The following is a 142,500-nucleotide window of genomic DNA, read 5'->3' as shown; positions in this document are numbered from 1 at the left end:
TAATTGTATTTATTTGAAAAGGTGTTAGGTTTGGGGGTGGGGGTTGTGTGTGTGTGTGTGAAGGGGGCGGGGGGGGGGGGTGGTGCATTCAAACAAAATGTAATTAACCTTCTTGGTGGGGGAAATTCTATTACAAGCACCTGTTCTGCCATGCAAAGTGTGGCGCTGGGAGATGTCACAGGCCACCAAGCAGAAAGCTGGGCCTGTCTGCATTTTAAACCAAACTTCCAATTTTCCCCTCTATCTTTCTTCATTCTCACTGAAGCTGGAAATTGAGCACGGCACACACTTCTGTGGAGAGGGAGGGGTGGGGAATAAAAGGTAAGCTGTGTTTCATGAGTTTCATGAGCTATTTGTTTGATTTAAATTACCTGTATTTTGGCTCTGACCAACAAGGGGGATTGGAGGACAACCATTTATTCCTTATGGAAGACCATCCTATGTGGAATCAAGCCTACATCCAATAAGAGATGTTTCTATGGCAACCTGGCTGTGAAAATGTCAAAGCCCCTCCTTGGTCATAAATTTCAGAACATTTATCACTCATAACCTGACAGAAGGAAAAAATCCATCCACAATGTTCCCTTTTAAAAGGCGCCAAACAAGACCACGGAAACCAACACAGCTGACATGCACTTTATGGGCCATTATTTACAACTAACAATAGGAAAGCAAAATGGGAGATAAAGTAAACTTTGCTCTTAATGGATCACTAACATCTACCTTGCTGTGATAAACAACATACGTTTTACAGAGGAAATTATAGAAAGGGGTTTTAAAATCCTCAAGTAAATTGCAGACCACGTGATGGTGTCTTTGTGTCTGTTCCCCGGAGCCTTGACAGACAGCTCCTCTGGAGCGGGGAAGCAGTGCCTCTGCCATTCTGGAGATCAGCACTGGCATGCAGGGCATGAGAACACTAGCAGAAAGGCAGACAAAAACTGAATTTTGCGTTTCGTACCGGCACCTTCCAGTACAGGTGTCCCATTCACTTCTCTTGTTGTCATGGCATGTTGGAGGCTGTCGCTTACGGTACGTGTCCACTACAGCATTTTTCAACGCGCTGCACCGCTTGCCTTCCCACAGTACACCACGCTCGGGGCGTGTTGGAAAGGTTAATACAGAGTTGTAGTTCTCAAGGTCACTGTTGTAGTCATGGCCAAGCGTGCAGACTTGGGTTCATGTACACACAATATCGATCAAAATAACACTTTTACACAACATTTGTGTAAAAATACAGAATTTTTACTAGTGCAAGAGTACAGTAGAATACATGTTACGGCACCGGTCACTCAACCAGTCGTTTGTAGGCTGGGCAGTTACACAGAACAGTTACACATAACAGTCACGTAATGTGACCAGACTGGATTTAAAAGTATAAAAACACACTAGGGACACTGACAACGTCGGCAACCGTGCACCATGTATTATTAGTTTGATGTAATCTTTAAATTCAGGCTCGTCACATTACGTAACTTTGTTCTGAACAGAACTGGGAGTGCAGACACATACGATAAGTTTCTCCTCCATCTTGAAATTGTAAAACCTAGAAATGTTTACCATGACCAACAGTTGCTACGTTACAAGAAACAAGAAACCAATCCGATTGGCCAACGCTAGCGTTTTCACGCTCCTCATTTACATAAAGTTGAGAAAATCCAACTTGCAATGCTCTGCTCCGCTCGCCTTGCCACAATGCCATACGCGAGCGTCAACGCCCAATTTCATTGGAATGAATTGAAAGCCGACGCGCCGCTCCGCTGTAGTGGACACGCACCGTTACGTAGTGTTTTTCAACAAACATCACTGTGCGGAATCAGAACAAAGCCTCAAATTACCCTCTCAGAGAGACAATCCTTTCAATAGAATTGGTAGGTGCAACTTAGCAAATAGTACAAGGAAAAAATGTCTACCACTCTGTGTGAAAGTATGTGTTGTGTGTGAATGGACGTTTGTATGTGTGGTGTGTGCATATGCCAGTGTGTGTAGTGTCTGTATTCACTGCATGTGCATATGCATATTTGCTGTGTGTCAGTTTTCATGAACTGCACGTTTATCTGTGTGCGTGTGTGTGTGTGTGTGTGTGTGTGCATGTCTGTAGGTGACTCGAGTGGGTAACATCTGCATGACTCTCCAGGTTTTATTTGCTGTGTTATGAGACTAGATGTGAATATAAACCACATTAGACTTCCTCCCAAGGAGGAAATATACTGGGTGTCAGCCTGCATTCCCTCTGAGTCCTCAGTGATTGGTTCCTACGTTTCATTATGCTAAAAGTGCCTTTTTACAGATCACAAGGGGAGTGCCTTCGAGGGAGGACCGCCAGGAAACGCATCCTAGGTCCACCTGAGCATGCAGAGCTTAAACACCAAGTGTCCCTGGCCAGCTGGTTATTGTCAACATGTTTTTAAAAGCTTGTGACAGGGCGTTCTGCTTCAACATGGCCCCATCCTTCTCACTCGTGTCCTGTCCTGCATCCCAACGATGCCTTCAACAAGACTGAGCACCAAGCCTGACAGATCAGCTCTGGAACTGGGATCCTCAAAGCATATCTGCATTGAAAACCTGCCGGCGAATCCCCTCCCGACAAGATTAACGGACAAAGGGATCGTAGAGAGTCGACACAAAAAAAGAATGCGACAATTAGTTCAATCAGCTTAAAGGGCAAATATCACTATTGTCAGCATGACACCATTTGGCAGTGAAAACAGTGACGTTGTCATTATTGTTACTGGTTTCACACTCACAGTGTAACGGATGTTAAATATGGAGCTGTGATTTACTCCAGTAGGACGGCTGCAAGCACAGAGAGAGACACTGCGTGATCTCAGTGCGGTCAAAAGTCTCTCAAAGTAGAGAGGACCATGCAATCCTCCACAGTGTCCTGGGTGTACATCACTTAGCCCCCTGATTCCAGAACACTTTGAAGCCCTCAATCGGAAGAGGAATTAAAGACGCCCATTCAGAGCCCCGGACTAATGTCAGCCATCACCACAGAGCTTTGGATGGCCGGATGGCTGTCATTATGCATCCCCCCAGCTGTAGGTGACAGAGGGAGGGGATGGCGTCCTCCCTCTGCAGCTTTCTTGCCATTTCCGTCCAGCAGGTTTTGTGTTTGTGCAAGGAGCAGCGGGGAATTGCAAATGGAGCCTGTGTTTTTTTCCATGATGCTGACATTTTGGATCTATGCGTTGGGAAGGTCATAATTTGAAAGATATCTGTCAATTTAGAATTTATATTTGTCCCTGGCTTGTCCTCGGTGATCAATCATGATATGTGTCGTATAACTGTAAAGGAAAGCATTGTAATCGACTTACTGTAGGATTTCAAAGAAAGTTGTCTGAAATGGAATTCTTGAAGCTCTAGCCAGATAGAAATGTAAGATTCAAGTCAGTTTACTCTGTGTTTTAGTACATGTGACATTAGGCAGCAAGACCTGCAGACAGACATGGTTATGTCGGAGTGTGTTAATCCACTAGCCTGAGGTGTCTCTCCGATAGGTGGCGGGGGAGTCTTCCTGCCCCCCCTGCCCCCCCTGCCCCCCTACCCCTTCACACAGGAGACGCGGTGTACGGGGCTGATAACAAATGTGCCGCGTCAAGCCTCTGATAGACTAACCAGGACCCTCTCAGCCCCTCCTCCCCACTGGGATGAGCCTTCTTTTCAGAGGAGTAATCCGAGGTGTGTGCCACGATAATCTCACCCCGTCCAGCCCCATAACCTTAACCCCTTTCCCCCCTAAAACAAAGCCAACCCTCACGCCTTGGCTGCACACAGTCAAATGTACAGTATGCGGTATGCGATAGACAACATTTTAAATTGCCTCATTGTGTGGTAGCCCAGTGACAGATACGATACACATAATGAATACTGTAGTGTTGTCCTCTCTGCCCCTTGGTTTCATGGGTAGCAAAGGTGCCCTGTCTGCAACAACTCTTTATGAAACTCCTAGAACAACGTTAGAATTGGTTTGATCATGGTGCAATATCATATGATTATCTAGAGAAGAAAACTATCGAAGAAAATAACACGCTTTAATAACAAGTATTAAATTAGCTGGTTGATCGTTAATCATTTGAGTTTTATTTTATTTATTTGGTTTCAAAAACCTTTCATGTTTCTTATGAAATGACTGTTATGAATGTGGAATTTTTTTGGTAATGTTTTTGTTACAATGTTGTAGTAATGGTCCTGTTTTTTCTTATTTGCAAGATGTGCTTGCTGGTATCTTCTGCCCTGTTTTTTACTGCTGTAGCCAGTTCAAACAGGCCATTTCTGTCCAGAGTTCTGCTATCTCTAGGCTGTCTTCCATCTCTGCTCCCTTTCCACCCAGCTACCTTATTTACCATGGTGAAAAGAACCATGTTGTCCTCAACTGCATCTGTATCTATTCCCCTTTGATTAAAATGCATTCTAATATAGTCTTTTAATACTTTTTTCTTCCTCTATGCATCAGTGCACCCGAGATTAAGTGCAAGGTGAATTTTCCCACAAATCCCAGTGTGTAAGACCAAGATAAACACACTCCATTGAGCCTGCCATTGCAATTACCTTATAGAGTTTTATATTAAAAAGTTTATTATATTACAGGGTGCTCCAAAAGTGGTCATTATGTTTCTCCAGGGAACGCATTACGTTAAATTATGAAACATAATTGTGAAATAGGTTTTAAGTATGCTTTTAAGGGCTTGCAGTTTAAAGCACTTAAACTGTAAAGCCTCAGAGGGACCTGGTCATTTCTCACATACAAAATATATTGAGAAATAATTCATTTGAAAATGGTTATATACGAATGATTTTTCATTTAACTTAAGACATTCAGCTACATGTCTGAAATACCGGATGAAGAACAATATTTGTTGAACATGACAAAAGTGTCAAGCAACATGCAGTCATTTTTCGAAAAATAAAGACAAACAATCTGTTTAACTGATGCAGTGTACTGTATGGAAATAATGTATTAGCCCTCCGTTGTCTCTCCCGGTCTCCCTCTCGGGTCAACAATAAAATGATCCGGCCCACAGATTGACTTATCTACCTGAATCCAATTTTCATGTTCACTGACTGCAATGAGCAGCTTCATTCCAGGATGAATTACGCCTTTTCTATCAGCTTTTGATAAACAGATGGAACATTGCATCCAGCCTCTAAAGTGAAAATGTAACTCTGAGCACACGCTGGGAATAAATCACAGTGTAAATCCACACACTTCAGGGTGAAAATATGATTTAGAAAATGAATCCCAAAATACTGTGTCAACTGGAATCACAGAGGTTGGAGATTTAGCTATATTGCAAACTAAGACACCAATCCCACACCTGTACTGTAACATCTGCTTCTCTGAGGTTATGTCTGTGGCACTTCTGTCTGATTCCTTAAAGTTTTACTGCAGAGGGTTGGGAGGATTGAGCAAAATCTGTGCATTTGTTCTGGTTTCTTCTGAAGCTCTTTGGACATGATTTAATTGAATTTCCTCGCTCACCCCCTCCCACTCAAGGACATTGTAATGCCATTAGTGAGAGAGGACATTAGAGAGACAAGATGAGAGGAGTTGGCAGAGGGATGTGGAAAACAGCAGGGGAGGTGACAAGCCTGGAGAAGCAGGCGTAATGTGGTTTTATACATTCTTGATTGATGAGGTGATTTGAAACAGGTGATAAGTAATTTAGAATGTAATTTTCTGTGAGGTTTTAGTAGTATTGGAAGTCTCCTGGACTTGAAAAGGCTGGAAGTAAGTGCACAGTAATATAAGTAACTGTATCATTCACACAATGTTTGTAATATTGTTCATACATGTGTACACAGTGTTGTTGTTTTTTTTGCTATTCTGAGAGTATTGCAAACTGGTCAGTTCTGTGGTTGCAATCTGATCCTAACCAATCTGTCCTGGATTAAGCATAAAACTACAACGACTTTATGTCCTTACAGAGCCACACTGCTGTGAGTTTACGTTGGTTCAAACCACTTTTTCATAAAAAAGATAGAATAAAAAAGACTTCGGTTTGGGTTGGTATTTTTTTGACTTGGCTGAGTAGAGCATAGAACGCTGTTTCCTCAGTTTAGGAGAGCCAGTCTGGACAGCCAAGACCAGACGGTGATCTTCTCCATGGATCTGTTCCATGTCTCCACAGGAGTCCACAACGCAACCAAGTACTGATAAGAATTCAGGGAAAAAATGGGAACAAGCTCAACAAATCCTCACAACAAAGGACAAAAATCAAATTGTACCCTGGAATGAAATACGCTATGAAAGACGATTATACATGCAAGGACAAAAGCGATTGTGGGATTAGTAAAGAGTTCAACCCCAACATGCTCCAGTGTTGGGGCTTGTTCCTCTGACTGTAACCCATGTCTGTTTCTGGGATTGGATGGGCAGCACAACACTTGTACCTGATATGATCTTTTTTTGACAATTGTTGAACTATTCAGTGCAATGTAGGCAGGAGTTTGTTTTTATTTATTATATTTTTTAAGCACCCATGAGCAAGGGTTTACATTCAAATTAAACTCGAAGAATGTGTTTCAATGGTGAAAAGGGTGCTGTAATGTGTCAACTGTAACCAAACAGCAGAACACCAGATGGTGGCACCATTTTTCAAAAAGACAGATTTTTTTACTGATTTATTTTCACCTTGATAGAGTCATATCAATTCATACTCTACCTGGTATTGTTCCACTCTCTGGGCACCTAGGCAGCATTTATGAATATCTGACTCATTTCGTGTCCAAGGACAAAAGAAAGCAGCTTGTCTGAATCCCACCCAGTCACACCTGTTTGAGCTGCAAAGGGCTCAATCTGAAGACTCAGTAAGCTGGAACTGGCTGTAATGCAATGCCATTACACTGAAAAACCAGGTCAAGACTATAGAAACACAGTTCAAAATTTCATTCAGGGCAAGATTACCGCCTGCTCCCCCACCCCACACACACACACACCCCAGATCCAAACACTGTCCTTAGACCCTTCACAGGCAATGTCCTTTCCTTGACCTTCCAAGGGCAGAACAGACATGCTTAACCAATCCCAGCACACTCAACATTTTCCCCCAGGTTCCAGCTTTTTTTCAAATACCAAATAAAAAGTGCTACTGTATTTTTATGTCTCATCTCTTGTCTCCCACCCTCCTCTGTTCCCCTCTGGTCTCTTCTCCTCTCCTCTCCTCTCCTCTGGGGCTTCCAGATCACTCCAGCAGCCCCTCGCCTCACCTGTCTCATTCGTTTACAATAGGGCCTGACAAAGTCCGACACAGGGCGGTATTCTCTCATTGACAAGGGAACACAAGCTTGCCGGAATGTTAAGAGTCTTGAACGATTCCTAACCTTAAGCGGGCAGGTGATGGGCTGGCTAATGTAGAGGCTGTGCATGGCGACCCTGCCTGGGATAATTAATGAGTCTCTGTCAGGCAGCTCATCACAGAAGGCTGCCTGAGGGTAGCCGCGTCACTGTCCATTTTCGGAGTGCTGCATGATGGGCTAGTGCAAAGACTGACTCAACATTCCTGGTGATGAAAAAGAAGACACAGAGGAGACCAGCTTCAAGGCTAGATGTCTAGAAAGTCCAGCTTCCGACATTGCTGAACCACCTCATCAATTCAAACGTTCAATTCCACAAATTATTCATTTCAGCACTACATTCTTGAAGGCTGTGATTGTTTTTTTCTTTTTTTCTTATAGACAGCGCCAGAGCACTTTGGAGCCACTGAAGCTCTTCAACATGGCTGGAGCATATATCTTCTGATGTGTGAGCCCGTTGGCTTTTCTCCACAGAGGGTCTCCCACCAGATGAGGAGATGGCAGCGCGGGTGGATCAGTCTGAGTCTGTCTTCGTGGCTAACCGGAACATCTCCATGGAGAGACGTGACGTAGAGCAGGAGGTAAGTGATGGCTCCCCAGAGGAATTAACCCCTTGTTAGCTTCATTACAGACACATCTATAGAGTTTCTGCCAAGGCAAGCAGTGCGTTGAGAGACGGTGTGTGTGTTTGTGTGTGCGTGTGTTTTAGGGGTTGGGGTACAGGGTCCATATCTTCCCGGGTCATAAGCCACTCTGTCTCCCAAACCGAGGGAGGTTGTCATCGGCTCCGGAAGGGGCTGAATTTAGTCATATGTGATTAGAGTTCACTTCCTGTGAGCTGGAGCTATTTCCTCTGACCCCTTGTCTGAGGAATGGGGCAGTGGGGCGCCCAGAGGTAATGTAGAAATGGGTTTGACTGGCAGGGTGGACCTCAGGGTCTGTATGGGAGCCTGTGGAGTTCAGCGGATCTGTGCATAGGCTGTATAATTACATGGCCCCTCAAGAGCTGCCGTGTCAATCTTTATAAGTGAGGCACACAGGCTTCTGCATGCAGCCTTTCTCAGGCAATGCTGACATTGCTGAGTTTGTGTGTGTAAATGTGTGTGTGTGTGTGTTTGAGGAGATGGCTGGACCAGGATATGCCGTACAACATCCTTTCACTAAAGAATCCATGCCATGCTGTCAAAAGAAAAACGCACAAAATACACCGAAAACATTACCGATTTGTGTACCTCTAAACGACAGCATTCGCTAGAGCTTTCTAAAAGCCTGAGGTGCTAGTTTTAGAGTTAGCTTGCTGTTGAAGTGCAATTACAGTGTCGAGTTGTCTAAGTGGCAGAAAATACAATATGTTCTTACAGGCTCCGGCTCTGTGGATCTCAAAGGGTGGCCCTTCCAGCTTGAGAGGTTAGACTAGAAGAGGCTGGGATGGCAGCAGCAGCAGCATGGCGCCAGCACGCGCCGCAGGGAGTGCACTGGCCTCTGATTGCCTGCTCTTTCCTGACATGGCAGCATGCGGTTACTGGCGATCTGTAGAGCACCGAGAGATCCACAGTTGGCCCCTCGTATTATTCAATAGATGCAAAGGAAGGATGGAATTGAGGTGGCGGGGTGGGGGGGGGGGGGGGGGGGGGGAAGGCGGTTAAGAGCTTGTGCTGACTTTGTGATTTATAGTGAGACGCTTCCAAGGTACATTTCTATAAGGGTAGGATTTTATCATTGTCAGATTCACTTTTAAGGAAGAGGAGTTCCTTTGTGGACAGCGAGGGCACAAATAATCTATATGTGTGATTCTTCACAAATTGTGTCTTACCTAACATCGCTCTTTTTGAGCTAATCTCGTCAGCAACAGGAATCTGGGCTCAATACAATCGACCACAAACAGCCTGTCGGAACCCTCGACACATGACAATCCTGTTAGATGGCGTCTCTTGGGGTTAGTGAGGATTTGTCACCGAATGTAACAGTGCCGGTCCCTCTGAAAAAGAAAAACTCATTGTTCTCGCTGAAGGTGCGGAGTCATAACAGGTGCCACCATGATTCTTCAGTACCTGTGAAGTGTGTTTTTAAAGCTTCATAAAATTACATTTACATTTAGTCATTTAGCAGACGCTCTTATCCAGAGCGACTTACAGCAAGTACAGGGACATTCCCCCCGAGGCAAGTAGGGTGAGGTGCCTTGCCCAAGGACACAACGTAATTTTTGCACGGCCAGGAATCAAACCAACAACCTTCTGATTAATAGCTTGACTCCCTAACCGCTCAGCCATCTGACCCCTGATGTAATAGTTCCCAATGGAATTGTTTGAGTTGAAACTCTGAACTTGTTTAACTGCAAATTAGATTAGGAATAGAGCCACAGGCCCCACACGGACGGACAGACGGACAGACAGACAGACATGCAGATAGACAGACAGACATGCAGATGGACAGACAGACATGCACATATACATATATACATACAGACAGACAGACATGCAGACATGCAGAAAGACATGCACACATGCAGACAGACAGACATGCAGACAGACAGAAAGACATGCAGACAGAAATGAAGACAGACAGACATACAGACATGCAGACATGCAGACAGACAGGCAGACATGCAGACATACAGACATGCAGACAGACAGACAGACATGCAGACAGACAGACAGACAGACAGACATACAGACATGCAGACAGACATGCAGACCGACATGCAGACAGACATGCAGACAGACATGCAGACCGACATGCAGACAGACATACAGACAGACAGACAGAGAGCAGGAGGAAGACCCAGAGCTTCAGGGCTGGGCAGGGCTGACTCGGAAGCTCTCTCAGCTGCTCCTGTGATTAGCCCATATGGCCTCCTTGCATCTGGCCTGAGCAAGCAGCCCAGAGCAGCCGGCCCAGAGAAGCCTGCTGGACGGATTTCCATATTCCATGGCAGTGGCAGACAGCATTTACCTGACATCACAATGGTTGATTAGTAAAAACTCATTTCTACTGGCTATAAGTTTCACATGCACAATATGAATTCAGATATGAGTAAAACAATATTGTATGTTCTATTGTGGTCACATCCTGAATTTTTTTACAATGATTTATGACATTTATTCAACAAATGCCATGCAAAACCCACAGCAGCATTTCCTGACATTGCTTCTTCTCTGAAGGCTGTAATAGACTTTACACTGAGTACATGATGGCAGATGAAGGAAGGCACCTGGACGTGTCCTGCGTTCTGGATTCATTTTGTGACACAAGGCCTTTACCCACTTCTCACCTGGGGTAACCAGAGCCCATTCAAGGCCATGGTGAATTGAATCAGGTGGAAGGAGAGATGGTTTAGGTAGTCTTCCAGGCCCAGGCCGTAGCCCTGCTCCATTTAGCCTTGGTTGGGTACACAAGGTCAGAAGTGTGGTGCTGCGGCGCATTGGGATGTACTACTTCCTGCCCTCTTCTCCTCATAAAGGGAGAATTGACGTCAGCAGTGGTGATGAAAGTAAGGTCTACTATGTTTCCATGGAATTCAGTGGCACAGTAATTAGCCCTCAGAGTGGAACAAGCTATCTTCTACTTAGAAAAAATGGATTTGACAGTGTTCTGATATTACGTTTCATCTGAACAGGCTCTACCTCTTTGCTTTGCAAGTCTGCTATGTCCAACACCAAGAAGGCCTCTGCATTTCTCTATTACTTTACACACACACACACACACACACACACACACACACACACACACACAGGGAGATAAAACATTTTCCCGCAGTGTGTGAATGCGGGGAGAAGAAAAATGACATGGGGTAATCATAGTGAAGCGTTACCAGTCATTACTCTGGGCTGTCACTGGGAGAACGGAGACAAGACTGCAGCTCTGCAGCTCACAGGACCCCACGCCTGCCTTCTACAGTCCGGCAACGCTAGATTGATTCTGCCAGACACCTTCTCCCTCCCTCCCTCCCTCCCTCCCTCCCTCCCTCCCTCCCTCCCTCCCTCCCTCCCTCCCTCCCTCCCTCCCTCCCTCCCTCCCTCCCTCCCTCCCTCCCTCCCTCCCTCCCTCCCTCCCTCCCTCCCTCCCTCCCTCCCTCCCTCCCTCCCTCCCTCCCTCCCTCCCTCCCTGTTTCATTCTATTTCTTGTTCCTCTTTTGAGGGCAGTGAACGAGGCAGTTTGCATGGAATTCTCCTCTTCAATATTTCCTAGGTGGAGGAGAGATGAGTGAATCACCTTCGCCTCCATCCACTCTCAGGTTGACCTTGGTCCACATTATGATTACTGCTCCAACTGGGCTTTCTTGACTTTGACAGATAAAAGCCACAAAGTGTTGGATTGTGGATAGCTAAGCAATTTAGCTTGGAGCTCTAATTCTGACGTTTATAGTTTTCCAAAACAATCTTGTTGAACTGAAGATGCAGTAGAAGCATTTCCTCATTGGGTTGAGCATACAGTATACCAACAACATACTTTCCTGGAGCCCAGCATTGCATGGTGGACAATGAGTTTGCCTCAAGAACTGAGGAATCAGATGAGACAGGACCTGTTAGTTGGAGAGTAAAAACAGGGAGAGAGAGAGAAAGAGAGAGGGGAGAGAGATGAGAGCAGAGAAGTGAGCCCAGAGTTCCCCAGAGATTGACTTCTCCCCTGTCAGTTACCCCGGGGGGAGAGCAGAGGGCCTAATCCACAAAGAAGGCTCGATACGGCTCCTTCACATTGCACCTTGAGTCGGGGCTATTGAAAGTGATATCTGAGATTATTTTTCATTTCGGCGGGCCAGCATCATTTAACCAAGGCAGTCCAGGGACTCTACGGCTGCGAAAAGATTCAACCAGACAGACCCCTTCCATGAGCAGACAGCATCCACTTTCCTCATACCATCTCTCCTCTCCACCCAAACACAATAGGACACCTAAGAAAACTGCAAGTAGATTGATTTTTTTGTTTTTTTCCCATAGAATACATCATATGGTATTTTCAGCACTGGCTACAATATTTGTTGTCTATGGTTGTGGTCTGTTCTACTAAGCTATCCAGTCCAACCACATAACCACAACTAGAGAAGAGAGAGAGTGTGGTACAGTATTGAGTCTTCCACCGCTGTGTTTGAAGAGCCTGGTGCCCAGATGGTTAGTAAGGCTGCCAGCTCAATTACAAACACACACCGCAAAGGAGGAGGAGGAGGAGCGGCCAGGAGGGGGAAGTCCCTCATAGGGCCAATTTAACTGATCCCTGTTTGAACTTCGATTGAGTGTCAGCGTGCTGTGACACAAAATGGCGTCCAACTCTTTAACATGACTTACCATGGTTACCCGGGGAAAAAGCTGGGGCTGTAATACCTCCTCTGGCAAAATATCTTATGCTGTCTTTTCGACAGAGCCATCATGGCAAGTTCAGGAACATCTGTGCTCATCGAGGGCCACCCCATGTTTAAGCAACAGCAGTGAACACGTGAGGTAAAACGCCCCAGACAAAGCCATTTGAACGTGGAGCGCTTCTGCCATAATTAGTAGCTTGTGGATGTACATGTCTCTTCAGAAACACTTCAGATATTATCTGAAATGACTTGGCTCATTCTATCACCCAAATGATTTGTTCATATGATATCTTAATCTGTACCATTATGATATCAGAAGATAAACCTCAGAGATAGAAATTCAATTTGCAATTTATTGCAATTTAAAAACACATATTCTACAACTGATTGTTACTACAGCCCTTGCACAGCTCTTTTTCTGATCATGTACTTTGCTAACAGAGGAGTTTGATTTCTATAGTATTGTCTGCTTTTGGACAAATACACTCACTCTCCACTTGTCTCTTGTGTTGGAGAATCTGCACTTGGCTTTGGGGGTTACTGTTCACACCTCAAACTTTTTCCACCTCTTTGACGCAGGAAAGGCAACTTTGAACTTCACCAAGAACCTATTCTCTGAGGGATTCAAGTTCAAACTCCCACAATGCTTTGTACCTCTCCTTGAAGCATTTGATGTTCCATGCCTTTAGATACATACTTTTTTTCGGTTTTCAAGTACTGATCTGGAATGCCAGGAAGAAGAATTATGATAAATTGTGACATCCTGCCTCCTATGAATATGTTTTGTTTTCTAAAATACAATATTACAATATTATTTATGATTTGTTGGATCTGTAATCTTAGTCCAGATACATTTGGAAAAATAATGTGTTTTACCTCTTGCCAAACAGCCATCAACGATAAACCGGAGGTTGTGAGGTCATCCTTTCCCATTTGTTTGCATCATCCTTCTCTAAACACAATCTTCACTTGCATATCACTGCATAAATGGGATTATCATGGCAAGAGACAGCAAGGTGCAGGGGGAGATCAGAGGCAAGGACTGACGAGTGGATACGAGGAAAGACAGTGCTTTAATCGCTTCCTCCGTGGCTGCCATGGCGACCGTGTTTATCGTTGGAAAGCATCTGAAATATACGTACACCAGCCTGGTCGCAGTAGGATTTATTACCCCTGGTGAAAGATCTATGTGTCTTTTAAATGGCTTCAGTGACCTTGAGGGACTTTGAGGACACATGGTAAACTTTAATGTCGACAGTGGGAAATGCTCATATCTGTAATTTTTCTCTCCCCAAGCATCCCCCAAACCCTCTGCCCCCCTCTCCAACACACACACACACACACACACAGTTTTTTTAAAGAGCGTTGTGAGAACTGGGAGATACAGTAAACGTTCACCTTGTTATTGACTCACTATCCAGAGCATGGTACAAATGAACTTAGCAATGAAGACTGAACACATCTGTTATTTTTAATGATACAGTGGACATAAGTGGTTTCAGGCACCTTTGACCCTCTGTCCATGCTTTCACACATTAAATGGAATCCCTTTTACAAAAGTAATTAACATAAACCCTGACCTCCAACCTAAGGCAATTATGATTGGATATTTGAACACTTCATAAATATGAACTGCATAGTTCCAGTTCCATACACCACCGTTATTTTGTTGCATGCTGTGTAGTAGATCAGAAAAACGTGACAATTCACTCCTGGATGCAATATTGGGGCTTATGTATCTGTCACTAAGCAACTATTAAGCAGGTTAAGTCTGACCATAGCCAGTCACTGGGAACAGCTCTGATGAAACCTAGAGAGCACATTAGAGAGCTGGGCTACTCTTAACTCTCCATAAACCCAGGTGCTTTCATTTGAATAGCACTTGGGGTAATTACTGCAGGCAGCTCATCCAATGATGGCTTTGTGGCCGATTCCGTCTCCCTCTTTCAATTTCCTGCCTCGTTGAAGATGCTTGGGAGATGCAGCGCAGGGATAGCGCCTGCAAACCTAAGCAGGACAAAAGCTCCTCATAATAAAAAGCGATTGGAAAGTCTGGAGTCGAGCTAGAGCCATGATAACCTTACTTATATATCTCCGATCTGGAGCAGATTAAGATTGAAAGAGAGCGATATAAGAGAGAGGGGATATTTGTCTCAATGCATCGTAAACCACCAATACTTCAGCGCTGTTTTATTATCCAAGCAGGCCGACTAGGCTCATCAATCAATTCTAATATGTACAGTGCGTTTTTAGAAAGCCATTAGTCACAGAACAGTTATCAAATGTAATTTAAATACTAGGGGTTATGAAACAGCACATAATTCAGAAGTTATTCAGACAAATTCATTTAGTTAGTCATATATATGGGCCAATATGCCAGCGGGTTGGCAGTTGCTGAAATGCACATTTAAAGGCATTATCTCGAAGGGAACTTTAATTAAAGTACTAATAGCCCACAGCTTAAAGAAAGCCAAATAGCCAATTGGTTAATCTGTTTTAATTACTTTACTCCCAGATTAATTATTAATTGAATGCATTTGTCTTTCACATTTACAACTAAAGAGAATGCATCAAACTCTAATTTAGAGAAAGCCAACCAGAAAGAGGAGGTGTCACAGAACCAAAGGTACTTGCTGTTTAAAACCGCATTATTGTTTACTTTCTGAGTTTCTATAATACTACTTGTACTCATCTCTACCCATTCAGACGCTGCCCTTTCAACCGAGATTTGTTCGGGAGAGTCCATTTACAATGCATCTTATTTAAAACACATTACCAATCACGTCTGAATGATTCGATTTCTCTTGCTTTGATTCAGTGATTGATTTCCCACCAGTCAGGGAGTGGGAGGTGGAGTGTGGGGATGTACATGGGTTTCAGTTCACGGACGAGGCTCACAGCGCTAGCTGGTGTCTGTTAATTTGGTTTTGATTGGGGCGCGGGTAGAAGACAGGCTCTCATTGATGGCATTTGGGTGGCTGAATCACATGACTGATCTCGTCTTAACTTTCTTTCCTGCTGTTCTGCATTCTGAGGTTCCCTGCAGCTAGACAGACTCAGAACACCTCCACAGTCTTTGTGTCTCCTGCTATTCATCTACTTTGGTATATCGGAGCCTGGTGTTTTATAATAAATTAGTCTCACAACCATCCATTTGTGTCTGAGGAGGCTGTAATTCGCAAAACAATCAAAAGAATGTACAAGCACACAAGCAGGCTTACATCCATTACAAACATATTAGTTGCAAATACTCCCCAACTCAAAGATTTAAAGGAGCATAATCGTCCCTATGGGATTGAATAGTTATGATGTAATTATAACATGTAATAACTACTGCTACTTTACTCTCAATATATTTAAATTCAATATTCCATCAAAGACCCAATGCAATTGCATTTGAGCCAGTTTGTAATGTCATAAATAGTTTTACCGTAATGAGGTTGCCAATTGGTTACACCTGTAATTCACCACAGCTCCAGGAAGAAGGGCAGAGGGACAAAAATGTCTAATTCTAGATCAAACAATTGTTTAAACGTAAAACTAAACTGAAAAAGTCCAGTTCTAACTAAATAAAACATAGTTAGTACACAGTTTTGTAAATCTGAGTCAATGGTCTAATGTTAAGGTTGTAATAGACCTTTCCTTGTTACAGTAAGATTTTTTATGTGGAAATTTGCCATGTGTGCTTATTGCTCAGGACCCAAGAAAGTGCAGTGTCCATGTTGAGCTGCACTAAGCAATGGAGTCATGGGTCACTCCAATATGGCATCCTTCCACGTGGCAGGATACTTTCAAAGAACTAGGCCCTACTAGGTCTCCCTAAATGGGCTACCTTCCAAGCTAGCTAGTAGAATCTGGATATTGCTTGCTGTAACAATCATGGAAGATCTGGTCCAATCAGTGTACTGGTGGGTGTAACGCAAAATTTTAAGGTGCAAGCATAGAAATCTTTTCTGCGCTTAGGAAAATCTGGTTACAAAATACAAATCTTTACGTACATCCAGTTATACACTTGCTAATCTTTAAAACCCTAACATACCTTCATATTAATTTGCTTTGTGAAATACCTTAGGCAGATCAAGGTACAAAGGGCAACTTTCACAGCTCGGTGAGACGAAAAGTGCCTTTTTTCCAAACTCTGCACAGAAAAACAAACAATTACATTCTTGACTGCCTTTATTTGCTCCATGATTGAGCAGTGGAGGCAGACAGGGCCAGGCAGAGTAATTAACTAGCGCCTGAAAACCTTTATTCTTAGAGTGCTGTCACTTTGATGGATGGCTGATTAAAGTCAATGAAATGGATATCAGTACACAGTAGCAAACCACTTGATGAGACCTGAGGAAAAAAGCCACCCAAAAAACACAAGTTTACAGGTACCATAACAGGCTACCAGTGCCCTTTGAGGTTGGAGAGAATGATCCTGTGCAGGCAAGATGAAGAAGAAGGAGTAATTGGTGGAGGGGAAGTAAGGAGCAACGTCTCATGCCATGCGCCTCGGATCAAATTGCCTGGCTTCAGCGTCTTTTGATGAGATTTCTCATTAGGGATCTATACAGGCTCGACTTTGGAAATATCACAGAATTAATTAAAATGATAGGAATGGAGAGAGAAGGAGAGAGAGAGCTGCCAGTGAAAGGACAGGAAAGGGCCTGTGTAATCATTGTTCGGATCAGAGCCCCATTGTCCCTCTGTGAATAAGCGTGTTGACGATGGCCAGCCCCTCTTGTGTGTTTATCTGGGCCGGTTGCTTGTTTTCAGCAAGCAGTCGTTGATAGAGAATTCAGACTGCTCGCTGTGGACCGTTTCAAAGGCTTCGCTTACTTGCCAAAGCGCCCACCACGCTGGCTTTTCAGCCATTTTATCAGTCGTTTTTCAGATTTAGATTGGGAGAGATTTTGACTGGGCTCACATCTGTTACCCCCCACCTCCCTTCCACATGCTGGATTGCCTGTGCCATGCAGAGAGTACACGGCTTGGCACAACAGTGTCCGGATCAGAACATTCTTTTGAGAGGTTACTCTTTTAGAACGTATCTCACGTGAATTTACAAGAGCTCCATCGTCCACTGACATTATTGTAGCTCCTGTATGTATAGCCTAGAACATCTCTCAGCGCTTGGCTTTAAAGCCAAGCTAAGGAGCAGACTTCACATGAGATGCTGACAATGCCGCACAATAGTTTCTTTGTCTCGCTCCTCTTTTACAAAACACACAGGGTCATGGAAAAGAGAATCAAAACAGAATTGTCACCACAAAAGCAACATTCCATGACCAGACCAAGTGGCATGTACTTTACATGGCAAGGAGCAACACGAACCACATCTGCGGTTCCTAAACACAAACATCTCCTCTATCCTCTAGCTTGGGGAAAACGTGTGGCTTATTTGAGGCGAGTATTCAAGACCTCGTTCCATCTGTTTAATTACAGCGTAGATTAGGAGATTATTTTTGCATTACCAGCTCCTTTTACTCCTCCTCTCACCAGCAGCCCTGGGGAGGAACGCTCAGCTGAGCCTCAATCCCATATCAGACCCACACTAGGGGAAAAACAACCACCTTGTAAATACTCTGAAACTCTATGTCGCACATAGAACATGAATGCAGGCTATAATGTATAGCTCTCGTCATGCCGTTGTCACGTGAACCGCACGGTGTATATTTGTATTTGATTTGCATAATGGTTTTAAATTGAGATCAAAGTGTTCTAATAATTATTGAGAGACCACTCTGAGGCAACGCAGTTCGTGTTTGTGAGGGTGTTTACATGTGTGTGCATACATGTATTTTTCATGTGTGTGTGTTTGTGTGTGTGTGAAGATGTGACTCAGCACCCCCCCGCCGGTCCTAAGGAAACCCTAATCGGTGAGCAGACTTGTGGTGCTCGTTTGGGAGAGAGGGCTTCAGGGAGAGATGCAGAGGAAGGACGGGGGAGAGGAGTTGGAACTGTCTTAATGCAGCTCACGCAGACACTCTGGAAGATACTGCTGCAGACAGTCCTGTTCTCCAAACCCATCACACCTGCATTGTGTTGACCGGAGGAACAGAGAGTCAGCTCATCAATCATCGTGGAGGGATCATTCCCAAGATGTACTTTATTGCTGATGCAATTAAAATGGACGGATATATAATCACTGGAAAAGGTTGATGTGTCTGTATTTGTTTTTCAGACACAGACGAAAAAAGAAAGAGAGAGACAGAGGGAGAGAGAAAGACAGTATACTTGTGTCTTGTCTGCATGAATAAGCTGTATACACACATATATATACATTCATCCATCAATTTATATGTATTTTGCGTGTGTGTGTGTGTACGTGTGTATGTGAGTTGGCGTCCGCTCCTGAAGTGGAATTGCTCACGGTGGGACAGATAGAGAGCAGCTGTGAGTAATTGTTTCGCTCAGTTGCTGAGGCTCATCCTGGCCCTTTAGAGATAAGCTGGAGTAAATCTCCCTTGATGTCCTGGGAGAGGAGGGGAGAAGATGGAGACGGAGGAAAGCAAACACCAGGCCATGGCCAGCCACTGTTTGAACTGCCTCTTCAAGACCTCACTCTTCAAATGACTTTTTCTCCAGTCTGACAGGAAGAGGAGGACCATTATTCTGTTGCTACTGGCAGTTGTTGTTGTTGTTGTTGTTGAAACCCAACACTGGGGAATGTCGAGTCATAGTCATGAGTGCTGATGAGGGAATGCCGAGAGGGAAAAAAAGAGTCCGGAGGTAGCTGAATAGTCTCATGCCATGTTGCACAGGAGCAGTACAGTCACACTCCATAATACTGCCTTCTGCTGTGTCTGGGTATTCAATGAGTAAAAGGAGTTCCAAACCTGACGTACTGTTGCAGAATGTCATGGAATTAACTGGTAAGAAGGACAAGGCAACACTGTACGTGGAACTGTTTCTCCATCTCTGTCCGTACGTGGTGAAGATGGATGTATTTCTCTTCAGCGGACGATGTGTGGGAGACTGCCACCACCAGTGTGCATCTTACTGCAGTGGTGACATCACTGGGAATACAGTTGTGAGAGCCATGCGAGGAGCTTCCCTCGCTGATGAGTTTATCAGGCAACAGTAATAACCACGCTGAAAAAGATTACATCAGCAGCAATATTACCAACTAATGATGAGCCAGAGAAAGAGAGAGAGAGAGAGAGAGAGAGAGAGAGAGAGAGAGAGAGAGAGAGGGGGGGGGGGGGGGGGAGGGTCCCTTGATGAATTATTTAATTTCAACCGGGCATGAAGGGAAGCGGAACCCTCTCTGCCTTATCAGGCTATCCCCACCTGCTAACGACTGAATCAAGATGCACTGGTTATGAATTGCTACGGAACTGAGTGGCCATAACATCTGTCAAATTGCCATGTTAAATTCTGTTTAATCATACTCAATTGTACCGACAGGCCACTTCCAGTGGACTGGCGAAGACAGATGCAGGCTGGCCTCCCCTGAGGCTTCAGAGGTAAATCTTACGGCAAGCCGACTGGATCAAATGGCAAGCCATGTTCCGCAGACCTCAACCACCCAGACACAGACAGATACAGAAGCCTTGTTGCGTCATGCCTCTTGCATCTCTTCTTCCCCCTCCCCCTTCCAATTTAAAAAAAGAATATATATATATATATATAGTATATATGTAATACAATCATATGTATGTCAGATACAATTACATGATTATGAATATTAGACGGTGGAAAGTAGCTCCTGCCAGTAGCCATGTGGTGAGTAATTACAAGCAGTGTAAGAGAGACCCTACAGGACATGAGCCAAGCCATTCTGGGAATGTGTGATGCCGCGTTCGATCCCAGCAGCAACTCCTGTTAAAGGATCACACTTCACCGTGGTAAAAAACAATCACTGGCGAAAGTGTGGCATCGGTCAGTTGTTCCCCAGACCTGTCAGACATGTGCCTGTGTCCTATCTGTAGATAAGAGTAGCTGTAAAGAGAGCCAGGCAGGGCCATGGAGGGGCCAGGGCCATGGAGGGAGCCAGCCAGCTCATAAACCCGCTCAGCCAAACTGTTTTATGATCACAACATAGAACTGCTGCCTTGAGTTACAGAGACCTGGAGCAGAATGCTGTGGTTTTCTGTCAGACACACTGTAAGAGTGTCCTATTCGAGCCCTTTGTGATATTGGTTGCAAAGCGGCTACACAAATCCAATTTTATTGAATTCAACCTAATCACATGTATGATCTATTCAAATAACGGAAGAGTTTCTCCTCCTGGTGACTCCAGCCCTCAGACCAGGCTGTTGTGGTGGATCAGCTAAACAGAGGATGAAAGATGAATTCTAATTCGAAAGTTTCCCTTTGAGCAGCTGTGGTGGTTCCTGAATGGCCAAGCACTTTCATTCAAGATCATTATTTTTAATTGGCCAAGTCATAAAAAGAACATGACGCTTCATGTAGCATTGTTTTCCCATCGGAGGGCATGGGCTCTCTGTGACTGCTGATGCCACCTCAATCCAGACCAAGACCCCCTTCTAAGAGGAGACCCAAGCCTGTGAGAACCTGCCATTACTTTTGTGGGCAGTCCCCTTGCATGTGTACAGACATCAACAACAGTCCAGTGAACAGACATAATGTGTGTCCAGTGAATCCCAACTGTGCTGCCACGTTGCCCAATTGAGTTAGGCACTCTTGAAATTCAAGACTTTGAGAGACAGAGAGGGAGCCAGAGGTAAATCTATTTGAGGACACAAAAGAAGAGGCTTCAGAGTCACAGAACGACCCCCCCCCCCTCCCCCCCCCCCCCCATATTCAGAGCCAGGCTTTCATCCTCCATATGAATCCTAATCAGTCGTCCTGATTGCAATGAGTGGCCTTTTGTAACGTCTTTAATCCAGTGAGTGTTTTTAAGAAGGGCATAATTGAAATTCTGTCCAGGATGGCTGCAATTTCCAGCTGCAACATAATGAGCCATCAGCTGGCTCCTGTCGGGGGCGTGTGGGACTGTCTTTAATGTGCCATGTGATGAACCTTTGATTGGTGCACCAAAGACCATGCTATGTTGACAATAGGAGCCAGAGATGTGGGCTCTTTTTTATTTAGCTCTAACCCTCATATTCCCTGGCCTTAATTAAACAATCAGTCCGATTGAGAGTCCATTAATGATGTCACTGCAATTGTTATGCTAATTGGACACGCTGAAGTCCGCTCTGAACGTTCTGAAGCACCTTAGAACCATGTGAAGCGCGTGCTGATTGATAATGGTTCTGTAGAATAACTTTGGGCTGTTGTTGGTCACGTCACAACTCGTCATCATCTCCAACACGTGACCGCTGTGTATTTACCAAGTTGAAGGCTTTGTTAAAGTGGCGGCCACATTAGGTAAACTGAAATAAAGTCCAAACCCTCTCTCACTCAGAAAAGTTTAAAAGAGGCAGTCCATTCTGTGAAATCACTCTTGGTTGCAGAAAAGAGGGCTAGGGGTGTTAATTTCATGGGTTAGGTCTTAAATTGAGCTCCACAATTTCTCCCGGACTAGATTAGAGGAAGGTCTCACTCTGTCCTCAGGTAAGACGGCCCGTTGCTTCTTCTATGACTCATCATAATATCTCCTTCCATCCAAGACTGCTTGACCCCTCTACACCCCCCTCACATCCTCCAGAGTGGTCTCAACCATGCAGCTAGCTTCAGATGCGAGTCTGGCCTCCGAGGCGTCTTTCTAAGTGTTGTAACACATACAGCTGGCTCAGGTCTAACCACAGCCTGATAGCAATCGCATCAACTCTGCGCCGTGACCTAAAGGGTTTGGCTACTGTAGCACTGTTGATGTTAGGACCCCTAAGGCCACATCTCTGAACCTTCTACCATCCAAGAGGACACGCAGTTTCCTCCCAGGCATGACCTGAAATGACATGGAGGCGTGAGGACACAGAAACTGATGCTTCCATGCTCTACACAACCGAATTCCAAAATATGAGTTTTACTTTGCGCAAACTACAGTGTTTCGAAATGTCTTTACTGCAGGGCATTGTAAAATGAATACATATATCTAAGGTGGGATTCCAAGAAAGAAAAACTGTTGTGTCTAAATGGCCTTCTCAATATGCCCAAACATGCTGAAAAGGTGCAAAGGGTTTTTTCATGTTCTTCACTTAGCAATAATTTCTAATTATGTTTTCTCATTTAAACCTCATTTCGAAAAAGGTGGAGATGTATTCCTTGCATTGTAATTGAGTAAGAAATTGCCAACTTGCCTGCCTCTAAAAATAATGGTGTCATTTATTTTGTGTCCATTAGCAGGAATGTGCTTTTATTAATTCCTCCAGTTGGTTTCCTGCATCCTCCTAATTAATTCGATTTTGTTTTTCGCGCTACGGAAGCCTCTGCAAATTAATGAACTGGAACCGAAATATTTTTGAGAAGCTGATGTGCTTCATCTACATGTGGTAAATTTTCTATCATTAGACAAAACGCCTGATGACTTGAAAGTTTTTTGCTGCCAGTGTCGGGGTCTCTTGCCAGGGGGGCATATTCTGCCTGCATAATTGATTAGACCACCAAAGAGCTGCAGTTCCAGTCACAGTGAAGACAAGATACCGTTATTTGCATTTCCGTTACAGAGAAGAAAACAGCACTCATCCACATGGGTAAATAGATCTGTATTTTTAGATTCAAATGTTTCAAACATTTTTATTTGTGTCTAAATGATACGTAGTTGTTTTTTTCTAATTGGTTGCCTGTGTGTGTGTGTATGTGTCACATCCTCAATTTCACACAGGCAGTTAGTCTGTGGGTGCATATAAAGTGTATTAGTACATGTAAAAGAGGCTCCATTTGGTTTCTCTGTGAAACATTTGCAGTGTAATAATGAGCTATAGTCTTTTTACAGTCTGTGATCCGCTCTCTCCTTCAACATTCAAGAGTCGGTGGGGTGTAGGGACAGATCTTCACCTCATAACTCGGTTGGCTTGCTTTATTTGATGTGACATTCATTTGTATTCTTCACGTTGCGATTCTTGTGCCTCTTTGTTTCCAAAGATATGCATTTCATTCCTCACAGGGTTGTAAAATATCCTTTTGTCACCCTTTTGTCACTTTTATAATACACATTTCTTTGTCAAATATGTTTGGAAAATTCTCTTTTGCTACTTATCATAGTCATGTACATTGTATTGCCTTACCTTACTATAACTAATGCAAAGTAAAATGTATTTTGAAAACTTTCAAATGTATTAAATCTTTCATTGTACATCCACTGAGAACTGTACTGTCAATTGACAACAAGTCAAATTAGATGTTTAGGTATTATATGAACTATCTCTGTACACATACAAATGCATTCTCACACACACATGCTCAAGGGAGGGGGTGGGTGGGGGTGTTGGAACATTGCTCTGATTGCCGGCAATGACTGATGGCCATCATTTAAAAGTGTCTCACAGCTGTCACCCACTAAGCGAATTAGAGGGGGGTAATTAATCTGGGCCACAATGCACTAGCACATTTGGTTTTGTGGGGGGGGGGGGAGAAGGGACACATGGAAATGTCCATAGAGGAGACCAAGTCACCCCTAATGGCCTCCCACACCTATTGGCTGACATCTGAACACATCCATAGCCAAGCCTCACTCACTCAGAGACAGTCAGAGAAGAGAGGCCTGCCTTAGAAGAGTGGCATCACTATACTGTATACATCTTTCAGAGGGCCAACAAGAATTGTTCCTTGTCTGCAGTGGAAAAACAACACGAGCATTTAGCTGTAGCATGTGCTAGAGTTAAATACGGAGGAAAGCGTTGTAGCAGCAGTGTATTAGTGTCCCTGCCTCCCAGATGTTGCAGGTGTCTCCGCGCTGTCGCTTCTCTCTACGGACGCCAGTAGAGCACATCCCATTGCACAGACAGGTGTTTTCTTTTCATTGCAGTTACTGTAGACCTGCAATTGCAAACAGCAACAGAATATGTTCACGTTGAGCAGTAATGGATATAATGGTCAAGTAGCACGTTCCTCTGTCTGCTTCACCGCTTCCTCCGGGAACTGGAGGAACTGCATCAGCTGCTGCTGAGCATGGATCATTATGGATCATTATGTTCGTCTCAGATCTGGACCAAGAAGACTGGCCCTGGTTCATGTCGAACCCGGGCCATGACCACTCAGGTGTTGTTTTCCCGCAACGCTTCTACCATCTCTCCTTCCTCTGTCACCGAGCTAATGGCAGTTAGGGTTACCTTCGACCACACTACGGGCAGAGAGGGAAAGACGAGGAAAAAAGCTGTCCTCATAGGACTCGGATCTTGCAAACTATGCAGCGCAGAGGAGCATATAAAGGCCCCTGTATGGAGAGAGAGCCAGGGCATCAATGGCAATTAATGCAAGTGGTGTCTCAGACAAGGAGGCTAATGAGTTTTAATATGCATGCAGGTGAGGGAGAGCTGAGTCGCTGAAGCCCTTAATGAACCCATGACAGCCTAATTAGCCACAATTTACAATTCCGGGATTCTAATCAGAGGCGCTGAAACACAGCCACAAATCTTTGTATGAATGAGTCTTTTTAAATGCTCCAATCTGTTGCCTTGATTGATAATTGGCAGTTTTTTGCCATCTCTCTGTAGATCGGCGTTGAAAAGGAGCTTTCCCAACATGACAGGATAGCTGGTATGTATTGGTGTTTTGTAAGTATTTTTCATGTGTTTTTCTTGTTTGCCGGCTAAATATCAACACCCATAGGCTGGTCTCACTGGGATGTCATTCTGTCATTTGCTTTAGCTGCAGGGGTTTTACAGAAATACCTCAGTTGTGACGATACCTGATGACTCAACCAGGTATAGGGATTTCATTTGCAACAAATAAACTGTACATTGACAAGTTTAAATTATGAAAAGTATTGAAATTATTGAAAAAAGGCAATGTTTAATATATTTGTTTCAATCTTTCAGGCTGACCATAAGGATTATGATATTGAGTTGTTTCTTAAGTCTGAATAAACATCACACAACCATTGATCTGCAATCAAAGGTTCTGAAAAACCAGAAACACAACATCTGATCTCCCCTCAACACAATTTACAATATTAGCATTATAGAGTATGTCTAGCTGTTAGAACAGTCATTAATAACCATGTGGGTCATTCACTGTTAATATACAGATGATCTCTGCTGTTTGCTTCAGTACAGATATCAAGACGCCTCCAAGCGTGAAATTGCTGCTAATCGTGAGCTGTAATTATTAAACCTTGTCCATTGTCCAGCTAAGCAGATTTATATCAATAGGCCTGCAGAGGACAACACGCTGCAGAGCGCACTATCACGAATGACTGATTGAAGATGCATAGAGAATGTAGACAAAGGTGAGTCATGGAGACAGAGCAGTGGTGTCAGTAATACTCTGCGTGCTGTGTGCACACATACAATGAGGGCTACCTGCACACCCGACTACATATAGAGCGGTAAAGCAGAGTTCTGTCTATCTAAACGTTCTCTCCAGTGTGGGCCACTGTTGGAAGTATTTTCCTTCAATGTTCTATTTATATATAAACCACCATGCTCTCATGATCAAGTTAAGTTTTTGAACTGCAATGTCCAACATACAACAAAGCCCTTGGTAGGAACCCAAAGCCTGAACCGAATTCTAAAAGCATTGTTGTGCAATATGCCAAACAATGAGTAAGACGATTTGGATACAAGAGAATAGAATATAATTTCAAATGGGTATTTGGGCTATTCAACTGTTCTTCACTGTCTGTGACAGGTATTTCTTCTGGATTCAACGTTTCTGAATAGCATAATCATATTTTCTAGCATTCATTGTGACCTGCTTGGCTTGAAGTTAAATCACATCACAGGGATTAAAGGCAGCTATTAAAATCAAATCCACTCATATTTGCTTGAGGATGATATCAAACTTCAATTGAAGTTTGGGGTTTAGCAGTTTCATTTTCATCTCGATGCGATTTAAGATCCTCAAATAAAGCAATGAAAAGAGACCTCCTCATGTTATAAGATCTGTATTATTATGCTTGTTTTTTCCCTGGATTGGGTCGAGTCAATCATTCCCGACTTTACAAAAGGTGTGCTGGGCAAAGGTCAGGGATTAGTCTAGATACAGTCTATATGTCACGCTGTACAGATTTGGCCTGGAACACCACACAGACAGTCTGATGATCATCTTGTGATTGGCTGGCATGGTTGGTAAGCTTTGTATTTTAAAGAAACATTGTCCGTGTTAAAGCAGTATAGCATGACGTAAATGGTTTCTAATTCCATCACTTAATATCTAGATATTCTGTGGTAGATACCTTTGTTGCATACTGAACTGCTGGAGATGTAGGGGGTGTCTCATTGCATGTCAATAGCAGGGCAACTCCATCTAAATTGCCAGATGCTTATCATTAGCCGCATTATCATTACGCACAAACCTCAAATCAGATATCGCGGTCATAGACCGTACTGAAGCCACGGATGATTTCAAACTATGGACATTGAATCCTGTTGCTATGGCAATGTCAATAATCATAGGAGCTATATCAACAGTGTGCCAATAGAGCTGGGCTTTCACATAGCGAAAGACTGAGTCCTCCAACTACAATGTGAATACTGAGGACTACTCAGTGTGGGCTGTGCAAATTGACTTTCAATCCAAAACAGGCAAATGGCTGCGACAGGAGAACATGACACAAGATGGCTCATCCTGGAGCCCTTGTTTTTTCCCCACACTCAGACGCGTGTTAAAGATTCCTCTGTAGACACTGCTACAGGTAATGGACCATGTGTGCATTCCCAGAGGCTTGTAGTTGTACTATGTATTAGACCCCATTCTATGCTGATCTCTTGCTGGTTTTCTAGGAAGTGGATGTCACTTTATCGCTGAAGAAGCGCTGCACGGCTCTTAAGGTGTAATCTCCCTGGTCCTGACTGCATTGAATAATAATAATAGAAATCTTTATGGGGTATTTGTCTGCGGCATTTGGAGTAATATGATGACAATCTTCAGCCTATAAGGTCTCTCACGGAAAGCACTGGCTGGCCAAGTTGAGTGAATCATATCACTGTGTCCTTCGAGACACACAAGAATGAACTTGATCATTATTGCTTTCTTGGTTGCATGCTATAGGCCAACTCGGGTGAGAGTTTAGTTTGGACATAAAACTCTAGAAGGAGAATTGTAGCGTGAGCTCAACACATCTACAGTGAGTGTCTTCATGTACATTTGCTCTGCTTGTTCTACAGAAAACAAAGGACATATAAGATACAGCATATCGTAAATAACTGCACCCATTTGTCCTGATTTTGCAGAATGAGCCTAAATACCTCTGTGCCAGTTCTGCCAAAAAGCTGTTTAAGAAATCACCCGAAAATGCACAAATACTTTGCACTGGCACCCACTTTCTGTCAGTATCCCATGAAGGGCACGGAAGGTGTGTAATTTAACAGACCCCGATGATGTCAGATTTGTGATGTAATTACAAACCCATCTGTCTCTCATCGTATGACAAGCGCAAAATGTCCAATTATGGTTTCATTTAAATTCTAATTAGTTCGGCCCAATTTCCCAGCCGGCAGTGTTCTGGATGTTGCAAATGAAAGATGCACAAGCCTACATGAACCTGAGAGAGTTCTGTTCACATTTAGAGTTCAGTCTAAATCTATAACCAGTTAATCATATTTGGTTTTATACTCAAAATGGAGCACTACCACACACTACTACAGATTAGATGGATGGATTCAGTTTTGAATGGAAGCCTTAGGAGCTTAAGAGCATTCTTGCTGGTTTTTGTTTTAATATGTTTATGTTTTTTCTTTCTCCCTTTGTGTGTATGCACATTTGGATGCAAATTAGCATAAATATTGTCACCCACAAACCTGCAGGAATACTTCCTGATGTATAATAGACCTTGATTTCATTCTCTCCTTCCGCAGAGATTGCTGGTCACGTGTCTGGGATGCAGAGCTCAGCTGATCGACACCCGTAAGCGCCTTGCAGCCATTGCTGGGCCCGGCTCTCAGTGTGTGTGCCATGATTAGGCCCGTAATCAGGAAAGAACAAACTGATTATTAGCTCTGTGCCACTCGACCGTCTTCAGGGAATCGGCTCTCTCTCCTTCTTTTAATCGCTTCCCCTATCTCTCTCTTTCTTTCGCGCACACAAACACTCATTTGCTCTCACCCTGTTTTGCTCTCTCTCTCTCCCTATTTCTCTCTCTCTCTCTTTCTGCCTTGCCTTTCTCTCTGATTAGACTGGGTTGGCTCTCCTCTTATTACCATATGTCAGTGCCATCTTTTTTCGTCCGTTGCATCCCCATTCGACAGTTCCAAGCACCCTCTCTCTCTTCTTCTCTCTCCTCTCCTTAATCATTGGAGCAACATCTCACCTGATTACTCCTCAAAGCCTGATTACAACCTGACAGCTAGGCTGACTCACAAATGTCGTCAGGAACCAGTCAATTTTTCACACCAAAGCCGACTTGAAACACTGCCTTTGGACCAAGCAATAATAAATGTTTGTAATCACAAGTGTAACATTAAAGAACTTTTGGAAACACATTATAATGTATTTGCTTATCAGATACTTAAAAGCCATCTGTTGCTAGACACAAATATGTACCCATTTGACATGTAAAGACTATGCTTGTCAAAAACATCATAATGTTAAAGTACTGTCTGAAAATAGGCTTCAGTTGGTTTGTCATTTGAATAAAAATGGAATCCTAAACCCACAATAACTGATCTTGCCATCATTCCATCTCCATACTGAGATTGTCATGACTGTGTGAAAATAACATCGTGAATGTTGCACCTGTGATGGAAAGCCAAATACCGTAGCAGATGTCTGGTCTGCAAAGAAAACTCACCTGCACTCCACAAGTACCTAGTACTTTTCCACTGCCTATTTCTTGATAAAGGTTGTCAATTTACTTAAGGTTTTTGTCACTTCAACTGTAGGCTGGGTCAACAGCCTCATTGATCTCTGACACTGCTGTGGTTGTATTTCATCCCAAACCCTAAGGCACAGTATGCGCCAGGAACGCAGGGTAATTTATCAAGTCCTCACCGCCCGCGCCCCGGTCTTGTCGAGAGGAACCCAGTTACAGAGTGATTAATTAGGGTATTGAATGGCAACATGAAGTGTTAGCATGAACATGATTTGGAAACATGGGGGCCAGTCAGCATCAGATACAACGGGGAAATGGAGAAGAGGATCACAGATCTGTCGACATCATCAGAAATGACATCATCAGAAGTGATAGAAATCAAGGAGATATTCACTAATTGTATGGAAATGTGTGGGTATTGTGCTTTCTTTAATCGACTTATAAATGTACACAGATAAACTCAACGATATACATCAATGCTTGGATTGTAATGTTATACTCCTGATTGGCAAATACGACAAATGACTGATTTAACTGATTTAGTTTATTCTAAATATCTTTTCAAGCTGATCATGCAACCATTTTACAACATGATGACAGTAAGAGTGCTCAATGCCTCTTGAGAAGGCCCACCTTTTTTCTCAATTAGACCCAGGGATCAAGTAAATGAAATCTTGATGGCGTAAAGGTTAAATCTGATTCCCTGGTTTACAGCGAGATGAGAGAGCTCTTCGGGTCCCACGGTACTGTTTCATTAAAGAGCAGATTTGATCAGTAGATGAGTTGCTGCTGAGACTCTGAATGACTTTTCCTTAGCTCATATTCGCACAGCTAGAATCTTTAATACCTCAATTTCGGTCCTATGAGAAAAACCAAACCAACAGCTTCATTTTAATAGTTCAACATCTCAATTATGCATCTTTAATTATACCCACAGTCAATTTTCGTTTTTCGGGGGGAGTGGAATGTACATTACAGTTTAAACTTCCATAAATATATGGAAAAATAAGTATAAATAAGTATTGAACTTTTTTTTTTATTATTCTGTTTTTGTTATCCTTCAAAACAATACTGAGTACAAGAACTAGACCATTTCAGAACTATAATAATAGCCTTTTGACAAGTCATTTAGAAGATGCACAACACTATTCCAGTGCATTTAAGCAAATTACTTCAAAGAAAGTTCAAATATGAAATAAGAAAATAAAGGGATATATTACTTTTATAATGGCTTAGTGTTGGAATGTAATTATGGTATATTTACACAAGAAAGGCTTAGTATTCTTTGTTTCCATGCATCTTATTGCATTGTGGACTTATATTATGTGTTAATTACAGATAGAAATTGAATGAGGTGCCTGCAGCCAGAAAATCAACGACCATTAAAGCCTAATACTTTTTAATCTCCGCTGCGTCTTAAACAAATTGATGTTTATTCCATTGGTTTACTGCAGCCTCTAGGTTTGACGGTAAACCTGCCCTCGGCTTTTTCGTGGCACCACACAAACAATCCACATCCTGTGCCTCATTTCCTCTCCCATGCTGTAACCATTTTGGCAAGTGTAAATACAAACAATCAGTAGCAAGAAGGGTTTCATTTCCTGTGGTATGAGTAGGACAACGTGAATGTATCTCCACTAATCGAAAATATGCAATGAAGCAATTCCAGCAGCTCATGATAATCAACACTAAACTCATTACACAGACTCATTTATCCCACCCAAATTGTTTGTTTTAGTCTTGATATAAATTTTTAAAGTTTTAAGTGGTTTCAATGCATTAATTCTCTCTTTGTAATTGCAATGAATGCAGGAGACACTAAAACCTACCATACAAACAAAGTGTGAATATCTCATCTTTCATTAAAACACTACGCAACTATTGTAGCTGTAACTTTATAGGCAAGACTGAATGAATGAACCAAAGAGGCGTCATGGATGAGAACAAGTGAAAGACAACTAATTATATAGCCTTTTTTATTTATTCTGGACAAATTCAATTCAAGTCTCAGAACGAACTATTAACAGACTCATCCTTATCTTCATAAACCTGCATGAACGGCAGCATCTCTCCACTGTGGCTCTTCCTAGACAGATGCATGTACTCTCTCCCAGCCCAGCACTCAGATCCCGCAAAATGTGCTCTTTCAGCAAGCCTTCAGAAACGGCAGACTGAATCACAGGATTTTCCAAAACACCATACAGCAGCCCAGGAACAGCCCACCAGCCTCGCGGATTAGACCGCCAGGGAGGGCAGCATATCTCAGGGACCAGCTCATGGAAGGCTAAAACTGACAGTTGACCAGATTAACCTTACTCTGATTGTTTCTGTATTTCCTGAATGCCAAAACCTTTCTTTGGAATTTCTCGTCATTATGACGCTGATTGTCAAATCAATAGAGGATTTACCAGAGAGGAAGGTTATAGTCGGCAGGCTTGAGGAGTACATGTAAATGCTTGCCAAAGTCTTTCCTCCCTTTAAAATGTACATTTATCGGACTTTCATCTAAATTGCGTAAAATCGTGTCTCCAACCCATAATATAATGCACACACTGCAGGATCTGATTGCCTTGGGCTGAGTTAGATTCAAACCCACAACATAATACGTACAAGGCATATAACTGGAACATTGCCCTTTCACAGTGAGCCACTGTTTGCGGCCCCTTGGTCTGGAATGGAAAAGAGGGGCTGAACTGTAGCACTTCATAGGAATGGGAATGAATGTGGCAATGTGCATGCAGAACAACTAACTATCAAGACCAAGGAAATGGGTTCAGAAACAATAAAGTAAATGTCTGTTAATGATCATTAACAGGGGATAAACACAACAATGAATGGGTAAAGGGAACCCAGGGGATGGCGATAGCATGGATGCCAAATGAACGAAACAAAGAAAGCCCTTCATCCAAAACTCAATCATCCCCAAATCCCTCCTAGCATATCCCCCATCCACCCTTCCACCAGCGCAGACAAAGGCGAGGAACAACAAAGACAGTTCTGATAGGAATGAACAGAAGAGAAGGGGGTGGGGGGGTGGGGGGGGGCATGTACATTACATGTACTTGGCATGTACATTACATGCCTACATGGCTATACATGTGGACGAAACAGCCACCCAGTTCCTCAGAAGGTCCTGTCATGTGTTGAGTTTAGGATACAGTAGGTACTCCACTCATGGGTTAGTACGACAGAAATGGCACATGACCAGTTTTCTAGTGCAAGTGTGTGATTGTTGTTGATTGTTCTTTCTGACATGTGGTGGTTAAGCAGACCTCCTGCTGGTCTCAGAATCTTGGAGAGCTTCTCGTCCTAGGCGGTTATCTTCCCATTCAACGGCATCAGTTCCTCAAAAAAGGAGATCCACGTAAAGTATTCATTGTTGAGGATATCCCACATTAGCTTCCCAATTCTGCTTATCTGTGTGCTGCTGTGTCTGTTATTAGCACACATACACGTTCACACATGCCTGCTCTCACTGAAGTGATAAGCACTGCTCAATTGTGCTTTAAAGATTCATTAATATCAGAGAAAAAAAATCTATATGTTAATTTTTCCACTGCTGTGTCTGCCAACTGAAAGATTGTGATTTGAGATTTGGCTAATCTATTAATTTCAATTAAAATGTAAGCAAGTCTGTAATGGACCATGTTTTAGTAGAACATGTTATGAAAGAATAATAGGTATTCAACCGTTAAAACAGCCTATCGATCAGTTCAAGACCTGCAAGATGATACAAGATCTTAACATGTGTGTTTTTATTCGTATTTGTCACCTGCCCCTTTATCATATTCAAAGAATATTTTCCCCAGTGATTTCAGACAGCGCAGCCCTCATCGATACAGGACTATGCCATTTGGAGGCCTTGTACAAACACAGTGAGCCTGCCTGGACTAAAGCAGAAACGTGTTTACAGCCTGAGCAATAACTTTTCATTCTCAAAGTAATCCCTTGGTAGGCTACTTTATTATTGCACATTGTAAGACACAGATATGTCAATGGCAACGTAAACCACCCGGTCGGAGATGCTCTCATTACAGAGGCATTGGTATCCTGCCAATAGCATTAATTTCCTGAATATGTAAATGTCCTTAATGCGAAACCCCCATAACTGGTAAAAATGTTGCGAGTTAATGAACCTTTTGTAATTACAATTGCTATAGCAACGACAGTACCTTGCCCGAGAGACATTAGGCTACACACAGTCACCAGTTTTTCAGGGACTGATGAAGAAAACCAAAGTCGATTAAGTAGTTTCATTAGCCTTCGTGGATCGTCTTTGAGCACAAATAGGTAAGAATACAATGCATCGTTAGCTACTGAAAAATTATCTACTAACGCCATTATGACCATGAAATGCAATAACATTTTAATAGACAAATATTCTCACTTACGCCTCTCAGTGGAGCTGAGAGCTGGACTTACAATACGTCTTGATTACCACCGACATTATTCACAGAGCAGACATCATCAGAGCCTAAACCTAAGAGGCTCGAGAAGAGTTTGTCTCATGGAAAATGACATCAACATAGGCTACTGCAAAATCTTTTTTAACAAGTGTTAAAAAAACAAATAATGAAGTTAAACTGTGTTTAATGTTTGATTTTAAAATCAGCACATAGCCTATTTTTTGGATGTGATTAGTAGGCGAGGAACTCATAAAATGTCCTATAAACTTTCAATTCTTCTTTTAACAAAGGTTAAAGGACTTGGAAATTACTAGCATGTCATGTCAGAGTTGAACTCCAACAGAGCAATTAAGTTAAGTCAAACTTTAAAAGGGATAATGGTTTTAGACCCCTGTGGAAATAATCATACTTTAACATCCTTTATACATGTGAGTCTCCAGAATTAAGTGATTTAGATGGACGAGAATATTACTTCCCAATCTCAAGGGCAGAAACGACAATTATTTGGATATTTAGGAACTGTTCTCTACGTTCTACTGTATATTCATTTTCTAGTCTTTTCCCAAGACAATCCTTTCCTTAATGAGGAATTTAAATTGTTAAATTACTTTTGGCAAAGTATGATGGGGGACGAAACTAACATTAAAGATAATCTAGTACCTCATTGTTTTTATACATATAAACTATAGCACAACAAATACGTTTTTCTTCAGTTGTAGGCTACCTGAAAAAACATGCATGGACATTTTGGCAATCTCCGATCAAGCTTCCCCATGAGTATGGCATTTTACAGTCTTTTTTAATTTATTTTCTTTTGCTTAATCATCATTCCAGGCAAATGACATTTTCCAAGCCTTCATTGCACAGAAAACTGTCTCACCTCTCCCCTCAGTATGGACCTCTTTCTCTGAAGAACAGAGGCAGGCTTGTGAGAGAGGAGAGAGCTAGAGTCATAGAGATACAGACAGAGAGAGAGAGAGGGGGGGAGAGAGGCTGACAAGCTGTCATATACTTTAACTCAGTGTCAGCTAGGCTGCTGCTTCTCATTGACAGTAATTACAGGTGACAGGGCTAAGTACAAGGCTTTGCACATGACAACGAGGAAGTTCTTCACAGTCTCCCCTTCATCTCCAGTGACAGAAGTGATTATGCAGACTAGGAGTTTGTCAGATCCATATTATTGGACATGGCCACACAGAGGGAACCCTAGACGCCACTTCAGGGCCCTAGCAGCAAAAACATATCATCCTAACTTTGAATATAAAAATAGAAATATGTGATTGTTGGAAATTGTTGGAACTCTGATCACATTGGCAATTTTACATTTTCTATCTTATACTAACAGCGTTAACCTCTTGGTAGACAATGTTTGGCTATGTACGGTTATCTCAGGAATCAGGAATCAGACATGGATGAGGGGGACTGGATTAGAATGGTTGAACACACTTCCACTCGATAGGCTTTGAGCTACAGCCCAGCCAGGCAAAAGTGCAGTGCTGTGCACATCTCTGGGTAGGCTGTTCTCCTGCTCCCCTGCCTCCCAGACTGCACAGTCAGGGGTATCTCTGCTCCTGTGGTCTATGTCTAAGCACCTCGACGTATGATCTATGATCTAGGAGTACTGGAAGTTTTAATGTTCCTCAGAACGGCCTCTCAATAGAGGAGCCTGCTATGTCCGTGTCGTAGTAACATATTGTAACTTTCTCGTCGTGCTGTAGATAAAGTCCAGAAGAGCCACAACAGTGCCTTTTTAAAGAGCTAATATAGGGATGAGGGACTTCATGCGATGGTTTGTGTTAGCGACTGAGAGAGAGATAGAGAGAATATTGTTGTGCGCGATCTCCATTTCTTGAGGTCAAGTGAAGGAACGGGTGTTGTGAAGAGCTGAAGACTTGGCCCTTGACACAAACATCTGATGTGCAGATGTAAGATGTGGTCTCTGTGATGAGTCTGTCAGAGAAGGAGAGAGCTGTGTGGAGAATAATTCAGTGTTTGATAAATATCTGCCTGAGATCCAACGGTGTTGTTCCCAGCTCACTGAAACGTTTCATCAGATTGATGAAGATCTTATTTCAGATAGTCAGCTATGTTGAGCCGGATACCACCCTCATTTCCTCTCCTTGCCTACGTGGAGTAGCGTAACTTGTAACTTCACCGTTCAGTGTCGTTATCTCCAGATATCTAGCTGCACTGTCTCCCTTTGAGGTGTGTAAGTCCTCGTTTGGAAAACAGAAGGAAATCCCGCACCTTTCGAACGCTCTGAAATTCAAATCCAATTCAAACTCTTGTAACTGTTATTGTTGGCGACATGTCATGTCAACAGTGTTGTGCTTTAACCCGTCTCTTTTTTTAAACCTTCAAATCTGTCATTGCAAAAAACAAAAAAACATTTACAACAAGTGGGATAGGTATGCGCTCAGTGGTAGTTCAAATCCTCGCTGTATGTCCTTTGGGAGCAAAACGTCTGTTAAATAAAGACATTATATAATGTATAACAACATGACTAAAAGGTGAGCTTCTACAATGAAATGCATAGCTTTGAGAAAACACCCCAAGGCATACTGAAGGACAATAACTGTAGACTATCATTTCTAACAAAATATCTCTTACTATACAGTACACTCTGTATATTGTTAGCCACTCTGACACACACTAATCCCACAGACAAGTAACTTTGTTTTCAGAGGTTTTACACTACCAACAAAGAAGAGAAGTTGAACTGATTCAAAATATTTACATTTATAGGGTGTGCTCCCCACCTGGCTCTAATAAGCCACTTATGCAGGTTCATTCTTTTGTTTTTATTTGTGTATGATGGAAAAATTAGTTCCTGTCCATCAAATCCGAAGAAGCTGTCACAACCAATGAACTAATCCATTTGTTTGTAGACATTCTCTTGCAATGCATTTACACCAATACCAGAACAGAGGGCAAGGTAGCCCACAAATAAATGTACATTGGACACAGTCCAGTTCCTGCCTCAATACTCTCTTCACTTGGAAAGGTTGTTTTCCAGAACTCCTCCATGGTTTGAGGAAGAAACTCTTACTGTGACAAAATCCCATAAACTCAGCTGCCAAATTGGATGTAAAAAAAACAAAAACAAAAGAAATCCACCCACAGGACTGACTATGATAATTAATTCAGTACAAACATTTTGTTATCAAATTATCTGGATGGATATGGATCAGAAGTATCAAAACACGGAGGTCCTCTTAAAAACATGCAAAGGTACCTGATGTAACAGAGAGTGTAATAATGTCCACCAATCTCCGTGGTTTTATCTATGTTTTTTTTACTGTGTAGCAAACATTATCTAAGATCTCATTCTTGGTTCTGGATGAAGACATGAAGAGGGAGTGAGGATTCACAAGTTTAGTCCCTCTCCTCCGAAATATCTCGCCTTGAACACCCTCCTCAGGTCATGCAAAGTGACCCACCATCACACCTCACCTCAAGACTCCTAGCTCGGAGAACACTTTCTAACCCCGATTCAAAAGACATCTAATTGCTAATCTATAATCCTTTTAATATGCTCCTGCTTTTTTTCGATTGATCCTTCTCCAACCGGAACAGCACCACCGGGGGCTACATTAATCCTATTATTGGTAGGCTGGTGTATGTCTCGAAGAATCTTAATAGCTCTCCCCCCAACACTCCCTCACCCAATGATGCCCCTACTATTGTCTCTATCTGATGACCTCAACAAGCAGAAACAACAGGGAAAATACCCCTTTGGCTGGCATTGACTGGAATTGACTTGCATCATTTGGTTGGCTCTCGCATGACAAAATGTATTGCCTCTCAAACTGCATTTGTCAACTTTTATTTAGTCTGTTTTGTTTGTTTCATTTTCTTCTGTCGCTCGTCAAGTTAATCTGCACAGGAATATGGATGAATCCTGTCAATATGATCTTTGACCCTCTCAATGAAATATCTCTACCAGAGGTAAGAAGTCACTCTCAAGGTTGGCCATTAGGCTCAATTACATTTACAATACATTACATGCCACAATATAATAGTTTAAAATGAATGATAACTGAGCTGAAATTGAATTGTCCATCACCTATAAGCCTACTTAGAGTCATTTCATTGTGCATAACATACGCATTACCTCTATTTGTCCCTAGACAGGGAACCTAGATGTAAGTGATTTTTTTTTCAATGCAGGTATTTTTTCAGAATAGAACATACAGTATGCTTTTTTTTACAGTTTAATTTGAACTTTTAAATGAATTTGCAGCCAAAATGTATCTCTGAACCCAAGAAATATGCTTGTACAATAAATGTAATTGCTTATATACATTATACTGTAAATATAATTACCATATCATGACTTGTTGACATCCCGCACAAAACAGCACTTCACCACAGTGGAGTCCATTAACCTCAGTCAATAGAGTTCACCTCAGGAAAGTCTTGCAAGACACAGTGGCACATTTTCATGTGGACTCCACATCCAGTGATTTTAAGGAACCAACTGTCTCAATGATAACCCTATGTACACATTCACACAAGCTTAACATGGAGCAAAGGGCATGGTGTGCCTACCCTGGCTGCACAAACGCAGAGTTTTCAGGGCTGTTTCAGTTCGTTTGTACAGTATAAAGGGTCAAAAAGAAGAGGTGGGATGAGGCTAATGAGGGTGTGTACTTAAGCAGGAAATTAATTTGACTAAACAAGATTAAAAGGCTATACATTTCATCAGACATTTTCCAAAACCCTAAGGCAGCGCTCTTTCAGACACGATCGGGATTAATTAAAATATGAGTCCTTTTTTTATGGGTTTATGAAGTTTTAATAAAGATAACAAACACCCGTTGTGAAAGCCTCACACTTTCCGAGTCAGGCACTGCGCCTTCCCATGGGAAATCTATGTTATTAAACGTGAGGTTAACCTTCTATCTGTCTCTCTGTCATTTTGGAGTTTAGTAACGGGGTTTGGAAACAGTGAATCAAGCTTCCTTGGTCTTCAACAATTTTGGTTGTCCAGATAAAACACTTGCCTTCATAGTCACAATGGTCAGCATAAACTGTACCCAATAAACAATATTCTATTTACATTTAGTCATTTAGCAGACGCTCTTATCCAGAGCGACTTACAGTAAGTACAGGGTCATTCCCCCGAGGCAAGTAGGGTGAAGTGCCTTGCCCAAGGACACAACGTCATTTGGTACGGGAATCGAACTGGCAACCTACAGATTACTAGCTCGATTCCATAACCGCTCAGCCAGCTGACTCCTATTTACATGCACTTACATGTATTAACATAATATAATTTACTTCTGTCAGTTAAGACACAACCACGACTTTTAGTCTATTTCTTTAAGATAAATAGAATTTGCAAATGCTTATCAAATGTTTGCTCTTGAACAGATTTGTAATGAAGTGACTGATGCATCTAGCCATTTCAGATATTGGCCACCTACTTCCCAGCCTGTAGTGAGAAAAAAATCCTCTCACAGTTCCTTGTGTTCAAATCCAAAGGACATTTTAAATCAGAATATTGAGTATGAGAGGATGGGGTAAAGTACCTCTCTCTGAGGAGATGTCCAACTGCCAATCAGGAAGTGCTGTTGAAAGGTCAAGTTAGATGACAAGTATTTTTTAGACATTAGGTTCAGCAAGTTTAATAGAAAGTTTTAGCCGTTTTTTTCGACTTGTCACTTTGGCAGATTTGCAGAATTGTCTGGCATGACAAATGAATCAACGCACATTCTTTTCTAAGTGTGAACCTTCTTGTTTTTGAGGAGAAATAACCTGAGGCGCTTCCTCAAAACAAAAATACTAAACATTGTGGATGCCACCTCTCTGATGGAGAAAACATGAATTCTATCCTGAGATACACCTTTCCTTTGCCATTTCAAATTACATCTGGGAACTTAGCCACCATCGTCCAAAACTTTCAGGAAATGATCAGCAACAATTTGAAGCGGAGCCATAATGGCAGGCCCAGTTGTGAAGATTCAGGAGTGATTAATGAAAACTAATTTTTCATGGCAATTAAAATGATTAAAGCCGGAGGGCCTTTCGCTGTTACTCTGAATTGCTCCAGGAACAAGGCGGCAACAAAGCTGAGAACCAAAATTGCATTAGTAGTCGAGGAGAACTGTATTAAAATGCAAATGTACAGCTGTTAATAGTTCTTCAAAAACCAATAATCCCCCACAGTCAGTCATGTGTCAAAATGGTTAATGGAAAAATATCCCAGAGGCACAAGCAGGTTCCTTTTTCCATTCCGTTTTTGATTAAAGCAGAAATTCTGTTCAGGGAAAAGGCTGGTTCGGGATGGGTTTGGCAAGGATGGCTTAATGTGGGCAGGTTCCAAAGTCATTGTTCAAATATTCTGATTCCAGAGATATGCATGGATAGAGCCACGCTAACAAGGCAACTAAATCAGTTTTGTACGTATTAAAGGCATTCATCATAAGGTTGTTTAGCACATAACCTGTATTGAGAAACACAAATGAAGGTTTAGCAAGTGTTGGTTTGTCTGTAAATAAATCAGAGATGTCTTGGCCCCCAGAAGTGTTGAGCAGAGGGATAATTAAATTAATAGCTAACTTGGTATATTCAGTGAGTTAATCATGATTAAGTCACTGAATGTGTTCTAACCCCAGGTAGAAATGGAGTTTAGTAAAAATATACCGTAAGGATGGGGAAATTACTCCCACACATACAGCTATTTTTGAGTGAAGTACAATATGTCGATCTTGGAAAATGAGTGAAAAGTATACCTCAAAGTATTAGACCAATTCGACCAAGCACAACTTCACTGCCTTCAATTACACATGTTTAATGTGTTTTAGTGTACACTGAAGACATATGTCCCTCTTACACACTTGTCGAATCCCCTCAGACTTGTTAAAAGTGAGCATTCAGGGCAAACTTTGGATGCAGCTCCTTAATGAGCATGGCTGTAAAAGCCCCCAGTGGACCACTGATGTACACACAAACCTGGCATACACTTTAATTACTGATAAGTTGTGAGCCAGCTAAACGCAACGCCCACCATCCCCTCATTCCCCGCACCATTCCCCCCCCACCCCCCCTCCCACCCCTGGAGGCCTTAATCGCTTTAAAGCCGACTGCTGATCCTAACTGCCGAGCCGGAGGATTCCATGGCAGGTGCCGCTGCAAACTCCCCGAACAGACGCTATCGGCCCGGCGCTCTCAATCTCCTCATCTCCCTGGGACCACAACACAACTTCGCCTCTACATGTCCAACTTCTCCTGTGTGATAGCTTATAAGGAAATCTGCTCTACCACACTTGGCGTGAGATCAGAGAAACCCCAGGAAGTAATTATGATCAGGATCTGAACAGAGAACTCGGTGTGCTGTTGTTCTATCGTGTTTGGCGTGTTTAGTCAAGCCATGGGTTGAAAGAATCATGGATGTAGACTCTTCTCTGTTCTTGTGAGAACATCAGCATGACTGCCCAATTTCCTTGACTTGTCAGTGGACTGGGTTTTTGTCATATCCAAACCAATTATGTGGTGCGACAAGGCAGATGCATTTGATCCTAAAAATGTATCTAGATAGTTATATATTGTAAAATATGTTAATTCTGACATAGGGGGGTGATATAAAAGTGACAAAAGATAAGGACTCAGGTGTCTGTATCCAAGCATAGAGGGTGCACATTAGTTCCATGTACAATGTAATACCTTGGAAAGTTTATATTCAAACTTCATTACTCTTTCTCACTTCGATCACATAACGCTCTAGTGAGTGTTTTATATGCAATTAGACACACTCCTAAAATAACTCACTCAAAGAACATTCAATTGGTAAAATGTACTGTATTTTTTATTCATATGTACATCTCCACCCCCACCCTCACCAGAAATTAAATGCAGTGATACAGTTGATGAGTACTTATAATATATTTAGACAGTTTGACAGCATCTGTACAAGATTGCAGTTTTTTAAGAAATTCACATCTACATCAGCAACATCATTTTCTTTGAGGAACCAAGAACGAGCAATGGAGTGAGGGAGGGAAATTTGTGGGAAGAAGGGGGGGGGACACATCTTGTGGGGCATTATACAGAAGCAGCGCCATTGGGATAAACTATGTACAATACAAACCATTCATACAAATTAGGCTCTAAGATATAGAATTCAATACATTACATTTTAAATATTAAGTGACAATGAGCAAGCCCCTCGACCAATCACACTGGAATATGAAAACTAAGGCTGTGACCCTCTACTTCTCCAAGTCAAGACTTCACAGTTTAACACTCCAGAAACAGCCAAGGATTGACAGCATTACATACCTGAACTTTTTAACATTTTCTCTATTTATTCTTGAAGTAAAACATGCCAGCGGGTGGCGCCTGCTCAGTCCCACTGTTCACAAAGCCTTTGAAAGCACTGTCTGGGATGGGGATCATCCCAACTCCCCAGGGTCCTCAAATCCTCCTGCCTGTAGGGTTGGAAGTTTGAAGCAAATGTGCAGTGATCTTGAAGGCATTCAGGATGCTAGGGAGGAACGGGGGTTTCTGAGGATGCAGGATTTAGACTGCTGGGAGGGGCTAACCAAGCTTCTGTAGGTCCATACATTGTTGTCTCAGATGTGAACATACTGTACATAACATATATTCAAAGGAGAAAATCAAAGCATTTATTATCAAGTTGGACCATATAAATAACCAGAAATGCACGTAATGGAAAAGCAAACTAAAAAGCACAACATAAATACTGATAAACACTGCTAGATGAATCTATCATTTCCTCCTATTTGTACATGAAGAATCTATGAAATACAAACTGAACTCAAAAACAAACATACAGAGTTATTATTATCAATTGTAGTATCAATTATTAAGCTATATTTATTCAAATCATAATGATGACAATCAGAGTCCTATGTTGCCTCACTTTTCAGACAATTGCATTGTCCCTACAATTCAGAATTTGAGAATTAGACGATCAATAAATTCAACAGCTGAAATTCTGTTATGGACAAAGCCAGGACAGTACAGTTATTAACATAAGACTTCTTTAGTGGAGAAAGAACTCCCAATTTGTAACTCTTTGTCCATCACATTATGCGGTGGGTCGAATCAGCCGGAGGGGAAGTAGGGAGTGTCACTGTGGTAGTTGTAGTCCGGGCACACTTTCTGGACCAGCTTGTAGTCGGTGCTGTAGAAGGAGATGTAGATGCAGATCACTTTGAAGGGCTTGGAGCAGAGCCAGGACACATGGCTCTGGGTCTGCTCCTGGTAACAGGTCTTGGAGGGGTCGAAGTTACAGAGGATGTTCTTGGCTCCTTTCTCCACCTTCTCGTACTCGATACGGCAGTTGAAGGACTTGGAGTCCTTGGCGTCGATGACCGATTGCTGTGCCGCCACATCGAATTCCACAATCTTGGTGGGCGGGACCAGGCTGACGGACACATTGCCCTGGCCTGTGGAGTTGTGGCGGAAGTAGACACTGAAGGTACCGTTGCCATGGTCCACGATCTTGCCGGTGATGAGCAGGTTGAGCTTCACCGTCTTGATGTTGGAGTGGAAATCCCCCCAGCCGAACATTTTCTTGAACTTGCCCGTCTTGACCATGGGCCGCCGCTTGGCCCGGGGCCTGGAATCCTGCAGGTCCGTGGAGTTCCGCAGCCAATCCCACAAGTCCTGCTCTGAGTAGGGTTCGGGGGTGTCGTAGCGCAGGTCTAGGGCAGTGCTGTTCTCCTTGCCATGCAGAGTCTGTGACAGCAGTCGGCTGATGGACAAGTCCTTACTGCTTTCTGTCCATATGTGTTTTAACGTGGACTTGGGGCTCCCAGACTTCAGGAGGTCTGCCTTGGAGGCATGGGCACTTGTAACCTGGAGCAGAGAGAAGAAAGATGTATTTCATTAATAGGTGTGTCATTATGCGGTGTTCGAGCCATATTACACAGTTGGAGATGGAGCGATTTCTCAAGTAGTCGAGTTGACGCTTCAGCAGGTATTGCTAATATTAGATTCAGGAAATATTGACTTCACTCTCACAGCTTTCCCCGGAATAGACAGATCCAATGGATTCTGAGGTGGTGGTGGTGGTGGTGGTGGGGGGGGGGGGGGGGGGGTTAGATATAATCAATCTTTCTGCAAGCTTTTATTTGCAATCATGTTAGCAGACTGTGTCCCTTTGGGAATTTGAATGACATGTGCCGGATGGAGAAAAAAAGAATCTAAGAGATCAGTGTGAAATACTTTGTTCCGATCTCTGCCTAGCCCTTTTCCTGCTCTGTCACATTGAGGGCTCTTGCACTGGCACACACAGATAGATACACTGGCTATTCAGTGAGTAAAGACCAGACTATTAACTACAGAGTGCTCCTTGAATTGATGATTGATGAACCCCTGGGTTTTCACCATTTAGCCCAGATGAGTGGAATTAGGTCCATACAAGGCCAGGCACAGCTATGCTGACATTGATTGCCTGATTTCTACTGTAAGACGTGACAGCAGATCTGTCTTCCAGAGGTTTTTGCATTTTGCGGGCAGCCGCTGGGATCGATACGTAGAAAATAAGGTTTCGCAACCAATCATTCAGCCCTTCGGACTGAATTGCCTCCCAGCCCGCGTCAGCACAAGGGTGAACTGTCCAGGTTCAACCACATCGTTGTGGGTGGGGTGGAGAGGGTGGGACATGGCTGTCTGGAATGCAGAGGGGCATGAAAAGACATACACAATCAATACAAGACCATGAATGTGTTTTGAATTGCAGATTAAAGGTTGAATAAAGTGCTTGGGAATAGTTGTGTAAAACAGATTATTGTCTTCAAGCAGAGGTAGAATGATGATTATTACATGAGAATGTACTGGAAATAATCTATTGAGACTATTAAACTCTTTTTTAGATAACATTACACAAACAGTCAGGCTTCGTGCTTGAGTCTATGGATCTGAGGAGCATTGACACAGCCACTCAGAATCCATGCCTGGAATGATTTTCAAAAACAAATTATCCAAAACAAAAACTGCTATTTAGTATGGTGTAACGCTGTGCTATTGATTGGCTCTGTAGACCGTGCAGAAAAAGTATAGATTTCAACCTTCCCTCGTGGCTCCTTGTTGCATTGGTCAAGGGCAACATTAAGAGATTAACATTGAACTGGAAAAGAACAGAAGTGGCCTGAGGAGCTTTAGAGGGACACAGAGATCTCCTTTAGGGCCTGGAGGATCCATTTCTGACTGTGATGGATTATGAGCACTTGATTCAAATATTGAAAACATGCATTCGGTGTTCATTCTCTAATTATCGTTGAGGACAGAGCATTGAGCAGAAACGTTCCAATAGTGAAGCAAAATTCAAAACAACAGTGAATGCTCTCAGCATCTCATCTCCCTGCTCCCAGCCTGATTTGTCAACCTAGTTGTAGTTTTTTCCCTGTCCGGCACTGCTTGTTTATGTTTATCTATTGTCCTGTAGGCAGACAGGCAGGTGGGCAGGCACAATTCCCAGTCAGTGTATACAGACGTTTATCTGCGTGGCTTTCGGACTCCATGGTCCAGCATGATTTGGGCTGTGGGCCAGTGTGTTTGCTGGAGCCTGGTGCTGCCAGCTGCAGTGTTCACCTGAGGGGACGATGCATCTGGTAAACATGGCCAGCACTCTGGCCGCCACCGTCCTCCCACCTGACTGGGGGCCAGAGTGAGACAGCTGGGCTCCCCCAGGCTGGGGATGAGGCAAGGGCAGAGAGAGCCACACACTTTATGTGTGAACGATGTAAGTCATAACACAACATAACACAGCGCCACTACGGGTTCAGTCTCTGCCTTTCACTCCATTGTCTCTCTTTGTTTCGACGTCTCTCTCTCTCTCACTCACAGACGAAACACAAAATACCCTATCTCTATGTCTCTATCCCTTCCTCCTCCCTCCTGTCTCTTTCTCTCTTCCTCTCTACTTGCATTCCTTCTATCTCTTCTTTAATCTCTCTCCCCACTCCGCCTTCGTCGTGCTCTCAGTGACCCCGTCTGTGGGGTCTCTCTCCCCGCCTGCTATCAAGCGGCTTTTATTTTTTTATTTTTTTGCTATCAAGCGGCTTTACTTTGTTCCGCTCAAGTCTTCCTTGGCCATTCACTCGACAGGTCATCTGATGCCAGAAGACTCCCAGCAGTGCACCAGTGTCAGCACCAGGCCTTCCCTCATGTTCAGTTGTGACGGTGCTCTCTGATAGCATCAGAACCCTGCTCAAACACAGGACGTGTCATCACAGACGGGCTAACCTCTCAACCCAGGATGGGCCAGAAAGGACGTGTCGCACTCTCGTAGAAAACAGAAAGATTTTCACTTTGCCTGCCAGGTGGCATTAGATAGGCGCATCACGGGTTACTACATTCTAAGTTAGATTCCAATTAAGGTTACATAATACTAATGAAAGTAAATCATCAACATGATCATGGCAGTATATATAAAAAATGCTATTACACTATTTGCTGCCACACATCTAAGTGCTAATTGGCTGTAATCAAGGTTTAATGCACATCGGTAAATCCATTAAGAGTTTAAATTTTTGTCACTCATTAAAGATGCTGGCTCACAGTATACTCCACCAATACAGATCCCCTTCTCCATCGGCTACTGTGACAGTAGGACTTTCTGCCTCTAAGTTCAATATTCCAAATATGGGACAAAGGACAGGTTGTGTCTTTTTTAAATAAAAAATCCTATCTGTACAAAACATTCTGAATAGTGACCCCAGACATCCAGAAAACAGCTTAGGGTTGTCCCCTTCACTGAACTAGCACAGTTATAAAATGGCAGACCAAAAACTGGAGATGGGATGTGCTCCAAATCTTCCTTTCAGTCGTTCTCTAAACCTCACATCACATCGGCACAGTTGAGAGGGAAGAGAGACGGATTGGCTCCAGTGCATTTCTCACAGGAAAAGGAAGCTCATGTGACATTTTTGGAGAAAGGAAACGAGGAAATAAAGAGAAAGAAGACGTCTGAATGAGGAGAGTGAGAACTGTGCAGAGGTGACCCTGAGCACACAGGCGGTTCATCTCCATTTGTGTCCACAATTACACTGACACAAATGTACAGACTCTTCAGACAGTAGGCTACAATGCCTAAAACAATCCGAGTGCAATCCTTGTCCTGAGAAGCAAACAAGACAAATATTTACTGCACACAATTTGTCCAAGAACACACAGTATGGTTCAGTACAATATGTCTTGTATGGTGCATTACTGTACTATCAGAGAAATAATACAGTACACTTAGTTCTGAAGCACCAGTACTTTTCTACCAGTCCCTGTAAACACATAAAGTTGTTCTCCAAGCCAGTCATTCTGTTTCGCAACATCACAATGCTTTAGCCATGTACAGTCTGCAACCAGAGAAAAAATAGACAGACAAAAAGAAGCATTACAAACATGCCTTGGCCCTGCTCAAGGGCTAGACGATTGGGGCTTGAACATAATGCAAGCCAGCAGAGAGCTAGACAGCTGTTAAGTGGCCCTGGAATATCCCATTGTGACCATGCACTAGAACTGCCTAATGGCCTTGTAAGAAGGCAGTTAGACGCATCATTAAAGCAGACTTTCCTACACTGTGTGAACGGACTTGCATATGAGTGTGCGTGAATGTGTGTGTTTGTAAAATTACCATCGGGTTTCTGTTGGAGTGTTAAGCTGTGTTACTGGACGCTAGATAATACACAGACACAAACTGACTTTAGGTTCACCTCAACCCAAAAACCCTGAAGACACTGATGGGGGTTGTTTGTGTTTGAAGGTGATCTGATGCCCAGGGCAAGTACTAGCCACTAGACAGTACAGTTCTACATTTTTGTTGTGTGTTCAGCAGTTATAGTTTACCATGTTCACAGTTAAGTCAAATACTGGAATTCTTTTTAATTTTTTATGCCAAGCGTTTGTCTAGGCTGTGGTCTGCTTTTCATTATTTGCACTCAACATTCTTCAAAAAGCTGAATGTGTTTTTCACTGGGGATAAATTAATTGTGATCTTATCGGTATATTCATCACATTACTATTTTGAAAATTACTTTCAACTCACCCAACCTCAAACAATATATCGTCAACCCCATTTCTGCACATTTCCTGCTACCCTCAGTTACCAAATATGTAGTTCAAATCAGATAAAGAGCCCAGTCATCAAACTTTCACCTTCACTCAATAACTCAATGAGCTCTATTCCAATTAATTATTGTACAATCGGTTCATCATCTTTATCTGTGTAGTTCAACTCTCAGCTTTCATTTTTACAGTCTACCTCAGACCGCTTTACTGCCCTACACTTATTAGCACATTTTAACAGTTCCTTGTAAGAGAAATCTACAGGTACAAGTACAAGTCCCTGGTCTAGAATGCCCCATGTGAGGAGAGACGTAATATGTCTTGTCACAGAAGAGTGCTAAACTGACGTGCTTATTTTTTGGGGTGTTACAGTTAACCAGACATAACACAAGAGTAGAGTGGATTTGTTGTTGAAAATCTTGAAGCTAATAGGGCCCGAGGCACCATAAATCAAAGCAGGCTTTATTTTGTCAGTGCGCAGATGGCCCGAATACATAACTCACCCCAATTAAGACCCTGGGAAGGAAGCTAAAGAGAGAAGCGTTTGGAGAGAAAAAGGGCACCTGTTCTGCTGTCATATCTGGAGCTCCTCTGATCAGCGTCTCGCAGCGTTCCTCGGAGCCTTGTCGATGGAGAATTAATGATGGCAAACAAAGCCAGAGTCTCCTCCTGGCCCTTTGTGAGTTCATTCTCTTTCCACTTTCGTCCCTCTCTCAACTAATCTTCAGTGTCACACTTAATGAGATTTTCAGTTTGTAAAAGGAAATAAAGAAGACCATGCCCCCATCTCCTTTAATACCATTTGGAGTATTCACTTCTGTAACTTAATCATCTAAATAAGGTATATTTCATTTCATCAATTAACTGTACAAATATGGAGCCCTCAGTCTATGTAGTGCATAATGTGTTACAATTAGCTTAATAATTTATAATGATCTGTTTAAACTACTCCTGATGTCAGTAAAAAACAAGCAATGGCTCACGTAATCATGCTTCAACCAAATTATGCAAACACACGTATCAAAATGAATTTTGTTAAGCAAATGTACATTATTAATTGATTTTGTCACCGGCAGGGTAGGAAATTATATTCAATGCAATTAGTTCCATGATTACTGCTATAAAACATTAAATAATAGCTTGTGTTCTCATATTGTGGCATATTTAAGCAGCATTTGCTTGAATATTTAAACTGACAGGAATACATAGGGGAAGGGTTCAAATGACTGCAATGTTGTTAACCCAACAAGTTAACTGCTGTGTGATTCTAAAGGCAAACACAGTCTGCTTGCCAAGTCTGTTCTTTACCCGATTGAGATCCCCCTCCTTCCCTCTCTCATCCTGTCACAGTCATAGCACCAGCAGTAGCGGTATAACTTACAGTCCAAGCAGCAATGCAGCACCACAGAAGCAGAATGGAAGAGTCCGAAATGTCCTTAGCAAAAACTGCTGTACCAGCTGACCTTTTAAAAAGAGAACGCTGTTGCAAAAGAACTAAGAAGTGATTTGTGTACAGAGAGAGAGAGAGTGTATGTGTTTGTTTGAGAGACAAAGAGAGAGAGAGGTCAGAAGAAGTCAGGTAATGGAGCTTTGGCTATGCATGCCTGTTTTTCCAAATCAAATTAAACCTATAGACCAATACACTGAATTTCTGATTCCAATGACCCCAGAGGACCTCATCTCACATACATGACGCGTTTAATCAATATGATTTAGTGGCTGAGAACACAAATAACTCAACTGAGGAAAAGGATGGAGTGGCAGGATCTTTTTACTCCTTTCTATTTGCCATCTGTAATTGTGTTTTATAAAAGGCTTTTAGTTTGTTACTGTCCACCATTGATTTCAGGGTTCAAGGTGGCCAGACAAAAAGAGAAAAAGAAGAGGGAAGGAAGGGTGGAGGAACAGAGAGAGGTGTCAATAGTGGTAGTCTGCGGTCGTTTGACTGGATGTCGATGCTGTGGACGTTCAATGAATGTCGTTTCGAAGATTTGCTTAAGCAGAAACACTCCTCAAACTGAAGTACAATGAGACTGCACACTCAGACAAAAAGTAATTGCCCTTTGTGATTTGGACTAAGTGTAAACATTGAAACATTTAATCTGGATCATTATTATTATTGGTATCATCTTCATTAACCTGAGTGGGTGATGAAAATTGAGGAGAAAAAGGAACAATTTACATAAAAATAATCACTATTTAATAGCCAGCGCAACCCAAAAAGATAAAACTCTCAAATAAGTGGTCATAATAAAAATACAGTATTACCAAAACATTTAAACAAAATCCATTCCTCCTGAACCTGAAACAGCCATCCTCACCACTGCTGTGATGATGTCCAATGGGAAAGAAACGATGATTGAGGAAAAAACAAGACTATCAATAAATAGGTTCGACTAAGATGTTTATTCGTACGAGCCCAGATCATTAAACCTTTCTATCCTAGTGATTTGTGGTCCTAATCAGTAATGTAGGTATGATACAGAGTGACATACAATGGAGAAAACAAGTACAGATTTAGTTTCCATAGAATTCTGTCTTTCTGGGGCACAGCATGGGGTGGTCAAGTCTCAACACAGAATGCTACAGTGTTCACCTTCTGGCCTTGTAAGGAATACCACAACAATATCATAACTCATAATGCCCTTCCAGTCTTCTTACTGTCTCTTGACTGTCTCATGGGTGAAGGCCTCGTGCTATATGTAGAACTAAGTCATGTCCACAAAATGACATACGACCTTGGCGCAACAGGTGCCTACACAGACCAAAAGAAAAACTCCTATCAACCACTATTCCAATTAAACACAGCCCAATTGCTTTTCTACTTGGGGCATGTTGCCAGGCTGCGCTGCTTGGACGTACTACTGAGACAAGGCCGTCTTCATCTGATACGATGTAGACTGCTGAGGACTGGCCTGCATCTGGGATCTGCCGGTGGAAGAGGCACCAGGGAGCGAGAGCCGTGACATTAGTGTGGGATCTAGTAAAGCTCTGCCTTAAATGAACAGCAGCTAGCTCGAGATTAGCTCTTATCGGGCCCCTCTGCGAGGGAAGGGTGCATGCGGGGGCGTGGGGGATGTCCGCCCGGCCAAGTGTGACTCAATCTCCTGAGCTCATTTGAGCATCATAAGCCAGGTAGGGTCTGGGTTCCTCCACTCTGCCTACTAATGGGAAAATCAAAGAGCTGTGTCATGTCTGAAGCAGAAGACTGGAGGGTCTAAAGTGAACATGATGTTCTGCATGGCGTGCCATGTCCTCGCCCGTCAAATCCCGGCTCCTTATCTGTACCACGGGACTAATTGCTCCTCTAATTTCCACTCCGATTTCCAGCAGCCGCGTTAGTGAGAGGGGCTTCAGATTGGATGACTGTCTGGCACATGTGGCTGGATGAAAGTGGATGGGACACAGTCAGCCCACCTAGCTCCAAATGCTGAACCCGTATAAGACCAAGCACGGCTCCACAGGGGGCTGTGGGCTGCAGACAAGCAGACGGACGTCCAAGCTTTTCTTCTCCTGATGACGCCAACAGACAGTGTCTAAGTCACGGGAGGAGCCTCCGTCACTCAGGTGAGCTGTCGCCATGACGACACCTGTTTTGAGTGACGTGACAGATCCTAGGGGGGGAGCTCCATGTAAACAGAGATGTGGATGATAGGCTGTCATGTTCATTATGGAGGGTCGCGGATGAAGATGGGGATGAGATAACATAGAGGTTTTAATGCAGTGTTGCGGCAAGTGCATTGCTGCCCTGTGGTCATCATCCCCTCTCCTCATCCCTTTACTTCATCACCAGGCCTTGACTCCAACAAGGATCCTGACCTCAACCACAGTGCCAGAACAATTGTGGAAAAAAACAGACTGGAAAATAAAGCTACTTTGTAAGACCGTAGATATCCCTGATTTCCCAATTATATAAAACTTTCAGTAACAAAAACAGCCGCTGAAATTGGAACAAAAGATCTCCAGGTTGTCTTTGTCTATGCCCAGACCTTGCCTTTTGTCCAGAGGCAGGTTGGAGCTTCTAAGTCACGTCCATTAACAAACCTCTTTGTCCTCACAGTTTACCTTTCAGTCTGACTCTCTGCACCATTAATCACTAGAGACAGCACTACAGACATCGCTGCTCACTGACGGGGGGTGCTTGGGGGGGCTAATACCGCCCCCCCCCCTATCAAACACACACATGAAACTGTAGGGTGGAATTGTGAGGGCATTAGCCCAACATTAATGCCTATCATGGAATTACCCTGACACCTTTATTCAGCACACGTTTTATCTTCAGTCATCTTCGATTGAGATGGACGGTGTTTCAAAAGTCTTCTCTCTTTTTACCCGCTCTGTGCCCAGTGGTTCAGCTGTGGCGTCTGAGGAAATGTGCTGCTCTTCCCAGCCACTGGTATTATTAGAGACTGTCCTGCCGTTGTAAATAGAGGATTCACATAATGCACCGCAGCATTGGATGACCACAGATAGAGCCCAGCGCTCACTGGCTGAGATATTCACAGCAGCTTACTCCGCTGTGCCTCAGCACAGTGCGAGAGGAGAAAAAGATTAATTCAAAACGACTTACACTTACAGTGGTGCAGGGGAAAGCGGCAACATTACAAATAAAAGTGGATTTTAAATGCTAGATTTAACCTTAAATGGGTTTTCTATGCACTGCTATCACTGCTCACCACTGAACAGGGAGGGTCCACCCCCAGCACTTCTATGGGTGGGAATGACATTATCTGCACCGAATTCTGGTATTATAGAAACATGCTTTCCCTATTCTTACCTCTGCCATTGTAGATGTAATATGCACACTACATTGATCCTTAACTGTTGTTACAGTAATAACTAACTCCCAGGTTTAGGCATTTTGATGAATGCGACTTTCCAATATGAGTCAGTAAACGGAAAGAGAATTTAAAGGAAAAATAATCATAAACAAAGACATCCTTTCACACAATTTTCACCATGGGAGATATGTTATTTAACCAAAATAAGCTTGTTATGTCTCTGGCTAAGGCTAACTCCGGTTAGAATTATTCGCCTCTACACTGCTTATCCCGTGGGTTTAACTGGACTGGGTTATCTGAACTGGGGATTTTTACTTAACTGAATCCACCCATCAGAACCTACAACCTACAGCATGTCTCTCTGACAGCCCCCCTGGACTGCTGAAGAATGGCTATGCTTTGGGTAAATTTCTTACGGTAACTTTACTTTATTAACTGAATTTCCCCCAAGTAAGTGAAAGCTGCCCATTTTAGCCCATCCATTGAGGGTTCCACCAAGGATTTGGAGCACGGAGCTATTTAAAAGGAGGATTAGGGAACCAATTTCAGCCCTTCGTTCTCCCACTCCTCTCCTCTCTCACCCCCCCCCCCAACCCCCGGTTCCCCTACTCCTCTCCTTTTCCCTTCCACCCTTCTGTTCTCCCACTCCTCTCCTCTCTTCCTCCACCCCTCTGTTCTTCTGTTCTATAACTCCTCTCCTCTCTTCCTCCACCCCTCCGCCCTCCTCACCTCTCCCACCCCACTGCTAGTCTGTGTCTACAGTGGGAGACTGAGGCTCTCCTGATGGCACAGCCTTACATTTACAACATCATTTCATGGCAGAGGAAAAATATATTTCAAAAGGTGGCTATTTGATGGATGAAACTAGAAACGTGTTCAGTCCCCAGGCTAATAAATATACATAAACATTTTGTAAAACAATGAATATGTATCGTAGTTTGGTTTGAGTCACTTGAGGGCTGATACCCATTAGAATCATAATAGTAGCTCATGTCTTAATGATGACACAATATGCTCTGCAATTTAAGCAGATATTTATGCTAACTGTGGATGGGGGCACTGGAGGCTGCTGGTGAAGGAGGGCTGTCATGTGGTGCACATGTAAAGAGATCGCTCGTCCCTGAAAGGCTGGCAGTTCATTTGCTCTTCCATTTCCTCGCTGTCACTCATCACAATGAGACAAGGAGCTCTGTTTCTGTCCACTGAGAAGACGGGCAGGACAGACAGGGAACACACAGGGGCATAAAGCCAAACCACGTCTTCTATCCCCTCTCATGTGATCATAAACCAAGATTAATAAAATACTTTTATGCTGACCGTAAAGAAATCGGCTGCCAAGCAAACACATTCAATTAACTAAGGAGCCATTTTGGAAAAAGCTTTATAGCCCAGGCCATTAACTTGAGACATTCAGTCAGATCCTTTTTTTTCCATTTCAGTCGAAGAGACAGTGGAGTGAATTTACAGAGTGAGAAATGTCTGCAATAGTGTAATGTGTTTAGTCTACTTGAATACTTACAAGTTTTCACACTCCAAAAATAAGTAGTCACTTGAATTTAATATTTATGGTTGTCATATTGTTGTCATGAATCCTATTATAATACTATACACAACCATATCCCCCTCCTCATATATACAGTATATCTATTTACCGTATGTTTGCAACACACACACACAAACTCTGTCTGTCCAGACAATCATCTAAAAGGGATGGTAGGCACCTGTTTGTGCCCACATGAAACAGCATCCACTAGGCCGTCTAATGTTTAAAGTAATGGCTTGTGAGGTCTGACAGATCGCCTGTGCTCCCCTGGTGCTGTGGGCCTGATGCCGGGAGAACAGAGAGAATCCATCAAAGCGACAGGAGGAATCAGTGTTGAGACACCTCACTACCTGTTAGAAGAACTCCCATCAGCAGTAATTGATTTGATAAATGTTCCAGCATATCCGCAGAGAAAGAAAGAGCAGATAAAGAGTTTGGGGTGAAATGGAGAGAAAGAAAGCGAAAGAGAAAGGTAGAGAGTGGTAGAGAGAGCTTAGACCTCAAATCTTTAAACCTGGACAGGCCAACCTCATGTTTACCTTTCACCATATCCTGAGTTCCACATTGACATTTGGTATGCATATCAGGAGGGAAGTTTTCTGCTGTAAACAGAGGCAAATGTATTGATGTTTACTCAACGTGTTTGGACAGTACAATAGGACGGAATGTATTTCCACGGCTGTGAGAGGAAGCAGGAATAGGTGCATTCTTTGTGATAAGCGGAACACACAAAGAGAGCAATGACAAACATAAAACATGGAGGACTTCTGATTCCCTGAGCAAGACCCGCATTAGGACCTCAGGGTCACTCCGATAAAAAAGGCCTTATTCATGTGATTCTGCGAGAGAACAATTCTGTTTGTGGAACGGAGAGACGGGGAGACAGATAGTGGATGAGGAGATAGACAGAGACAGAGAGAGAGAGAGAGAGAGAGAGAGAGAGAGAGAGAGAGAGAGAGAGAGAGAGAGAGAGAGAGAGAGAGAGAGAGAGAGAGAGAGAGAGAGAGAGATGGGGAATGAGGAAAAAGGTCTCCTCACTATTCAAGTAGTGGAATGTGATGCCAAAGGATGAGTTTTATCTTGCTGATGGATGATTGACAGCTGTCATCCACAGCCCTTCAATACTGAAATACCCTCACATACTTTTCTTTCTTTTCCCCTCGCTCTTCTCCATGGCTGCGTGGATGCTATGAGGCAGAAGTGTAATTGTTATCCTGAAAATCAATAGGGCTGAAATCGTCCAGCCTCATGTCAGTAATGAAGTGCTGTCATATGCCGCACAGGGGAGTTGATAAGGACCCTGATTGGTCTATAGCACCAACCCAGCCCTCAGTCATGGCTCGTTGTCATGAACCTGCAGTACAAGTCCGCTATTTTTTTCACTTGTCCAAATGGAAAAAAGTTGATAAAACTCCATGGTATTACTTATTGATCAGCAATTATATCAAGATAAGCACTACATAGTGTGTACAGCACAAATGTATTTGGATACATTGAAGCTTATGGTGCCACCTCTGAACCGATAACATACTGGCTACAGCTGATAAGCCAATCAATGATTACACAAACTATAAGGAAGGTTATCAACCACCAGATACTTATTTCCTGACCATGAGGGAATAATAAATAAAAATGTGTTGGTTTAAAGTAAAACATTGTTTTCTGCTTAGCACTAAAATTAAGCACTAAAACCAAGAGCTTAACAAAATCATAACCATTTCATAAAATTGTAACCATGGTTTACTGTATCCTCATGTTTTTTAATTCACCTCCAGCACCTTCTCTCTGACCTTCTCTTTCTCCCATCCATATTCCATGTTCTCCTCTCAACCAGCAATTAGCTCTAAAAATACTCCTCATCCAACAGTACCTTTAGTTTCTGGATGAGAACCATGACACCTTTTAATTTCCTGATTTTCCCTAATCGGATGAGAAACTTGCTCTAAACTAGAGGGAAGCGTGCGACTGAACACTTTCCACATGGGTCCTGTACCTCAGACAGGCAGGCCCTTTCGAATGCTTGGGTGCATGTTTGATATCGCTCAAGGATTCTTTACAGCTCTCCACACATGTCCCCGGAGCGGTGCTGGGCACTCTCATGGCCAATCATTGTGACCCAACGGAATGGAAAGATCTCGGAGATAACGGACGTGCTTGGTAATTCCCATCAGCGGACGCCGGGATCCACGGACTGTGTAGCAGATGCCAGCCCGATGGCAGATCCATCACCGGCAGGAAGCAGCGGAGAGCACCGTCACACACACCACCTCCTTCCCTCATCCCTTCTTATGCAGCCCCCCCCCCCCTCCCCCCACCCCTCAAAGTCAGCAGAGCAGGAGAGCGGGGTCTAAGCTCTCTCTCTGTTTCAGTGGTCAATCGAGCCGATCATCAGACCACAAGGCAAGGCAATCCATCACTCCATCAGCCTGCAGCCTGCAGCAACCTGCAGCAGGTGCACCTCCCACTGATGCCTTTGAATACCAAGCTACCCTTGCATCTGGAGCTATGACATTCAAAGAAGTTGGTCACATGCTTGTGGGTAGTACTCATGAGAGGGGATATTTACACACCAAAAAGAAACTAAAAGACTCACTGAGATTATTTAGCAACACTGTTTTGGAGATTGTCGACCCTTCCCCGAAAATACAATCTCATCCTCCAGCTTCAGTCGACAGAAGTTATTGTGTAAGATCCCAGCATGTACGTCTGAGTATCTGAAGATGTCAAGCAGGTTGCGGGGAGGTTATCTAGTAACCTTTGGACTTTTCACTGCAGTCTGTTTCCAAGACCTCTTCAAGCATGTCTTATCAAAGTGCCTCACACTTCCCAAAAAATGAGGGTGGAAACGAGGTCAAATGTGGAGCAGATGCTATTCTCAGGTCTTGTCTTAAACCCTGGTCATGTCTAGGGTGGATTCTTTCCAGTAGCAGTGCCCTTCAATGGTCAGCTCAAGCTCTCACCTCTGACCCCTGGATGCGATTGAAAATCTGGAGCAGTGCATGGTGGAGAGAATGGAGGCAGTGGTCATTAATCACCCTAGCCACCAGTAAAACACACACCCACCCACGCACACACTGGAGGCGGACTGCTGGGTTGTTTTGGGACTGTGTACAGGTAAAGGGTCAACAGGGAAAGATTTTCCAATTAGGCACCATAAAAGATCTGAAAAGACTGTGCCATGAACACAAGCCAGTTTTCTAGCGTGTCTCTCCAGGATTGGAACAAACAACACTGTAATTACGCATGCAGCCTAGAAATTACCCCAGAGTGCCGAGGGGCCGTTTCCGAAACGACGGGTCATTATGGTTGACCTTCTGAGCCAAACCAAGGTCACGTGTTGTTTTTCCACACATCGTCTGGTGTTTTTAGGAGGTGTCTATACATCTCACTGGTATTGATAACACCGCCCCTGCCCCCATCCCCCTGGCACCCCCCCCAAGACTTATTAGCCATGGCTGGAGGTGGGGTTGGGGGGAGGCTGTGGCTTAGAAGGCTCAATTGCAATTCAATTGAAGAGGTCACAGGGGGATAGTGTCACCTTGAGGAGTCGATACCAAAGTTGCACTTAAGATATGACATTGTTTATGATACACTGTCCTATGGTAGATTGTAGTGGAGCTGTTTTTGCTGTCCTGTAGTTTAGATATTACTATGGTTCACCATGCCTGGTTGCTGAGATGTAGTTATTTTTCACTGTGCCCAGTAAATACAGATCGTTCCTTGACTTTCTGAGTGCACTATTATGTATATTATGTACTAGTATGCACTGTATGTCTTATGCAGAAAAAACATCTGCTAAATGGGTACATGTCGAATGTAGTGCAAATGTAGAAATGTTCAGCATTTGCTGAGTAACTTTGCTGTGAAGGGAGAGACATACAGTAACAGTTCTCTGATTGGGGGTCAAAGGTCAACCAGACTGAAACACTTAACAGATGCAAGGTTAAGTTGCGAATAGGCCCTATCTAACAACTCCAAATGAGAATGATTAAACCATTAGAAATTAATCCATGGAAACTATTCTGCCATTACAGTTGATCCGGTTGCAGACTGTCAATGTTGAGGTTGCATTATTCTACAGTTGTGTGATTTGCACATGGGTCACTCGGTGTAAGTACACACTTGACGGCTTCTTAACATGTATCACAGCTCCTTCTGGTCCACTGTGAGGTGTTGAGGGGGCTGTGCTTGTGTAAGAGCCGCAATGTACTCAGTCACTAAACTCTCAGGCCTTTTGTACTCAGCTCTTAATCTTGAGTGGTTCAATTTGGAACCCCATAAACGTACATGCAAAGAACTGTTGAGAGTACAAGTCACCCACAGAGTGAATGTTAAAAAACACAAAAGAGTTTGAATAATGCACTTGTGCGGAGAGAGAAAGAGAGAGAGACAGAAAGACAGAGACAAAGAGAGTAAGTGAGAAAGTGAGAGACAGAGTGAGTGAAAGAATGATTGAGTGAGAGTGTAAGTGTGTATGTGTTTTTGTGTGTGTATCGACATGCGTTTCTGCCTGCATGCACGCTTGTGTGTCTCCATGAACATGTGCCAGTCTCTAACTCAAAATAAATTCTCTTTCTTCTCTCCTGTTCCTTGATTTGTAGGCTTCTGGTTAACAGAAAGTACAATAACACTGCTCTCAGCATGGCTCCTCCTCTCCCATGGTGCAGCATGCTTAGCCATGTCAGGCTCAGTTTTCGGCCTGTTTGATGATGATGATTTAATATCACTGCAGGATGGGGGGGATGGGGGTGGGGGGGATGGGGGGGGTTGTCATTGGAACATGTCAGACTCTCATGTTTCTAAAGGCTTTGCTTGCCCCCCATGGAGGCATGGTATGGGCAGGGGAGGGGTTGTGAGGCAAACTTTCAATCAGAACACAGCACCATGTTAAAGCCATCACACACTCCTTGCCATACGTTTTTCTCACATTGTCAACAGGATCACCACTGTGTCATTCAGTCAGTCATTCAGTCATTCATGAGAGCAAAACCTCCCACAGTCGCCAAATATGAGAACTGGAGAAAAGCCATCTGGTTAGTGAGGTTAGGCCCTACCAGAATGCGGTTGAGGGAAAGATTCATCACACATGCGCACACACAAATACATCTGCTGCTTTAAGCTTCTATTGTATCAGAAATTCAAACTTCAATAGGTAACCAGTAGATTAATGACCGAGAAGCCAATAAAGGTGGCACGGAGGTAAAGACACACGAATAAAATAAAATATGGACAAACTCTGTTTTAATCCGTTATGGATCATAACAGTCTGTATAATAAGTAGTTGTTAATTAAATGTTTTCACCCATAGGTGACCGCATCGGTTTGCCTACCCATGCTCGTAAAAGCGCGCGCGGTGCTTCTCCAACCTACAACACTGTGTGGTGAACGCGGTTATCGAGGTCAAGGCGCTCGTTTCTCAGACAAGAGGCTTAAGCGGAGACAAGAGCCTTTAACACGGAAAAAACCATCAAAGTTCAGCTTTAATCCCCGCGGGTATGGATAAAGCTGCCAGTTAACAGGATGGGAAATAATCTTGCTTTAGGTGAACAGACAAGGCCTCAGCTCTGTATGAAGGCTACTGAATTTGTGAAACTACAATTAAAGATTAGTCTACAGTTGGCATAATCCAAAACATCTATGCTAAAGTCCTCAAGTTTGGGAAATGTAACAAAAAGACGGGCACGAAACGCAGAATTTTAAAAACAAATTCATAGAAGCCTAGGCTATTTTTTTTTTTTCATTTTACAAAAATGAAATATTTCCATTAGGCTTAGTCTAGCATTATGGTACCAATAATAGTAATAATGGTTCTCAATTTACATTATCGTTCATTTGTATTTCATGAAGATAGCCTAATGGAAGATTTTAAAGAACAAATGTGTCACCTAAATAGGTCTGAAATGCCTCAAATGAAACTTCGAATAAGGCGCGCCACAATTCGATGCAGTCGTAAATATATTTTTATCTGCTTTCTGCTGCCTATTTAATTATTTTGAAAGTGCAGTTACAATGGACTAAACAACACTTCTTCAAGAATCAAAACCCAAGAGGATTATGTTGCGTAGACCTTTCAGCGCTTTTACTTTCAGGACCCTGGCAGTTCCACATCACCTTAATTCCAAACCCGTGTCTTCAGTTGGAAAAGGTGTAGGCTAGATCCGTGCATAGCCTATATATATAATTATTATTATTTAAAATGTCTCCATATAAAATATATTTTTTGAGTGAAGTGTAGTTTTTATAGTCAACTTTTTTTCAAGTAGGCTACATGTTTTCATAAAAAAAATTAAAGTGGTTCACAAGAAAGTCACGAGTCTTGGAATTTTGGAGGCTGCAGGGCTGTGACCGGTGCAGGGTTAAACATCCATCAAATGCCAATTAGACAATTTGCAACACATGTCAAAATATCACGGATTCACAAATTGTTCCAAGAATTGTGTTTTTTGTTTTTCATATTTTTCATGTTCGGTTTATCCAATTGCAAAGCAGTTATATAGCTTTCTAAACGTCCGGTTATGGAGTGTAGCATAAGTTGCACTGTTCAATTCATAGAAAGAGCAACGCAAATGTCAGTAGTCTGACACAAAACTTCAGAGTTAAAAATAATCGATTATTTATTATCAAACAACTTTTAATTATGCATACATAGACCTACATATTTAATAGCATACCGGGCAGGCCTGACCATAAGAGAAAAAAAAGTTATATTACAGTAAGCAATAGGCCTACAATTAATTAAAATACTAAACATAATTTTGATTTGGATATTATGAGTTTGTAATGGACAGAAAACGTGGACCTGGTTCGAAAGGATTATTTCATTCTCCACATGGAGCAACATGATCAATTAATCTTTTTTACCCTAAAGTGAAACTTTGTGGCATATTCAATATGAAGTCAGTATGATTGACCAGTTTTATAACCTTCACTTGTAAGTCCATAAAGATCATACAGCTCAAATCGTTTAAGACATTCTATTAAACAGAAGTGTACCCTACTCTTGATTTACCCTTACATTTGTCTGTGCCTTTGACAGGACAATTGCAGCACAACACAGAACTTCGCAGTATTTTTCTCTGTGTTTTTATGTTGGGTAATATTCTTACCAGTAAAATCAATATTCTAGTACCCCCCTACTGTACATGTCAGCATCCTGACATTTTAAAATGTGAGCAAGACACGAAACATTATTCCGTTTGTTAGGGCGCCCCCAAGAGATGCATTTTATAACTGCCCTAAACCAGTCAGGTTTCACGCTTCTATAAAATGTTTCTATGTTAGCCTATTTCCCCCATAATAAACATTCTGGATTTGTCTTCAACGTTTGGTAATTCATTTATTAGGTCATTAAATTATAAATTATTAGGCTACGGTATTTGACAATAATCTGATTTATATAGTCTCAAAGTGAGAACATATAATAGCCTAATTGAAAAAGAAAAACTATTTGATGTAAAAATACAATATTTCACAACACATACCAGAGTTCGGTAATAGGCACTTTTGTTACTAGCCAATAATGACATAAAGGTATACACTGTTGTTTCTGTAGGTGTTGACTAGAGCACACTGAAAGTGTTTTTCTTTCTTGAAAACCTGTCATATCATTAGTTTTGAAAGGCCTTAAACAAGACAAGGACACCAAAAGGAAAAAACAAAACGACAAAAGTTCCATCAGACTAACAACAAATATAACTCACCAGGTAAACTGCTGGCGTCAGTAATAACACGGCACACCAACACGTCGCCTGCATCCTCCTGGATCTCAAACTTCCTCTTATTTCCCTTCGCTGGCTCTTTTGTCTCCGCGGACCATAAATCCACCTGGTATCCGCCTTACAGAATGGTCAAGACCCTCACCAGCCTAGGCAAAAATGACATTATACACCCCATAACCACAGAGCTTACACTTGGAGAGAGATATAGGACGGGAAAATAAATAACGATTACATGGGAATTAATCCAGACAAAGGTTGAAGCAATCTCATAGTTCAGAGAATGATCAAAATTCGATTCAGAGCAATCATGAGGGATCAGTCCAGATTTGATTGTCTTGCTTCCCTGCGAAGCTCTCGACGCGGTCCTTTCAGAAATTGAACAGTGGTTTCACTGGAGTCTGATGAATAGCCGAAGCTTTATACTGCGCGCTCCTAAACGCACAGCCACAACCTACCCGGAGAGAAACTCCACTCTAGCCACATCTAATATGAGAGGGGGAGGGACGACAGGAGCAGTGGTAAGATTAAAAAACGAGGCGAGATTGGTCCGAGACGCAAGGATCACAGAGCGGAGTCTTTAAAGAAGCACTAAAGCTCTACAGAGAAGCTGTTCATCCACTGGCTGCAGTGTAGCGGTTGATTCAGATGAACGAGCTGACATTCAGAACTACATTGAGTATGACTCGAGGACAAACACGTTCTTCTCACCTCCAGTGCCTCCCTCTCTCAACCAAAAACGGCGCTTTGCATCCATAACTTGTCAGCCTACATGGTCAAGTTAAAAGGCGACATTAATACATCATTAACTGGTATGGATAATGTTCTTGAGCTTCCATGATAGTGTTTAAGATTTTAATGTAGAACGAAGCTGAAGTCACACACCTACAGCCTGCAGAAACATTTCATGGTTGAAAGTGAGAAAGTCCTCATCCACATATGTACCCAACTGCACCCTAGTGCAACATTCAAGTAAGGTCAGCTTCCGACCTCACTGCGTCAGTGTGTATGTGTGCGTCTGTTTGTGGAAGTGTGTGTGTCTGTGTGAGTGTAAGAGAGAGCATGCGTGTGTGTTTGGTGTCACATCAAACTCAACACGAACACACTGTCACAGGAAGGTGACAGGACCCTAGACAACTGCTGCTGAGTGTGTGGTTTCTGCAGGAGCAGGATGGATGGCCCTGCTTTTTTTCTTCTCGAAAACTCTCCCTGAGAAAGTAGGGAGCAGGGAGGAAGTGAAAAGAGATGACAAGAGAGGGTTCAGCATTCATAAATCTGAGGCGGTCTCATTGCTACAACATTGCAGCGGTCTGGCCCATGTCGCTATAAGTCAGCCGGCAGCCTGATAGGATCCTGCTTTGAATGGCTCCGATAGCCTTCACATTCCCAGCATGCCGAGCGGCTGCCAACTAGGGCCAGAATTAATCACAGGGTTGGATAACACGGCGCTGAACCATCCAGTACCCCAGGTTGGGGGCTGTACCCTCACACTGCAAAGCTCTAGGGGGGGACTTGAGCAGAGTGCCAATTATACAATGACAATCGGGGGGGGTCAACTTCTTCTGCAGGGCACAGTGTATCGATCCCCCCAACCTGTTGTTTTGACCTCTTTTGGGGGGGTCCAAGTCTTAATTAGGGGGGTCAGACACCCCCAAACCCCCCCATAATTCATACCCTGGACTTGAGTACGCATCACCAACACTGTCCATTCGTCCACACAGGCATTGGAGCAAAAGAAAGCCTGTACCCCATCTGTGACTTGTCTTGTACAGACTGTGGATACTCATTTGAGCGTTCATGTTTCAGGCACCACTTTTACACGTACCACCAAAATGATTCAACTGCATGTGTCCCATGCCATTTACCACTGCTAATCTTTCTCCTCACTTGTCACCCTGGTGTCTTGGCCATGTCTTAGAGCCAGGTCTCTCCGACCTCGAGGCCTTCCAAGGGCCATTCAGTGCATTGCAGCCAGAGTGGAGCCCGGTTAGGACTAATGCAGGAAGGTGTGTGACTGTCAGAGGGAAAGATCTTTACACAACCGTGAGAATAAAGTCAGAGTGAAGAGGAGAGAGAGGGTGGCTCACACGTTCTCTCTCTCTCTCTCTCTCTCTCTCTCTCTCTCTCTCTCTCTCCCTCCCTCCCTCCCTCCCTCCCTCCCTCCCTCCCTCCCTCCCTCCCTCCCTCCCTCCCTCTCTCTCTCTCTCTGCTCACCATCAAGTTCGCCTCCATGCTCCCTCACTTCAGCAGGCTGAAGGATTATATGAGGGGTCAAGTTGTTCATTTTCCAAAGGCACAACTTTGGTGCCCATTCTGTTCAGGAGGAGGCAACAGGCAGAAAATGACTATGTATGCGTATAATAATACTGAGCCTCCCAAGATGACAGGGAGGGTGGATGAGACGCAGAGAAAAGAGAGTGGCATAGAAAGCATGAAAGAGAGAGAGAGGAAAAGAGAGAGGGAGAGGAAAAGAGAGAGGGAGAGGAAAAGAGAGAGGGAGAGGAAAAGAGAGAGGCAGAGGAAAAGAGAGAGGGAGAGGCTGATTGAGCCCAGCTGAGTGACGTTAGCGGCACGTGTGTGCTGTGTCCGGATTCATGAATACACTCAGCTGGCATGATGGCGTTCCCGATTGTGAGGGCAGATGTTGCGGAGAGAGGGGTGTGTGTGTTTTTGTGTGTGTGTAGGGGGGGAGGGGGGGGGGGGGGTTAAAGGGGACGGGCCCGCAGGCCTACCCAAGATGTGGTGGCAGGGCTGGGCGGCTGCCACCCTGCCAGCTGTCATCTGAAGGACCACTCTCACCCACGGGGAGTAATAGAAGTCAAACTGGCACTGACCAGAAGGTGGTTGGGGGGGTTGGGGGTGGTGGTGGCGGGGTGAGCAGTGCCTCCACATGCGGGTGCGGAGCCCAGGCTTCCGTAGCCAAGGCAGGGCCCGCCAACTCTTTTCATCAGTACGTGCGAGTGGGCGGGCCGGGAGGGAGCTGACAGAGACAAATGTGGGAGCAGAGTGCCGGGCTTAGGATGCAGCTGGTGTGGATCGAGCACTTCCTCATCACAATTAGAATGACTGCCGGCCTCTGAGCTGGGAGGAGAGGAAATGCAACCCCCGGCCATTTGTCATTTTGTTTCTGAAGGGTTGGAGTAGAGTCCAAAATAAAGAGACACGTGTGACTATTTGGAAAAAGTTTCTGTGTTTGGGGTATGGAACCAGAAAGTTGTTCACAGCTGCTGTGACATGAAGTTCTGCTGGGGAAAGTTTCTCTTCTTGGTTTTATCTGATCGAGACGAATCGTTAGATCACTGAAGAACAAAGAAATACATCCACTTAATGGAGCCAATATCTTCTTCCACTAGAAGTCATTTTAACAAATGTCTCTTAAAATGGAGGAAACCACATTTGTGTCTGTGGAAAAAGAACACTTCCTACCAATCTTATTTAGTGCTTGACATAATCACAAGATCTGGATGGATCCAGAGGTCGAGACAAAGTCAGTCGTTTGAAGTGGGTTCACAACAGGACTTAATTGATTAGGTCAGACTGTAGAACATCCCCTTCTTTGCAGGAGGAATTTAATTGGAAGACAGACATGATTATGAGAAGTGCTGATTAGATGATAGGACCAAGGCCATGCAAGCCATCTTCGTGTGGTCTTCCAATCCCTGATTACAATCATGACAGCATGATGACTTCTGTTGATTAAAGAAATTACTTACTACTTCCTATAACTAGCAGCGAACAGTGGATAATCTACGTAACAGGAGCAATTCTAGGATCAGACCTTGAGGGGGGCTCAGACCCCAATGTGAATGTGTCATGAATACAGTGCCTTGCAAAAGTGTTAAACCCCATTGCTAATAAATCACTAATTTCACTGGATAAAAATTAATACATGTATTTATTATTATGCAAAATATTGAATGTATTTAAAAACGAAGAAAGTCCCTTTCTTCATGAACTACCAGCATCAAATGAAATGATGATGTGTCAACAATAAATAAACATTGTTTTAACATGTTAGAGCACTAAAACGTATTTAAGATAATAATAATTGATAATAATTCATTTTTTATTATACTTTTTATCATTATTATTTTTAGGGGTGCTGAGATGAACCTTAGTCACTTTCATCACTGCTACTTAATATGGGAATTTAATGCAGTTTCGGACGGTTTCGAATCATTGTGTACCTACAGTAGCCTGATGCCCTACCACCCAAGGACATGTGTGCTGTCGTGGCTAGACACAAAGTTATCTCATATCCGGAGGTTAGTTTACTTCTGGTCGACCTCCCCCTGTCCTTTAATTTGATGTCGAGCATCTGACCCACGGAGGTCAGAGATTGAACTTTCTTACCATTCCCCCACCTTTTCCCCGGAGCAGAAATTGTATTTGTCTCTCAGACTTGAACTTTCGTTTCACCTCAGCTACTTCTCACGAATGCTCTCTTCTTCACTGCCCCCCCCCCTTCCACTCTGTCGCTCAACACGTAAAGGTTGGCTGTCTGAAAGGTCTGCGCAGTCAATCTTCAGTTGTCTTTCAGTGACATCTTGTGGTCCATGTTGCTCCATTCAATTCCTCCAAAGAACAGTCTCTCTGCAGGTCTCTATTGGGAGGAAAATATTAGAACTTCTTGAATGTTTACCAGGCATTAACTTATGACTGATTGTTCGTATGGCGCTATCATGCAGTCAATCTAAATTAACAGTATTTAAAATGTGTAGTGAATTGAAAACATTCATTATAGGATACTGTAATATGCCATATAACCTAACATAGATTCCAGAATAAGGCAAGGCACGCAAATTGTTTTTGTTATTTATTATCAGCAATTAGTCAGATACATATAAACAACCTGTAGGAAAAGGACAGAGCCCAGCGACTTCGTTTTCACAAGCTAATCGGTATCGCTTTAGCAAAGATCAGTTACTTAACACCCGATACGCACACATACGCTCACACACACACACACACTCACACTTTGAGAGGTTTTTCACATAACACCTTGTGCAATAAAAAAAGAAATGAACATATTTATATATGATACATAAATAATCATTAAATAAATACAAAAAATACATGATGCACCTTTATAAACAACTTATAATCTAAGAAACCTAAATATAAGTAAACATTCCCTTGACTTGCTGGCAACAAACCTTTTACAGACTGGTCACCAACAAAACTCTGTCTTTCACCTTTGATGCCTTCTTTAATATTCCAAGACCGGATTTATTCAAGAATATGATTTTATTTTTACCCTCGTCTGCAATTGACAACCAATTTCCTTTTCATATATTTGAATAATGCCTGCGTTTATCCCGATGCACTGATATCTCTCGATATCACAGCATTGGAGTTTGGAGCCACGTTCCAGCTACAAAACAAGACCCATCAAATCAAATCCCCAAGGCATGAGGAGACAGTTTATGAGTAGACTGTGAGGGACGCTAGACTTGCTGCAAGTTATCTTATGAACTTGTCCTTCACTGAAATCTGAAGTATCACTATAGGAGTCGTACGAGTCTAAATACAGGAAAAGGTTTGGTGAGATGACAGTTGAGACATGTAATACGGTTATCAGTGTTTCAGTCTCTCAGTGGTATGGTCATTGAAGAGACATTGAACAATCCCAGACTCTCCAGTCAGGAGGATTTGTATGGATTCAGATGGAAAATGCAGTAGAGAAATGCCACAATGGTCTTCCATTGTCAAAATTCTCTGTTGAGGATCTAAAGTTTAATTTTGCATCCTCAAGACACATTATCTGCTTACAGGTTGTGAGGAAGTGATATGTTATTGTGTGATAGTGTTATTTCTCTGAAACATGGAAAATGGAAATTAAGAAAAAGCCACAGCCCCCCCAAAAAACATCAGAGGACAAACAAAGATGTCAGTCTGGAAAAGATTGAGACATTGTAGCTGTACACACGACAAAGATAGAGTTGTGACCACAGCAAAAAATCCTATTTACATCGCGTCCCACCATATCACGTACAAGAGGTAATAGATGAAAAGAAATATCAACAAAGGTTGGTGAGTTCTGTTTGCAAAAAAACTCAACTTTACATTTCTAGCACAAGACTGTACACCATCTTGTTTTAAGAGAGGCAGTTTCCTATGGCGCTGCTAAACATAAGTAAGTATTCATGCTGCACTAATATAGTGCAAATTGATTTGCCTGTAAAACGGAGACGGGAGAGGCAGGCAGGACTCAAGATGGATACTGTTTCTGAGATACTGGAACACTTATTGTCTTTTTTTTATATTTGTGGGAACATGACAGAGCAACGCAGAGCGTCACCATGTCTCCGACAGAGCAACGTCCACTCACGGCTGGCCAGTGAGGGACAGGGACAAGATGAGACTTGTGTTTCTGACGTGAAAGCTTTGTGTTTCTGGGTGACCCTCTCCGACAACCTTCGCTTCCAAAGACGTTTATGTTACAGAAAAAGTATGAAATGGCAGATAAGCAAGGCAGACTTCCAGAAGAAGAGTTTGTGAAGGCTCTTGTGAAACAAAGTCTCAAAAATGTAAAGAAACAAAGAAACCAAAACAAAAAGACGAAGGAAGAAGAATCTCTACGCTACCAAAGACGTGGGATTAGGTTTGAATTTGTTTATCTCTTTGAGGTTGCACTTTTTCTTTTAAGTCAAACCATTGTCTTCTCAGGATCCTAGGTGTCCGTGAAGCCACGCCCAACAATAGCTTGAGGACTGAGGTGCGTTGCCATCACAACACCCGCGGACCCCAAACGAGTGGCAGTCTTCGTGTCAGGTGTGTCCGTCAGCAGGAAGAGGCGGGGCTACATGTCGGCATCACCGTCATAGGCCAGGGTCAGGGGCTTCAACCTGTTGTTCATCTGTCTCCTCTGGGGCTTCTTTGGCTTTTTACTAGACAGACAAAACCAGAAAGACCGACAATGAACACATTTTTGAAGTGCAATCCTTAACAACAACAACATATTGAATCCCTATTGATAAAAAAGAAGAAGATGTGAATCCTTTGTTTTCAATGTATTTGATACTTTCAAGGACAGTTGAAGCTCTTTTGCAGCTATGGGCCGGGGGCACGCAATGGATTTCGAGATTCCATCCTATCCTAACATGTTAGAGTTCCATGCAGCTCTGTGCTGAACGCCATGCACTTAGTAGGGAGTCAGTTCCCTCATGCAATGGCAGTACTGAAGCTCACCATTGCTTAACTGATAAAAGTCATTTAGGTTCAGTCTAGGGGCATCATTTGTTTAAACTACAAGTTACTGAGGCAAGGTTGAGTGACCCTTGACCCCCTCACGTGGAACAGAAGCAGGGCAGACCCTGTGGGCCGATGAGAAGGGCAGGCATACAAAGCAGCTGTAGGCCGACAGTGTAAGCAGTTCTCACTCACCTTACTGAACACTACTGTTTAACACACAGAAACAGTGTAGACGGTTAGTTCTAGAACCTCTGGCAATCTATGACAACTTACAACAACATAATGGACTGATACAAAAGCTACATCTAAAACAACAGAATGATATCTGATTACATGATATACATTGTTACAGTGAAATAGATATGAAGGGTGAGAGAGGGATTGAAGGAGGCATTGGAGATCATGTGACAAAAGCATGTAGGATCCTGAGAGGGCCTGTAATTCTTCCATCTCACCACAAGAGGGCAGTGCTATACAGAGCATGGTCTTTGAATTCAAGCTTATTAAATCAAGGCTGCCTCTTGAGGATCCTGAGAAGTAAGGAATTCAAGGGATGCTACATTGCTCATAAAGCTTCTCTACCCATCAACGAACCACTGACTTAATGGAGGTGGCCTAAGAACTACAACATCCAGGAATCCCATAGGTCACAAGAGGGAAAGTACAGTAGGGATGGGACTTCCTGCTCACCTCCAGCACCGTTCGACATGATTGGTTGTACAGGCACACATGGTCATAGGGCTTATGGGGAGTCAAGAGTGGTTCATGTGGCTGGTGACAGTCACAGTCATTTCAGGACACTTATGCAATGATCGTTTCCACATGCTCTGTGGTGTTGGCGTCTGATTGTTGATTATTGTTGTTGATGGGGATCGTGCAGTGGTTGGTATTGTTTTTTTGTTCTTCCTGTTCGTGTTGCAGCAGTTGGTTCTCCTGCTCTTTCTCCTGCTGTTCCTGCAGTTGGCAGTCAGGACACGTGTAGGCCAGAGTGTAACTGTCGTACTCTGCCCACAGCTCGCCGTCAGTGGAGGAGCTGGGGGTCGACTTGGAGCGCCGGGAACAAACCACACTGACCAGCGGAGGGAGGGAGGGAGAAAGGAGGAGGAGAGATGCCAAAAAAGAAAAGAAAGCAAAGTGCCGGGACAAACAATGATGAAAATGAGGATTTGGTGAAAAATAAATGAGCGATTTAAAGGTGATGAGAGGGTTGGGGGATGACATGGAGAAGGAGTGAGCGGTAGCGAGGTGAAGGCTGGTAGCTTACCATGCTAGGTAGGTCATGGAGACGATGAAGACGACGAGGACGAAGGCTCCGGCTGCCACTCCGTACACCCAGGTCTTCAGTTTACCATCTGGGGGGAATGCAACCACACCACGCACACTCAGCACAAGGACACGTCATAGCAGTGTGCACAACTTCCTCCTCTCCGGCGCACTTCCTCTCCTGCACTGCAGAGGGCAGTAGTGTTCCACCGCCAGTGAGCACTGTGGAATCTCGATTTCAGCGGATCTCTGCTTAAACTGCTGTCTGTGAGTGAACCAGTCACATTCACAAGAGTCCAGTGGATCTCAAACTCTTTGGGCTTCAGTGCCCCCTTTTCCTGACTTCTATACCCTTTCCCTATACCCTTATTTATATTGTCTGAATACATATTTACACCCATTCTTTTATGATTTATCCGCATTTATCCATTTGACACTTTCTCTCACGTACCCCCTGTAGTACCCCCATTCGAGAAACCCTGGACTGGGCTCTGTCGTGTCTTCAGTGGTGCTGTGCTGGATAGACGGGTGTCTACAGTACCTGGGCTGAAGGGCTGCAGGAACCAGGTCCTCCCCGCGCGGCCTGGCTGGCTGGACGAGGGCAGGGTGGGGCTGACGGCACGGATGGTCTTCACGTCCGCCCGGTTGTCGCCCGCCGTCGGGATCTCCAGGACGGGGATGACGGTGCACTGGTCTAGCTCGCCGTCCGAGCTCATCACCTCGGTGTAGCCCTCTTCACAGCCACACACCCCTGCCTGGAGGACAACACACACACAGTATTGGGATGAAGCCAGCGCACGAGACACAGAGGCAGGCATTGCTCCACTCATGTGGAAAACCTGGACTACGGCTGAAGTCTCTGGTTCCGACAGCATCGCATGGATGCTTCGTCAATTTAGTGGGAATGGAGCAGGGGGAGGGTGGGGTAGAGGGTGCTTTCTGATGTGGAAGGTGAGGTGTTTTGGGATGTACACCATCCAAAAGGCTGGCGCCTTCCTCACCCAGCTCTCTCTCTTTTTCTCTCTCTCCCTCCCTCCATCTGTCTCTCCTGACCCATCTTTTCTCTCTCTCTCTCTCTCTCTCTCTCTCTCTCTCTCTCTCTCTCTCTCTCTCTCTCTCTCTCTCTCTCTCTCTCTCTCTCTCTCTCTCTCTCTCTCTCTCTCTCTCTCTCTCTCTCTCTCTCTCTCTCTCTCTCTCTCTCTCTCTCTCTCTCTCTCTCTCTCTCTCACGGTGGGAGGTCTTCTATTCCCCGGCAATCTCCAGAAGATAATCACCCGCAGAAATACCCACAATGCAAACAGTGGCTGGTGGGGCAGGCTGGCTGGCGGCACAGGGCCGGCAGATGACAAAGCAGGAAATGGGAGGATGATTAGCATATCCAAAGTGGTAGACAAAGAGAGGGGCAGGAGGCAGCCTTATCACCTGCTTTATATTCAACCCAGTTCAATGCCACAGCATGGGGGCACCAAAACAGACACACACACACACTCATCTGTACAAAACACACACCAGCCACACACCGTCACGCATAGACACTGTCGTACCCATGAACACACACACATTTACACACACACACAAATCATGTGACTTACGAACCTATGTTGTAATGATGGCTACTGCATTGTCTCGTATGCTTACTGTACGCACACACAGACACAGACACACACACACACATAAACCCTAAAAGTGTTGCTAGGAATAATATCATAATACCATAATAATGGTATCATGCGCCAACTTGTGGTCGTAGAAACACAAACAACTCCACAACACACCCAGAGCAGGGAAGCAGGCATGCTTTATGGAAACATACACAAACCCACTCTTGAGCCATATTGAGTCAGACATGTTGTGCCAGCTGCCCTCACTGCACCCCCCCCCCCCCCCCCCACACCTCCCCAGCCTGAGGTTCCTCCGCAGGGCCGGGTTCTGGAGCTGAGCGCTGCCTGGTTCTGATGCGTCCTGACACCTGGGAGTCTGGGAAGAACACAATTGCCTCCTCCCCAGTTAAACTGCACCCATGTTGTTTCCAGGAAATGTGCTCTGTTTGTACTAAAGGAAGCCAATGGCCTGAAAGCAAGAGTGTCGGGAGGAGGGGCCGAAACTAAACATCAAAGGCGGAAGAGAGAGAAAGAGTCGTTTGCTGGTAGATTGTTCTCATGCCAGAACATAGAATAGCACATTCCCTTGCTGAGAAAAACATGATTAATTGTGTGTGTGACAATGTGTGTGTGTGTGTGTGGAAGGGGGGGGGGTGGAAACAAAGCTTGATGTATTGTGCAACGGTTGCCCTGTCTCTGTGAATGACGACAACATGCTCAGTAAGATGAGAGGAACATAATTGGGGGAGAAAAAAAAAGAAAACAGCTCGATTATGCTTGATGTGCAATTTTCCAGGTAGTTGTAATTTTGTGTGGTATATTCGATGGCAGAAGTGAGCAGATGCTCTCTACCCCACAGCGTGTGATCCCAGGTGCACTCAGCATAGCTAATAAGAAGAGCTTAACACCCACGTAAACACGTCATCGCAGGCTCACAACAGGATTGTTTTCTTCTCTCTGTTTTCTCCTCTTCCCTCTGTTTTCCTAAAATGTGTCAGCTTTACTGGTGACATCCCCCCAGGAGTTTGAACTTCTCCTTGTCTATCCCTGTCTCTGTCTACCCATCTGTAATATATATATGTATATACAATATAATATGTATATACTGTGCATGTACTGTACATAATATTATATATTTATATATACATTACTAAACATTTCTTCTCGTCTCCAGGGCAACCATTCACACTCACCTCTGTGCAGATGGAGCGTAGCTTGTTGCAGGCGGGGTCACATGATCGGTCAGCGATGGGTTGGGCTGTCATTGGACATCCACCTGCAAGGGTAAATGTCAAGGTCCAAAGGTCACTGGTGATTGGTATAGGCATTATGGAAGAAAGAAAGGGTGCCTGAAGATAATCCGTTCCCCCGCACAAACACTCGCACCAATGCACGTGCAGACACACACACAGACACACACGCATACACACACAGCCCAAAATGGGCGCTGACACGTGGCTCAGATTCTTAGGCAACTTCTGTGTTTGCTTTGTTACTCTCGCTCTTCTCTAGTTGGTTGGGCTGGAGGCAACAATGATCAGAGAATCCACACGCCTACTGTCTCTGCTACTCTTTCTCGCTCTCATGTTCCCTCTCTCTCAAACTATCTCTCCCTCTGTATCTATCTTCCTCTCCGTGTTTCTCTACAGCATAAGACAACAATAGAATCATGCTACCCTATTATTCATCCCTCTCGGCTTGACTGTGTCTGGGTTTCCATTGAATAAATTGGTAATTAGCCCTGTGTGATAGTAAAAAAAAATCCAGTCAAATCCCCAGACGGAAACACACAATCTTGATGCTCTAACAGACGTGCAGATTCCCAGAGTGTGTATGCATGCACAACAACTTACAGTAGTAAGATAAGGACTGAGCTCTGGGGCTGGCCACAACTCACAAATGGCTTGTGGGTAGCACAGTGATGCACTTGACTGATGTGACTTGTGAGAGCGAGAGCGAGAGCGAGAGAGAGTGAGTGAGTGAAGCAGGGGAAGAAAAGGAGACAGAGACACAAACAGAGAGAAAGAGTTGAAGAGACAGAGGGAGACAAAGAGAGACAGAGAGAGAGAGACAGAGAGAGAAAGAGAGACTGAGAAAAGGAGCCCTGGCTAAACAGCCTTGTCTAGGCCATGCCCCATCTCTTTAAGTGATCGCCCTGGGGAGAATACCACACTGTCCTATCAGTGCAGTGGAATGGAGAGCCTGGAGGCTTTTCTCACTGAGCTTTTATTTTCACTCCGCTGCAGGAAATCAATACACATCTGCAAGCACACAGCAGTGGAGTTGTGTGCTAAGGAGAGCAAAACAGACCGGCTCAGGACTCGATCACTGCCAGCCACCGCTCACTGAGAAGACCTGCTACTATGACACTCTGTGATGCTGCAATGAGGACCTGATCTGTCACCGGGAGTTCTAACGGCACCAGAGTAACAGGGATGAACCCTGGACGGTCACAGAGGCTACAGAGAGAGGATCCACTACTTTAACCGTTTTTGCATATAAAGAGTTGTTGATTGGCATACCCCCCTAGAGTTCCCCCAGAAACGCAAGCATCAGCAAAAAAGCACATCCTAGTTGTCCATCAGAGGCTGAGGTTGTGGTCGTGAATATTTATGGTGTGACGGGCTCGGATAGTGAGTTAAGTATGAATATTCATGAGAGAATACCAGGGCTTGAGAGGGAACATTTACATCAAGGCGCTCTGCCAGTCAAAGCAACCTGAAATATGCCGACCATCTGGAGTATAGGATGTCTTGGTATTTAACACACTTGTATTAATAAAACTGTGAATTCAGGGATACACGCCTCTTATTACATGGACTGTGGACTACAAGTGCTGAGGTGAGTCAGAGTAGTGGTTTTCTTTTGACTTATCCATCTGGTGATCCTTCATTATATAAAAAAATAAAAATTCACCTTTCTCTCTCTGTTCCTCTCTGATTGTCTCTCTCTTCTTCCCTGTCTCTCTCTCCAGCCCTCTCTCTCTCCATTGTATTTGTCTCTCACTCTCTCGCTTCCTTACTCCACCCCCCCCCCCCCCTCTCTCTCTCTCTCTCTCTCTCTCTAACTCTCTCTCTCCCTGTCGCTGTATCTCTCTGTCTGCATCCCTGTCTTTCTCTCTCTATATCTCTCTCTCGACCCATAGTGCACTGGGATGTCGCAGCCAAAGCCGACGCGTGATGGCCAACGGGATTAAAATGCGTCTGTGACATTGAAGTGGATTAGACCCCATATTCACACTCTTGTACTCCCCGGTGACGGGGAATGCAATCTGGGCTCATGGGGGTGTGCGACTCCAACCTGACAGGGACAGACATGGTTTTTAAATAACCCCATCCAGCTCCGCCCGCCAGACAGCGTGGGGCTGGAGACTGGCAGGTCACCGCCGCTGTCAGCGCTGTACACGGAAGCTTACGGAAAAACTCATTTAGATCCACTTGTATATTGTGTCGTCATGCTCCGGAGCAACATGAAAAAGCGAGACCGGTTTGTATCCGATGAGTCGCTCGTGCGGACGGTGAAGGGGCCCGGGTGGAGGAGATGCTTCAGGCGTTATGACGGGCCTGCGGTGGGACGATACGGCGTCAGGGGGGATCTATCAGGGAGGGCCCACGTACCTGTGACATTTAATCCGTCGGAGCGCTGGCACCAGACCTGGCGTGACGAAGCTCTCCAGGCTCCAGTCATCCACTTGTAATCGTAACACTGGCCCTCTGTGTGGGGGGAGGGGAGGTAGGGGAGATGGGGAATGGGTTTGGGGGGCACAGAAGAGTACATCAGCACTATAGAAACTATAACTTATAGCCTATAAGCCGTCATGAAAGGGAGATCCTGCACAGTGTTCGCCAGGTAACAGCTCCTTAAAGCTACAGTGCATTCTGCCCTTGGTAAGAATAGAGATGGCAGCAACTTGCAGTACGAGGCTGGGTTGATTGGACTGTGCTGGTGACTGACCTGTGCAGGGTCGGGCCTCCCACTCCGGTTCTGGACACTGCATCAGGTTCTCGGGCTCCTGGGCCAGCACGGCCCTGGAGCGCACCTGCACCGACCCAAAGCCCAGGTCATCTCCACCCACACAGCTCAGCTGGCATGGGCTCCACTCGGTCCAGTCGGTCAGATAGCACTCTCCTACAAACACACAAAGACAGACAGACACAAACACACACAGTTGACTTCAAAGTAATACAACAAAGTAGGGAATAATGCAATTTCTTAATTTACTGTAGATGCCATCTTCCAATAACATGGATTGACGGTGATTGGATTTGGGGTTGGAAAATCCTAAGCCTTGTCGAAGGTCAAAGGCTAGACATGGAAATTGAACATCCTCTCAAACATTTACTCAGATCCATTTTTCATTATCTTTCGGGGTTGGAAGCTTGGTGCTTTCCGGAAAAGACAGGTTTCCTCAGAACAAGGTCAGAGAAACATTGAAGAGACAGGTCTGATGTGAGCACACTTCAAAATGTTAATTAATCATGAAGCTGTCCCAACAAACAGGCTCTATCTGCCTCATTATTAGACCACAGCCACAAATCTCATTCTCTCTCATTCAGTGTGTGACAGGGGACGTGATCTCACATCAATTATGTGGCATCAGGGCATCAGGGAATTACTAGACTCACGTCGATGGATATACTCAAACTTGACTTTGATGGACACACAAAACACAAGGCAAAAATAAACACAAACACATATCTCACTGCAGTACTTGGTGCAGCATGAATGAGTGTCAACCCTCTACTTCCACTTGACAGAACATGTCAAATTGAGACGTTGGATGTGTCATTCAACAAAAATAGTGCAGGAGGAAATATTTCCAAGGAAACAAACAATAATTTTCTCGGCAGTCATTTCCTACCCTCCAGATAGACACAGCTCCCTTTACATAAAGTAGCCTGCTTTTCGCATATTCTAAGATTCTCTAGAATCCTCTGTCAACACCTTTATGAGCATAAACTTTTTACTGGGTTCCAGAGAAAAAAAAGAAGAAAGAACTGTGTCTTTCACGCCGGTCAGGGAGACAAGTTCTGAGGTTGTTGATGTAGCCTCTAACACAGCTTGTGACTGGAGCTAGAGCCCTCTCAGAGAGCCTTTCCTCAATAAGCAGGTGTGTGAGTTCTGGCTACAGTACACGGTATGCAACAACTAGAAGGGGGTACTCAGCTTAAAAGTATTAGAGGGGTGTATAGTTTACCCAGTAATGGTATCTGTAAGGGGGGTTTAGTTTAACCAGAGAGGGTACCAGTCAGAGGTAAAGGTTACCTGGACAGGGTACGGTACAGGCCTCCTCCAGGGTGATCTGTTTGTCCCCATCCACCGAGGGCTCCAGGTCTCCGCACAGCTCGTCGTCCACCAGGCTGCCCTCCCCGCGGCCCTCGCCGTCCGACACGAAGCACGACACGTTCCTGAACCGCAGGCCTTCCCCGCACCTCGCCCCCTGGAAGAGATCGGAGAGAAAGGGTGGAAGAGGTCAAACGCTGCTGCCATGGCCCACTCTGTGTGGACCGTCACACCCGGGGGGGGGGGCAGACGGCCATGTGTAAAACAGCTGGCTGCGAGGGCTCAGAGACACCATAGGCTGCTGCCAACCTGGCCTCATTGATTTGGGGGTTTGTCAGGAACAGGGGGAGCCAGGTCTTTGCTGTAGGCAGCTGATGAGCCACTGTAAGCTGTCAAAACTCTCAGCTGGAGGGAAAAAAAGAAACGGCCCTGAACAGAGGAGAGTGTCAACATACCTTCACTTTCGGGAAATTCTGCACCGTGTCAAAAATAAGCTGCTCTAGGCAACAAACGAGGGAAAAGGGGTGGGGGGAGAGGGAGGGGAGTGGTAGAAAAGAACGAGAGACTGGGTAGAGAGGGGAAGACAGAGATAAAGAGGAGAGAGAGGGAGGGAGAGAGAAAGAGAGAGAGAAAGAGAGAGAGAAAGAGAGAGAGAGTCCCTGTCTGAGACCTCTTGCCTTTAATTAAACCCCCTGATGGGCAGAGAGTGGCAGACATTTGACAGGAGAGGAAAAGTGGGGGGGGGAGGAGGAGACAAGAGCAGAGGAGAGGAGGGAGAAAGGATTGCATAGAAGACCTGACGTTTTTATAGTCTGGGATGGAATTGAATATTATTTTTTCTTTCGAGTGATCGAAAAAGACCTGCAGACAGATAAAGGAAGTCATGAAATAAAAATGTGAAAGGTGATGAAATAGCAATGTGCTGGGTGAAATACTGGACACCCAGAGAGAGAGAAAGAGGGAGGAGACAGAGACAGGATGCATGCCTGCAGTAGCTCACTGTGCTGTGCTATCCCGAGCTGAAGCAGGAAAGTCCTACCTCAGACGTGCACGGGGACCAGGAACTGTAGCGCCACCGGTAGCAGGGCCTGACAGGGCAGGGCTTCCACTGCTCCATCTGAGGCGGGCAGGGACGCCCATCTCCCTGGGGGGCCTGGAGCACTGTTCGCTTCCGCCACAACTTCCCTGGAGGGAGAGAGAGAGAGAGGACGGGGGTGGGAGGGGGAAGTTGTGGTGGAAAGGGATGAGGGGGGGGGGGGAGAGAGATGGGCCGGGGATGGGTTTTTAATCCGAATATGTAGTAAAGAAAGGAGCAAGAGGGAGAGAGGGAGGGGTTGGGGGAGAGGGAGGGGTGGGAGGAGAGGGAGGGGTGGGGGAGAGGGTGGGTGGGGGGAGGGAGAGGATGGGGGGAGGGAGTTGAGATGGTCTTAATGCAAATGTATATTCAACAAAAACAAACAAAGCATTATCCACCATTGCTTAGGAATGCCAAAAGATTAGTCGGTTCTGGGGTGGGTGTGGCCCATGCCAAGCGGTGCACATTTTGGTCTCTCATAGACTCCGGTGCTTCTGAACCTGTAATGACTTGCAGTAACATAATGCCAGTACCCCTGGCACCTGCTACTGTACAAGTGATGATTCACACTGGCTTTAAAAACGGAGAGATTGGAGGCTCTTAGAGGTGCTTTACTGTGAGACCGCTATCACGTTACTGCGCTTCTCCAGGTAATGAGTTTATCAAGGATCAGGCTGATGTGCAAGACCTTAGAAAGATCTTTCTGTGCACCACTTGAGTCTCTACCTCCCTTCCACCCTTTCTCTCTCCTTCTTTCTCTATCACCATCTCTCTCGGTGAATAGTTCTTCCTTTGTTTTCTTTCTCTCTGTATCTGTCTTTCTTTTAATAGCTTTGGTTTTTTGCGTTGGCTTCCTAATTACTTGATCTATGACGTAATTTGAGCTCCTAATTCTTATGCCCGGAGCCATTCTGAATATTTATAATTCCAGTGTTGTTTTAAGGTTGAATTAAGGACTGTTTAATATGTATGGCTGCTGGTAAGTTAGGGAGGGTGGAAGTAAGGCAGTTGACACAGACGCAGCATCTTTTACCCAGATTATTCCTGTGTGTAAAAGAGAGGCCCCAGGAGCGATGGTGTAAAATTCTCACGATTAGACAGACTCTCTTGAGAAAAGCTTTAGCCGTCATCTAACAAAATCACTGTGGGAAGAAATATTTTGAGCAAAATCGCTTCACAACCCACAACTGGGGAGAAAGTAGGTCTCTCTGAAAACAAGAGCAATTTACCAAGTAAAATGAAACCTTTTCATGGTGGAGAAGGGGGCTGTTACATATTCAGTTCAGCCTCAGAGAAACTGCAAGCCTTTTAAAAAACATTGGTTAGGTACTGTGGCTATGTCCAAAGTTTGTTCCAATACCTACAAAAGTACTAAATGGACGCACTACTGAGAAGATGGGATTCATCCACTTCTTTCCACTAGCAAACAATATAGAGCAAACCTTCCCCTCTTTTATTCTGAAGTTCCAAGGACTCCTCTGCCAACTGTAGTGTGAGATCCTCTCTCTTGGTACAACAGAGAGGTCCCAGCAGTAAAGGTCATTTCCATTCCTTCACCAGCCTGGCCCAGGACCATTCATCTATGTTTACTGCCAAAGGTCACTCTGTCCTCCATGCACAATTGGGCCCCTTGACTCAACCCTCTCCTCGTCTAGCTACAGTTTATTCTATCACTTCGGGGATGCAGCAGTATATCAAATTAACTTCCGTTCCTCACCACATGGAGTGCACGTAATTGATATTATCCGCAATGTTGTTGTTTTCCCAGGCTGGTCCCACACAGGGGAAAGGGCATGGGACCATGGGTGGGGGGGGCATCTCAATGCAGAACACAATCAGAGAAGGAGTCCCAGGGTGGGGTCGCCTGCAGCGAGTCACACCAGCTGCCAGTTCATCTTGTGTCGAGGCCGGTGTGATGCGCGCCCCGCCGAGAGCACTTTCAAAGGCTTCCGTGTCTCTGAAACCGCCAGCAGAATCAAGCCCCGGGTTTTCTTTAATCAGCTGGCGCCGACTCCTAGCCATTCTCTTCATGTGCGCTTTGCTCCCTCGCTTAAATATTATTGCGTGTGCCCATGGTAACGACTTCTTGTGGTTGTGTGCTTACTCTCTCTCTCTCTCTCTCTCTCTTTGTCTCTCTCTCCTGCTCACTGCAGGTGGCCACAGTGGTGGGTTCAGGGCACATGCAGAGGGTGACTGGTATGGCTGATGGGCAGGGTCTGTCAGTGCCAGCTGTCACTATCAGTGTTTGGCCGAAGAACACACGCTGCCATGATTATCTGTGCATACAGGGTGGATATGCCCGGGATTCTAGCCCCTCGGTTTCCTGGCCATTTCTACCTCCAGGTGTTATAATTACCTTGGCAAGGAAAAAAAAGAAAAGGAATTCTATTCCTGGCTCAGGAACAATGACTTGTTCCTCTGGGGAGGCATGTCATTCCAGCAATTTCTGTCATCGCAAGCAAGTTTTTTTTATTTATCTTTTTGTGTGAGAACCTCTTCATTTGCCCCTGTGGTTCACTTGCAGCTTCACCATGCTGTGGAAGATCCCCTCTCCCAGGGACCGATTAGGCCCCACATCCCTGGGCCTGTACATATACTGTGTATATGCGTGTGTGTGTTGGCTGTGGCTGCTATATTGTTGGGTAGTATGGGATCTCAAGGACTCCTGCAATGGACTGCTCCCGCAGGCCCTAAGCACACAGCCATAATGGACCACCAATCAATGGACTGATCCTATGGAATTACATGGCTGGACATCATTATCCCCCTCTCAGTTGGTTTAAGGCTATCACACAATCATTTCTCATATCATAAAGACCGTTTCCAGTTTCATCCATTACCCTGGGAAGGTCTCTCTCTCACTCGCTCCCTCTCTCTCCCCCTCCCCCTCCCCCTCCCCCACATCCCCTTCCCTATCTGTCAGCCTCTCTCCCTTTCTCACGGTTTGGCGGAATACATCTTAGATGCACTGGAACGCCCATCGATACACCCTGCCACACAAGTATTTATAGACTAAAACGGGGCAGGTTATATCTGCTTAATGTATGGGTCAACACATAAATCACATCATGGTTGTACTGTACATTGCCGTTCAGATTGGTGCAGGAATAAAATAAAAACGACATTTAGCTTGACTTCAGGGTCACAAAGAGGTCTCCCATAGAGGACGTGACAAAACCTACCAGACAGTCCACATGTGTGGGTACACTCGGACCAGGGGGACCAATCAGACAGCTGGCAGTTGACAGGGCACTCCACCACACAGGAAACATTCATTTGCCACTTCCTCTCAAGGCCGAGCTGAAAAGGAAGCAGATTCAACAACTGTGGCCGGCAGCTGCTTTTTTGTGTCTTTGAGAAGTAGCCCGGCCCAGATGGAGGGCTAGTGAGTGAGGGAGGCCGGAGGAGGCCGCTCACGTACCTTCTCGCACAACGTGAGGTCCACAGACTTGCCATCGCTGCGCACACAGTCCAGCATGCGTGTCTTGATGCCGCTGCCGCACACAGCCCTCTCACTCAGCTGGCAGGTGCTCCAGTCTGGAGGCGAGACAAGGTGGCGCTCGTTAGCACGCTAGCATGTTAGCACGCTAGCACGTTAGCAAGAGAATGGTACCTTAATGCATTCTTTGAATTCATTTACACACTATCACAACCCGCCTATCCGCCCCCCGCCGCCACTCCCACACATGCACAGACACACACACACACACGTCAACTCTCAAAACCCTTCTGACTCCAGAAATATCTTCGCCAACCCCCGATGTCAGACACATCCTATAAATGTCATCCTATAAATAAATAAAAACTATTCTACGCTAACGTATTCGGCATCATTACAGTCTTCATGATTTGTCTCACCGGTGATATTATAGGAGTAGTAGAAGCAGTTGCTGTTGAGTTTGCAGGGGGCCGTCTCCGTGGTGGGGGGACACTGCTTTCCCTCCCCAGGAAGACGGATGGGGGAGGCCAGCCTCTCTCTGCTGCTGTTGCTGTTGCATGGCTGAGTAGCACAGAAAAGGAGTGTTCAGCCATAACAGTAACACGTGCTGAGCTTTTCATGCACGTGATGCATGAGCCACATGGAGAGGTGAAGTCGCTCAATCTGATACGTAGATTCGGCAATTCAACCATGTTTTTTCCCCATGAATATTTCCTACATCCAGTGCCTTCATTTCCACTCCTGCCTCATTTCTCATCTGAATCTGTGGTAGTTTGCCCTGGCAGAGGCCTATTCTTGGTGTCAGACCAGGTCTATTTGGAAAGCTTTCCTGTCTGCCTGCTCCATAGGGACATATTCCATATCCATGGTAATTAACTTTCCCAACAGATCCCTGGCAGAGTGCCTGGGAAGTGCCGGGGGAGCGAAAGTACATCACCCTTCCACCGCTCACATTCAAGCATAATGTCTGCTTGCACACACACACACACAGACACTCACACACACACACACACTCACGCACACACACCTCTGCCACAGTGTGCTATTTAGAGCTGTGTGAGCTCTTCCCCCCTGCTGAAAGTCATCACGCCCAACACACCTCCGCACACACTCTCTTTTACACACACACACACTCACACACACCTTCTGAAATTCTCAGTATAAATTACAGCAGCGGTCCAGGCCAGCTTCCGCACAAGCCTGAATGGCATGGTTTAAATTGGAGCGAGCCCAGCATGAGAGCTGTTAGTGAGAGTGTCCAGTGAAACCTATTTCGCCGACTTGGGAAAGCACTGGTATAGTGGAGTGGACACACAGAAGGCCTGTTAGCATGTGTGAAAAGTGTGAAACCCTTCTCCACAAGGCCACTCAGAGGGAGATCGACTTCTCTGAAAAACAGGCTGTGAATGCAGGGCACCTTGCATTAACATCTAGTTAGAGAGTGACAGGGCAGAAAGGCGAGGCGGCACTGCGGATGAATGTCCGTACCAGTGGACACGGGCTCCAGTCGCCCCAGTCAGACAGCACACAGTCCTCGGGGCAGGGTAGACGGCTGTCCCTGGCCCCCAGGGGCATCTCCTCCGGGTCGCACAGGTAGTCATCCACCTGGTCCGACGGCCCGTCAATAGTGTTCTGCATGCACCTGGAAGTCAAGGCAAGTCTAGTTACATTTATTTCTATAGCACATTTCAAAGAAACCAATATGACCAAAGTTCTGTGCAAAAGTGTTTAAAAAAATCATGAACAGATTTCAAAGCGCACAGGGAGGCTCTCAGGGATGTTATTCCTAAGGAACTACTTTGGTTGTGTTTCTACCAGGCACAGTACATCTACATTTAACTGAAATAAAGTTCAATATGGGTCACTGAATGCGTGAGGGAGTGTGACTTGTTGTTGGACCCGTCATACCTGACTTTGCGGGTCTGGACTCCTTCTCCACAGTTCTCCTTCAGGTCAACATTGCTGACCTTCCACACGCTCCAGGGCTCGGCCACCCACACGTACTGGCCGCAGTCACTGAGGCACGGCACCACCTCGTAAACCTGGAGGGATGCCAAAAACCATCAGCCAACAGCCCACCACCCCCACAGGATATCATATTTGAATATTTTGTCTTCCTATTTGGTAATGTAAACGTGTGAGAACTACTGTAGTATGACTATGTGTGCTGCAATGTACAGTGCACGTGTGGGGCAGTCTTTCCATGTTGCCAGGGCGATCATGTAAGTTGTGCATATTTTATGGACATGGACAAAGTGATGTCGGTAATAATTCATTTCGACTTAGAAGAACAAGGACCTCTGTGTCACTCACCTGTGCCTGAGGAGGCGAGGGGATCAAACGTCCAGTAGAAGAAGAGAGAACAAGGAGGAGGGAGAAGGAGAAGAAGAGTTAAAAGAAATCGTGAGGTAGCAGCGTACAAGTTCTGGAAGTTTCATCACATTATTTGCTCTCCCTTTAATCTTCCATGTCACCAGGACTGGGCTTTCTTTAATTAGATGCTGAATAAGAAATTAAAACATGTCCACCACTGTGAAGCCACGGACTTCATCAAAAGGAATCAGTGTTATGAGTAGTTTCCGCGCGTATGAAACACATAGGAATCCTTCTTGTGAAGAAACCTTGAAGAAAAAGTGGGCCAGGGATCTCCCGCTATGTGCTTGGTGAGAACCAGAGACCCCCCTCTCCCCCTCCTCACTTACCTGGTTAACATGGTCCAGCTTGGGGCATGGTCGTCCACCGTTGTAGGGCTTTTCTCTCAACCACTTGGAGCGCACTTTGACCCCACTGCCACACGACTTGCTACAGCGCGACCAGTTGGACCATTCACTGAGCTTGCAGTCGGACGGGCAGGGGATGATGCAGGCCTCTTCTATGTAACCTGCAAGCACACACAGTTCTAGGCCTCAGCTGGAAGAACTCCAGAAACTCAACATCTTCCATCTAATATGATCCAAGTGAATTGCTGTACATTCCCCATCTGCCATGGGTAGTGCAGTGTGGGTAAGAATGCTGAAGCATTGAAGATTTTAGATAAAAGAAAGTAGCAATTCCAGTATGTCTGGCCACCCTGTCGACGTAAACAAACCCAATTTAGCTGTGAGGAAGGCAATCGTGATGTTTCACCAACATTTCTGACTCACCCACAGCACTGTAAACAACACCAGACCCACCTCCCTGCCCTCCTACCCCATCGCCACGGGCCACATGTCAACAGACGACAACCACCCCTCAGTGTGTTGTGTAGTGTACATAATTCACAATACTCCACTAGAGTCCCGGAACAGCTGCTGACAGAGCCACAAGAACAGTGGCAACTGCTCGTAGCATCTGGTTCCACACAAAGCTGAACCTCTATTACTCAGGATCATGCTGTGAGTCTGCCTATGAGTCATAAAGAGGACGGGCTCGGGCCCGAGCCATCCGAGTCCCAGGCATGCGCTAAGCACTTTGATGTGAGCTTGCATCTTCCACGGCCAAACACAGAGAATACGACAGCGCTGTGATGCCCTCTCCTGCTTCCGACCGGATCTGCTCCGGAATGCTAATGTGGCTGGTCGAGGAGGACTCTGACAGATCTAGGCTGCGGGCACCGGAGCCAGGCTTGCCGTGTCCTCATTGATTCCCCTTGATTGGTTTTACAATCAGGAACTGATAAAAGGACGCAGTGAGATGAGTATGTTCTTGTCTGACGTCAAATGAGGCCAGGATGAGACAGAATCAATAAAACAGATGTGTAATTTGGAGGAATAATTATACACTTGACTTGAAGCACAACGCCCTCTTAAATCAACAAAACGGCGCTGCAAAGTAATTGGACGAGACTCTAACAAACGAGCAAGAGCCCCACACAAGAACACACAAACAAAAGCCTCTGTAATTGCATCAGCTCTTGTTAGCCCGTCGACAGAGGTGCATTCTGGGCACCGTAGTGTTTTAGGGAGGTGTTTAGACAGGGAGCGGGTGGTGTGGGAGAGCCAGTGGGGACTCACCATGGCTGTTGCAGCGCGACGTCTCCACCAGCCGGTTGTCCTGGTCGTAACACACCATGGCCTGGTAGCGGTAGCCCTGGCCACACTCCTTGATGTCCCCCTGCACCTTCATGCCCAGCTGGCCCTCCACACGACCTCCTTCTGGGAGTATGCAGTCCGACCAGTTGCCCACCGGCTGGGCGTTGTACTTGTTGCAGGGGCAGTACTGGGTCTCGCTCAGAGGGTAAACCTGGTTGTTCTTACACTGGTCACGCTTCTTACTCTTTCCTGAGAGAGAGAGGGGGGAGAAAGAGAAGAAGAAAGATAGAAAGAGAAGTTGATTTTTAATGCTTTTTATTGAGACATCCTCGAATAAAAGCAAAGCTAGTAAATCTTCCATCCTCCGACAGCAGTATATCCCAAACACCTATAGCCACACATGCCTATCCCACATGGCCCTGTTGGAATCTCAGATGGCACCAACACCTCAGGCAACATAACAAGAAGGCCACCTTTAAACCTGTCAATCAGTTAACAGTCTCATACTAATCTCACAGGCTGCCATGGCCCAGAGGTCAAAATTCAAGTGAGCTCTCCACTCACCCACAAGCATCCTCTTCCTGGTCCTGACTCCCACACAGTCCGCCGTGCAGGAAGAGAACTTGGACCAGCTGGTCATCTGGCAGTCGTCCTGACAAGGGAGCTGACAGGGTTGAGTTAGCGGGGGCATGGAGCTGGCGAACTTGAGGCAGGAGCCAACATCCGCCTGGCCGCCGTCCTGCTTCCGACACGAGACCGCTGGGAAACGAGGCAGGGGAACAGGCAAAGGTGAACAAGAAGCTTTGCGACACTTTGACAATAATCTCATGCTCTAGACGCTCTTAAACTGACAGCGATCTGGATGGATATAGATGGCTCAACTGATTAGCACACTGTCTGGTGATGTCTTTTAGATGGGCTGGCTGTCGTCTTTTTCACAAACAGAACTTTAGGAGGTACTCGTAAAATGAGTATGTGGTTGATTCAGGATTGGTGCAAAGGAACATCAATATATTTGCATATCCACACGTTCCTTCCGCGCTACGCAATGCAGCGCGAATGCACACACGCGCACACACACACTCACGCAGCCTATTGACCTCCACCATCAGCAGAGCCAGACAGATTGGCACTGAGTGAGAAGTAAGATATGTGTATTGAATTGCTTCAGGCCCTTTGTCGATGTCTACAGGGATACTATTACAGGTAATGGCTTCTAATGACATGAGCCAAGATGGAGGAGCAAGGTGCTGGGAATCAGATAATGGCTACTGTCTGCGAGGCCCTAATAGAGGTCTTGTTCAGGCGTTGGAAACAACACTCTCAGTCCACCTTTCTCAGCCTTCATCTTGTAAATGGAAGTCTCCTATTTGAAGTGTTGGATGTGTGCGGGGCAACGTATTGAACACAGAGTTCTCTCCGCCCACGGGGTGAACCTAAATGTAAGTCCTCTTCAGCTCAGGCCGGAGGGAAGGATTCAAATGGGTTTCTTAGAGTTGGTTTGACCTCAACATCCGACTGGAACATTTCGGGGAAAGATAAATGTTGCATGCAGCCTCGGGTGATACTTTGATACGCGCTCCCTCTTGGACTCTGCCAGCCAGTCGGCCGAGTTGGTGGGTACACTGATTTGATCCTCAAGCACACACACACTCCCACCGGAAAACAATCTTGGCTTGGCCTAAGTAGTTTTTTCAAGATTTGTTTCCAGGGGTGAGGGGATTGGTGCAGTTCCTTACCTCGGGCCTGGAGGCCTGGCCCGCAGGTCTCCTGAGCCCCAGGACTGTCCTGGCGAACCGACCACGGGACCAGCTGACACCGCCGCCACTTGTGGGTCTTCCACCTGAAATGCATTGAAAAGGAAATTGCTGCACCTCGCCAAACATCCTTGTTTTCTAAACACCTTCCAAACTGTTCTTTTGCTACATTAAGTACTGTTGAGTATTGTACTGTTGAGTTCACAGGGCATACAGAGGTGATGGAATGTTGGAATGTTCTGGAATAAAGTGTTACCTGAATGTTGGAATGTTCTAGAATGGAGTGTTACCTGAAGCCCTGACAGAGGGAGGGAGCATCGCAGTCCCTCTCCTGGGTCAGGACCTCCGGACAATCTTGGCCCCCGTTGGCTGGTAGCTGGATGATCAGACGCTTCCTCGATTGTTTCCTTTTGGTGTTGCCACCTTACAGGAGCAGGACCATCACACACGGTCAGTACTTCACGGAGCAAAACACAGAGAGCCAACGACATGAAGGCGTCGTCTACAGCCTCCTAGTCTACCAGGAAATTGATTTGAGATGGAATGCCTCCTTACGTGATCCCTTGCATATCACAGTTTCTTGAAAAGGTCCTTGAAAAATAAAAGTCTTTTGTGTGCTGGTGTCTTTCATTTGTGTGAGCAGTGTTTCATTAAACGTGCCCATGACGAACACTGAAACATAACGAAGCACAGTTGGTTTCCGAGTTGCTCCACCGCCTCGCTCGCTATTGCTGCCAGTGACTTGGCCAGCTCTCAGGGAGACTACAGAAATGCAGCTCGGAATATCGATCTTAATCTGTATCTGAGCTCTTCTGTGGCCACCCACATCTGTGGGTGTGGGTGTAGGGTTATTTAGTAGGGTTGTTCATTTTCCATGAAGCCCATATCGCTATAACTGTATGGTACATTTACATTTAGTCATTTAGCAGACGCTCTTATCCAGAGCGGCTTACAGTAAGTACAGGGACATTCCCCCGAGGCAAGTAGGGTGAAGTGCCTTGCCCAAGGACACAACGTCATTGGCACAGCTGGGAATCGAACCGGCAACCTTCTGATTACTAGCCCGATTCCCTAACCGCTCAGCCACCTGACTCCCAATTGTATAGTAGAATCCAGAGTCCTTGTGGGTAGTGTGGGAGACTCACTGACAGCTGTGTGGGCTTTTAAATGATTGAGAGATTGTCATCCATAAAGCAAGGACGGGAAGCAACCGGATGGCAAGTTTAACAAGATGGCTGCCCAATTAAAACAACTTTTGAAACAACTGAAAAAAAAGATCAAGCTGTTTGAATAGAGTAGTTGTTTCTGAAAGGATATAAGTCGTATCAATATTTCAGACAGTACCAAACGACTCCAGGGAAAATATATCACAGAGATTCCTATCTTAACAAGCGTGCTCAGCTCTCAACACGATTACTGTGACTGGCAAACTACTTCAAAATTGCCCAGAACAGTGCTTGTTAGAACTTTTAAAGCTTTTTATAGAGAAGGTCGCCTGGCAACTGTGTTTTTCTGTGTTTTTCTACAACAATTCCTTAACTAGAAATCCTTACAGAGATTATTTTACAAAGTTACAAGTAACCAAACCTTTGTCTCTTGTTTATTAGACATTCAGCAGTACACCTGGCAGTGCATCGTTATGCACCGTAGCTCTAAGTGATTAGACATGCAGGGAAATAACAGCATACCTGCTTGGCATGCAGCTGGACAGGGGCTCCACTCGCTGTAGGGGGTGACTGTGCAGTCTCTCTTGCAGGGCAAGAGACAGGGGCGCACGGTGTCTGGACGGAGACTCTCTGGGCACCTGAAATCACATCATCTAGATGCTTCATACAGCCTCATACATACAAAGGACCAGGGCGACAAAAAAGCGCTTCAGCATCTGAAAAAAAACCAACAACCTGGATCTCTGCCAAAGAAACCATGCTGGAAGCTCCCTCACAGGCTGTGTTCAGTGATATTCCTCGCCAGCGGGAGTTTGTGTGTGTGTGTGTGTGTGTGTGCACGTGATTAAAACCCACGATGATACTCATCCATAAAATACATTTCACATACCTACAGCGTTTATGGGTTTTAGCGTTTTTCTTTCCACAGTTTATTTCTAGACCAGTAGCCATTCGTTTATTGATGATTGGCTCCTACTGCTTAAGAGGCTGGTGTGACGGGCTCGCAGCCATGACAACAAATTCAGATTCCTGGTGCATCCTAATGTGCTCCTCTTTCGTAGATAGACTCGTGCTTCTCAGCATGTGGCAGCACTGTGGAACTCTGGGTAGAGAATCCTGGTTGGGAGAGGGGGGGGGGGGGGGGGGGGGTACAGCAGGAACCCACCCCAGGCTCATCTCCATACTCAGCATGGGACTGAGCGAGGCTGCCTGAGCTCTCCTTTCGCGTGCCTGCCAGAATAATGCAACTATCAAGCTGAATGAAATAAATAGATAACTCCTCTCCCCAGGAAAAAAAAGACCCAGATGCTTAAAACAACAAGCCCCGAGTGCTCATCAACTCACACCTCAGCCAGAAGCCAGCGACAACGGAGCGACGGGCGCTGGCAACGGCACTGGACCATGGGCGGACGGTGGTTAGAAAAAAGGCTTGGCGTGTTTTTTTATAATTAATGCTAAATAAGGGCTTTTACGAAGTCCTCTGTTGGAGGAAGAGGAAGGCGCGAGCCGCGGGGCGAACGCGCAGTCGTAACAGGAAGCATCTGCGCCGGCTATCACAAGCAGCACATCAGCATAACCGCTCGGCAGCACATTGCGCCTCAGCCATTCGTTCGTAATGGCGTCGTTTCAGGACATTAGGTACCGGAGCTAACGCCTCATCTGCGGCGCCCAATGGGAGAGAGGGACCCGCGCTTACTTTTTGGGCGGCACCTGCCCCACGTTGACACGGACACAGATGACCTTGCGCGTCTGCATGCCCACGGAGCAGGTGGCGTCGTCGCCCCGGGCCCGCCCCAGAGAGGAGTTGGGGGCGGGGATGGAGGTGTCCTCGATGCACTGGCCCCAGGGCCCTGTCTGCCAGTGGTACACCGTGCACGGGTGCTCGTTACAACTCCGGGCCTCCAGCAGGGCGCTGATGTTCGGGCACTGGACTCCACCTGGCACACACGCACACACATACACACACACGCCCGTAAATGAAGGAGCACACACGCACATGAACGAACACACACACACACAAATGCGTCTACGCGGGCGTATACGAACGGACACACGCACGCGTACATGAAGGAACGCACTCAATTGGATGAATCCACGCACACCCACATGCAAAAAAGACAACAGACATCAAACGCTGTACTTAGGTGGGTATGTCGTGTGTGTAGGGACTGTATAGGAGGGGTGGGGATGAAAGGCTGTATGCTGGACACCTTCTCAGCCAATTGAGTGTATCTGTGTCTCTCTGTGATGCTAACACAATGAAGCAGAGGAACCAGCGCTGGGGTATTCCATTCAAAGGCTCTTCCATTCTCTTTCAGCTCATCTCATCCAAATAATTCATGCAGCTTTACTGCATGAATGTGTGTGTGTGTGTGTGTGAGAGAGAGATAGAGATAGAGAGAGAGAGAGAGAGAGAGAGAGAGAGAGAGAGAGAGAGAGAGAGAGAGAGAGAGAGAGAGAGAGAGAGAGAGAGAGAGAGAGAGAGAGAGAGAGAGAGAGAGAGAGAGAGAGAGAGACAGAGGGAGGTTTTTCTTTATCTCTGTCTTTCCTTTGATTTCTCTCACTGGGTAAAAAAAATACAAACCAAAGCAAAGTGACAAAGATAACTAGGTAGTCCTCCTTGGGGGGCGCAGACAGATATGAGTTAGCGGGGGGACAAGAACGTGAAGGGGACAGGATGTGAACCCTCTGCCCCCTCCACCACCATCACCACCACCACACAGGCTTGTCATTAGCTGCCAGCGTCACCCCAGGGAAACAGGCCGCCTCCAGGGGAAGGTCAGCCGTTACCTGGGCGATAGGCATTGAGCGAGAACGACCGATCGATGCTGGAGTGGAAGCAAAGCAGATAAGGCCACACTCGGAGGGCCGCTGCTCTTTCTACCGTCGAGGGCCGCAGAGATAGAAGAAACAATTGATCACCGGCAGGCAGGCAGGCCGAAGCCCTTCACTGGGCAATTCATAAAAGATATTATTGGATTTCATCCCAATGTTCATTAATCAGCTGGCGAGCTCGTTGGAAAGCTCATTTGAGATGACATTATTGATGCCACTGTACTCTCTGTGTATAAATGAGACAGTTTTATCGACACTTGAAGGTGCAAGTGTCACCAATTTATCCAGTGAAGTGTGTATGAAAATTGAATCTGGAGCAAGTGGAGGGTGTCTCAAATCTGAGCTCTGCTAATACGGTGTTTCTTATTTCTTCCCAGGAAGTGTTCCTAGTTCCCCTCCAGAGGTGCAGGCCCCGGTATCTCTCCTGACAGAGAGGATCTCTCTCTCTGAGCGGTGTCTTTTCCGTGTGTTAATCCTGTGTCACTACCAAAGGGGTGTTCGAGGCCCGGTGTAATTACTCAGCTTGGGCTTCACTACGTGCTTAGCCTGACTTAGGAGACAAAGTATGAGCGGCTCTGTTGCTTTGCGCTGGCGGACTGACTGAGCCCGCTCTGAGCGGGATGCAGAAGTGCATGCTGGGTACTGACAGGTGCTGTCTCGGGCCAGCCCGCGGGTGCAGCGGGGTTTGGAGGAGAACACACACAGAGACACCGACACACACGCACACACACCAGCCTGCTGGATATCTATAGTAGATAGTGTCTGCTGAATCATTGGAAAGGAAATTCAGCGAGCACTCATATTCTATGGTGTTCCGGCATATCTTCCCTAAATCAGTGCTCCATCAATAACACTTGATTGTATCCCTGCGTAAAGGCTAGTAGCCTTGTAAAAAGCCATGCGATCGCGTCTAGAGAACCTGCCGGCGGGAGAACCCATACTACAACAGCAGGGGCTGTAAAACATCCCATAACAATCCATACATGCCTGTTATCACTCTGTCTGTGTCTAGTCTATGGTGCTTGGGCTTTTGGTGTAAGTGGGCTGTGAAGTGGCTGACTGTCAGTTGGGGGGGGGGGGGGTCTGGGGGCCTCTGGGGGGGGGGGGGGGGGGGGGGGGGCACTTTAAACCCGGAGCATCTCTCACTCTCTAACATGGCATTGTTGCCCTCTCACACTCTCCCATCCACAGCTCTGCGCGCCAGGGGGTTTGCAGCACTCAAGCACTAAGGAACCCTCATTACTTGGACTACACTACACACAGTCAAGGGCTTCTTTTCTGCTTCACGAGCAAGGAGTTATTGCTGAGCCAGCAGAAGTGGGAAGGGATAGACTGCCATCCTGGTAGCCATATATCTACATGCTATCTACTTATAGATGCATCTACTACTAAATATGTGAAGGGAACATTTTCTACATCAGCAGAAACGTCTAGGACGTTCTACGTTTGTTTAAGAGCACGGGAGATGCTTATACCGAAGAGAGCAGGGACCTTTGGCACCTGTGACAGACCTTGAGAGGACGGCAAAATGCAAAGTTACCAACCCTTTGACCGAAATTAGAGCATTTATGACAGACATAAATACCAAGCACTGGGCATCTACAGTCAATGGCACTTTAAACATGGCTGAAAGTCATCTAGAACCACTTGAGGTCTATCAAGCTGGCTACCCTCTAGTCTAAAACGACACGTCTCCTTACCATGCATCACTGTTACCCAAGCCACAACCTGGGCAGTGGCTGCAGAGAAGCATAGAGAAGAATTCATTAAGCGTTGACATTCGACTGGGAGTACACCGCTCAGGACAAAGACAGGTGGGGGGGGGGGGCACTTGCCTCAGCAGCCTGCTTGTACAATCTAGAAGTGTCTCCTGTGATTTGTGGGTGTGTGTACTTGTGTGTGTGTGTGTGTTCTAGTGTGCGTGTGTGCTTTGGACTCACCTTGGCCTGCGTTGTAGGCCAGGATGGAGCGAGCCCTGGTCTGCTTGCCCTCCGTGTTCTTGCCTGAGCAGGTGTGGGAGCACTGGGTCCAGGATGTCCAGGGGCTCAGCACACAGTCCTTGGGGCAAGGCACCTCACACACCACGGGCATGGGCAGGATGGCATCGCGACACAGCTGTCTGTCCACGTACTCCCCTACAAACACAGACAGACGGACAGCGTGAGGGGGAGAGAAAGAGACAAAAAGTGTGAGAGAGAGAAAGAGACACAGAGAGAGAGAGACACACAGAGAGAGAGAGAGAGAGAGAGAGAGAGAGAGAGAGAGAGAGGGAGCGAGAGGGAGAGAGTGGGAGAGAGATAAAGTGTGTGAGAGATTGTGAGGAAGTGAGCCTCGATGCGTCAGCCTCACATGCGTCGACAACCTCGTGTTCCACTAAGCATTTATGCATGCAGTGTCAATGACCGAAAAGAAAAGGTACGTTGTTAGCGACAGTGTGTTTACATCATGCTACTCTACGCAACTGTAGCCTGGCTTCTTAGACAAACACATAAATAAACCAACTCCAGTCAGAACTGTCAGACTCTGGGGAACACACCAAGGTGATAACAGCTCCTTCAAAAACACTATTTATGACCTCATGCATAAATACTGAGGTTTATGCTACTTTGACTTTCAGATTCAGTCAGGCATTAGTGTAATCTGCGTCTCATGACTTTGATAGCCAGCATGAAAGAGAAAAAAAATAATCTAAAGCGAATGCGTCCTTGAGACAGAGACTTACACGCGTTAAATAAATCCCGCTGCATCTGCTGTAACCGACCATGTTGCTGATGGGAGACCGTTAGGGTCAGAGTTCAATCATTATCCGAACACGGATGAAATGTTCAGTCTCCCGCCAAGCTCATCTGGGATTGACACTGACCGACTCATGCTTAGCATTGGCCTTTAACACTCTGAAATATAGACATGTGCGTTCAATCGGAATACATCTTTGGCAGGTAAACTGCTAGAAATAAGCGAGTTGAATACTTTTAAATCATTTTAAATAAGGAAGACATACCGTGATGCCCATATCCCCGTGTGTTTAACACACAGTAGTGAAAGTGTGGAAACGGCCCCAGCATAAAGAGATGGTTCAGCTGAAGTTCAGCAGCCTCCGATATGCATTAATACAACATTATCATCCTCCTCAACACACGTGTAGGGAAATTAGAGGAGATGGCGCTGAGCTGAGGAAAGTGTCACAAAGCCCATGGTGTTTGAAAACATGAATGAAAGAGAATCCTCCCAGAGCCAAAACAGAGCCAAGCACATTAGTGAGCGAGATCTTTTCAGCTTGTCCGTCACAAATTGAGGTTTGCTTGGGGAAACCTAGTTCCGGCGGGCCTTTTAACAGCTGCTACATTGGCATAAGCCTGAGGCCAGGACTCTCCAACCTGGTTCCTGGAGAACGTAGCTTCCTTAACCATAGGTTTTTGCTCCCCCCATTTGTAACTAACCTGATACGTTTTTTGAATCAGGTGTGCTATAGAAGATTCAGGCTGGAGCAAAAACCTACAAGGTAGCTTTCCAGGAAGCAGGTTGGAGAGCATTGTGCAATTACTGTAAAAGAGAAAGGCTGAATCTGAGACCACCCTAGGCCTCAGGATGGATCGTCCTAAACGGCTTATAGAGGAAACAGGGGATTTAGACATTTGAGGTCCTTTCAAGGTTTTTTGGCTCACTTAAAACACAGTGAGCCTCGCAACTAACCGGATTGTATTGATCTTGAGATCTACCCCACTGCCCCCAACCCCCAACCCCACCTTCCTCCACCCTCCACCCCGATCTCATCACCCTGCCATGGGCCATATCAGTAAAAAAAAATCCCATTGAGCCAGGATGAGGAGCTGGAAGCAGTGAGTCAGATGACACTTCTGGAACCCCAGGGAACCAACAAATCAATTTCCATCAGCAGCAAACAACAGGGGATCAATAAGGTCCAGACAAGAGGGACCGATAGGACCACCTGGGGGCCCTGGGGGATGGGGGGGGGGGGGGGGGGGGGGGGGGTGGCTGAATGGATCCCATCCTAGTGATGGATGCTGGGAGAAGATCATGAAAGTGTTTGTGTGACACTGATGATTCAGAGGATGTCCTATTACGGGAACAATGTGAGTCTGGCTACTGTCAATTATGCACCCAGAAGGAAACAGTTATGTGTTAACATGTCAACACCCCCCTAAAAAAACCTTCCTCTCAGACAATAAACTCCTCAATCTCTGGGTCTGGTTAGTGTCACAAATCCATTCAGCAAAACTCCCCAAAAAGGATATCTGAAAAAGCTCACATATATCTGTCTGGCCCTGATTCTGGGAGGCGCCCGGGCGATCAAAAGAACCGGTTTCCTTTTAGCGTCACACACATCAGACGAGTCAAGCGGTGTTCTCTACCTGTGTCTGAACCTCCGCTGACGGAAATGTACCAGCCAGCGCCTGACATCCTCTCCATTCAGCTTCTGCCACATCCGAGAGAGATTGCTTCTCTCACACACTCTCGGAGATAATGGGGAAGAAAGGCAGACCGAATCCAACTCGACGGAGTGGAGCAGGCACACGTAATCTAATTTAGCAATAAGTCTGATTCAACAGGGTGCCGTGAGGGGAAAAACAAGCCTGCTGTGTAGCTCAGTAGAGTGCCTTTCAGAGAAGGAAAGGGGTATGGAGAGGTCACCTCAAACTCAATCTGTTTTCTTCATCTCTTCTTCCTGTTCTCCGACAGCTACCTGGGCTTGTTAACTGCATAACTAAATGGGTCAATATAACACAGCTACCCTGTGGAATAGGAGGATGGAGGGATGGAGAGAGAGAGAGTGGCAAGTAAAGGAGGGTGTCTGGGAGAGGGCTGATGTTATTATTATTTTACATCAGCAATATATCTCATTCCACTCATTCCTTGGGAATTTAATGTTCGGTAAAATGGGAGTTGTCCCTCAAAGCGATACAGCTTCCAGTTGTGTGTTTGTATGCATGGATACATACAGGACGGCACTGTATCCATGAAGCACGTACACGGAGTGGGCTGTGTACAGAGAGTGCCGGGGATAAATCCTTCTAAATGAAAGTAGTTTATGATCTATTTTATAAGAAGGAACACAGAGATGGGAAATAGCAGAGGCATAAATCTAGTACCCAGCTCACCTCAGCATCTCTCTGTTTGACCGAGAGATGACGGCAATTATCGCCACGGTGACAGGCATGCAGGCAGCACAGAGGGAGCGATGGTGCTGAATGGGAACATTGATTACGACCATAATATGGAAACTGATTGAGGAGTGCGAACACCCTCCCTCCCTCCATCGCTCCATCCATCCCTCCCTCCCTCCCTCCTCCACCTCCCTCCCTCCCTCCTCCACCTCCCTCCCTCCCTCCTCCACCTCCCTCTGCTTGCCTCTCCTCTCACTCTCATTCCCCCTGGGGTCTCATTAACTGCCTGTGTGCCATGCAACAGGAATGTCCTCTATAATTGCTAGATTCAAATGCAAAAATCGAATAGAGCTACAGAAGGGAGGGTGGACGTGGGGGTGGGAGGGGGGGATGGGGGTTGGGATGGGGGGGTGGGAGGGGGGATGGGGGATGGGGGAGGGCAAAATACAATTATAACTCATAGTCCATAATTGAATCATTAATGCAATGTGGATTTCCTTCTAACACAACACAATAGTGTGAAAAGAGAAGGTCACATCATCTCATATTGCCATCTCAATTCTTTTGTCTTTTTAGTACCCAAGCTTATAGCCCTTAAATGAATTAGGCAGGTCCAATTTGGATTGTGTATGTCCATTAGGCTTGGGATTCACACTCGTTACTGCTTTCGTTGTTCAGAAATTGAGTCAGCTATACTGTTGAAATTAATCAAGTCAGGTAGTCAGGTAAATCAAATTATTGAAATTAGACTTCAAGTCATCTGCACGGACGAGTCTCCTTGGTGTACTCAACCAAAATGAACCTCCCAAATCATATTAAAAATGCATTTTCTCTAGGAACACAATAACAAATGTTTGCCCTGTATCAGACTGCATCGGAGAATATCTGTTATTTTGTTGCTTTTCTTTGTTTTTAGTTGGTTAGGGAAAGAAAAAAAAATTACAAGAAAAGATCATCTAACAGCACACATTGGTGAGGTTGTCACTTGGTCTGTGTGTGGGAGTGTAACAAAAAAAGAGAGAGGGTAAGAGAGAGAGAGAGAAAGGGTGCTTCAGTTTGTACCTGCTGTGTCTTGTAAATATGCATTACAACAGGGCATTCCTTTCAAACACAGCAAATAGGGGAGTAAGTCTTTGATGTCAAACTAACAGAACTCAGAATTTAAAAACAGATGCTGTACCCAGTGTGTGTGTGTGTGTGCGTGTGCATGTACGTGTGTGTGTGATCCATCAGGCAGTGCCAGCACAGCTCTCCCGGTGCCTCATCCTCTCAGCCAGCACAATTACAGCCAGTCACTTGTGCCTGGCCCCAGGGACACCAAGCAGCAGGCTGGAGCTAGCTTGGCTTTAGTCAGGCCCTCAAGCACACACACACATGCACACGCATACACACGCATACACACACTCTCGTTGACACAGTGCAAATACAAACACTGGCACAAGCCTCAACAGACCTGTGTAATCTTAAAACAACAACAACAACAAAACAGCTACAAAAACAGCAATTATATATGTTGGGCACCAGTCCAGGGCTAAGGCCCAGCAGTGCCGGTTCAAGGGAAGACCAAGAAGCACAGGCACACAGCAATCTGCGTCTGTGAGCAGAAACATAATGTACACATTCTCAAAACAAGCTAGGGGTTTCTTCTCGTATGGTAATGGACTCATTCGATTATGATCCTAATCACGTTACAGCACACAGATGTTGGTCTTTACCTTATTCTCCTCGAGACCTTACTAGGGGAACATCTAATATCGAATCAACAAGTCTGTTGCCAATCCCAAAGGTGTGAACCGAAGGATGTGATTCTGTTTGTGTCTCTGACTTGTCCTCTCTGCTTACCGTCACTGTTGATACACTGCACTTGTGGGACCTGTGTCCCCGGACCGCACTCTTTCTCGTTGTCCGGGACGCACTCCTCCAGTCTCACCAGCAGCCAATCGTAGCAGCTGGGGTCGTCACATGGTATGGCCTCCACCAGGTGCGGGCAATTCCCCGTGCCGGCCGTGGGCTCGTTGGCGATCCTCCTCTTCCTCAGTTTGAAACCTGTCGGAGAGCAACAGGAAGTCAGCGAGGTGATGAAGGGCGCTCTGCCCCTGCTCCCGTCGGGTGTCACCCCTCTGAGGTGTGCACGGAGCCACACTTCTGTTCTGTGAGTACACTCAAGCCATTTGAGCAACTTCAAAACATGAACTTCCCCCGACGGTCACAGTGTGCCTTGGATGAGAACCCGTAATGTTGCATTAACATGACAGGCCATTAAGCCGCACAGATGAGAGGAATTACAGGAACAGCTCCTCATAATGATTATTATTATTCTTCCCTCATTACGCCGGGTTTTACCCAAAGTGACTAATGTATGCAGCAATCCATTAATACGGCAGGGATTGGGTATGGCTCAGATGAAGGGCATGCGAGCAGAGCCTGGGGCCCAGGGAGACCTCGGGGTGTGGGAGGGGGAACCATGAGAACCCATGCCCAGCCCAAGGTCACCTTCCCCCCAGCCTGTGGCCCTAATCACACCGCTGCCTGGGCCAGATAAGGCAGGAGGGCAGCGGGGTGCCTGCAGGACTCAGGTGGGGACCGCTCAATCTCTTCTCTGATTATTTCTATCCCCTTCTCTTTCTTCTTCTCCCTCACACTGTTATTCAATCAGGCGGGTCAGCCGAACGTATTGTCATGTGCTGGAGGGCCAAGGTTTGGGTTTCGTCTGGAGGGTTTAGGGTGTGGGAGGAGGGGGAGGGGGCCTGGGGAACCCAGGGATCAGCCACTGCCTGGATATCAGTTAAGGACAGCAAGGTGTGAATATTGGAAGAAGCCCCTCGCCTTAGAGCAGGAGGGTTCACTGTCCTGCGCACAAGTAAATACTAGAACCAAACCAGTCATATTTAATTACCGCTGTAGGCTGGTGTGTGTGCGTGTGTTTATGTGTGTGTATGCGTGTGTTTATGTGTGTGTGTGTGTGTGTGTGTGCACGGCCATAAGCACAGCAGATCTCTCATTAGCGAGACAGTTTGTTCCTGGGATTCATCAAATCTGTCTAGATCCAATCGCAGCCTGTACTCCTTCTGCCAGCCAAAACACACAGTGACAAACGTTCGCTAAGCTAAGGCTGGGCATCGCAGCACGATGACGTTCATGCTCCGTGTCAGGTGGATAAAGAAGATTTAGGACCCAGACGATCCCAGAGAGTCCACATCTCTCTCGATAATGAGAGCCAGTGTTTACACACTCAAGTCTCCGTGTATGTGTGTGTGCGCGCGCGTCTTGAGTGTGTGAGTTTTATGACATCAAGCAGGAAACGGCGCACGATGGCGGAACCAGAGTGAGAGGATCCATCATTAAGATGCATCGAGGAGAATTTCCAGCCATCCCCCCACATTTGAGGCGCTTCATTAAGGGAGAGTCAATATGCATTAGTCATTGCGGAGGCCGCTGTTCCTGCGATAATTAAGGGCTGAGCCAGCGAGCGTGTCAGCCTGGCTGATGGACTAGCAACGACTGTCACGCCGCCTAACAAAGAGGGAGAAAGGGACACCGCCAAACCTCCTCCACCTCCGCCCTCCGTCACTGCCCCCCCCCACCCCCACTGCTGCCCTTCTGTCTGTCCATCAAGCTGCCTGTCTGTCTGTCTGATTGGCCACCCGCCCGCCCGCCCACCAGTCTGTCTGCCTGATTGTTGGTTTGTCTGTCCCTCATGCTCTCGTTTTCTCTTTCCATTTGTCACTTGTCTTTCCCCTCTTTTCCAGGGCACACACACCATAGGGCTTGGGGATAATGAGGAGGCCTCAATCTTTTTCTGTCATTAAGTCTGTTAATGACAGCTGTGGGACCTGCCTCATATACTGCACAGCCACTACAAACACCCGCTGTAGCTAATACGTCAACAAATGACTAGTTGGCAGCCTTTAGCCTCAAATTCCGACTTCAGTAGATGTTTACTTCACATTTGATCCCCATTTCCATACTCTAAAGTAGAGTTTATTTTGGACGACACAAATGTTGTGTGTTTTTGTTTCATTTTCAGTCTTTTAAGGATCATTACACACGTCGCAAGCATGAGGCGTCTCAGGGCAGGCAGAGGCAGTAAAGACAGCCCATTGTCAGACTCCACTCACAGTCATAACTCACATTTGGACAAATTGGACAAAACAAAGAGTTTGTGTGGGAACACAGACTGTACATTCACGAATGTCAATACGCCCTTCAATAGAGCCAGACATTGATTAGAAACAGTGATATGATTGAGGTTGACGCCGGATACCGCCATACATTTTAATGAGCGAGACTCTCCACTGACAATGATGTCTCGTCGCTGATGTCTGCCTACCTTTCTTGGCTGCTTGGTCCTGGCAGTTCTCGAAGGTGCAGGGGCCCCAGGCGCTCCAGGAGGACACGTCACACTCCACAGGACAGGCGATGTGGCACAGCTGGGTGGTGCTGGGGGCCACGCCCAGACACAAGTCACTATCTACGGGCCTGGATGCTGGAGGAACACAGATAGACAGAGGGGGGTGTGTTGGAGGATCTGTGGACCTGTGTACCTGACCTCTTTCACTCCAGGAGGCCGGATACAACTTGAGGCTAATGACTTTGTTGTTTTTGTTAGGGCCACAGGTCCACACAGAAGGAAAGAGGAGCTCTTGAATTTCCCTGCCTTTCCGACTTCACAATCCGCGCTCGCAAAACCTTTTGAAAACACAGAGAGCGTTCGCAAGCTGTTTGGCCTTTCATTCCATCCCATCTTCTCTCTTTCATTTTTCTCCTATCTTTCCCTGTACCGTCCGACTCTGACACAACAAAGCCTTTTGTTTCCCTCACCTCTCCCAGGCTGAGGCTGCCTGCTGCCTCCAGCGGCACTCTGTGCTGAAAGAGGCAGTGAGGCAGCGAGGCAGTCAGGTAGTGAGCTGTGGGTGACTCTCTGCAAGGTCACCACATTGATGAATCATTCCGCCTCGCAACTTCACGAAAGCCAGTCTCATTCACATGCAAATTACCTCCACTTGGCCAATCGTGTGTCCTTTAAATGGAGTCTCCCAAAAATAGGTGTGTGTTCTTTTGTGTGTGTGTGCATGCGTGGGAGTATTTGTGCATTGTGTGCAGCAATACCGTTTGATGTTTTCTCCTAATCGCGCAGCCCATTATTCTTTTTTATTGTCAAATCCCTCTGGGCAAGCGAACAGAATAGGCGCAATCAAATGGAGTACGTACATAAGCTTTAAAAAGGTATTAAGTGGATGCTTACTACCTGTGTTTTCCAGGCCAAGCAGCTGTCAGAGAGCACAGGCTCCAAATTACCTGTTGGTAATGATAATGACTCCACATGTTTACACATTACACACACTGAGCCCTCCGCCAGACAGCCCATTTTCATCTAAAGGATTTCACAAGTGGTTTGTTCTCGGTGTTGCATTAGTAGACAATGGCTAGACAATACTGCCGTCCCTCTACCTTCCGTCTCCCTGTGTCGGCAGCAGAGCATCTCTCCTGGCCGTAATAAAGGATGATTAATGAACATCTCCTTGCAAGCTGACCTTGCACAGGTGGCCCGTCTCTACCTCGCCTGCCAGATGGGCCGGGCTTCCCCTCCCCTCCACGCAGGGATTCCAGGGCCCAACTTCAGGGCCCCTTGCAGCCTGAGCCGACCCCCTGCTGCTCACTCTCCCCCCCCCCCCCCCCCCCCCCCCCCCCCCCCACCGGCAGGCATCATCAATAACTCCACTGCCTCTGGCTGCTGAGAGGCACACCATGATACTAACCAGGGTGTAGTATACCCCCGCCCACACACTCCCCATTCACCCCCCCCCCACACACACACACACACTCACCACCCCGGCCACATTGATTAAACAATCGAAACAGACCCGGCTGGAGAGCGAGTAAGCATCCCAGCCAATACAGTAGTATCAGCGTTCTCGCTCTCACCCTCCTTCGCTCTCTCTTTATCTCTCTCTCTCTCCAACTATCCCTTTGTCCTCCCCCTCCAGTGACTGGTAATGAACAGATATTGAGACAGCTGCTTTTCCCCCCTTTCCGCCGTGTCTGCAGGCCCCCTGCTGAGAGAAAAATAAACCCAAGTCTTGTTTTGCCAAATACAAGACGCTGAATGAGACATTGTACCGGCACGGAGAACCAGGGTGGAAAGATGTCTTTCAGAAGCACAATGTACCCTTCATAGCGGCCTGTTGGCATTCATAGCGTGCTTCCCAAAAGCCAGCAGTAATCCCTGAATGATTGAAGCAGAGTTTTTGGTCCAAATAAAGCCTCCATTTCCCTATGTAGATCAGAGAGGAAGTGTGTGGGCCCATAAAAGATGGGGACACACACGGCAGTAATCTGACTGGGGGCGATGGTCCAGAGGCCTTTGGGAGTTTGCAGAAATGATTTGTTACGAACATAGCCTGGCTCAGTTACATCGGGACTTACATACCATCCTTGAAAGCAAATGACGAGATGACATCATCTTAAAATATGATAGAGCCCATATTTCTTTATGCTTAGGTTTTCCTCCCAGAGGTTGTTGTCTGAGCCCAAGGTCTATATATAACAGGTGGGGGATTTGGGCTTGCATATTACCTGCTTTATTGAATTGAAGGTGTGTTGTGCAGATTGTTTTAAGCTGAGGAGAGACATTAAGAGTATGTGGAATGAATCGGTGAATGCAGTAGCAAACAAGGAGAGATCTTTTTCACAGTATGTGGGAGCCTTAATGAGGTAGAACTATTTTATTAGATTCAATTAAATTGTAGCCTACATCTCTCTCTCTCCCTCTCTCCCTCTCTCTCTGTATGTCAAACTTCTAACTGCATCACTTGTTCGGCTGGCTCGCAGCAGCTGCAGCCATTTGAATAATTTCTGTGAGCAGTGGCCAGTCCAGCCCCCGGACCAGATGGACAGGGAGAGTGTGTGTGTGTGCATGTGTGTGTGTTTGTGTGTGTGCATGTGTGTGTATGCGTGTTCCAGCCCAGGATAAGCATGGGCACAGCACCAGGCCAAGTCGCTTCTACACACACAGCAAAGGACCACCACTTCACCCAGCGCTCATACTCTCTCCTCCCTCCATCACTCCATCCCTCCTGCTCTCCTTCCCTCCATCCCTTCATCCCTCCATCCCTCCCTCCCTAAGTCCATCACTCTCTCTCTCTCTCTCTCTCTCTCTCTCTCTCTCTCTCTCTCTCTCTCTCTCTCTCTCTCTTGCTCACATGCCTTAGCATAGTCCTGCATGCCGTCTCCAGATACAAAGCGCAGTTTAAAACCCTCTAATTCCCTCTTCCCTTTCACACATGGCTGCCAATACGTGGAGTGTGCACAGGGCTGGAGATGGGGATCTGGGGAGGGGGAGCAGGTTGGGCCGGGGGAAGGGGTGCAGGAGTGGGGAGTGGAGGCGGCAGCAGGGATCCCTCCGCACACGCTGGCCAACTTCCACCCTCCACTAACTCTGCTCTGCAGGCGTGACACGGAGCCGGCCTGACAGGTGTGACAAAACATGTGCAGCGTCAGATGTGTGTCTTTCCCGGTTCAGTGGAGTGTGCACGAACATGCTTTATAAATCATTGTCTGGGGTTGGGAGCGTCGGCTAGGAAAACCAATCGTGCTGACGAGGTAATTTAGCTGCGTTGTCTTGGCGATAACAGGCTAATGATGGGAGTATAATAAGAGCATGTAGCCAGGCCAACGGAGTTGTGGGTGTTTGGATGGAGCTGATGCCTGCCGGGAAAGCTACCTTCTTTGCTCTTGAGGGCGCTGAGGTTGGACGGCATGTCGGAAGGGGCCTGGACGCAGTACACCTCGCGGTTCTGGACCCCGCCCCCGCAGAGCCCCGTCTGGTTGCCACGGCGACGGTCCTGTTGGCTTAGCAACATGTCCACCCGGCACTCGCTCCATTCCGTGGTCTTCCAGTTGTACCTGCAGAGGAGGAGAGGCAAGAGACCGCCTTTAAGAAAGGGTGGAGGGGGTGAACTGTAAACTGTACGTGTGACATCCCTCCAGGCGAGCCCGTGAAACAGGGTCTTCTACACAGACAGATTACAAAGCCAAAGCTGTGCATTCTAAGAAGGCAACTGGTTATTAAGCCCCATTTCATTATGTGGAATCAGGTCATGCATTTGTACTACATGCAATTGATGTGACGGGTTTTGTAGAGAGCCATCCATAGAGCAAATCGTTACACTTTCCCACGCTAGGACTGGCTGAGATGTTGTATAATTTCCCTGTGCAAAAAAAACAAACAAATGTTCATCATTTTAATTTAGTTACCCACCCCAAGAGGATTGCTTGCTTAGTAGAAGAAGTACAAAACTTTGCATTATCTTGCCTAATTTCCTGAAAATAAAAAAATCACAGAGAAAAGCCTGCTTAAAGTATTATTTGTATTCTTTATTGTACGGCTCACTGCAAGGAGAGTACTGAATGAGATGACTGTGCTGCTAAGTCAAACAGCATTGGAGGAAGCATTTGTTGTCCTTAGAAAAAGCTTGATGATGTCAACCAGACCTTATCATTTTGTCTACTGTTTGCCTCAGGATTTTCCATAGCCCTGGTTTTCCCTCTGAGAACACGATGACCTAAATGATCCCCAATAGATACAATCACCTGTTCCAGCTACACAAAGATTATAGGCTGTTCTCTAGAGGAGCTAGTCACGAGGCTACCTGCCTCTGCTTCAGTGCTCATGCATTGACTATTTTTTCACCCCACGGTTAGAATACGCAGGGCCCTTGCCTCTGTCGCCACGGCAATAATGGAATTAATTTGAGGTCAGCAATGAAAGAGCTCCATATTCATGAGCACGGTGGTTCTCTCTCTCTCTCTCTCTCTATCACCACAGCGCTGCACCGCAACGAGGCCCAAGGGACACCAATGCATCATGGGGCTTTGAGTCTCCCAGATGGGGACACCTTCTAAAAAGAGATATTCTTCAATAATATAGACTGGGTTATGGCCACAGGGGTCAAACTTCTTTTCATGCTCTCTTTAAAACCGAGGCGACCAGTGCTTGCTGCCAGAGTTGATTTATCTTCCTACCAGTGCAACAATGGCTGATATTGCCAATTAAAGTCCAGCTGTAAATGGAACACATGGTTCCACTTCAATCACAGAAAACTGCACTGTGATTTTGCTTAATGTACTGTAGTCTATATTACCAACCATTAATCTAAGGATCATGAAATCTGTCTTTTCATTACAACCAATGTTTCACATTGACTCAAAAACTCTATGTAAGTGCATACAGCTGAGTCCAGCTGCAATCATATGAAATGTCTTTATGTACTCTTGTGATTAAGTCTGTACATCCAAACCCTGCTCAGCCGCTAACCCTCTGATCATTGAGACCGTGTATACCGGTACTGTAAGGTGGTTATTTGGTTTCCAGCTGCTACGGCAGAGCCTCTGGAGGTTTAGCTGTTTCTCATCCAGCTCGATCCTGGGGGTTGGCGCCTCAGTGTCCCATGTGTTTAGAGACTCAATACAAAGCTAATTAATCAATCGACACCTGTGCAATTCGAGTAAATTGTAGTTAAAATAAGTAGTCATACAAAAATGGTTTATTCCACAAACAGCTCAGTCTAATTTAATCAGGGAAGAATTGATAATGCCAAAGTGGACCAAAAGGTCACAATACCTTGCAAGAGTTTCAGCGTATACTGATTACAAATTTATTGTATGCAAAAATGTCAATTCGATAGAAAGTGACATAATTCATCAAGTGAACCCCAGGTGCCCTGATAGGGAAAGAGCAGGACCTTCACTGAGACAGGGGAGAAAAGAGATATTAACGTTTTTCTGTCTTAACTCAAATGACTATACTGTGTCAGTCACTGTCTATCTCTCTCTCGGTGAGAATCACAGAGAAAAGTAAAAAAGGCCGTTGCAGATGGCATTCCGGCCGTCAGTGATGCATTCGGCTCTCTGGGGGCCTGCCTGGCACAACATCACTGAGGCATCGATAATGATGCTCTTGGTCAGAAATCCTGCATGAGTCTCCGCAGTTGAATGCAAAAGGAAAACGAGGCTCATCAAGAGAGCACGAAAGGCAGGGAGTGAAGCACAGAAACAGTGCCGAGAAACAGGAAGCGAAGCACAGAAACTGTGCCCAGAGACGGGAAGTGAAGCACAGAAACAGTGCAGAGAAACAGGCCAAACAGTTGCTTCAGTCCACAACATTATTTTTGTCACAGCCCTTTTCTCTTTAGTTGGTACAGTCGACTTCAGTCTTTCACAACGAGAGGGACAGGCATGCCATCACAGTGGAGGCAGGGGGGGAAGTGATGATGCATCACAGGCCCCGTCATTAGCAGAGGGGGGGGGGGGGGGGGGGGAGCAGGAGGGGGTCAGATTAGACAGCACGCCTATTGACTCCCTCTCAGACACAGGCCATTCATCACCCCCTCTGTCCTGACTGGCTGGCTGGCCCGGAGCCAAAACACCAGATCATCTCCTCGCCGCCTCTTCCCCCATGTTTCCCTCTTTGGTCTGGACTGTACACACACTCAGGTTAGTGTGTGTAAGAACCCAACAGACATACCCGGTAATGGGGTTGTTATTTTCCTTCCCATACTGTTAACACAGCTGTTATAGTGTGTGTAAATGTATGTGTGTGTATAATTGTGTGGGTGTAATTGTGTGTGTGAGTGGGTTACACTGTCAGCATGGTGCCAGGCTTTAATCACTTAGCAGCCAGAGAGCACTCTAGGTACATGTGTGTTTAGTGCTGGTCAGGCAAGCAACCCTGTCTGGTCAAGTGTCTCTTGCAATGTAGCCAAAGTCATCAAACAAGTTAGCAAAGCCATTTAGCAAAAACAACCGGCTTACCGACGATAACCTTTAGGAAAGGTGTAAAGCACCCTGCGAAAGGAAACGACCATTCAGATGTATCAGCTACTATCATTAACGACGACAACTGTCCGAGGGTCTTGAGACTGCATACGGACGCCCCGTCTGTGGGCAGTACTCACACGACACACGGCGGGACCCCGTCCCCCTGGGGGGTGCAGGGCTCCTTCTCCTCCACGTCCGGGCACTCCGCCCCTCCTCCCACGGGGAACTGGCGCACACGTCGGTTGCGCGCGCGCTCGCCCTTGGGCCCGTTCAGGTCGTAGCAGTCCTTGGAGCAGGCGGACCAGTCGGCCCACTCGCCGACCTCGCAGTCCTTGGTCATGACGCAGGCCTGGTAGGTGACCGGCAGCGTGTCTTGCGAGCACAGGCTGGATGGAGAGGGGGAGAGAGGAGAGGAGATGAGAGGCAAAGGAGATGACAGGGGGAGCTCTCCTAACCAACTGGAGCAGAACAGATCTCTATATCTGGTTCTCTGGATCTGTATTGTGATCTTGTGAATCTTATGAATGGGTCTAAAGGTTAATCTATAATGTCCCTGAATGTGTTCTTTAATGTTTGGCTGGTCTCCGAGAGGGCCTCTGAACTTGTCTCAGACACCGACCACTTGCTGTCCCAGTGGTTCTCAGTCTGCCTTTAGCCTTTGTTATCCAGATTAGTAAAAAGGACCCCCTAAGGCAGAGAGCGCTGGAATCACAGTGACTCTGGCTGCAACCTAGATCTGAGACAGTATAAACAAACGATTATGGATTTATGCAGCTTTTCAGACAGATACAAATCTTAACACCGATTACACTATGACCTATTTTCCCACCAGGATTTTTTTTTCCTAGATCCAGCTGCTTTTCACTTAGTTTTGACGTTTTCAATTAAGATACTCAAAGACTTTCAATCGTACGTTCTAATTAAACAAGAGACCAATCTTTTAGGATCCTTTTATGTGGCATATGAGAAAAGATAAGCCTATTCCCAACAACGAAAACATTTATGTTACAGCTCCGAATCTGCTCTCGTAAAACCCCAGCCGAGAGCATCGATTGTTGTTTATCTTGACAATGCTTTTGACATTAAATGTCAGAATTGAATATGTTATCAAGTCATTCAAACACTTGCACTGTATTCACAGGACCACCACTGAATAAGTGTGTCAGGAATGTATTCTCCCATATTCTGCCCTCAAACAGTAAACACAGAGGCTCCCAGCTCCTGGCTGAGCACTGATGCTGTCATTCGTATCAGATAAGCCTCTTTGGGAGATACAGACATCTGGGCGGTCTCTGTGTAGCCCAAATCAGATGCCTCTGCATCGCTACAGAACTCTACAGAATCACATCATGACTATCCAGTATTGGGTATTTACTGTATATTGGTGAGAGGACCATGACGATAGGTGTTAGACTGTAGTTTGAATGATTTATGCTTGAATGGGGATTTCCCCCCATATTTGCGATGAAAGGCATGTCTGTATGGTGAAGAGCATGCAGAGTGGGGTGATCTACAGTATATATGTAGAAAGAGCCAGGCCTCCGCTGAGACAGAATGAGGACACGATGTACAGAACATGCTTTTTTTATATCCCTGCTAACAACATGTCTTTTAGACACTACATGTGAATCGGTGGCACTCCTTAATAAAACATGCATCAACAACCACCACGCACACCCTGGCTGCGCAGGGGGCCGCCGACTCCTCCTCGCTCACGGGGAGAGCGTGGCCTGCACTGCTGATGGTGTCAAATAGAGACATGAGGCAGGACAGGTCTTAATTGAAATGGACATCATTTTCGTTGCCGGGGTCTCTGTTATTGTTGAAGCTTCCCACGGAGATGTGGGCGAATGTCTAATTAGCCCTTGTGACAGAGCTGAGTAATTATGAAAATGAAAGCAGCACTGGCTGACTCCCTTTCAGGTCATCAGTTTAAGTCTCAAGAAATCGTATCCACACACACATTGCTCTGTTAAAATAGTATTTTGTTCAGTTGCTAAGTGGTCTTACTCAATATATTGCGGAAGAGCATTGGTGCTTCAGACTGAATTAAGAGCTGGTGAATGATGGTTATGCAGTATTTCTCTGTGATAACAGTGTGACGCCCAGTTAAATATGACATAATCAGAGATAAATTAGGGACATCTACAGTCGTGTAGGCCATTTGCACAGACATACTAAAGTTCACTGGACAAACGACCTTGACATTCACATCGCAATAATGAGTGTCATCAGATGTCGTAAAGTCGTATTTCAAGAATTACATATTGTAAATCAAATGATGGAGAAAAAAATTGGAAAACACTCCCCCTGACAACCCAGTTTGAACTTGAACCGAATTTATCTAAATGTATGCAGCATATAAAAATGTTCAAGAAAGAAAAACACTGCAGGCAACATTGACGGAGCTTCTAGTTCACCTCAGAGAGAAACTATGCTCTAGTTTCTGAAAAGTTTTTTGGAGGTTGCAGGAGAGGCATGAATATTTCAATACTAAGAGTAAACAAGTCATGAGATTAATATTAATATGCCTCAGGGCACATATGTGTTACTGCTGACACTTCTCCAAATGCAGAGTTTTGCCAATCCTTTAAGGAGAGTGCCAGGATAGACAGTGATGTTGGGAGCTCACAGCCATAAGTTTGGGTAATGCTTTGGGGCATACCAGTTGACAGCAGTAATAATTAGACTCCTTTTTAGTATTTTCCTACATGAGATTTTTCCAACTAGATTATGTAGAATGACTACAAGACAGACGAGTTAAGTACTGTATTTTGCTCTCATTCTCTTTCAAGAAAAATATTTTTAAGACTATGTCCAGCACTATCTACAGCTGACCACTATCTACAGCTAGCATCCAGTATTTGCGGTGACATTGCACCTTGAAAACATTACAGCGTGTCTGAAATCAAATAAAACTTGACGCCACCACACTATCTTCCAATGAGACAGAGTCGGTCTTAATTGAATTCTCTTAAACAACCCAGTGGAAGAAAACACAGTCTTGTAGCTTTGGCAGAATCCACTCATCTTGGTTACTCAACGTAGCACATTAGCAGTGCATTGTGGGGCGATGAGTTCATGGTGTGTGTCAGGCTCTGTTAGTGAGCTAAACACTTCAGGCTCTGGAAATGTCTTTGAGCTGCGGCTCAGTCTCAGCCCGTGACACAATATCGTGTGCTGAGGGATTCTGGGAAGTGTGAAATGTGAAAACAGATTCACAGATTCAGAGAACAGGGTCTAGGGACCTCGGATTTAAGTCTATCTATCTCTGACTCTATCTCACGCACACACGTACGTGCACACAGGCATGCACGGACACACGGCACATGATAAATGATATACTTGAACAGACATCTCTCCAACACTTCAGTCTCCATGGGGAGCCGGTATAACATTGAAAATGAGATTAGAGACACCAGGGAGGAGCGGATGAGTATGGATGATATTCTTGGGGTACAGAAGGGGCGTGAGGCAAACTCACCTCAGGGCTTCAGTGTCTCCACTCTTGTGCACACAGGTGACCTCCCTGGTCTGGTAGCCCACCTGCAGGTCCCAGAACTTCCCCCCCTGACGGTTCTGACGATTCCGGATCCTCTTCTTCTTGATCAGCTCCCTGGTCTCCGGGTCCTTCACCCTGCCTCTGTCTCTCATCCTCTCCCTCACCTTCTCTCTCACCCGCTCCTTGTTTTTGGCCTTCTTCTGCCTCTTCTTGCCTTTCTCCGGCGTCTGGCGGGCCTGGCGCTGCAGCGGCACCGAGCACAGCCCCCAGGAACCCACCCTGAGGCTGTAGAGGCTCTCCTCGCCCTGGCAGGCCCCTGGCTGGCACGTCTGGAACTCGGTCAGGTTGGGGCAGGCCGAGCCCCCGAACAGGGGCGGAGCCAGGACGAAGCGGATGCGGTTCTGGAGGCCGGTGCCGCAGGTCTTGGAGCAGGCGTTCCACGGGGTGAACTGGGACACCACGCAGTCCCGCGGGCAGGGGATCAGGCAGGCCTGCTCCAGGCGGGGCTTGGGCTCAAAATACTCGCAGATGGCGTCCTCGGCAGGCACGCCGTCCGCTTTCTGGACGCAGCCCACCTCGCGGGTCTGGATGCCCTCGTCCCCGCGCGTGCACACGGCCGGCCGCTGGACGCCCGGGCTGCGCATGGACACGGGGACGCACTGGTTCCAGGCGCCCAGCTGCCAGTCGTACAGTTCCTTGTGCCAGTCGCACACGTGGAAGCAGCTCTGCTGGTTGTCCGGGCGCAGCGCCTCGTCACAGTTGGTGTGCAGGGTGGTCCAGCCCTCGGAGTGGGCGCACCACACCGCCCGACTCTGCCTGCCCCCTGGACCACACTCGCTGCCCATGCACCGGCCCCACGGGCCTGGAGGAAACAGAGGGGAAAAGAGAGAGAGATTGGTCAGGAAAAGTCCAAAACAGGGGATACTTCTTTAGGACAAAGCAAACTCAAATGGTAGGGTAGCCATTTCCCCATCTGTCAGTTTCAATCATGACTATCAGTGGCGTTCCCATCTAGGTTGAGTGCTGTCACTCGGGCGGCTGACTTTGATTGAAAGTTGGAGAGGAATGCAACAAAACAAAATCCAAATTAATCATGTTTGTTTACCCCTGCCTAAAACCACTGAAAGAAATGATTAAACAACACAGCGCACAATATTAGTCCAAATATAAAAGTGCATCTAAGAAGTGCCAAACCCAACCTAAGTGCATCTTGAGTAACAACTTTGTGACAAACAGATTTGTCACAAAATCACACCCACTCGATGTTTCTGATTGCACTTCCTCGGGATTTATGACAGAGCCATTAAGGTTAAGGTAAACATCCTGTAGGAGCATATCTCATGCTCGGGGAAAACATTGAGTGGAGATCGATGCTCCCAGGAACGTGGAAATGAAAGGCACTGTGAAAATGTCAGTGTTCTTGTGTGTAGACGGGTCTATTACTGTGTACCCAAGCCTCTTGTGTCTCAGTGCTACCCAGAACATACAGATGGAATCCCATTCAATTCCACACCAATTACAATCTTTCTTGTTCCAGGCTCTTATTTGAATTTGTTCCAAGGAGGAACATATTTTTTTCATTCTGTATATGGAAAAAGTGAGTGCGAGAGGGAGAGAGAGAGAGAAAGAGAGAGAGAGAGAGAGAGAGAGAGAGAGAGAGAGAGAGAGAGAGAGAGAGGGAGAGAGAGAAAGGCAGAGACATTAAGAACCAGCACACAGCGTAGCCAAGCAGAACTGTCAGTAGTGATGGCTTCGGCTGCTTGCTGTGCTAGCGGCTAGCTAGCCACCCCTGGCCTGCCCCTGTTTCTGATGGGAAGATCTTATAGCCACTCTGAAGAATCGGAATCACAGAAGTGGGTCACAGTCAGTGGAATCATCTCCTGGTGAACCACACCATGGTCTACCTCCTTCTCTTCATCTCTCTCTCGCTCTCTTTCTGGTCTCTGGTGTCCTTATCTGGTGTCCTTATCTTACATTGTGCCCAATCAGCCAGCGGCGAAAACAAGATCAACTATCGGAATGAGAAAAAGAGCCTAGGGGGTTTAAAGGGGGCAAAAGAAAGACAGAGATGACAAGCAAGAGAGAGCGAGAAGACGTGAGAAATATAAGGCTGAGGGATGCATCCTGAATGAGTCAACCTGTGTGTGCATGTGCATGTTTGTGTAAGCTGTAAACACTCTCATGTTTATAGAGAGAGAACAGGAAATTCAGGACAGATTGGTCATCACTACTCCGAGGAGCTTCCTCTCCATGTGTCTGTGTGCTACATGCAGTAAAGACGGAGCCAATGGGGTAAATCAACTGTGTCGCTGATAGCCTGAGGTTCACCATGGGAAATTCCTCATGAACAAAAAGCCCCAGTTTTTGTACCAGCCATATGATTTCCTGAAAATCGACAGTCATTACCTGCCGGGCCTGATGGCACAGCTTCCCGTCGGCCCAGAGTAGAGGCCCTGATCCTGTGGGTGATTTAGCATATCCAGGAACGGGCTACATGAGCGGTTTAAAGCAGCATGCTTTATGGCTCACCTCAATTAAGCCAGGTTACGGCGATGAAAATGTCAGTGGATGAACCAGCAAGCTGAATTAGCCCACGTCTGCAGCCGGAGAAGCCCAATCGATGCGGATCAATGGAGCTCTCGGGAAAACTGCCCCGGACACCGGAGACAGCGGAGCGGCCACTTGCAGGCGGTCACAGAGCGCGCATCTCCCGCCGGCTGCTATTATTACTCTCTGAACACACACACACCAGGAAGTGAGTGTGCCCCTCAGCCTATCTGTATCAGTATATGTGTCAGCGCCTGAAAATTGAGAGGTCAATGGCGGAGGAGAAGGAAAAGAAAACGGTTGGCGAATAGATTTTCTCAGTCAGGAGGGAGGGACAGAGAGGCCAGCCAGGCTGTGGAGGGAGCTGTTAGCATGTCTGCTGGTCGAGGCGTTAGCACTGATTGTGCCGCGAAGAGGCCCTCGTGTTTACAGCCGCAGCGCAGCAGTAGAGTCCCTAGGGGGCAGCACACAGCACTCCCATTCACAGCCTCAGCATCTCGCTGCAGGCGCTCCCCGTAGCTCACGAACGTGTCAGTGGGCGACATGGTTATCGACGGGTGCGGGTGGACATGTGTGTGAGTGGGTCTGAATGTCTGCGTGTGCGCGTGGTGCCGTATGGCTGTTCAAATTGGCATGCGTCCTCCGTCACCCACCGAGTGAAGCCAAGAGGCAGTGAGGGCCGTCGTGAAGGAGTGAGGGGTGTGACACATGGCTCCCCCCCCTCCGTCTCCCCCTCCCAGGACCAACCCCAGGGGTGCCACCATTCTTACTAATAAGGAACCAGTTAGAGAGAGAGAGTAAGACAGAGAGAGAGAGAGAGAGAGAGAGAGAGAGAGAGAGAGAGAGAGAGAGAGAGAGAGAGAGAGAGAGAGAGAGAGAGAGAGAGAGAGAGAACCAAGAGGAGATGAAGGGCAGGGGAGCTGGGGGATGGGTGGCATTTGGGTTTAGTCACAGAAGCTGCTGTTGAGAGAGAGAGGGGATGGGGGCAGTAAGTGGAGGGGGGGGGGTAAGAGAGACAGAGGGGGAGATACAGAGAAATGGACAGAGAGAGAGAGGGAGAGAGAGAGAGAAACAAAGGATTGGGGTTAGGAGGGAGGGAGGAGAGACAGGAGGAAGGAAGACAGGGAGCAAGGGAAGGCCATCCAGGCAGGGAGGAGAAGGACAAAGGCAGAGGGAGAGGGAGAGAGGAAGAGGGGAAGAAAAGAGAGTCTTTCTCGCCTTGGCCCATAATTGGCCCCCTGCCCCAGTCTTATGATCCACAGCCTCAGGGCTCCTCTAGGAGATCTATTAGCAAACGCATCTCCCCCACTCACCACCAAGACCACTGGTACTGACTGGCCTCAACCAGCCTCTCAACCACCTCAGAACATTATCCTCCCAATTTTTTTATCCTCCAAACTTTCTCTTAACTGCACACACAGCATACAAACCTTCCACACAGGGCGAGACTGACGAGAAAACTCCAGTTTGTCCGTTAACACATTTTAAAACATATATACAAAAAAAAAAAAACATAACCATACACTGTACTTGTTGGCTTCATGTACAAAATCATATTCTCATACTCCCATGTGTCAGTCAGTTTTTCATCACATTTGATGAATCACTGTAGCTTCAGTATGACATACTTCCACTCTAGCATTGTTCGAAGTAGCTCCTTTCCGGGACATTCTATTCACTTTTATAATCAACTACTATTTATTCGTTTTAATCCTCATTCTGTCACCTCAGAGAGCAGCAAATCAACGGAAGGAAGAAGGTCACACTTTGAGGGGAGTTAGCGATGTTTTGGCTTTGGAGATGTGCTGTCATGCCCACGTCTGAACACACGGTTTTCACAGATAAGATGATCTGGTCTATTTAATAGCTGTCGGAGTGGAGGCTTTCCTGATAGCTGCCACAGGAGGTAGAGGAAAAGGCCGGGGGAAGGAGAGAAAGAGGAAGAGAGAGAAAGGGAGCGAGTGAGGCAGAGCGAGATTAGGAGGGAGAGAGAAAAAGAGAGAGGGAGGAAGGAAGGGAGAGAAAGAAGGGAGGGGATGGCAGAGAGAGGAAGAGAGAGACCGTTTTTTTCCAGAGGCTTATCTGCGCTGTAGCCTGCCAGCAAAAAAAAAATGAGATCTGTGTGAAATAATTTCAGCACCAATAATGGGATTGCTCTTTCAGATCCAACAACTCGCCCCCACCCCCTGCCCCCCCCCCCAACACACACATACACACACACGCACCACCCCCACGCACACACCACCCTCATCATCGCCCTCGCAGTTCCCGCTGGCCCTCCCTTCCCATCTCCCATGGTGCCAAGTCGAGGATTGGCGTTGGCATTTACGAGGAAAATGGAAACCAGTGTGTGGCGAGCAACCCGCCAGTGGCTTTGGACGGGCCGGCGGAGGAGACAAGCCCACCAGCAGGCAGTCAATCTGTATTCACATGTTAAACACACGCGTGTAATCCATGGACCATAAAAAAAGGTCAGGAAATCACCATTAACCACTGGGTGTCCTCACGCACAGCCAACATTTCCATTCCAGAGCGAAGGGAAGCCTCCGATCTTGAGAGTAGAACCACAAGAACGAAGATGAGCAATGATAGGTGTCACGGCTTGTGGTTTTTAAAGTTTCTTTTTTTTATTTTCGACCTCTGAGTTTTGATGTGTTTTTGTGGTCAAAATCTCAGAACATTGCTGCCATGGTGACCTGTTTCATATTGGGCTCTCGGACATGGGGTCGGGCGGTGAGATAGAGGTAAGTGAATGTCACTGGACATCTGTGTGTCTGTGTTTGGGGCTGTGACAGCTGATGTGACAGGTTGTTAGTTCATAACTCTGAGTTCTGCAAGAAGGAGAAATCCTCTCTTGCCAATTGTCGCCCCCAAAAGATAGAATATCAAAACCCATTTCTCCATGTCTTCCTTCAGCCTTACACCACAGCCAATAAGAGCTGGAACATGTAATTGAAGGAGAATATGGAATAGAGCTGGAACACGTCCTAGAACAAGAACACAAGGAAATCTAGAACGTGTGGTAGAAATAGAACATGTGGAGGATCACAAGCCTGAACCTGCCAAACAATGTTATTAGCGGGCACACGGCCCCCCCCTGGGTCGGTAAGGGGAGCCTGCCACGAAACGCCCAGTGGCACTGAACAGCTGCACAGACCCCTGGGAAAACCGTCAGAAAAAAAACCCAGACTGACCGACTAAAGGGAAAGTGTTTCGACTAATGGAGAAACATGTCTGTCTGTCAGCCTGTCTGTCCGCTTGTCTCTCTTTATCTATTCCTTTCCCTCCCTGTCTCTCTCTATCGCCGTCTGCCCCCCCCTCTCTCTGTTTTCCTCCCTCCTGTGTGAGTGATGTGTTTCCAGGTCAGGTGATGTGGGGTGTTGTCGACCCTACGCTGAGTGGCTCCGGTCTTTGATCCGCGGTAGCCATGATCAAAAGGACAGCCAGTGTGTGAATTACAGGACGGCACATTCCCTTTGTCTGGAGGTCACTCCGAGTTCCCCGCTGCTGTTGCTGCGATGGCAGCGTGGGGGGGAAACAGCTCTCTGGGCCCAGACCCTGATTACGAAAATGATTGAAAACATTGAATGGAAGTGTGGTTAAACCAAACGCCCCACAGGCGTTCGAACGTTCTAACCACAATTTGCCCGGTTCACAATGTACCCTGCTGTGGCAAAAAAATACATTGAGCAAAAGGTGTCAATATATCTTTTTTTTAAGACTACATTTTCTCTGAGGATAGTGCATGGAAGGCCACCTCTGCTTGTCTGGTTGACATGAAAGAGACATGATCCACCAGCGTTTCAAACTGCTCATGCATGTTTCATGAAGGCCCGTCAGTAAAGGGGGCTTCTGTCTTTTAGGCAAGGCCATTACACGGCTCATTAACAACGCCGTGCCTAAGCACATCCTAAAAGGAGCTCTCTGCATGCTGGTCTGCCTGGGATAGCGCCGGCAGACAGGGTTTTCTGAAGGTCTATTCAGTGTTTGCCATCACACAGACCTGAGAGGAGACAGGGCCTAACCCATATTCTCAAGTGTGCTGTCTTTTGTTGTTGTTGTGGGGGTTAGGACATCAAAGAGAGTTTTCTGAGAAGGGAAATTAAGCAACCCCAACTTTTGAGTTCTTGAAGGTTTTGGTTGCGGGCTTTCAGTGCCTGTTTACAGCCTAATATATTTCACGGAAAATAGAGCACTGATAAAGACACATTGCTGACAGGCTGACGTGGCCTAGCGATTACACATTGGTTTAGCAGACGGAAGTGTTGGGGACAGTAATTGGCAAAAACTCCTACTCACATCACAGTGAACTTTCACACCGTACAATTTAATGACGAAGTGGATGAACTTTGTTCTGGCATTTCTAATGATGATTGGCGATGCACAGTACAAGTGCAGTTTACCCATAAGCTTATCATTGAATGTCAACCAAGATCTGCAACAACTCCCTGACATCAGGTGCTGCTATAAAAATGGATACTGGGCTTGAGTGAGTGTGTGTGTGTGTGTGTGTGTGTGCGTGTGTGTGTGTGAAGAGAGTAAAGTGAGAGAGGAACAGAGCTTGGTTGAGTGCGCTCTGTTAGACGTAAGGAAAAGGAGACACACTGCACAGTATCAACAAACAAGAGGAACCATATTGTCTGCATGTATAAATCATAGCCTGGAGAGAGGCTGTTCAGCAGCACAATAGCGGCAGCCTCCTCGCGATGCCGGAGGGGGGGAGGAACGGCTGGGTGGGAACATCTGCGGGGAACCGTGGCAACCGCGCACGGTGAAATGGGAGCGTGATGGAGAACTTGTTACCCCCGCTGTAAGAGGCTGCAAGGCCTCAACCTCACACAGCACAGCACATTCATTATTTACCACTCTGTGTGTGAGTGTGTGTGTGTGTGTGTGTTTGAGCGTGCACGAGTGCGTATGAGGGGGGGGGGGGGGGTGTGTGGCTGTGCGTGCACGTATGACACATGAAAAGAGTGCTGCTGATGCTTGTTATGGCTGAGATGGGAGCAGAAAAAATAAACAGGATCTTATTAGTCGGCTGCTTGTCAGACACATCCTCGGATGCCGGAACCCCCCTGCCACATCTGAACACCCAAAACCCCCTGCTGAGGAGAATCACACAGAGCCTCCCACGCACAGGGAGCCCCTTAGACACGTAAGCATGTCGCTTTGACCCGCTCTATCGGCGGCCAGGGCAGTGGGCGCATTCCTCCGTAGGAAGAGTGTCACTGAGTGAGAGGACTGGGAGTGGCCAAGTCGGCTCAGCGTTTGACATGGTGCCCAGCTGGCTGCACCAGGCAGGCAGGGGACAGGGTTTTCATCTGAGGCAGGCTGTCCTCGCCTTGCCTGGGGCTAGCCAGCTGCTCCACACAGGTACACCGGGAACTGCAGGGCACTATTTAGATGGCTTAGAACAATCTCACCAATACAGACGTTACACACACACACACCATGCAGTGGAGTAGGAACCAGCAACTGCTCCATTGGAGCAGGAAACAGGAAGCCAATATGTGTCTGAATATGCAAGAGCACACAGGATGAGATAAGAGGACATTTATCTCAAGTGATTTCAAAGGGGATTAATTACAAACTCCCAGCCAAACACATCCTGTCACATCTACACACACACACACACCCACACAAATGCTCCCACTCACAGAAAAATGAGCACACACAATCATCCCTTACATTGTGCTTTTGAAGTCACTAAATAAGGAAAAAAAGCTCTATGTAATGTGCCATGCCATGATAAGAAAGCAGCTGCCCAATATATGCGTGGAGGTCACTTAGCACAATTCAGTATTCTAGCATTTTCTATATGCTAGAATGTGCTAGAATATTCTAAAATATGCTAGAATGTGCTAGAATAAGCTTACTTCACAGCAGAGGCCTGTCGCTTGACAGAGACCCATGATCCATGCTGCTGGTTGTTTGTGCTGCTTGCTGCCCCTCTCCCATGCTGGGCCGTAGGACTGGTTAGCGCCCTGCTCTTCTGGTTCCCTTCAGTACAGCAGCAGCCTGGATCAGTCAGACACAATGGACCTGCTCTATCAGTCCCTACCCCAGCTGGCTGACTGTATGGCTGACTGGTTGGCAGACTGGTTGGTTGGCTGTCTGACTGACTGCCTAGCTGGTAGGCTGTATGGCTGTCTGGCTGTCTGACTTTTGGACTGGCAGACTGGCTGTCTGGGTGTCTGGCTGGCTGTCTGAGCTCTCTGGGCTTTCTGTGAAAGCCAGTGTCTCAGTGTACAATAAGGAAGCTGTTCCCTAAGAATCCCCTCCCCACACACACCAACACTCATACACACACCACCTGCACTCTCCCGGCCTCTTCCCCTCTCCCCGCCATCCCAGATGTTGAGAGTTTATCCTTTGTTTTTTGCTCTCTATCTGCACAAAGTACCCCAGAGAGGCTGACAGCACTTGGGATGGTGGGGGATGGGTTGGGGGGGGGGGTGTTGGTGTGAGTGTGTGTGTGGGTTGGGGGGGGGGGGGGGGTGTTGGTGTGAGTGTGGGGGGGTGGGGGGTGGGGGGGGGGGGGGCGGTGTAGTTGTCCTTACAATGTTAACCAGGCTTGCAGGGCTCAGTCTGTCAGATGCACAGCGAACAAATAAATGTCACTACTGTAGATTACAGATAAACATATCACCACTTTGCCCTTGTACCATTATTTATCTACATGTATCCGACGTGCAGACTGCAGACGGTAAAAATATAATTAAATGACATAAACACCGTTGATTATCGAAATATTTATTAGTTTGGCATGTGGTAAGGAGCTGAAATAAGCGTCTGGTAAAATGGCCTCCAAGGTGAAAGCGCAGGAGTACACACCGTTAATGGCCTCCCGCCACGACATCAAGGTTGCCCATCGTTGATTTATCTGCACTGGAATACTGATTGCCAGAGGGAGTATAGAAAACAATTAAGGTGAGAGAGAGAGAGAGAGAGAGAGAGAGAGAGAGAGAGAGAGAGAGAGAGAGAGAGAGAGAGAGAGAGAGAGAGAGAGAGAGAGAGAGAGAGAGAGAGAGAGAGAGAGAGAGAGAGAGAGAGAGGGAGCCGGGTGGAGAGGGAAAGAAAGAGGTAGAGAAGAAAGAGAGGTAGAGAGGGACACAGAGAGAGGGGGAAATAGAAATAAATAATTAAAAAGAGATGGAGAAAGAAAGCGGGACAGAGAAATAGGAAGGGAGAAAGAGAAGGAGAGAGAAATAAAGGTAAAGGGATGGAAAGAGAGAGCACGTGCTGCAGGTGGCTCATTTCTGAGCAGAGGACAGGACCAGCGATGACCTCTGACCTTGTCAATCCACCAGAGGGCCTGGACTCATCTAAGCAAGCTCCTCACTGAGGAGAATGTATTTGTGTGTGTGTGTGTGTGTGTGTGTGTGTGTGTGTGTGTGTGTGTGTGTGTGTGTGTGTGTGTGTGTGTGTGTGTGTGTGTAAAACGATAGGGACTCCACTCCCTGCCACCGGAGACAGGAGATGGCAAGATGACTCTTTAGTGAAATCTGCCCTTTAGATGAAAAGGCATTAGTCAAGCCGGACTGGAGTGGAGAGGCTAACATGATTGGATTTGGCTGTGAAACATGGAGAATACACCCCAGGACATGGAAAGGGTGGGAGGAAGAGGGAGTTACACAGAGAGAAAAAGACAGAATGAGAGAGAAAGAGATAGAAGACGGAAGATGGATTTAGAGAGCTCAGCAGAAAAACAAGCTCAGAGTTTTCTGATCTGTCCCGGGCAGATGGTTGTTTAGGGGGAAGAGGAAGAGGAACAAGGTTTTTTAGCGGCTTACAAGCTACAAACTGATGCCATGATCAGCGTGATGTCAACATCATGCAGCATGTGTTCGGCATTTGTTGGACCACTGGGTTTTTATAAATCTGTTCAAAGCTGTATGTTGATACAGCAGTAATGTCTACCACTTTTTGTGAAAACTGCAAGTAATTCACAGAACATAGCTCTTATGAGATCTGTGTGTGTGCATGTGCGTGTGTTTGTGAATGTTTTGTGTATGTGTACATGTGTGTTTTTTGTGTGGGTTTGTTTGCATGTGTGTGTGCATCGGCGTGTGTGTGTGTGTGTGTATGTGTGTCCATGCCTCAACCGTGAAGTGAGGTTATTATGAATCCACTCCTCTCGGGAGGAAGGATCTGAGGATGACAACACAGATGGGATCAACCCCAAGCCACCGAACTCGAAATCGCCTTCCCAGAATCCAGTGCGGTGGCCTCTACCTGCGCTTTAGATAAGATTACAAACTGCCCCCTGGGAGACCTCTTTCCCACAATGCAGTGCTGTAACTGAATTGAAAGAGAGGGTCAGGGGGGCAGCATGGCAGACTTGAGCTCATGAAAACCGTCACCGTGTGAGTATGTCTGCAGATTACTTGTTGTTAGGGAGAGAAGGCCTAACTAGAACATTAGAGATTGACCCAGGTCATTGTCTGGCATTGTGTGGGCCTTCCTCCACATCGGGGGGGGAGACTTCTCTCACACATAAACAAAGGACACAATGTTCTGACAGTTCTGTCACCCGGAAACAGTGACAGCAGATAAAACCTGTTCCTGAAAGCGGGAGTGAGACTGTTGCAACCATCATTATTAACACCTAGTAATGATCATCATTACCACCCTTCAGTAAGAATTGTTAGCAATGTAGATCATTACACCGGTTGGGCTGCAGTCATAACAATGGACTCTCAAGTATCAGCAGACATGGAAATAGCAAGAAACTAACCCAGGTGTGCTGAGAAGGAACAGGAGTGGAAAACAGGGGAGGGAGTGCAGCCGCAATGTCACTAGGAGGGGACAGAGCAGAAGAGGGGTGGGGGTTTGGGATGGGTATGTTCGGGTAAGGGGGGGGGGGGGTTCTGAAACAGACAAAGGAAAGGGAATCTAATGGTAGCAGAATGATGGGGGTTTGAAAACAGGAGCTTGAACATTATTCTGTCTCAGATCGTTCCACGTCAGCACCAACTCAGACTTGGACAGAGCCAGCTAGATGAACAGACACGGAATGGCATGTGTGGGTTGACCATGTAGAAGCATGACCAGCCCTGCTAACTCCAGGACTAGAATAACTGCACCGCTCTTGGGATGGCGGGAGGTGTTCTATTTTTCCTTTTGCTTGTTGTCATGACAGCGTTTGCCATCGGATAGGAGAGGAGAAAAATGCTGCCAACATGTAAAAATATGAGCCTGCTATTATTGTACTTTGTTAGATACTTAGTTACTTTATTGGACTAATTGAAGTACTCTAAACTGTACGTTCATCAAGATGCTTTGTTTGAGACATTAAATTACTAATTACTTCACCAGCATAAAATATATTGTGATTAAATGAAAGTCAAAGCATAAAATAGGACACAGATCATTGTGTCTATATATAGAACATGGATTGTTCCTCCTTAAAGAACAGAAGCCCTTCCTTCTAACAATCTCATCAGTAATCCATCTCCTTGTGAAATCAGTTCCTACACAAGCAAGACACTAAAGATGTATGGTATTACAGCACATCACAGACTCAAGACCTTCTTCTGAGAAAACCACTCATGCATTGATTTTCAGGTCTCAGCCATACAGTTGCTCTCGCCCTAACCCACAGAAGAGGTCAGCATCATTAGATTCAATGAATACAATACTTGGACAGATTGAAATGAAGTGAACAAGAAGAGGCTTGGCTTATGATGACCGGGTTGAAAGGAAGATTGAGGCCAAAGCCAGGCTTTGTCTGTAGGGATCTGCTAGGGCCCAGAGCATGGGTGCAGATGGCGTAAACCAGAAAGGTTCATCTTTCACATAGCCATGACCATCTTTATCTCATCTTAAGACCAATTTTTTCTTTTCCTGACCCTACGAGACTGTGTGAGGGCAGCAAATCATGCTTGTTTTTTGCAGTCTTTCTTTTAATCTTTTAAGGTTCTTTTAATCTTTTAAGGTTTGATGAACTGAGATGAGACTTGAACAGGAAAAGACTGGGAGCGTACAGAACAGTAGTTTATTGCTCGGCACTGTTCAGTCAGGAGAATCGTCCAATAACACGCAGCCTCCGATGAGGATGCTGACCATGGCTAGCCATTCAGCCCTCTCCGACCACCTGTAAAATGATACTGTCGTAATCACCTTAGAGTAACGGAAATACTCTCCTCGTCTGGACTGGACATCATTGTGGACACTGGGGTGAATGGTGATTTGCGGAGAGCTCCGTACAGCTTACTGAAATAAGCTACAGGATCAAGAGGAGTGACAAAAGAGGATTGGATGGGATTGGTTAAGTTTTACAGGCCATTGTTGTTAAGGAAATACCCTTCCATCTCACTCATTGTCTTAGTTGAACCCCGATTCCAAGCGATTACCCTAACTCAATTTGCTGGGCTCCAAGCTTATCAGCTGGAGATCATGATACACTTCAACTAGGATTGGAAGAAGATACAGAGTGAGAAATGGGAGGTCTCACATGATTACAGCATGAATGGGAAAAGTTCATATAGGCTCCAGTCATGACAGACAGTTCTAGTCACCAATCCTACCTAATCATCAGTTCTATACTTCAAGTTCAGGAAGTCATTTTTGCCTATTTGACCCTGTAGATTTTTTTCATAACTTTACATTATGTCTATACTGGTGTTGTGAAAAACATACACAAATCACCTCCCTACATGGTATCTTCTATGTGTTGGGAGGTTGTTCTGATGATGCTTAAGCTGGCAGAACTGGGCAAGCCCTCGAATTCTAATCAAATCAGCATCCTGTAAGAGTTCATCACCTCTGAAGGACTGCATTACAAGGTTAAGCCCACAAATGGAGAGGCAGTGGAAACAATCTGGGAAATCAGGGCACTGGCCCTCCATGACGGCTCTGAATGAGATTTACAATGAAGCAACTTATATAGCTACTGCATGTTCCTGTTGGAAAAAGATGAGATGAAAACATAATGGCCTGTTTCATGATGAAATCATGTTGATTGAGACCTTACAGGATAAACCTCATCATGTGGGCCAACACAGAGAGACTGAGATAGGAAAGTGTGATCTCGTCTCATGCCATAAAACCATGTTTGAAACCCATCTGAACATGGCGAGGTGGCAGACAAACTAATCCTCAATGAAACTGGAGGATGAGAAATACAAGAATTGTCATCAAAACAACAATCCTTCCCGCGTTTGACTCATCTGACCATCAGGACTGCGCTGATTGTGTCCTGCGCAGTGGGACGAATGCACAAGGTCACAGTCTAAGCGCATGCCCTAATCCGGCGCCGTCTACTCTGTAGACAACTCGCCGTGAGATCACTGAATATTCAGTGCGAGTCCCTCATTTACCCGCCGCTGCGCCTGCAAGGTCACGGCGAGGGCTGCCCGGCGCAGCGGGCACGGCGGGGTGTGTGTGATGATGTGAGGGATTCCCCTGAGGGAGTCACGTCATCACCGATGCCCCGCAAAACACGCATAATTTCCTCTCTTCCAGCCACTCTCCTCCTCCTCCTTTTCTTTCTTTCTTTCTTTCTTTCTCTCTCCTCTCCTCTCTCCTTGGGTCCCCTCGTCTTAAGTCCTCTCCTCCTCCCCTCTCTTGTGATGTGCCAGGCGATGGATTTCTACCCTCATTATCTCAGAAGGAGATTTTCCAAACATCCAAAGCGATGATTGCTACTGATGAACATACAGGAACAGATCCCTGCTCCATTCCCAAATGAGCTGGAAGATGTCTCGACTCTGTGTTTAAACTACTGATGATGCAGTATTGGGAGTGTTCGACTGAACTTTATAAGACTCTACGGTACAGTCTGAACACGTCTTTGTTTATGCTTGACAAGCCCTCAGTCAGTCCCTTAACGAGCGGTGCAGCAACAAACAAAAAAATGTCCATGATGCTCAAGAGGAGCTCTCCCTCAGGGTGTTTTGATTGTATGAATAAAGTGATTGAGAGGAGCCTCAGCCCTTAGGTAAACAGAGCAAAAGAAAGTGGTATATGGAAGTCCCTCTCAGTCTGTCACAGCACAGGCTGTGGGTGTCGTGTGTGTGTGTGTGTTTGTGTGTAGGTGTGTGTTTGTGGACATGGGTGCATGTGTGTGTGTGTGTGTGTGTGAGAGAGAGAGAGACAGAGAGCTACACACCAAATTAGAGAGAGGCGATGATAGAGAGACACCAATAAAGACAAAGAGAAAGGGCGAATGAAGAGGAGAGGGGGTCAGGGAGAGAACAGGCTGCCCTGCAGCGGTGGAGTATGTGTTGTATCAGGGCCAATGTGTCAGTGAGCACAGAGAAACACAGAGAGAAATCAATCACGTTACCCTGATGCTGGGAGTGGCTGCAGTTTAGCTTTTCATACTCTACACACTTTCCTCTGTATTCAGGAGGTGCAGATGGCCACCGTGTCCTTTTCAACCAGGACTTGCTTAAGTGGCTCAAATGACTCCTGCTTGCAAGCACAAAGCCATATGTTTAAACAGACCTTCCCTCCGGCCAAAACACTTCTGACTGCACTGGTTTGATCTCGGGCCTTGTACGTGTCCTTCACACACATACACACAGAAACACGCACAGAAACACGCACAGAAACCCGCACAGAAACACACACAGAAACACACACAGAAACATACTTACACAGACGCATTGAGTCAGCACTACATTGAAGGACGCGCATAGCTTCCTAGGACGCTTGTGGCTTATGACAAGACGGCTGCACGTCAATGATGGAATCTCATCCTGCTTTCTCTAGTCTATAGATTGGCTACGGACACCTTGAGGGCACCTTGAAGTATACAATAACTGGAATGAAACCTCATCATTGCCTGCCCACCCATGGGAGACCAGGCCCCTGGTCCTGAATAATCATCTCATGTTCCAGTCAATGACTGGCAGCATACTGTAACTAATGAATTATTCAAAACACGAGCCAGGCTATGTTCTTGCCGGGGTGGGAAACACAAATGAAATGGAATGCAGCGCTGATATTTAAACTCACCGTTTACAGTGTCGGAGAATCACTTAACTACTGTACTTTACGCTGAGCAACCAGTGAGGTGTTGGATAAGGGAGCTGTGTGTCTGCGTGCAATTTGCATGCATGCGTGTCAGCCACAACAATATTGCCTATTGATTTAAGCTTAGTATCTGATCGCTAACCACACCCTCACCCATGACTGTACAGTCCTGCCATGGGGGAGGGGGGGGGGGGGTCTCCAAATGTATTTACATCAATAATCTGCAAGTGAGCTGGAGGAAACATGTCTAGCGTGAGCTCAACTCCTCTAGATACAGCGGCAGAAAAACCACAACACCGCCACAGACAAACAAAACAAGTGCTTCACCAGCCTCTCAATGGAGCTGTTGTTTGAGGGTATGAACACCGCCACCGTGCACCATGTGTCACCATCTTTAGGAGGAGCTGTCGGCTCCTGTCTGCATCTGCCACCACGCCTGGGGGCCACGCTTCTGTGGCATGGAAAACCGGGGATGTGTGTATGGGGGGATGGGGAATGTGTGTGTTTGTGTGTGTAGGTGTGTGGGGGGGGGGGGGTGCATTGTGAGCACAATGACCCAATCACCACGCTTACTGCACATGCAAAATTCAGCAGCGTTTCAATGTTCTGTCTGTAAACAACAACTACCAGAACAGAAGAGACAACAGCAGACTCTTAGTCTGTTGCACGAGCTGGGACCCACGACTAGCTAGCTCAATTATCACCAGTCTGCTGTGCATGCTGCAGTTGTAGCATCGTCTGTGTACATGAATATAGGACAGTGTGTGTTAGAAACAAGAAGGAGGGGTTCAGAACAGATACAAAAACAATAGATAAGGGCACATTCTTGAGCCCACATCTCCAAGCTAGGGATTTATAGCTTGTGTTTAGTCAATCAGTAAAACAAGAAGAACAAGAAAATTATGTGTGTTTCAAACACTTATCCTCCCCTGTGGGTGACCCTAAGCTTGTGTGTGTTTGGTGCCAGTGTGCTTGTGCACGTTTGTGTGCACCTGTGTAAACGTGTGCCTTTCTCTACATACCGTGTGTGTGTGGGTGTGTGTGTGTATGTGTGTGTGCGTAAAGTATACGTTGAATGCGTGCAAAGACATTTGAATGCACGCATAGATGCCGATGCCAGGTTGTGTGTGTTTGTGTGCGTGTTGTGTGTGGTGCAGCAGGGTATGTGTAGCGTGCGTGGGGAGTGGTGTAGAGTAGCTCACTGGGTCCCACCCCCTTCCTCCACAGCCCCTCCCTTCTTTCATGTTAATTGCCGTAAACAGACCAGATGGGGTACAGCATCACCTGGGGACGGCTTTCTAGGGTTGAGGAGGGAACAAGGGGGGGAGGGGAGGAGGGGGTGGAAGGTGTTGATGAGCACGCCGCACAAGCACAGTCATATCTAGGCCATGACACCACTGCTCTTCATGCTGCAATTAGCTCATTCCAGGAGTGTGAGGAGGAATTCTGTACAGCTCCTGTAACCTCCGTCGATGGCTCCCTGTTTTACCACTCAGACCCGAGCCTACTTTGGACGAGAGCATAAGTAGAGATCGATGAGAGTCCCTGATTCAAAAAGAATTGTAAGCAATTCCCATGTAATCCACTTCAAAAGAGTACAATTTGGTCTATATCTATAATGTTGCCAGTTGCTTATTGGTTTTCGATAAGTATTCAGCTCTTTAACCTTCCAAAATCTACAGGATTCGGAACCTTCTGACCTCATCCACAACTGTGATCCAAAGAATGGAGAATAGAATAATAATACAATATTTAATAGCAACAGAAAAAAATAACTCAATGAGATTTAAGTAAAGCTGTTGTATCAATGTTGAAGTGAAAGCACTCTGACACAAACCAATGTCATCAGAACAAAAGACAAAATTTTCATCTAAACATATTCCATATATTAACTGGTTTCTCTTCAATCTTAGAGGGTATTCATCTTTCACAACACTCCTCTTTCTAATATTCGTGAATCCCTTCCCGTGCACCAGGGCATGCTGGGATCTTCAAATGGAGGGACTATGTATATTCATACAGTAGGCCAACATTAGCATATAGTGGCTGTATTATTAATGTGCACAGTTGTGCATTGCTTAATGGGCCTTCAGGAGTAAGCGGGCTGTGGGGACGGCAGACGTGCAAGTGAATCTGCTGTCCAGCCTGTTAACTACTGACGACATGGAGGCTGTAGGACAACACACACACACACACACACAACAGTGGTGCTAGGCCTAACAGCAGTAAAAGGATCTCTCTGTGACAGCTCTGGTTATTCTTTCCTGGTTATATCTGTTTCAGTCGTCCCTGATATCATCATTCTGCTGTTGGAATGGAGGTGTTTATCACTTGAGGTAAACATATGGATGTATTAGTCTTTGTACGCACACAGCGGTGTTTCACAATGCAGCGATTATGCTTTACCAAAGCCTCCTGACTGAAAGTCTTACACTGATCAATAAATCGGCAGTGCGCCCTAGGGCGTTTGTTTAAACAGTCCACGCTATTAAGTCAGAGGAATAAAATACCAGTCCACAAAACAGGCTAATTACTACTTTCCATTTTTACCTATCTTAAATGTTTTTGCTGCCTATAGTAGCGACTGACGTCATCAATTTGAAATAACAAATCCTTTACATTTACATTTAGTCATTTAGCAGACGCTTTAATCCAAAGCGATTTACAAGAAACAGCAAAAGGTGCGTGTTACTGATCATAAACAACGAGATAACCTTTCACAAATACGACCTAGACCGCATTAGTCTCCTAATGGCAGTCGACAATAGCTATAAATATTTAAAGCTTAATATTATTTTACTGACGGCCCAACTGAAGAATGGCTTCCGTGCCCTCCAGTGATGTTCATCTGGCCTGTCCTAATGGAATCGTGGGTAGCCATACTCCAGATGGACCTCTACAGGATTTGAATGATTTCGGAATGGAGGAGTTAATCTCAATTTCTATTGCGTTTTTCGGTCATTAAGCCTACAGGGTATGAGAGTCGTACAACGACAAACACGAAAGCACAAGCGACAAGTACAGTTATACATTGTTAGGCCTAGGCTATATGAAATATTTGTGCGCATCCTCGCACGGAGAACACTCACCTGTGTCGCTCGTAGACACAAACTGGCTACAATAAGAACAAAATATTTACGACACGGGCAACTAAAATCATATCAGCACCCCGCTAATCTAATCGTGTTGCACAGCAAGAGCTCTATTCTCTCTGTATTCTCGCCCTCTCGTTGCGTTTGTGAAAAAATAATGTGCTTGCAGTGGTGTCGTTCATTAAAAGAGAAACACACTATGATTGAAAGGAGATAATTATGTTAACATCAATGGGGAAATGAATAACGTGCTTTATATTGACGCAGTGTGAGATCAGCCAATTAAAACTTCAGCAGTTTAATTCCAGCTCACCCTCCTCAACATCCATAACTAAATCTCCTTGAGGAACAGAAGTTACATTTACATTCAGCACTTCCACAAAAGGGATTAGGGTTGTATTCATTGCTCTGTGCCCTGTTTCCCAGCTAGAACACCTTGAATGGGATTCACATGGACATGCAAAATACCTACAGACACATGTTTTCAACACTGAAGAAAAAATATTTTAAATTGCCTCCTTTATCTTGAGTAGAGGTAGCCTACACAAGGTCAACTCATGGCTGACAAGCTAAGCCGCATGAATCCTATACAAATCCAGGGGTTTGTAAATCAGAAACAAGTGTCCTCTATTCGTGTGAGGAACAATGTCTAATTAGCTAATGAGGGTGAGGCTGCATGGTTCTGGTGACAACCTTTAGCCCAGACCCCGCATTCAGATGGGGATGCACACCCATTCTAAAACTAATCAGCTACTCATTTTCAAAGGGAAAATGTAATTGTCTCGCCAGTTTGGAATGATCCACAAGGCCTGAAGTGCTCCTGAGAGCACAGTTTGGAGTTGGAGGAGGATGAATAGGAGTCACATTGATGCAAAGGGTGAGGTGGGCGGGGGGTGCTGTCACCCTTCTTCAGTCAGGAGATGAATGAGTCCAGCAGGGTCCTTTCTCCGGAACTCTCCTGGCGAGGTGAATGAGGGGACAGAGCTGTAGGAGTGTCCTGCACAAACCCACCTCTCGCTGTCTGCAGAAGAACTCAGCACTTTCATTTTTATTGTGGTTGTGATTTTGATTTGTTTTTCTCATTTGATTCAATTACTGTTCACCCACTACAAACTGTTTTACAAACATTTTAGTAAAGCATGTAAATACTTAATATCTCTTTCGTAGCGTACCAAAGCACATTCCCTGTACAGTAATTGTTTATGGGAGACCTTTAATGGAATGTTTATTGTATCTTTGGGCAGTGCAATGTACACCATATACTTGATTGAATTGTACTTGACAGTCCTAGATAGACTATCCCACTTCATCAGAACCATGTAGGCTACTTATCACATAACTGGGAGTCAGGTGGCTGAGCGGTTAGGGAAGCGGGCTAGTAATCTGAAGGTTGCCAGTTCGATTCCCCGCCCGTGCCAAATGACGTTGTGTCCTTGGGCAAGGCACTTCACCCCTGCTTGCCTCGGGGAGAATGTCCCTGTACTTACTGTAAGTCGCTCTGGATAAGAGCGTCTGCTAAATGACTAAATGTAAATGTAATGTAACTCCAGACCATCACATAGCTCTAGGCCAATCAAATAAATGTATCAATTGCCTCACATTTATTGCTATACTGCTTTTTAGCACAATGATATATATATTATTAGACAGTAAATCACAGGATATCATATTACTGATATTACTGGCACAGGTGAACATTTATGTTCTGCTTTTAGAACAAAAGAACATAATCAGATGATCCCCTTCACAATAAAATGACGGAATCTCTTGAGCTCCACAGGGAGTCATAATTGGGTTTATAAGTCCCTGGGTGGTGATGTCACCCGTCATGTATTGTACAACGTCTGGCACTGTGGACGTTATGACCTCAGAGGCAACACCACAGGATTGTTACACGGGACGTCAGAAACACAAAACAAAGGAAGGACATCACACACACACCAGCACACACACACACACACAATCTGTTTTTCTTAGAAATTCAATTGAATCAGAAGAAAGAGTTTTGTCTCTAAATATGGATGGTGTATTGTTCTGGGTGGCCTCCGCTTAAGGCTGGGTGAGGTCAGGGGTGAGGTAGATTTAAGAGGCACCTGTTTTTAGACCAAATCTTGTCATCGCGGCTGAACACACACAGTTGGACTGTGTTCAATTGGAGATTTCAAAAGCTTTGTCTGGTTGCCATACGCTGTAAGGATGGAAGTGCTGAGAATACCTTAATTACTACTCAGAGCAGGTTAAGTCTTTTCCAGATGTATCCAGATTCTTGTGACTGCATTCAAATCCAGTGGTACTATTCATTGAAAGGTCTGACCTTCCAGATTGACCTTCCAGATTGATAATAATCTGGTCTAGTGTGAGGTTGATGTGGTGGTTGAACAGATGATATCACAGTAAAACAGGTTATTGAAGTCAGTCTAACTAAAGTATAGTAGGACATAGGAAATGGGGTCACAAGAGGCTGGGTGTACCAGGCCAGCCCACTGTACACAATGACAGGAAGCCAGAGTCCAGGCTCCCATGCTCCTGGTGCAGCAGCCCAGTGGGATGCCATCTTGAGAGGAAATCAGAGCCCAAAATTAAAGTGTGTGTGTGTGGGGGGGGGATCTGGGACTATTTGATTTCTTCCCTGTGAAGGAGGCAGGGGAGCATAGGGGTCATGGGGGTGGAATGGGGAACGTGCTTAGCACAGCAAGCAGGAGTGCGAGAAAGGCTGCCCCCCCCACACACACACACACACACCCCTCTGATGTACCCTGGCCAGGTCGGGTTACAGATCATGCCCATCAGCAGAAAGACCAGTTTAAAGAGGACCCAGCAGGTGAGAGATCAAACAACCACCCCAATCCTCTCCTCTTCCTTCTCCCCATCGTCCTCATCCATTTCCCCTCCCCCTTCCACCCCTCCCCATCCTGCCAGCATCAGCAGGGCTTGTGTTTAAAGGGCAAGTCCTGCCTAACTGTTCTGAAGCCCGAATATCCTGGAGGAGAGGCAAGGAGGGGAGAGAGGAGAAGTGGAAAAGATAGAAGAAGAGAGGAGAGGAGGGTAGGGAAGAGGACAGGAAAGGAGAAAAGTGGAGAGAAAAGTGGAGAGGAGAGGATGGGAAGATAGGGAAGAAGAAAGGAAAGGAGAAGAGAGGAGAGGAGTACCGGGGAGAGGAGAGACCCACACGGCTGCTCTCTCCAGCAGGCCTCATGTGCTGATGCTCAATGTTAGCTAATGAGACAGACTAGAGCAGCTCGGAGGGAACTGAGGCATAAGAGCTCTTGTCTGTGTTCATGGCACAATGCAGCGAGCTAATTACAGCTGTGTAGTTTGGTACTCATTTATCGTAATTATACTGTGTAAGAATGTGACTGTCTGTTTCATCTGAGAAGATATTCCAGAAATGTTTTCCTATGTGAAAACTTGGATGGATGTATAATATATAGAATGCATCTTCCCCTTTGAGGAAATGTAACAGTGTATTGAGGCGGTTGGTTGGCATGTATTCCCCTGTAGGTATAGCTGGAATGGAATGAGAGACAGTTACCACTTGTTTTTATAAGTGCCAGGGGCTGAGGAGGAGAGAGAAGGGGGGAAAAGGATAGTAGTGAAGAGGAGGGGAGGAGAAGAGAGGAACAGCTCAGTGTTATATTATGTCTTACTATAATGAGACACGCTCAGACTTCATCACTCATACACAGACTGACAGCCCGGGCTGTGCATGCACACGCACATACACACAGAGCAACACACACACAGAAACACACAAATGGATTTGTGTGTGTGTGTGTGCTTGCATTACTCTACTGAATATTGCCAGTCCACCTCATAAATCTATTGGGCCTATGGGCGTGTACTCAGGGTATCCTCTTCAGCCTGCCTGCATCTCACAGGCAGCCTCTCTTCTCTCATCCTTCCTCTCCTCAACTACATCTTCCACTCATTCTCACTCTTTCTTTCCCCTTTCCCTTTTCCGTCATCGGGGAGCAGCTATCACCAGAAACAAAGCAGACAGCAAAGCCAGACCTTTCTAATCTGCCCTGTTTCTACCTTCTAGACCTCCCCCCCATCCCCCCCTCCATGTCCATTTCACATGCTATTCATTAAGCAGTTGCTTCTATCCAAATCAACGGACAAATGTTGCATATAGAACGTACAGCTGGAAATCAAGGATCAGAAGCAACCCCAACTATAAAAGGAAAGATCCAGGCGGCTTCATGATAAACACCATCAGTGATGATAAACTCTCACGTACATATCACACACAAGTGAATATGTTTGGTCCACAGCAGTGACGGAAAAGTACAGCCGTTAAAGTGACAGCTGTCAGCATGGTAGATTACAGTGTTTTCTCTTTCTACCTGGTCATCCTGTCCTTAGTCCCACACCTGCCAAACTAATCTACAAGGCCAGCAGGTGTGTGTGTGTTGGTGTGTGTTTGTGTGTGTGTGTGTGTGTGTGTGTGTAGACGTCAGGGTGGGGGGTGTGGGGTCTGCAGATGTCGGTGCAGCTCTGTGTGTATTTGTGTATTTCTGCACAGATATGAAAGGGGAATTTTAAGACCAACCGTTTGCTTTGAAAGCACCCCTGAAACTCATCTGATAAGTTCTACCATACTGGCTGTTTTGATGAAGATCACAGCAGTAGCATCTTTGAATACAGTCCATTCCGTTGCCATGGATACTGCTGACAGCGCGAGGGGGTTTGTGAGTCCAAGATGGACCGCATCTATAGAGGCTGTGGCCTAGGGCTGGGGCTGGGGAGGGGGTCGAGGCTGGATGCGGAGGCTCAAGGCGGGGGCTGTTGGCAGGGGTAATGAGACAGACTGATGCACACTGTTGCCCTTTTGTTTAATACCAGCGCAGGGAGAGAAACACACTCACTTACCAATTCCGGCTGTCATGTTGTCCTGCCATTAGCCCTTCAAGTAGTACACAAATGACAGCTATCTGACTGCAGGAGCACTCTTGCGTGCCTGGTGACATTTCATTTAAGACAGCAGCAGTAAATGATGAACCAGGCAGTATAATTTTACCGAGGTTATCTGCGACGGAGCGCTGAGAGACAGGTGGCAGGGACTCTGTGCATGCTCAGAGCATGCCTGGGTTTTGGAGGACGAGGTGGGTGAGGAGGTGGTGGAGGTGTCAAAAGTGGGGGGTGGTGGTGGTGATGTGTTGACAACCCCAACAGGCATCCAGGCCCTTTTCGTGAGGCTGTCTCAGCAGTCGTCATCGGCCACCGCCTCGCCGCATGCTTTCATCATGATGATAGGAACCGACAGACACACTGAAGACACGGTGTGGACTGGAATCCTCGGTTCTCATCAGAACCATCCAGAAGTCCACCTCCAGAAAGCAGGGGTTATGGGCTAGTTAGTTTCCGCTCCTGTTGGCTGTGACATGTCATCACCAGGGCTACTTTCCCCCCCCAATCCCTTCAAGACTGGGGACTTAAAAAGGGGTAAAGTCTTGAAAGACTGATTCGATTCAAATCGTATCAAAGCTGTATTAGAATAGAATGAAAAGGAACCAGAGCTCTATGCATTATAAAAGAAGATGCATTTCATGTAGAACGCACAACCCTCAAATCCTCTTATGATATTTTAAACAAAGTTTTTGAATAAACTCTAATCTATAATCCATCCTACATCCCTATATCAGTAATGACCAGGACTTAGTGTAAGCCATGCCATTTAGATTAATACAAACGCTCTCTCTCTCTCTCTCTCTCTCTCTCTCTCTCTCTCTCTCTCTCTCTCTCTCTCTCTCTCTCTCTCTCTCTCTCTCTCTCTCTCTCTCTCTCTCTCTCTCTCTCTCTCTCTCTCTCTCTCTCTCTCTCTCTCTCTCTCTCTCTCTCTTCTTTTCTCTTTCGCCCTCTCTCTCTCTCTCTCTCTCTCTCTTTCTATCTATCTCTGCATCTCCCTCTCATCCTCTCTTACTTGTTCGCTCCCTCGTCCTCTCTCACTCCCTCTCCTCCTCTCTCCATCCATTGCTTTCTCTTCCAGTACAGCTCTCGCTCTGGAGCGCTGCCCCCTCCTCCCAGTGTGGGCGTCCTCCCTCCTTCATGGGCTTGTGTGCCCGCGTTTGCTTCTGTGGGCGTTTGTGTGTACGTGCGGGGGCCTACTAGGATAACACGAAGGTAGCGAAACATACACACCAGAGTCTGTGGCATAGTGTGCGCCACGGAAAGAGCATCCCTCCAACTGGAGTGAGCGACCAGGCAGTGCATCGCACAGCGCACAGACCCGATGAGCCAGAGGTGTCGGGGGCGGCTGGTGGCTTGTGGGTAATGGTGCATTGTGGGAAGGGAGTGAGGGAAAGAGGATGATTTGGGGGAGTGGTCCTCGGGGGGAAGTATGCTCCATTGGCTGCCGTAACCATGATGAATCGACCTGCTCTGGTAACTCACTTAACTGGGCTCTGTAGACCCTGCCGATGAAGAAACCTCACAGTGGAAATATTCCCCTTTTCCCCAAAGTTTGTCTTTGTGTTTAAATCCCCCTCAGTCCATATTTTGAGGGATATGTCTCATTTGGACTGGGCAGGAAAGGCACTGGGGAACGATGAGCACAGTGGCTGAGATAAAATGACAGTGACCAGCTGAATGGGTCTTTATTTCCTTCAATCCCATCCCCCTTCTAGCTCCGAGTAGGGCAGCCGTTTCTAGGGCGCGGCCCACTTTAGACCACAGTCACAATGGGGACTAACACACCATGGATTCCTCTGGTACCTAAAGAAAAGAGTATTTTAAGTGTACTGAATATGTACAGTATGTGAAAGAAAAGTGGTGTATGGCACCATATGGTATTGCTTGTGTGCATGCCTGTGTGTGTGTGGGGGGGTTTGTACGTGTGTTTGTGTGTCTGCCCGTGATAAGGATGTGTGTGAGTGACTAGCTTCCTCATAGAGGTGTGAGGTTCCCATGCCGTAGAAGAAGACTAGTGCGATTGCTCATTCCTCTCTTCACCATCATCACTGGCTAAAGGACTTACCACTTACCAACTGGCTGGCTAGTTGGCCAAATGACTCGCTGTCTGATTGGCTGACTGGCTGATTAGCCGAATGCATGACTGACTGGCTGGCTGACCGAGGCTGGCTGCCTTTCTCTCTGCCTCCATAATCAAATGTCCTCTTGAAAACACTTCACAGCGTTTTTCTCTCTGCATAGTGATGGCGCTGCAAGCAAGCCAGCACGCAGTGTAATGGCAAGGATGTACTGGTTGTCATCCATCAGAGACACAATCTGATTTCCCTCTCTGCTTGTTTCCAGTAGGTGTGTCAGAGGTTCATGCCAGAGGCACAAAGCTAGCTGTTGTCTGGGGTGTTCACAGGAAGCTGATCATCTGGCTCACCTGCAAATCACATCTGCAACCTCCACACAAAACATGCCTAATGAAGCCAAGAAGTGGATCACAGCTAACAGAACGTACTGTACCACCTACAGCTGTCAAGGACACACACACACACATAAAACACACGCTGTTTTGGAATCCAGGTCACATAGCTCACTAACATGTACAGTGGCACACCTACACACATAGACAGACCATGAGTGGTTTGAGAGTGATCTGGATGGTGATTGGACAAACCCTTCTTCTGCAGCAGCAGGAAGCTAAGAACAAAAGTCCTATTCTCTGCTGTGTAGTCATCCCTTGCACAAGAAGTCACCCTGGACTGGTTCTTACTGTGACACCTGATGAGCTGTCCTTTGAAGCTGCGTCTTCATTGGTGGATGGAGTTATTTTAAACGATTGGTTTGTGTATTTTGAAATGGTTGTGGGACAAGGCATTTGTTAACTGTGTTCTACAGACGCTTGATTTGAAATGGGGAGATCCAAGACACAACATATCCCCTCATTACTGATGTACTGCGTCAACGGGATCAAAGAAGTCTTCCCTCTGAAGTCAGAAGACTTCAAGTTGGGCTAACCAGGCCGGCCAATTACTGTATCTGATAAATGTGACCTAGTTTCAGGACAGTGATAGGACGACAGTGATAGGATGACAATAGACCAGATGCAGTGTAATTGATGAGCTGATTGGATGGAGTGCTTAGCGATGACAGGATAAGTTTTCTTTCACCAAAGAAGTGGTGGAGTAGAGAAAACGCTCCACCATGAACAGCAGCATCAATCTCATCCTCTTACTATCAATCGATCTCCTACCCTCTCTTCTCAGCCGGGCTGCCACACTCGTTCCGGACAGAGCCCCCGATTTCAATTAGCTAAATCGTCTACCGATGATTGGATGTGAAGATTTAGAGAAGCGGAGATGAGAGGAAGTGGTTTCGCCCCGACGATACACTATAGTCCGCTGTCATTGGATAGTTTATGCCTGCACTTGTCACCTGGGTTTAACCCTTGGCTCTAAAGGCAAGCCATGACAGTGTGTCTTCACCCACACGCTGGGACGCTGGGATATCATTTATTGAAGATGAAGTGTGTCTCATTTGACCCTAAACCAGAAAGCTCACTTCATAATGTCGGGCACGTTTTGACTCTAGTGACTTCCTCAGGGCCTTTTTAAGCTGAGCTTGACTGCTGCCTTCTCTGTACTCCAGGAGCTCATGCTTCTCACTGAGCAGCTATGAATAATGGAGTAATAAGCTGTGGTTTAAAAGAGTTGTTTATTGAAAGTGGTGTGTGTGTGAGTGTGTGTGTCTGTGTGTCCGTGTCTGTGTGCAAGCATTTTCATACAAACATAATCACTTCAGTTTTTTACCTAACATAATTAAAATGCAATCTCAATAGTCTTCAAAGGCAAACCAAAACAAGATTATCGTTGTTGTTGTTCCCCTCAGTGTATTTCCTCTCTTTGTCTTCCTCTCTCCCCCATTGCTTGTGCTGCTGCATAGTCTTGACTGCCAGAGGTTAACATTGCTGGTGTCAGCTCCTCTATTTATATCACACACACTCCTCTGACCAGCTACCAGAACTGTGTGTGTGTCTTTGCTTTTTTCAAATGCAGGGCACTTCACAGCACTCTCTCGTCTAGCAATTACACTCCTTCCCACCTATAACATCTGCGGCCAGCTAACAGTGTGTGTGTTTTGGGTGTATATGTGCTTGTTTGCAAGTGTGCATGTGTGTTTTGGGGATTGGAGGGGTGAAGGATAAGAAGGACTAAAGCCCTGTGTAAAGGGCTCAGCTCGGAGATCCTCCACGCTGGCAGGGGCGGACTGCTACAGCAGGAGCGGAGACAAGTCTCTTCCGCAAGGTGTCGGGGGCAAGCACTTAGAGTGATTAGTGCAATCCCCCCTGCACGTTTCTGTGGGCCCGATAAGCCTCCACAGAGAACGTGAGCAGACCCAGGTCCAGCAGATTTACCAGAGATAACTTCCTGAGGGGGGACACTGGTAAACACTGTAATCTGGTTACTGGTCACCCACTGAACCCCGTGGACACGGGAATGCTACTGTTGGTTTACTTGAGGGGCAAGTTGCACAAAGGAGTCACCCTGTGGTATGGGCTACTGGGCCATGCAGTGTGTTTGTTCATTCACATCGTTCATCTTCATTTTTCTCGTCTTGAAATGTTGTCTTGCCGTAATGACCCAGTAGCCTTTGCTCGGCGCAGTCATATACTGTGTATATCACCGGGGGAATGTGCGATGGCGCGGCGTACAGTGGCTCGGACCGGCATCTCATCAGCAGGGAGAGGGGCTAGCGAGGCGAGGCGTTGGCCCCGGGCCGGAGTAGCGGCAGGATCGAACAAACGCCACTCCCGTGTAATTACCCAGACTCCCCGTGCCCAGGGCCTGTAGGTGGGCTGTTGACAGCTCCACACATCCCACACTATCAGCCCCTTCACTAAGAGTAATGAGGCGTGCTGCACACACACATACACGCACACATACACTGGGACGAGAATAAATGCACGTGTGTGTGTGTATGTGTGTGTAAAAAGGAGAGGAGTGAATGGGTGGATGGGGAGGTGGCCGCGAAACAAATCGCACTGTCACTCTCCTATTGTCTACTGGTGTGAATATTCAAAGGTACCTGATTAGAAATTCTTTGTGGCTTTTCACGAGGAGAAGGAGAATATGTAAGCAAGCTTACAGTGATGCCAGAGGAACAGACGGCTATACCATGAAAACAGAAGGTCTATGTGATCATCTTTGAAAGAAGCCGAGAGAGAGAAACACAAAGAGTTGAGTTTGGTGTGCAAGTGCCAGTGTTTGTGTTCATATATGCAAGCATGTGTGTGTTGTTGGTGTGTGTGTGTGTGTGTGTGTGTGTGGGGGGGGGGGTGCCTCTTGTGTTTCCACCTGGAGTTGAATGCCAAGCTGAAATGAACAGCTGGACTCTGCTTCTCCTCAAAGCCCACCACCCTCCCACCCCCACCGTAATGGCTGCAATTTGGCACTTGATGAATCCTGGGGAAAACAGAAATCATTTCACCCTCCTCGATTACGGCTTGATGGTGCTGCTGCAGCTCTTCCGAACAATGCAATCTGATGACTGAGTGTAATTCCCAACAACAAAATGGGTTTAATCTTTTGTGAATGTCCATGTGTTTTCTTTGAGTGCACATACTCCACTTCAGAGTAACCGGAGGTTATCTCGAGCTCCTCACGGCCACACACACACACACACACCCCGCACACAACTAGTGAAGCAAGTGGAAATGCTTGAATTAGGCACTTGACACTTTGGTCTCACAAAACCGCAGTGAACTCCTCCCCTCCATTTCTACCCTCACTACACAGACACGCGCACGCACACACACACACACACACACACTCACACTCACTGTTCCCTGGTGATGTGCTGACGAGGACCCTCGGGGGGAGGGGGGGTCAGAGGTCACTCTTCACAGCAGAGGGGGCGGGGCGGGCGGAGAAACAAAGGGCCCTGGCTGGGGGACGCTAGGTGAGGGCTTCCTCTTTGTGTGAAGTTGGGGACATGAGCATCTGTGACAGACGCCTTCTATCGGGGACAATAGTAGGAGTGTGGAGCCTCCGTTTTTGGGGTTGTGCTGACGCCGGCAGGGTGGGAGTGAGGGTGGGCGGTCATTTTATATCCCTCAATAGGGGCCCGTTATTCGGGATGTCTTTCTACAGCAGACAGGGAACTGCCTGGTCAATTACCATCAGTCAGCTGGACACTGGTAAACCCGGGGCAACGCCTTTGTTGTCCCGTGGACGCGGAGCAGGATGTGACCGTCCCCGTGCAGGCCGTCACTCCCACTGATGACCAGCTGAATGGGACGGAGGGAGGGAGGGAGGGAGGGGATGTCCTCAAAGAGAGCAGCAGGTGCATCTTGGAACATGACGATGTGAAAAGGGAGGAAGATTCCACAGGAATGTTCCGAGGGAACAAAACGTCGACAGACATGCAGTTGAAGCACTGCAGCAATCAGCAGACACACTAAGAGCGTGTCTGTGTGTGTTCGGATTCTTTGAGTGTCGTTGGCCTTGGAAAGGTTTGAGGGTGGTTATTAAAATATCAGGGAAAATAAACTGAAATCACTCAGGCAATTCACATCACTTATGGAGACTTCTTGCTTTGTCTATTTGTGCATCTTTGTGTCTCTCTCTCCCTCTCTCTCTCCCTCTCCCTCTCTCACTCTCATTCTCTCTCCCTGTCTTTTTCTCCACTCACCCTTCCCCACATCATGCCAGGAAGATAGTGCTCATGAAAGCGCCCCCTTCTATCACCTGCACGAATAACCTACCCCAGTGGGAAATATGGGAATCCTCCTGACTCCAGAAACATCATTCCTTCAAATATCTGATTCCGTTCTGCAGACACACACAGACATCTAGCCTATTTGTCACTGAAGAGAATCTTTCATCACCCACCCCCCCCCCCCGCCCCCCAGCCAGCCTCCCCTCCCCCTGCGCTCCCCCTCACAGACTGAGGAGTGCTGAGCAGTGTCTGGGTTCATTGTGTTGTACATGAAGGACAGGGCCATACATTGAGAGGCTCGTGGGACCTCATCAAAATGTCATTTTACTGCAGACCTCTCCTCATCAACGTTGCGCGAATGCAGGAGGTTCTGGAATGTTCCCCCCAAAAAGATTTTGGGGCACACTTTTTAGCACATTCCCACTTAAGCAAGCTAAAGCAGCTTGTTGTGCTGATAGGGTGTTTGTACATAAACATGCCTGTATCTAGGTTAACTTGGAGCGGCCAATCTGTTCTCTCTCCCTGTATCCTTAATCTCCTACTCTGTGCTCCATGCCTTTAACCAGAAAAGGAGAGAGAGAGAGAGAGAGGGTGGGAGGGAGGGAGGGAGGGAGGGGAGGAGGGAGGGAGGGGAGGGAGGGAGGGAGGGAGGGAGGGAGGTGAGGGAGGGAGGGATGGGAGGGAGGGAGGGAGGGAGGGAGGGAGGAGGGAGGGAGGGAGGGGAGGGAGGGAGGGAGGGAGGGAGGGGAGGGAGGGGGAACGAGAGATAGTGACACAGAGATACAAAAACAAAAAGCATTTTAGAAGAGGTGTGTGATGGGAGGAGGAGGGGGGCTGGCACAACAAAGGCAAGGGCCCAAACAAACATGTGGCCATTAGGCTGTGAACGTTACCCTCTCTAGGTCTAGAGATGTCATTATCACTGGAAAATCAAACATAAAGCTGGCAGAAACCAACCAGACTAAACCTCACACTCAGTCATGTTGATACAAAAACTTTGCTTCCAGTCATTTTCCTTGGGGTCGAGCCAAGTCAAACAGCATCACACTTGAACATGCTATCGGTAACACTTGGACCTCTTGCACAGATATAGTATGACATGCGACAGTGAGCATGACCAGGGCCAGTCAGTGATGTATCATGTCATTAGGGGAGAGCGGTGTGACCCCCTCCATGGGATGACCGCGTCTCTGCCCAGGACTCCCAACCCGACAAGGCATTGATCCAGCCCCATCTGGGTGGAAGAGGCCAGCAATGAGTCCTCATTGATCTGCTGCTGCAGAGGGCTCAGGGTCCCAGAGAAACCAGCTCATTGATCCA

The 142,500-nt window shown here is 46.0% G+C and overlaps 2 protein-coding genes across 2 annotated transcripts; both read right to left on the bottom strand.

Moving 5' to 3' along the window:
• Nucleotides 1-42,396: 42,396 nt before the first annotated feature.
• On the bottom strand, nucleotides 42,397-62,027 carry nxph1 (neurexophilin 1). Its single transcript, XM_067256022.1, has 2 exons — nucleotides 61,864-62,027; nucleotides 42,397-43,633 (listed from the first exon to the last, which is right to left on the bottom strand). The coding sequence occupies exons 1-2, from the start codon at nucleotides 61,915-61,917 to the stop codon at nucleotides 42,878-42,880; spliced, it is 810 nt and encodes a 269-aa protein (XP_067112123.1). The 5' UTR covers nucleotides 61,918-62,027; the 3' UTR covers nucleotides 42,397-42,877.
• A 7,846-nt stretch (nucleotides 62,028-69,873) lies between these two features.
• Nucleotides 69,874-114,039, bottom strand: thsd7aa (thrombospondin, type I, domain containing 7Aa). The gene is given in 32 exon segments (XM_067256263.1): nucleotides 69,874-69,902; nucleotides 69,905-69,928; nucleotides 69,931-69,969; nucleotides 69,972-70,141; nucleotides 70,337-70,424; nucleotides 70,877-71,090; nucleotides 73,130-73,212; nucleotides 75,554-75,649; nucleotides 75,891-76,064; nucleotides 77,202-77,376; nucleotides 78,259-78,404; nucleotides 81,477-81,594; nucleotides 81,716-81,831; nucleotides 82,153-82,294; nucleotides 83,222-83,375; nucleotides 83,642-83,775; nucleotides 84,047-84,052; nucleotides 84,436-84,614; nucleotides 85,726-85,992; nucleotides 86,308-86,502; nucleotides 87,483-87,586; nucleotides 87,791-87,923; nucleotides 89,189-89,304; nucleotides 90,363-90,603; nucleotides 93,442-93,636; nucleotides 98,470-98,673; nucleotides 100,958-101,113; nucleotides 104,351-104,532; nucleotides 107,440-107,472; nucleotides 107,583-107,831; nucleotides 110,930-111,809; nucleotides 113,925-114,039. Coding segments are annotated over 32 exon segments (5,157 nt in total).
• Nucleotides 114,040-142,500: the final 28,461 nt, after the last annotated feature.

This window comes from Osmerus mordax, chromosome 18 (assembly GCF_038355195.1).
Source record: "Osmerus mordax isolate fOsmMor3 chromosome 18, fOsmMor3.pri, whole genome shotgun sequence".
NCBI lineage: Eukaryota > Metazoa > Chordata > Actinopteri > Osmeriformes > Osmeridae > Osmerus > Osmerus mordax.
Note: the sequence above shows the minus strand (reverse complement) of the source record. Positions and strands in the feature narration are given on the sequence as shown.

Coding starts and splice junctions, on each gene's coding strand:
- nxph1 (XM_067256022.1), bottom strand. CDS start 61,917: ATGCAGGCGACGTGTTGGTGTGCCGTGTTATTACTGACGCCAGCAGTT. Junction 43,634..61,863: donor TGACGCCAGCAGTTTACCTG/GTGAGTTATATT, acceptor TCTCTGCTCCAG/GTTACAAGTGCCCATGCCTC.